General features: G+C 37.4%; 1 protein-coding gene and 1 non-coding gene across 2 annotated transcripts; one reads left to right on the top strand and one right to left on the bottom strand.

Annotated features, from left to right (window-relative positions):
* The first annotated feature begins 39120 nt into the window (after window positions 1-39120).
* Window positions 39121-39192, top strand: TRNAC-GCA (transfer RNA cysteine (anticodon GCA)). The gene has a single exon. It is a non-coding gene; the product is annotated as a tRNA-Cys (tRNA).
* Window positions 39193-47722: 8530 nt separating this feature from the next.
* Window positions 47723-100825, bottom strand: GNAT3 (G protein subunit alpha transducin 3). Its single transcript, XM_068972641.1, has 8 exons — window positions 100708-100825; window positions 78941-78983; window positions 75062-75203; window positions 67845-68002; window positions 61713-61841; window positions 50487-50616; window positions 50142-50295; window positions 47723-47913 (listed from the first exon to the last, which is right to left on the bottom strand). The coding sequence occupies exons 1-8, from the start codon at window positions 100823-100825 to the stop codon at window positions 47723-47725; spliced, it is 1065 nt and encodes a 354-aa protein (XP_068828742.1).
* Window positions 100826-144179: the final 43354 nt, after the last annotated feature.

Below are 144179 nucleotides of genomic sequence, written 5' to 3'. Positions count from 1 at the left end.
GTTTTAGCCATGTTTTGTTGCTGTTGTTCAGTCGCTAAGTTATGTCCAACTCTTTGCAACCACATGGACTGCAGCACGCCAGGCTTCCCTGTCCTTCAGTGTACTTCACTATCTCCCCGAGTTTGCTTAAACTTGGGTCCATTGAGTCAGTGATGCAATCTAACCATCTTGTCCTCTTCTCTTGCCTTCAATCTTTCCCAGTATCAGGATCTTTTCTAATGAGTCAGCTCTTTGCGGCAGGTGGCCAAGGTATTGGAGCTTCAGCATCAGTCCTTCCAATGAATATTCAGGGTTGATTTCCTTTAGGATTGACTGGTCTGATCTCCTTGCAGTCCAAGGGACTCTCAAGAGTCTTCTCCAGCACCACAATTCAAAAGCATAAATTCTTTCGCACTCAGGCTTTCTTTTGGTGATTGCTGTGTTTATACACACACACACACACACACACACACACACACACACCTCTCAGATCCATGCATGACTACTGGAAAAACATAGCTTTGACTAGATGGACCTTTGTCAACAAAGTGATGTCTCTGCTTTTATAATACATTGTGTAGGTTTGTCATAGCTTTCCTTCCAAGGAGCAAGAGTCTTCTGATTTCATGGCTGCAGTCACCATCAGCAGTGATTTGGGAGCCCAAGAAAATAAAATATGTCACTGCTCCCATTTTTCCCCTCCTATTTGCCATTAAGTGATGAGACCAGATGCCATGATCTTAGTTTTTTGGATGCTGTTTTTAAGCCAGCTTTTTCACTCTCCTCTTTTACTCTCATCAAGAAGTTCTTTAGTTTCTTTTTGCTTTCTGCCATTAGGGTGGTGTCACCTGCATATCTGAGGTTATTGATATTTCTTCTGGCAATCTTGATTCCATCCTGTGTTTCATCCAGCCCAGCATTTTGCATGTAAGTTAAATCAACCAGATAACAGTGTACAGCCTTGTCTTACTCCTTTCCCAATTTTGAACCAGTTAGTTGTTCCATGTAATGTTCCAACTGTTGCTTCTTGACGCACATACAGATTTCTCAGGAGACAGGCAAGGTGGTATGGTATTCCCATCTCTTGAAAAATTTTCCACAGTTTGTTGTGATCCAGACAGTTAAAGCCTTTAGTGTAGTCAATGAAGCAGGTGTTTTTCTGGAATTCCCTGGCTTTCTCTATGATCCAATGGATACTGGCAACTTGATCTCTGGTTCCTTTGCCTTTTCTGAACCCAGCTTATACATGCGGAAGTTCTTGGTTCACATACTGTTGAAACCTAGCTTGAAGGATTTTGAGCATAACCTTACTAGCATGCAAAATGAGCAGAATTGTACAGTAGTTTGTACATTTTTTGGCATTCCCTTCTTTAGGATTGAAATTAAAACTGAACTTTTCCATTCCCATCCATTTTTGTTCACTGATTCCTAAGATGTCAGTGTTCACTCTTGTCATCTCCTGCTTGACCACGTTCAATTTATCTTAATTTATGGACCTAACATTCCACGCTTCTATGCAATATCATTCTTTACAGCATTGGACTTTAACCAACAGACACTTCCACAACTAAGTGTCATTTCTGCTTCGGCCCAGCTGCTTCATTCTTTCTGGAGCTATTAGTAATTGTCCTTCTCTCTTTCCCAGTAGCATATTGGACATTTTCAGGCCTGAGGGGCTCATCTTCCAGCATCATATCTTTTTGCCTTTTTATACTGTTCATGAGGTTCTTGCAGCAAGAATACTGAAGTGCTTTTCCATTCCCTCCTCCAGTGGACCACGTTTTGCCAGAACTCTTCACTATGACCCATCCATCTTGGGTGACCCGACACAACATGGCTCATAGCTTCATTGAGTTACACAAGTCCCTTTGCCATGACAAGGCTGTGGTCCATAAAGGGGTTATGTTTAAAACCATAAAATTTAAAGAAAATAAATTATTTTTAGAACATATATTATGTAACAGTAATAATGATTGTTTATTTTTCTGGGCTACAAAATCACTGCAGATCGTGATTGCAGCCATGAAATTAAAAGATGCTTACTCCTTGGAAGGAAAGTTATGACCAACCTAGACAGCATATTGAAAAGCAGAGACATTACTTTGTCAACAAAGGTCTGTCTAGTCAAGGCTATGGTTTTTCCAGTGGTCATGTATGGATGTGAGAGTTGGACTATAAAGAAAGCTGAGCACTGAAGAATTGATGCTTTTGAACTGTGTTGTTGAAGACTCTTGAGAGTCCCTTAGACTGCAAGGAGATCCAACCAGTCCATTCTGAACAAGATCAGTCCTGGGTGTTCATTGGAAGGACTGACGTTGAAGCTGAAACTCCAATATGTTGGCCACCTGATGCGAAGAACTGATTCATTTGGAAAGACCCTGATGCTGAGAAAGATTGAGGGCAGGAGGAGAAGGGGATGACAGAGGATGAGATGGTTGGATGGCATCACTGACTCAATGGACATGGGTTTGGGTGAACTCTGGGAGCTGGTGATGGACAGGGAGGCCTGGCATACTGTGGTTCATGGGGTTGCGAAGATCGGACATGACTGAGTGACTAAACTGAACTGATAGTAATGTAAGTGTGCTATACTTGATATAACAGAACTTCTGTGACATCCAGAACTGTTCTGTACTATATATGAGTGCTTTTATTTTTCTTTGCACCATATTCTTTGGAAAAGTAGAGACATATGTACATTATATCACATTTCATGTTTCGAATTACATTGTATTTCAGAATATGTGAAAGTAGGTTTTAATTTTTTTTTTCTTTTTAGAGATGTTGGAATCTAGGAGTTGGTAAAGGAAGAACTGGGTAATCCTTTCAGTCACAATGCTTTGGGCCTGACTAGTAAATTAATTACAATATTTTCTGTCTATAACACACTTGGGTAATTTATTTAAATCTGCTCTCAGAGCTGACTTCCCAAGAGGATGCAAGTCAATTATGGTTCCAGCTCTTCCTGTCTCATTAGCTATTTGAATAATAATGTATTTGAATGATGGCCCAGGAGAATAGAAATAGGAACTGCTTGTCTTAGTCCCAAATGAGCTGCTTAGTCAGATAATCCTAAGTGTCCATTATTAGTTCAAGCTGTGCCTTATGACTGATTCTGGTATGTTCTACTCACTTCCAGAAAAACTTGTGGGATGTATAGTTTATTCACTTTTTAATATAGAAAGATTCAATTGTGCTAGACATTTGTAACTAGGCAAATTATTTTTTGCATCTCTAAAATTGCTTCTAAATCAAGAGATCCAAGTTTTGGTGTCAGATTTGCTTATTTTTCACTTATAAAAAATGTTTAGCATTGTGTTCTGAAACAGTCGAGTTGTTAAGATTTTTTAAATGACTGTTTCATTGTAACCAAAAATGACACCCAGTGCAAAGTTACTATTTCATCTTCATGGTCAGTCATCCTTTACATAGAATGGAGATAAGATGCAGACCAATCTATAAAATTCCGCAAATGATTATAACTTTGGTCATTATTTAAATAAGTTGTTTAAGAGCAATTCTTTTATGAACTATTTTCCAAGTGCTTAAAAAAATAAGGGCAAAAGTATTATACAGTATGATTGAATCAAGAATATGTAAAAGAAAAACATAAGTCATGCAATATAACAATAAGCAATGGTCCCAGAAAAAAAAAGATTGTTGTTTTATAAGCTTTATTTTTAAATGTCTGTTATATGTGACACTAATAAAATCAATTGGCCTTTAAGTTAATGTTTAATAACACCCTAGAGACACTCAGATAAAAGGTCAAAACCCAGCACTGTTTCTCAGACCTGAAGGAAAAGGTATTTGCTACGTGATTAGTGCTTCATTTCGATAATACATTACACTGATCTGAAGTGTCATTCCTTACTTGCAGTAACAGCACATTTCTCATCCAGCGAAATACTGATCCTCACTATTTGGAACATTAACCTTTTTCTTAGAAACAGAATTTATAGGTAACGTGATCAGGATAGCTCGCTAATTCTATCTAAATTTTGTATTATTATTAAATCCTTCCTAATGTATACTAATACAAAATCTTCCCTTACATAGACAATAATATTAGAAAGGCCTGGATTTCCCATAAGGATTTCTGCTTGCTTTTTGTCCACAGAGTTCATGCATGTTTTATATATGTTATGTACATTTTCTTACACAGTATCTCATATTGACTATGTATTAGATTTACAACTTGATAGATTACACCATGAATGTGAAATGACTGCATTACAGGTGAAGCAACTGTTTATATTGGTTTCTGTGTTGATAGGAGAGGAATACTGTATAAGTAGTTACCTGTGGTGATCAACATTGATCAGCAAAGGAATAAGGAATTTAACATGGGTTTTTTCACATTCAGTGACCAAATGAGAACTTAAATTCAATTAACATATCTCATCTTAGACATAAAGATCCCAGGTAAAATGGAGATAAGGTTACTTTATAAATGGATTAGCATCATCCTTCCATGACGAAATACATTTTACTCCCCTTCCTGGTTGCCTGTCCTTGGGAATAGTGTTGGGTTTGCCAAACAGTTCATTCAGGTTTTTCTGTGACATCTTATGGAAAAACCCAAATGAATGTTTTGGCCAACCTACTGTTTGTAAGCAGATTGTACTTACTACAATTATTAAAAATGAATAAATGTTCCTTATAAATCTTTTAAGTAGATCCCTAATAGTAAACATCTGAGCATAACAGATAGCCCTCCTCCTCCAATCTGTTCCTTTCATAGTTTGAAAACAAAGATCTTGGTCTATGAAATTGGATGTTTTCTTGTGTTAATTTAAGGATACTATTTTCATAAATAAAAAAGTTTCCATATGTATTATTCCTAGACTTCTGCTCACTTGAGCACTCTGAAAGTGTGATGTATATTTTTCAAAATATGATAAATCTTTTTAATTGGACTGGACAGTTGCTATGAACTGTACCTGAAAAATTCTTATGTTAAAGCCCTAACACTGAATATGACTATATTATAGACTCGGTCTTTAGGACATAATTAAGGTTAAATGAGCCCATAAGAGGGGCTTCCCCAGTGGCTCAGCAGTAAAGGAGCCACCTGCAATGCTGGAGACCGAGGTTTGATCCCTGGGTGGGGAAGATCCCCTGGAGGAGGGCGTGGTAACCCACTCCAGTATTCTGGTCTGGAGAATCCCATTGACAGAGGAGCCTGGCAGGCTACAGTCCATAAGGCTGCAAAGAGTCAGGCATGACTGAAGCAACTGAGCACCCAGGCTGAGGTCGTAAGAGTGGGGCCCTTATCCAATGGGACTGTGGCCTTAGAAGGTGGCTCTCTGCAAATCAGAAAGACCTCTCTCTTCAGAGGCTGAACACCTTGATCTTGGGCTTTCCAGCCTCTCTGTGAGAAAATAAGTGTCTGTTTTAGCTACACAATCTGTATTTTGTTTAGGCAGCCTAAGCTGACTAACACAACAGTTTATAATTAATGTGCTGATAGGAGGTCTGCTGGCACGTTGAACAAACTGCACCACACATTTTAAATGAAACTGATTACTTATGGATTATAGTTAATTGGACAATAATCTCAGACAAAAATAAAAACTTTTTCTTGGAATTATAGAACCAAAAATTCTTCTATAATGTCATGGCTATATTTAATAAAGGCTGTAGAATATTACACTTACTAAATGTTTGTCTACAGGAATCTTGTAACAGTGGTTACAAATCCTTAAGTTTGACTATATATAATAATACTAAGTAAAGTGAAGTGGCTCAGTCGTGCCCGACTCTTTGTGACCCCATGGATAGTAGCCAGCCCCAAGCTCCTCTGTCCATGGGATTTTCGAAGCAAGAGTACTAGAGTGGGTTGCCATTTCCTTCTCCAGGGAATCTCCCAACCCAGGGATCGAACCCAGGTCTCTCACATTGTGGACAGACGCTTTACCATCTGAGCCATCAGGGAAAGAGATCTTCTATTTATTCAGCATTTATTATGTTATAAGAGATGTAATTATATTACATCATTTAAAGTTCACAGTATAGGGTAGATACTGTTACTTTTCCCATTTCACAGATGATGAAATTGACCACAGGCCTGTAAATAATGAGAACACAGGGGTTTCATTGTTTGGTGTTAATGCTTCATTAAGCCATGGCACCCAATGCTGCACTTTCACCACACACACACACTTGCCATATGGAATATGTGTCTATGGGACAAGGCACCCCTGAAAAATGCTGGCTGTATCATGCCACTTTTCTTTCTCTTTTTGTAGATTTTTTTAGAAAATCTTTCTTTCATCAACACACTTCTTCAGAGAAAAAAGAGTTTACCAAGATAAGAGCTTTTCCATTTATAATCACTTTTTAGTCTTGTATCCTTGAGCTTACTCAGAATTAGTTTGATTGAGCTCTTATGTCATCTCTTGGAAAAGGCTAAACATTTTTTACATGTTGAATTTGTCTAATGTATTCCTGACAGTAACCATAATTTCAATTTTGAAAGTACCTTATTCTTATCCCTACATATAAAGAAAAAAACAAAACAAACAGCACCCACCCCATCCCAAAACAACAAAAAACAGAGAGAGATCCATCTTCCTCTCCCTACTTAACGAAATACACAGAATGAATCAAATACTTTTTAACATTAGCTTCTATCTTTCACCATTGATCCAGGCCCAAAGAAAGTTTCTGAAAACTGATGGAAGCCACCAAAAGGTACACAAATGTACACAAATGATATATACAAATGTTTATTAGGATAACTTCCTATCTATCCAGCTTTCCCTAGACCATCAAAATGAAGGGATGGCAATGACTCACGTGCTTAGGAAATTTCCCCATGACCTGAGAGAAAGGAAGGAGGGTCAACTTGTTAACAATATATTAGCAAGAAGCAAAGGTTGAAATGGTAACACTTTCCTGTGCTTCTTGCCATAAATGTCTAATGTCTACTGGGACAACCAATACCACCTAGACTTTCTGTAGCCAGATATCAGTTTCTTCAGCAAAACAGGCTGTTACCACATTTCTCAAAGTTTAATATTTATGTGTGTCACAGAACAGGCATTAAACAAATAAAAGCTTGTCATGTAACAAAATAGATGTATGACGTTTGATAATAAAACATCTATATCAAGGGAAAGATTTTTCCTGTGAGAAATAACCTGTGATTGTTAAGGGCTGGTTATTATAAGGACTTGTGGAAAGCATTCTTTGAGAAGATAGGAAATCCATTTAGAGATTTAGAACAGTAGCTGTGTGGACAGGTGAGTCAGAGGAGGCTCCCAATCTCCTTACTTGCAGTGTGCATTTTATCCACTTACATAACCTGTGGCCGTAATCACTGTCGCTATCATAAAACAATTTATTCAAAAAACTTGAAGAAAAATTAAATATGCAAAATCAAACTAAATTAACAAATGGAAAGCAGATAGTAAAAAGTGACTAAAACAGAAATAGGTACAAATAATAAAAGTGCTTAAAGAAACAATAAGGCTTCCCTGATGGTTCAGATAGAAAAGACTGCCTGCAGTGTGGGAGACCTGGGTTTGATCCCTGGGTTGGAAAGATCTCCTGAAAAGGGAATGGCAATCCACTCCAGTATTCTTGCCTGGAGAATTCCATGGACAGAGGAGTCTGGAAGGATACAGTCCATGGGGTTGCAAAGAGCCAGACATGACTGAGCAACTAACACACAAAGAAGTAATATGTGCTTTAAAAATAGAAGAAATGAAATCAGAAAAATTAATTTGTAAAGATAAAGATACATTAATGCAGTATAAATAATGTTGGGAGATAGAAAAACATTTATCATATAAGAACATACATGAAACATCTCATAAAATGTTATAAACATACAAATATTTCGGATTGTAGAATGAGAGTAAAAAGACCTAAAGATATTGAGTGTAGTTTACAATACAGAAATTAGGACAATGAACACAGTCAAGAAAAACATGGACTTTAAGTCCATGGAATTCTCTGGGCCAGAATACTGGAGTGGGTAGCCTTTCCCTTCTCCAGGGCATCTTTCCAACCCAGGGATTGAACCCAAATCTCCTGCATTGCAGGTAGATTCTTTACCAGCTGAGCCACAAGGGAAGCCTAAGAGTACCAGAATAGGTAGCCTATCCTTTCTCCAGGGGATTTTCGCGACCCAGGGATCAAACCAGGGTCTCCTGCATTGCAGGCAGATTCTTTATCAACTGAGCTACTAGAGAAGCCCTAATGATGATTAGACAATAAGATAATAAAATTTAAAAGTTGTACAAAAACATCATAAATCAAAACAATGACTAAAAGGATATCAAGCTATTAACCTAAATTCCAGCAAAGCTTGAAGTTTTGCCAGTGTTCTGATATGAATGGCATGAGTTTAATATGGCAGTCAAAAAGTTATTCATAGCAGAAATTAATAAGCCTATGTTAAAAGAAACTAGTCTACACCTATCACAATACACTTACAAGTCTATATTTTAGAAATGAGCGTTTTGGACTACGCAGAAGACACTTTATGAACTTTTCTACTAGGTGGAAGGAAAACATTTCCATTTTATTATAAAAACTGAAGTACATATGTATGATTATTCATGTCAAGATAGCTGTTAGGTTGGGCGTGTTTCTTTGTGAATCTGCTTTGGAATCCAAGGATAATATTTAAGAAACAAAATAATGAACTCTGAGTCAGACAGATGAGTGATTTTAAGAGACGGCCTTTTAAAGTCTGTTTGGTGTTGATACTGATGTGATACTCTTCTGCATGAAGAATAAATAGACTTGCTTGGTAATTTTTGAATCCCGTATTTAGCCTTCCTTTTGTTTGTAGTTCACTAGTGAAGGATGATGTGGCAAACCGCCCTGAGGCGGCCATATAATGAGGCTGTGAGTCCTAGTGATGCCTACATGAGATTGTCCAAACAAAATAGAGTAGAAACCAGAGGAGAGACAGGAAGGGGAATAGTGGGTTGAGGCACATGGGAAGCAGCTCTGGGCTCTTATGAAGGGCAACGGATGAGAAGATGCCTGAAAGATGAGATACGTAGATCTGGGTACTGTCATTGGGAAACTTTGATATTGTCCTATAGAAGTCAAAAGGTTGTAGATTAAGATACATATTTTACACCTTATGTGTCCCCTCAAAGACAAGCCCCTTAGACATCCGTGAGGACAGTGTTCAGCTTTGGGGTCCTCCCTGTCTGTTCTCCCTTGTCTCAGGCTAGCTGGGGGCATACTCTCTCCCTGCTCTTGGCTCAGCATCCGTGTACTATCCAACACCTCCTGATGCACCAGGAATCCATGTCTAATCACCTTCTTAGCTCCCTTTAAAGCACTCTGTACTGAACCTTTTAGCTCCATTCAGATTGGCAATCTTATATTGAATCTGATGGCAGCTGAATCCGAAAAGAAAGGAATTAGATTATACTAATTGTTACCCAAAGTATCAATAGCTGATAACCCCACACCCACTTCTAAATCCTTTGAGAAGAATTTACATTTTAAAATAAGATACTTTAACCTTAATAAAAATTCAGTTGATGATAATTCAGTCACTATGAGAAAGTGAAAAAGGAAGGAAATGGGACTGTGAGAAGCTTTGGGGCAGGAGGAGCATATTTGATGACTTCTATAAGCCTCACGATATAATTTGGAATTTGGGCATAAAGTGCATGACTGTTCTGAAACACTGGTATTTGCTAATTAGTGCCTGATCACGTTTTCTGTGATTGTTTTCACTTTTGCATATATTAATTCATGTAGTGTTTTAGGCACAAGATTTATCTTGGTTATTTCCTTGATGAAATTTCTGGTGTTTGTTGGCAGCACACATTTATAAGCATAATCCTTGTCATGCTCCAGTTTCTTTCCAGGCCATGATAATTGAATTTCTGTTCATTAAAATAGTGAACTTTTATTTTTGGTAGAACACGTACTGTTTTGTTGAAAAGATAGCTATAAACAGAGGCAAAGTGACCTCTGTAGATAAAGCAATGACAAAAAATTAACAGAGCTGTCAGCGTAGTCAGAAAGAGGTTTGCTTATATATCTTTCTTTAACTAAAGGTTATGGCATACAGGTATCTAATACGTGTATTTATCCATTGACTTTTCTGTAAACTTGAACATCTCCCATTAAGTTATGAAGAAATTGTGTGTAGGTAGCACAGCTGTGATAGGGAGCTTTGTATATTTTTCACTGATATTTCTTGTTCTCCAAGTTTCTCTTGTGTCTCTAAAGGCACCATCTAGAGTGTCAAGTGCAAGGAAAGGGACGAAACATTGGAAAGTAGCCATTTTCAGAGTGAAATGCATCTGGGAAAGAGAATCCTGTAGAGGAAAAGTGAGACTGGGCAAAGATGATAGAAGCAGCGTGAGGAGAGTCCCAGCAGCAGAAAGCTCTAGGCCCAGGGTAAATAGTACACATTTCCTACATGGCCCCTTCCTGTTTCTGTGAATGCATCCAAGGAATCACTGAAGATTAATCACTGACTCCTACAGACCTGGGCCTGGATTCTAATTCTGGTCCTTAGTCAAATGTGAATTTGGATGAGTAATTTCTAACTCTCTGTGCCTTGATTTCCAAGTGTATAAAAATAGAATTAAATATGTTTACTCTGTTGATTTTACTTGGTCTTTGAAAAAATCAAGTAGCACAGTAGATATAAAGTTTCTTTATGCTATTAACTTTTTTAATGCCAATGTTGTCATTTCTTAATAGGATTTCTTTCATGAGACAAATATTAATAGCAATAATACTTAAATTGATAAATGTTCATACTTGACAATATGGTTTTCTCTAGTAATAGCAACTGCCAACTCAAGCACAAATGATATATATAAGAATATTCATTTTAGTAATAAATTTAGTAATAATTCAATAAGTCATTGACTCAATGACTTACTGAATCTATTTCATAGATTAATATAGAGCTATTCTGTTAATGTAACAGTGTGCTTATACTAACAAGGAGTATTTTACAAATATAGTTTGTGAAAATAGTTTGCACAAAAGTATATGTTGTTGTTAAGGACTGAATGTTTGTGTCTCCCCAAAATTCACATGTTGAAGACCTAACCCCCAATGTGGTACTTCTTGAAGATGGGGCCTTTGGGAGGTAATCAAGGTTAGAATTTATGAAGGTGGAGTCCTTATGGTGGAATTAGTGCCCTAATAAGAGGAGGCATGAGAGAGCTTGCTCTCTCCCCCCATGGGTGTTGGAACAAGAGGTCATGAGGAGCTCATAGGGAGATCGTGGCTGCCTATAAACCAAGACAGGAGACCTCAGAACAAACCTGACTTGCAGGCATCTTAATCTTAGACTCTCCATCCACCAAACATACGAGAAATAAATTTCTATTGTTTAAGCCACCTAGTTGATGGTATTTTGTCATGGCACCCTGAGCTAAATTAGTTATATAAACCTACTTTGTTAAAAATCCTAATATGTGTATAAGGGAAGAAAATGGAAGAGGCAGAAAATACTTAACAGTAGCTAGCACTGAAATTTAAAGTTCGGGGCTTCCCACTTTTCACTATATAAATATGTATATTATATAACTGTTTTCTGATGTTTTGTGTTATCATCTGATGTGAAAAAAGTAAAAGATACTCTTATTTAAAAAGTAAATCAGAATTAAAATTTTAGGAGGAAAGCTGTCGTTTAGGATCAAAACGATACTTTTGATACTTTATTCCTGATTCTGTTAGTTTTTAAGCACACGCCTTGGGCAAGTGTTCTGCTTACTCAAACTTTCTAAACCTCAATCCCTTCATTTGTAAGTTATGTATAGCAATATTTGCCTATGGAAATTTTGTAGGGTGTAAACAGATAAAATATAGGAAAATTTTCAGAAACCATACTTTTCATATATACAGTATATCATAACTAACTTTGCATTAAAGATGTTAAGAAAACATATTTCTGGATAAGAAATAAAGAGAGTATCTAGGCATGGAGTTTTGAGAATTAGTAATATACAAAGATTTTTTTTTTTAAGTTATTCAGTCATTTAAAAAGGAGTGAAAATTGAAACCGTTCCTATCAACAACCATATTTGGGAACAAAGAGCACATTACTATTCTGAGATATCACATGTCTCCAGTGATATGGTTCTTATCTTTATTTATGGCAGTATTCAGTTATTCTCTGTCTGCTAAGCTTATCTTTCTCCTTTCAAATTTCTCTGCTTTTAAGTTTTTCAGTGTATATTTCAGAATATAGAGCCAACATTGGTAGATCTGATCAGATGAGATTAGTCAAGATCAGTGGCTCTTCATCAGGTTCAGTAGGACCTATTGACAGAAAACAATACTCTGGATTTTCCAATGAAAAATAATATGCGCATTAAAAAAGCCAAAAATCCCCAAGCCTGTTCTCTATATTTTGAATGATGCTGAATTAATTTTAGCAGTGGTTATAGTAAGATATACCCCACTCCAGTACTCTTGCCTGGAAAATCCCATGGATGGAGGAGCCTGGCAGGCTGTAGTCCATGGGGTCACTAAGTCAAGCACGACTGAGTGACTTCACTTTCACTTTTCACTTTCATGCATTGGAGAAGGAAATGTCAACCCACTCCAGTGTTCTTGCCTGGAGAATCCCAGGGACGGCGGAGTCTGGTGGGCTGCTGTCTATGGGGTCGCACAGAGTTGGACACAACTGAAGTGACTTAGCAGCAGCATAGTAAGATATTAAGAACAAGTTAATTTTGATGTTGAGCAGCTTCACTGTGTGTTTGACACTCACACTGACATTCACTCTGAAAAAAAGAGGTCCCATTTTCCTGTCACTTACCTTCATTTTATTGGAGGAGTTAGAATGTTGGTGAAACAAAGGTCATTATATGGCATAAAACTGAAAAAAACAAACACACACCCAAACCTGACATTGCTTCCTAGAGGACAAGTTTTCTGCAGAATAATTGGCATCCACAGCTAAAAATAAATCAACCCTTGATATCATCATTTCCTCAACTACTAGATACATCACCTTGCTGGAAGACATATGGATACTCTGTCACAAGTATATAGTCATAGACATCCAAAACTTCATATTTTCCATTTGCAAATTAGAAGGGTTAAAAATTAGCAATGAAGAAATCTCAAGGTTATCGGCTTTTAGTTGTCACTGCAAATTGGAAAAAAGTATGTGCAGTTTCCAGATTAAGTAGAATGAATCCAGTATTATATTAGTTTCCTTAGTTGTGTTTTTTTTAGAAAAAAAGTATATAAAGGATATGCTTCTATCTAGGTTCAAAGACTGCCTGATTAGATAAGAAATACTTATATAAAACATAGGAAGATGTGAAAATGGGGTTAATTCAGAAACATGTTCAACATGAAAATGTCTTATTTTAAGGATAAATAATTTTCTAATAGATCACTTGGATGCTTATTAGTGACTTATTTGTGTGTGTGTTTAAATTCAGTAGCATTATTGAGGCACAATTCACATGCAAAACAAGTCACCCATGTAAAGAGTACAGTCCAATATTTTAATGTATTCATATGATTATGCAATCATTATCACAGTCTAATTTTGGCATATTTTCTCCTCTCCTAAAAGAAACTATGGACTCATTAGCAGTTAATCAACTCTCTAATTCTCCAGCTCTGATCAATAGTTAATCTGCATTCTGTCTCCATAGATTTTCTAAGTCTAAATCTGTCATATGTAAGGAATTATATAACATGTGGTTTGTGGGAATGGCTTCTTGCACTTAGCATGTTTTCAATGTTTGTCTATGTTGCTGCATGTGTCAATAACATCAGTTCTTTCTATTGTGAAGTAATACTCCATTTTATGAATGTACCATATTTTATTTATCCATTCATCAGTTGTTGGATACTTGGGTTGCTTATACTTTTTGGCTATTATGAATAATGCTGCTGTGACCATTTATGTTCCAATATTTGTGTGGAAGCATGTTTTCTCTTGGGTATACAAATGGGGTGGAATCACAGAGTTACATGGTACGTGCGATGAAGGAGACAAAACGTGAATTCAAGGGCATGTCCACATTTAAGCAGTTGATGGGAAGGTGAAATTGAGGAAGGGAGTAAAAGAGAGCTGTGTTCTGGAACTGAAGAAGAAACTATGTCAATGCTATAAGTAGTTCATGCAGAGCAAGAATAGGAGCATGGATACTTGGATACTAACTGTGGAGAAAAGCAGATCAAACATTGGTGACCTTGCAGAAAAGAGTTTTAGTAGATTGAGAAAAGTGGTACTGTACAAAAAGGTTTAAGGAGTAAGAGACAGGGAGGTGGCCAATGTAAAATAATGTTTAGCAGTTTTGATTTTGAAAGGGAAGACTGTGGTAAGGCTCTAGGTCAAAGTAGGAAAGTGTGTTTATAATTGGAGAAGAAGAGTAAGTACCAAGGAAAGAAACCCTAAGTGCGAGGGAATCGTTAATGGAGAAAAGTAGCAAGTCAGGTGATAGAGCATAGGACACAGAATACAAGCATAGGTTGGAACCTCTGTGAGAAGGAAACACTATTCTAATGGAAGTTGAGGTAGGGAGGGAAGCTGCTTTGGAATAAATATTTATTTTAATTGCGAAAAAATGCATAGCTCATTAAATGATTATCATTTTTAACATTTATTAAGCATGTATTTTTTTCAGAAACTGTTAGGTGCTTTGCATGTGGAATTTAACTCTCACAGTGATTTTATGGGGTAACTATTAAGTCCTCACACTATTAAAGTCTTCACACTACAGTATATTTGATATATTATAATATTCTTAAAGGAATATTTTACTACAATGAATTTCTATAACAATTAGACATTAAGTATTTAAATTCATAATTATTATAATGATAATTAGACCTGTAGATCAGAAACTTATATTCAGATACAAGGGCAAAATTTCAAGGAATTGTTGGGGTAACATTATTAATCACAATTAACAGATGACAAAACTGAGGCTTAACATGTAGGATCAGGCAGAACAATGAAAGTATGATTTAGACCCAGGCTTGTATAACTTTGCTTTTAACAAGTATCAGTTTTTCTATTATGTTAACTAAAATCATTTCCATAAATTAGAAGAGGCTGTCAATTGTTGATGTTTGGAGTGTGATCTATGTTTGACTAGATGTGTGACCTGTTTTAATGACTAGGAATGTAAATCTAGAATGGACATAAAATATGAAAGCTTAAGCTAAGCATTTGATTCCTAAATGTCTATTTTTACTGAACTCAGGATTGACTATTTATTGCTCACAAGCCAATAATTAGAGAGAGAAGTGTCAGTAGGAGAAAAAAAAAAAAAAAGGTGCTTTGATCAGGAAAATCAGTAACCTGGGATTAGGTAGATGCCATGTCCAAGGACCAACTCCAAAGATTCTTCTCAACTATGACAATTTTTAAAGGGGAAAAAAAAAGTGTAGAAATGCAAGTGAATCATCAAGGCAGGAAGTTGGAGTCTGTCTGCATCATTCTCTACTGAGTGCAGACAAGCTGACTCTGTCTTTAGACATTAAATTGACTATGTGATCTGCCTACAGGATTGCTAAGGGGGCTCTTGGTAGTAGAGAGATATACATCTTTTAATTGATAATTGTTCATTATTCTTTTTACCCAGGAAAAGAAGTAACACAACAGGCAAAGTGTATGCTTTGAAGGGAACATAAGTCAAGAGTTAGTTTCAATTACTTAGTTACCTCATTCCTACAATTAGGTTCTTTTATGGTTAGAGGGGAATAAAAATGACCAAAAAGGAAAGGGGCAAAAAATCTGCTTTCACTATCTTTATCAGAGCTCAGGAAAAAAAATGATATGTAGGCTTCTTGAGGCAGTGCCCCACTCTTGAATATATTTATTGTTGTTCAGTTGCTAAGTTGTGTCCAACTCTTTGCGACCCCATGGACTGCAGCACGCCAGGCTTCCCTGTCCTTCACTGTCTCCCAGAGTTTGCTCAAATTGATGTCTGTTCAGTCGGTGAAGCTATCCAACCATCTCATCCTCTGTCACCCCTGCCTCCTCTAACCATCAATCATTCCCAGCATCAGGGTTATTTTCCAGTCAGTGGGCTCTTCACATCAGGTGGCCAAAGTATTGGAGTTTCACCTTCAGTATCAGTCCTTCCAATGAATATTCAGGGTTGATTTCCTTTAGGATTGACTGGTTTGATCTCCTTGCTGTCTAAGGGACTCTCAAGAGTCTTCTCCAGTACCACAGTTTGAAAGCATCCATTCTTCATTGCTCTGCCTTCTCTATGGCCCAGCTCTTGCATCGTTCAAGGGTAAAGCTTGAATACATAGCTTTATGCTTGTCCAGTAGGGAGCAGCACACACCAGTGCACCCTACCACCCACTGTCCCTGAAAACAGAACAAGGAAGACGAGAAAGAATTCTGGAGAGTCCATTGCATAAAGGTAGTGGAAAGCTGGACCTGTTCCAATAGGGTCCTACCTTCAGAAAGCAGTTTGGGAAGTACATAGATTACAGTTTTGCTTCTTATTATGTTATATATTCATTGGTTAAGAGCTGTATTGTCAATTCTGTTTGAGAGTCATGAGGAAGCTTCTTAGAAACTGAACAGATTATAAATTAATTTCTAGATCAAAAAGTTTAATTTAATATCAGACATAAATGAATCCTTAAAACTCAGAATCATAGGAATTTTTACAAAATCAATGCTTGGAAATTGATGAATTTTAGGTTTTCCAGCACCTAAAATTTTGGGGTATGAGTAAGAAAGTAATTCAGTTATTGCCTATATAAAAGAGAGCATGATGCTACTACAAGATGAAAATAATCTCTATATTTAAAAGGCCACTTAAATAGTTGGGTTTCTGTCTATGACATATCCTTTGTTTGCTATTAATTGGGTTCAAATCACTGCTATTATGAGATGCTTTGTTTTAAAAAGTTGTTTTATGAGTTTAGTATAATTATTAAATGTAAAGAAGAAAAATCATTGTTTGTTAAGGACACAGACAGGAATTTTACAAATAGAAGCTTAATTCAAACCACCTAGTAAATAAGCTTTATGGATAAAAAAAAAAGAAATATTATGTTTCAAGGTAATCTTTTATATTTACCTGAATAAACACAAACATAAATATCTAGAACGCATTAATTCTAGCTTTTGAGTGTTCAGAGCTACTAATAGGAAATAAGCTAAATTTCTCTAAACAATCTAGCAGGAACTTTGTGTGTGTTATATCATTTAATTAGTATCATTTTACAGTTGAAGGTAAAAGAGGCTTTAATAGATTATGCACTTTATCAAGTATCACATAACTGGTAAAGCTAGACTTCAAACACAAGCCTATCTAGGCTTAACCCTAGATCTCATGATCTTCCCCTAAACCACAACGCCCCATTCCCCTGATTCCACAAAAAGAAGTATTTGAATCTACCATAAAGAATGATATCTCATGAATTACTAATCATAAAAAGAATTGATACCAAGATGGCTCAGCACAAATGATAACAAAGTAGATTGCCCTCCCAGCTTCCTTTTCTACTCTTGTATGAGTCTAGTTCAGAAGTGTAAGTGGCGTGGATGCTAAATAATGTGTATTCTTTGTGACCCCATGGAGTAAATCTTTGTGACTCCAGCAAGAATACTGGAGCAGGTTGCTCTGCCCTCCTGCAGGGGATCTTCCCACCTCAGGGATCAAATCTGCATCTGCTGCACAGATTCTTTACCACTGAGCCACCTGGGAAGCCCTTACTTTAGAAGACATTCCCCAAATCTACACGCAAGGCTGGAGTAGGAGGAGCTCTACATACAGACAGTATCTATCATTCCGAAAGATGTTACAGCGGCCCTGTCCTGAAGGGACAGCCTCCTCTTTTAATTCCTGTGTCTCTCCTCTTCCTGCTGCTGCTGCTGCTCTGGGCAGTTTCCTTCCATTCTCTTTTTCTGGATCACACTCCCTTTGATGTGCTGGGCTCGGCTTCCTTCTCTTTCCCATAGTCCATTCCTGACAATTACTCCTTGGAAGAAAAGTTATGATCAACCTAGATAGCATATTCAAAAGCAGAGACATTACTTTGCCGACTAAGGTCTGTCTAGTCAAGGCTATGGTTTTTCCTGTGGTCATGTATGGATGTGAGAGTTGGACTGTGAAGAAGGCTGAGCGCAGAATAATTGATGCTTTTGAACTGTGGTGTTGGAGAAGACTCTTGAGAGTCCTTGGGCTGCAAGGAGATTCAACCAGTCCATTCTGAAGATAATCCCTGGGATTTCTTTGGAAGGAATGATGCTAAAGCTGAAACTCCAGTACTTTGGCCACCTCATGCGAAGAGTTGACTCACTGGAAAAGACTCTGATGCTGGGAGGGATTGGGGGCAAGAGGAGAAGGGGACGACCCAGGATGAGATGGCTGGATGGCATCATTGACTCGATGGCCATCAGTCTGAGTGAACTCCAGGAGTTGGTGATGGACAGGGAGGCCTGGCGTGCTGCGATTCATGGGGTCGCAAAGAGTCAGACATGACTGAGCAACTGAACTGAACTGAACCTTTTAGACCACCTTAGTTCAGTTCAGTTGCTCAGTCATGTCTGACTGTTTGTGACCCCATGAATTGCAGCACACCAGGCCTCCCTGTCCATCACCAACTTCCGGAGTTAACTCAGACTCACGTCCATCGAGTTGGTGATGCCATCCAGCCATTCTCATCCTCTGTTATCCCCTTCTCCTCCTGCCCCCAATCCCTCCCAGCATCAGTCTTTTCCAGTGAGTCAACTCTTCACATGAGGTGGCCAAAGTACTGGAGTTTCAGCTTTAGCATCATTCCTTCCAAAGAACACCCAAGACTAATCTCCTTTAGAATGGACTGGTTGGATCTCCTTGCAGTCCAAGGGACTGTCAAGAGTCTTCTCCAACACCACAGTTCAAAAGCATCAATTCTTTGGCTCTCATCTTTCTTCACAGTCCAACTCTCACATCCATACATGACTACTGGAAAAACCATAGCCTGACTAGACGGACCTTTGTTAGCAAAGTAATGTCTCTGCTTTTGAATATGCTATCTAGGTTGGTCATAACTTTCCTATATACCACCAAAATACAAGGTTCTGCAATGCAAGCTAAGAATCAATCTGTGAAGTATATTTAATAATGGCTATACTTTGTAATAGAGTTTTTGCATTTCTTTTTCTTAACAACTTAATTGAGGCTTAGTTGCATACAGTGAGCTGTACATATTTAACATATACAGTTTGGTTAGTTTTGACATTTATATATACCCCTAACACCATCACTTTAGTGGGTATAACAAATACTTCCATAAATCTGAATAGTTTCCTTATGCCACTTCGTGATTTATAGTAAGTAATAAATACTTAGCTTTTGTCCTATTTCTGTAACAGAATTCTTAAAATCCTTGTTGTTCAGTTGCTCAATTGTGTCCAACTATTTGCCACCCCCAAGGACTGCAGCATTCCAGGCTTCCCTGTCCTCCACTATCTCCTGCAGCTTGCTCAAGTTCCTGTCCAGTGATTCAGTGGTGTTATCTAAACATCTCATCCTCTGCTGCCCTCTTCTCCTTTTGCCTCAATCTTTCCAAGCATCAGGGTCTTTTCCAATGAGTTGGTCCTTCCCATCAGACAGCCAAAATATTGGAGCTTCAGCTTCAACATCAGTCCTTCTAATCAATATTCCAGGTTGACTTCCTTTAAGATTGATTAATTTGATCTCCTTGCAGCCCAAGGGACTCTCAAGAGTCTTCTCCAACACCACAGATCAAAAGCATCGATTCTTTGCTGCTCAGCCTTCCTTATGGTCCAACTCTCACTTCCACACTGGTAAAACCATAGCTTTGACTGTACTGACCTTTCTCAGCAAAGTGATGTCTCTGCCTTTTTAATATGCTGCCTAGGTTTGTCATAGCTTCCCTTCCAAGGAGCAACTGTCTTCTAATTTCATGGCTGCAGTCACCATCGGCAGTGATTTTGGACCCCAAGAAAATAAAATCTGTTACCGTTGCCACATTTTCCCTATCTATTTGCCATGAAATGAAGGGACTGGATGCCATGATCTTAGTTTTTTGAATGTTGAGTTTTAAGCCAACTTTTCCTCTCTCCTCTTTCATCAAGAGGCTCTTTAGTTCTTCTTTACTTTCTGCCATTAGAGTGGTATCATCCGCATATCTGAGGTTGTTAATATTTCTCCCAGAAATCTTGATTCCAGCTTGTGCTTCATCCAGCTCGGCATTTCACATGATGTACTCTGCATATAAGTTAAATAAGCAGGGTGACAATATACCGTCTTGTACTCCTTTCCCAATTTTGAATCAGTCATTCGTTTCAGTTTTGATTCAACCTGATGGTGCATAGGTTAAAGTGTCTGCCTGCAATGTGGGAGACCTGGGTTTGATCCCTGGGTTGGGAAGATCTCCTGGAGAAGGAAATGGCAACCCACTCCAGTATTCTTGCCTGGAGAATCCCATGGATGGAGGAGCTTGGTTGGCTACAGTCCACGGGTTGCAAAGAGTCAGACACAACTGAACGATTTCACTTTCATTTTGAACCAGTCAACAGTTTCTGTTACGTCTTGACCCGCATACAGGTTTCTCTGGAGGCAGGTTATGTGGTTTGGTATTCCTGTCTCTTTAAGAATTTTCCGGTTTGTTGTGAGCCACACAGTCAAAGGCTTTCTCGTAGTCAATGAAGCAGAAGTAGATGTTCCTCTGGAATTCCCTTGCTTTGGCTATGATCTGATGAATGTCGGCAATTTGATCTCTGGTTCTTCTGCCTTTTCTAAACCCAGTTTGTACATCTGGAAGTTCTTGGTTCACGTTCTGCTGAAGCCTAGCTTGAAGGATCTTAAATATAACCTTACTAGAAGGCAATGGCACCCCACTCCAGTACTCTTGCCTGGAAAATCCCATGGACGGAGGAGCCTGGTAGGCTGCAGCCCATGGGGTCGCTAAGAGTCGGATACGACTGAGCGACTTCACTTTCACTTTTTACTTTCATGCATTGGAGAAGGAAATGGCAACCCACTCCAGTGTTCTTGCTTGGAGAATCCCAGGGACGGGGGAGCCTGGTGGGCTGCCGTCTTATGGGGTCACACAGAGTCAGACATGACTGAAGCAACTTAGCAGCAGCAGCATTTGTCTGTAGTTTGAATATTCTTTGGCATTCCCTTCTTTGTGATTAGTATGAAAACTGACCTTTTCCAGTCGTGCAGCCATTGAGTTTTCCAAATTTGCTAACATACTGAGTGCACACTTTAATAGCATCATCTTTTAGGATTTGAAATAGCTCAGCTGAAATTCCATTACCTCCACTAGCTTTGTCCATAGTAATGCTTCCTAAGGCCCACTTGACTTCACACTCCAGGATGTCTGGCTATAGGTGAGTAACCACACCATTGGGATTATCCAGGTCATTAAGACCTTTATAGTATAGTTCTTCTGTGTGTTTTTGCCTCCTCTTCTTAATCTCTTCTGCCATTTCTGTCCTTTATCATGCCCATCCTTTCATGAAATGTTCCCTTGATATCTCCAATTTTCTTGAAGAGATCTCTAGCATTTCCCATTCTATTGTTTCCTCTATTTCTTTGCATTGTTCATTGAAGAAGGCCTTCTTATCTCTCCTTGTTATTTTCTGAAACTCTGCATTCATTTGGGTATATCTTTCCCTTTCTAAAATCCTTGGAATTTACGAAATAATAAGAGTGATAAAGATGTCTTTTGTTTTTTCATAAAAAGCCATTCCAGTCACTTGATTTTGTCACTGAGTGATTTTTCTCAAAAGCCTCTAGATGGGGCTTCCCTGATGGCTCAGTGGAAAAGAATCTGCCTGCCAATGCAGGAGACAAGGGTTCGATATGTGATCTGGGAAGATTCCACACGCCAAGGAACAATGAAGCCCATGCTCCACAACTATTAAACCTGTGCTCTAGAGCCTGGGAGCCACAGTGACTGAAGCCCACACATCCTAGAGCCCGTGCTCCACAAGAAGAGAAGCCACCAAAAAGAGATGCCTGTGCAACACCGTTGGAGAGTAGCCCCTGTTCTCCACTGCTAGAGAAAAGCCCACACGGCTGCAAAGACTCAGCACAGACAAAACTAAATAAATAAAATTATTTTTCAAAACGCCTCTAGATAACTACAGGATAGAAGCTGGTTATCAAGGGAACCGACCATGTAATTAGAGGGTTGAAACTTTCAGCCCTGTCCCTACCTTCAGACTGAGGAGAGGGACTAGAGGTTAAATGAATCACCAATGATCAATGATTCAGTCAATTATTCCTACATGAAGTGAAGTTGCTCAGTCGTGTCCAACTCTTTGCGACCCCATAGATTGTAGCCTACCAGGCTCCTCTGTCCATGGGATTTTCCAGGCAATAGTACTGGAGTGGGTTGCCACTTCCTTCTCCATATTCCTACATAATAAAGCCTTTATAAAAAGCCAAAAGGATGAGAGCGAGAGAGATTCTGGGGTTGTGAACATGTATGGGGAGAGCTATCGGGGCTGTAGTGTGTCTGGAGAGGGCACTGCACCCCTTCCCACACCTCTCACCCTAGGCATCTCTTCCATATGGCTATTCTTGAGTTGTATCCTTTTATAACAAGCTGATAATCTAATAAGTGTTTTCCTGAACTACGTGAGGGATTCTAACAATTGATGGAGCTGGAGAAAGAGGATCAGGAATCTCTGATTTATGCTGGGTTGGTCAGAAGCCCAGGTCACAGCCTGAGTTTCAGCTGACATCTGAAGCAAGGGAAGTCTTAAGGGACTGAGCCCCTAACCTGTGGCATCTCTCCGATGCTTTTCCTAAGAAAGTATTGTCAGAATTGAATTAAGTTGTACGACACTCAGTTGGTATCCAGTGAACCAGAGAATTGCTTGATGTGGCAAAAACATATCTGGTGTCAGAAGTGAAATATTGAGAATAGTAATAGTGGTGGACAGGAAACAGGAGTTGATTTTTATTCCCTTGCAATCCATCTGCTACTCCATTCCTGTCCCCCAGCAACCATTCATCTACTTTTGGTTAATAGATATTTGTTTACAAAATCTTAAATTTATATGAATGGAATCATGCTGTTGTAGATATTATGTGGATGATCAGTAAAAGTATGATAAAAGTAAATAAAAACTTCACTGAGCTATTGATAACATATTTATTTAGCTCATGAAGAAGGCTTACCTATTCGAGTAAGAAACTACAACCATTTGGCCCAGGCATGTAAGATGGTACAACCACATTGGAAAAGCAGCTTGGCTTCTTACAATTTGAACTATATGATCCAGCCATTCTACCTCTATATATTTACCCAGGAGAACTGATACCAGGATTTGTACTCAGATGCTCAGATCCGTTTTATTTGTAGCAACCTCAAACTTGAAAAACCACTCCAATAGCCCTCACTATGTGAGTAGATAAACAAAATATGGAATATCACTCAGCCGAAAAGAATGAACTATTGATCCATGCAGCAACATGGCATTTACATGGGATCACATGTTTAGAGCCACTGTGGGATTCTCAGTAAAAAAGAGAAAAAGAGAGAAGGGAGATCGGGCTTTAATTTAATCATTTGAAGACTTTCCCCACTCCCAAAGTATCTACCTGAGATAGCTCCCCTAATTTAGATTGTTTGCAACCCCTTTCCCTGTGTCCCTTCTTTCAGGGAATTTCAAACGTGATATCATTGAACTTGCTTGTGGTGCAATTGGTAAAGAACTCTCCTGCCAATGCAGGAGACATAAGAAAGGTGGCTTTGATCCCTAGGTTGGGAAGAGCCACTGGAGGAGGGCATAGCAACCCACCCCAGTATCCTTGCCTGGAGAATCCCATGGACAGAGGAGCCTGGCAGGCTACAGTCCATAGGGTCCCAAAGAGTCAGATATGACTGAAGACTTAACATGCATGCAACATGGCATAGTTTTAGTCAGACGACATAGCCTCAGATTTTCTCAGGCAGAGTTAGCTCCAGATATTAACAGTGTGAACATATTTTAAAGTCCTCCCCCCAACAACCTATAAAAAGACATGGGTTTATGAGAAATGAGAGACATATAAGGAAAGTCTCTGTAGCATTTAGATCTACTTGAATTTTCAAGGCTCAGGTAAAGACCCAGCAAAGTCCTGAGAGCAAGGGTGCATTTTATTTAAGTAGTGTTACTTCGGATTTGTTCCACTTTGAAGAAGCACATCATGGGTTAAAACGAAATATGAGCTATGTAAGAGATTAGCTAAACCGCTGTATCCCTTTTAAGATTTTACTTCCTCATCAAAGGGCTTCCCAAGTGGAGCTAGTGGTAAAGAATCTGCTGACCAGTGCAGGAGACACGAGAGACCCAGTTCAATCCCTGGGTTGGATGACTCCCAGAGGATGAAATGCCAACCCACTCCAGTATTCTTGCCTGGAAAGTTCCATGGGCAGAAGAGCCTGGTGGGCTACAGTCCATGGGGCCATAAAAGATTAGCAAAACCACTTTATTCCTTTTAAAACTCTTACTTACCCATAGCCTGATTTACTTTATAGTTTGTTGTCCCTTCATAAAGCTCTTCTTGTTCGATAACCTCATACATTATGTTCAGCCATAAATTCTCTTTATATTATTCATACTGGATCAAGTGGCTGCTTTCCATGTTATTATAAAAAAAAAATTCTTATTCTGCATGTGGATTTTGGTATGGTCTGTTTGTCTAGAGGCTTCCAATTGGCTCATGTGCAATGGACATTTATTTGTTCTTCTTAAGATCAATTCTCTGCTCCTCTTTCAGGTTTTTAGTTAGAGCCATTAAAAAAAGCTTAGTGTTTTCTTTACCCTTTCACTTCTTTTTCTGTTAAATTTCTTCTTGCTTTGTTCCAATTGACAAAGCATATGCTTCTTTCGCAAGCTGATAGAGTGGTGCATATTCAATGAATCCCATATCGCTAGACACGGCCCTGGCCAGGATCACTTTCCTTCATACTGATTGGTCACGTTTGCATGCATCCTACATGCCAGTATCTACATTTTTCTTTTCTCCAGTTTTGTAATCGTTCTCATTCTCTTCTCTTGCAAAAGAAGACCCCATCATATTAATTGAAAGGCATCTTCTAGTAGGATCAGCTATACCAACATGTGGTAGGGGAAAGACTCCTAGATAAGAGGATCAGGATCTTCATCTAGACTTAGAGAAGACAAATGATTTATAGAGACTCGATCAGCCTTTACCTGTCACAAACTGAAATATGTTGATACCTGTGAAATTTTTACCAAAAGTAGAAGGAAAATAGCACCACAAACTTTCCAATTGATAGGAATTTAATTATATCCTGCATTCTTTTTAACATTATACACATGTTTCCTCTGATTTATACTTAATTACTTTTGTTCAAACATATCCTGTCACAAAATTGTGACTTAGAATTCAAAACATAATTAAGTTTTAAAATATCTGTGATCAAATCAGATGTACTGCAAACTAAACACGTTAAATCTGTTTCATCTATCCAGAGAGGACAAAAGCAGAAAGTGTTATCGATAAGCTTCTGATCTCCTTTGATACTTAGCCCTATGGGTGTGTTAACTACCCCTTCTTACTGGTTGTACTCTGAATGCCCAGTGGGTTTCTGAGGGCATCCCTACACCATAGGATTGGAGGAGCCTCCGGTCAGGGAAAGGATGCTGCATGAACCAGACAAGGCATTGCAGAAATTTACTTGTGTGGTGATGTTGAAACACTGGCTTAAGTAAGAGAGGAGGCCAGGACATGTGAGGAGAGGTGACACACAGCCACGGATATAAATGTCAGTATTAGCAGTGTTAGCAGATAGTGGGATTTAACAGCTATTCATCTAAAATGTAAATGCTAGAAGGTAGAATTGCTGGTAAGTGATTGTAATATAAGCTAGTTTGTAGGAACTTTATACATTTAATTAGTCAAATCTCAACCAACACAAAGCCACCAGATTCAGTATGCCATTTTCCTGCTTTTTCTCAAAATGTGAATCAAATGTCAGATGGTTCCAAAAATACTGATTCCTTAACATTTTATTTATTAAGTAACTAATATTGTAATGACCTTAGTGAGATTTTACCTGGTGCAGAAATTGAAGCAGCTTACCAGATCTAAATGGGTGAATACAGCCTTCCAGCCTTTATACTAGCACATTTTACTATGCTCATATCAGCATGAGAAGTTATTTTTAATTGTTGTTGAATTAACAGCTGATGAGAATTCTTAACTTATTTTTGCTTTTTTAATTAATTTTTATTGGAGTATAGTTGATTTACTATGTTGTGTAGTTTCTGCCATACAGCAAAGTGAATCAGTTATATATACACATATAGTCACTCGTTTTTAGGTTCTTTCCCCATATAGGTCATTGTGGAGCACTGAGCAGTGTTCCCTGTGTTAAACTTATTATCTACTCTACGTATAGTAGTGTGTGTATGCCAATCCTGATCTCCCAATTTATCCCTTGCCTCTCCTGTCCCCCTTGGTAACAAAAAGTTTGTTTTTTAACCCTATGACTACTTATGTCTTGTAAATAAGTTCATTTATACCATTTTTTTTAGAATCCACATATAAGTGATATTATATGATATTTGTCTGTCTCTGACTTCACTCAGTACGACAATATCTGTCCATTCATGTCACTGAAAGTGGCATTATTTTATTCTTCTTTATGGCTAAGATCCCATTGCATAAATTGTACCACTTCTTTTTCTATCCATTCATCCATCTTGACATATTATACCTTGTGTATTTACATTTCACATCTTTGAATATTACAGAATTTTTTATATTACTTTTCTCACTGTATAAGTTCTTTATTCCTATGTATAATGACAAACTTAGTGACTTGAAACAATACAAATTTATTATCTTGTAATTTCTCTGGCTCAGGAGTCCAATTTCCTGTAAGGCTAATGGTTGTGTGACTGAGACCCCTGATTTCTTGCTGGCTGGCAGCTCCTAGAGGCCATAGGTCCCTGATCCATGCATAGGTCCTCTTACAACGCCGGAGAGCATCTCTCTGACAATCATCTTTTGAAGGGCTCACCTGACTAGGACTGGCCCACACATGAACTGCCTCTTTTGATTAACTCTGTCTAATCACAGGAGTGTTATCCCATCATATTCATAGCCCTGCCCACAGTGAAATGCCCACATTTTATAAGATGTGTACACCAGAGAGAGGAATCTTGGGGTCATCTTATATTTCCACCTACTACACTGAGCTAACTTTGAGACATAAAATAATGTATTCTATAGGTATAATACTTGGGTCAGTGGATCAGTGTTTAAAATGAAGTAGAGGACAAACAATTTAAAAACAAGCACATAAGCATTTCTACCTGTTACATGAATGTTAAGGATAATTGCCTTATTTCTCACATGAATTTGAAATGTCTTAAGATGTTGAATAAAAATTGCCAAAGAACTACCTATTTTTATTCACTGAAAATCATATTGATTATAGACATGCTAATCCAGATAATTACTTTAAAATACAACTTAAACTATAAGAGCAATAGCAACATTGTAAAATCTTTAGCAAAATGAGGAAAAAGAATTCCTCATAACGTCAACCCCAGGCCTCTCCACCTTGCCTCCCTGACTTCCTGACTCTTGCCCAGATGACTTGCTCATGATATTCATCTTCTCACCTACTATCCCCACGACTCCCCCACCGCTGTTCTTCGTTACACCCCAACTGGCACATTCTTTTGCTTTTTCTCTAGTAGCATCCCATTGACTCCAGCTTATTACCCATATCAATTCCTGTCATTTCTCATTATGCCGCAGTATACTGAGTCCCTTCTGGCTTCCTTGTGCTATTTCAGAGACTGATCAATGCAGTTTTATGTATAAATCCTCTAGGCCACGTCCATTGTGCTTGTGTATTGATATGCGATGACTTTATATTTTATTTGTGAATTAGCTGAAGTAGATACAGGTCCTCATGGCCTTTGATAAAACTTAGATATTGTGTTTTAACAAAGTGAGATTTATATCTCGTCACTTCTGTATTTCTTAGAAAGCTACAATCACAATAATAACAGCTAGCCATTATCCGTTTGATATTCCCCATGCACTATGCTGTGTGCTTTGTATACATTACTTACTTCTTACTCATTGAATTAGGAAACCATTATCATCACCACTGTTACAGACTGAATGCTGTGTCCCCGTAAATCCGCCTGTTGAAATCTTAACCCTCAGTGTGATGGTATTAGGTGGTGAAGTGTTTGGTGGGTGATTATATCATGAGGGTGGAGCGCTCAAGAATCAGATTAGTGCCCTTTTTTCCTTCTACTGTGTGAGAACTTGTGAGGAGACAAACTTCTGTGAACTAGGAATTTGTTCTCATGAGACATCAGATTTGCTGGCACCTTGATCCTGGATGTCCTAGCCTCCACAACCATGAGAAATAAAATTCTGTTTCTTGTAAGCGACTTGATCTGTGGTATTCTCTTATAGCAACCTGAATAGACATTAAGGACAGAGAATCTGAAGATCATAGTTGAACTCACATAGCAAAGCTGGGGTTTGAACTCAGAGTCTGAATCTTACACTTGAACTTGAGCTCTTATAGTCCTAAGCATTAGACTACAGTCACATGGCATCATTCCCTTCAAAGGCTGCAGCCTGAGAGAGTGAGGAGGAACGATATGAGTGTTCTTGCTCATGACTTGAACTAACCTACCTTCACTTTGTATTTTTTTTAAATACTTGGATCCAAGTAGCATAGCACATAAAGTAACTATTTTAAAGTAATATGATAATAATTATAAAGTTTAGAGGAGTGTGTCTTCATGATTCAACCTAATCTGAATTGCTATTTAAATGTTAATTTTCTCAACAACATTTTATATGATTCTTGTTCATTTTTACATGTAGTTACTGGAAACTCATGTGAAAACTCATGGGAAACATGAGTGAAAATCATGTTACAAACAAAATTCAACTGAGTAAATTTTAAAGATCATATTGGCTTTATTCAATGATTCATGAATCAGGCAGTATTCATTCTAGGAGAGAGAGGGGGTCTCTGAGGAGCTTTGCAAAATGAAGGACCTTTACAGGAAGAAAGGAGCAGGAACAAGTAAGTTATACTAGGCAACAAAGCAGGTTGCCCAAAGCAAGGTTTCTTTCCTTTAGCGGATGCTGCGTGTCTATCAGGCAAATGACCTCATGCTTACCAGGTGATTACTATTTGACTGGTTTCAGTTTCCATTTCTGAGAAAGCCAAACTGTAACTAAGTTGTCTCAGTTTGGTGAAATGGGACTTTAACAGAAGTGACTCCATTTTGAGATTGTTCTCTTCTTTTTAATACTAAATAAAAGACCTGATGCACAGATGAATCAAACTCAAATTCAACTGGTAATCACTGAGATCTACAGGGACCAGAAAATGTAATAAGCCATTTGGACTCACTGTCTCACTCTACTTTCATGGACACCATGACATACAGATGATTCTTCCCTTTTAGTCAAGCAAACTAAGTTCTAAAAATGTTATATCATTTACTGAAGCTTAGGTTGGCTAAATAATAGAACTAGGGTGGATCTGCTCATGAAATTAAGCCACATGTTCATTCAAGCAGAGGGGAAAGAGTTCAGGGTACTAGAGATCTTTTAAATTTACAGAAGAATGAGATGGGACCACTGAAGGCTTGTCAGATGGTGTGTGTTAAAACAGACTTATATGCTTTGGTGATTGAGAGGCACATGGAATATTTCATAGAAGAGAAATGTGAAAGGATATTAAAAGAGTGAGTAATAAAATAAAGATGATGTTCTTATTAGAAAAAACTGAAATCAGTGCTACCTTACCTGTCCTCTTTATAGTCAGACTTCTAAAGAAAAAACAATTCATTATTTACTGTCACCATTTTCCTTTCATTCCTTGAGTCATGACTATCTGACTTTGTCAAGCGTCACTTTGCCAAAATGTTGTCAGTGACACCAGTGTTCCTAAATCCAATGGATATATACATAAAACTAATTTTTAAAATAATTTAGATTTATCCATGTTTGTCATTTATTTAATCATTCTCCTTTTCATGTTTCAGACATTCCTTCCCAGATTACTTATTTTTGTATATGTAAAACTGAGACTTCCCTAGTGACTCAGTGGTAAAGAACCCACCTGCCAATGAAGGAAATACAGGTTTGATCCCTGGGGTGGTAAGATCCCCCAGAGGAAGGCATGGCAACCTGGTCCAGTATTCTTGCCTGGAAAATCCATGGACAGAGGAGCCTAGGCTACTCCATGAGGTCACAAAAGAGTTGGCTGTGACTTAGTGACTAAACAACAATATGTAAAAGTATTGATACTTTTTCTCCATTTTTGAAAACGTCTCCCATGTTGTCTTGTTCTTACACACTCCCTTGTCTGAATCCTACTTCTTTTATTTTCCTTTCCTTTTCAGTGTACTTTGCAATCTTGTCTTCTTGGTCAAAAAAAAAAAAAAAAAAAAAAAAACAGAAAGAAAAGAAACTTCCACTGTTCTTATAGGCTGTATCCCAAGCTCTTTTTCCTTTCTACTGTATGTTTAACCTTGCTTGAACCCATATTTTCTATTTTTCCTGATGCTTCACAAATGTCTGTCTGCAGATGATACTTCTGTAACCTCTGGGTAAGAATTTCTAATTACCTACTCAGTTCTGAGGGGATATATCCAAAACATCTCAAATTCATTTTGTTTTAAAATCATTTTCATCTATTCCCTCCTCCTTCCTCAGATCTGTTCTTTTTCTACCATCTCCTACCTCAGTATGTCTCCATCACCCCTGAAATTTCCTCCCCCTGACTGCCCACTAGGCCCCCTACCGTATCTGACAGCAGTGAATTCATCACCAAGTTCTTTGGTTTGGCCTCCAGAATACGTTAGAAGTCTGTCTGCCCTTTTATTCTCCATCTCTGTTGTCCTAGTTTAGGTTGTTATCTCCTTCTGGAACATTTTGAGTAGCTGCCCACCTATTGTACTAATCTAGCCTTCCTTCCTCTATAGTCATGTTTCCATACCACACCCAAGGTGATCTTTTCAAATTGCAAATCTTATCATACCATTCTATTTTTGAACACTTGTTTTTAAAATATAGACAGAAATCATTGATGTATCTTAAAAGACCCTATGTGATCTGATCTTTTTAGCCTTTCCCCCTCTTCCTCTTAGAGCTCTCACCACCAGAGCCTTTTACATACACAGAATTTCTTTTACCTCAGGGCCTTTGTTCATGCACTTACTGTGGCCTGGAAGCTTTCCTTTCCTCCCTTCTTCTTGTTACTGCTTCCTCATCCTCAGTTCAAGTTTATTTACTAAGAAAAAACTTCTTAGCCCCTCTGACTAGATCACTATTTGCATGCTGTTAGCTAATTGTGTCTTATTCACTGTTTTCATAACACCTGCTGCATTTTATATTTACAAGGTTATTAATTTCTGTAGCGAATTTCTCCCTTCTAAACTAGAAGTTCCAGAAAGGCAGGATTTGTGCTTGTTTTTGCTCATCATTGGAGCTCTCTAATTTGATAGTATGCCATTCATTAATAGGTGGATAATATATATACATTTACTAAGTAAATTAATAAGTGAATGGTTTAATAAATTTAAGATTGGCAATCCTATCTTTGTTATATAATTCTTCTGATAAGCTATATATACATAGCTTATCTACCTTACTAGAATAGTCTGTTTTGAAAGTGGACACTAATCTTACCCACTCACAATTCCCTCAACTAAGTTGGAATATAATAACTAATGTATAGTAAGTAAGCTTCATTAACACTGAAGCTAAAAAAAATACAAGTGAAAATAAAATTTAATTCAAATCAGTGTTTTATTTTTGGTGTTTTAAGCCAAGTTTCTCCTACTGCCTACTCATAGGTATCAGAAATTCTTGGGTGTTCTTCAAACCAACAGAATTGAAATAGGAATCCTTTAATCTATATTTTTAAACAATTGCCATTGGTGTTAGCAAGAAAAGCTTATGAAACATCAATCTAATGCAGTTCAGTTCAGTTGCTCAGTCATGTCTGACTCTTTGTGACCCCATGAATCACAGCACGCCAGGCCTCCCTGTCCATCATCAGCACCCAGAGTCCACCCAAACTCATGTGCATCGAGTTGGTGAAGCTATCCAGCCATCTCATCCTCTGTCATCCCCTTCTCCTCCTGCCCCCAATCCCTTCCAGCATCAGGGTCTTTTCCAATGAGTCAACTCTTCACATGAGGTGGCCAAAGTATTGGAGTTTCAGCCTCAGCATCAGTCCTTCCAATGAACAACCAGGACTGGTCTCCTTTAAGATGGACTGGTTGATCTCCTTGCAGTCCAAGGGACTCTCAAGAGTCTTCTCCAACACCACAGTTCAAAAGCATCAATTCTTCAGCGCTCAACTTTCTTCACAGTCCAACTCTCACATCCATACATGACCACTGAAAAAACCATAGGCTTGACTAGACGGACCTTAGTTGGTAAAGTAATGTCTCTGCTTTTGAATATGCTATCTAGGTTGGTCATAACTTTCCTTCCAAGGAGTAAGTGTCTTTTAATTTCATGGCTTCAATCACCATCTGCAGTGATATGTCTATATTTACAATAGATACAGTGATAAGGAAAAACCAATGACATCATGCACACGTGTCTAAGGAAAAAATATATCTTTCTTACAGTCTTCCTACTTTCCTTCTTTCTTCATCCATATGTCAATATTGATATAGCCCAAAATCAGAGTCAAGTATATTTATAATAGACTTACAAATCTTGCCTTTCTTGTCCCCTAATTCATAAGTACACTTTGGATTTCATCTGACCAATTTTTGCTAAGGGCAGAAACACCTTTGTCCTGTGTGATAAAGAAATTGTTACTTGTGACTCGAGGTCAGTGATTCACTAGTTAAAATTAGATGCTGAATATGTGTTTGTACCTAATGATGTGTATTATATCCTAATGATGTCTCATACATTTTATTGCCTATTTTTTGGGAAGTCTCAACCTAAGCAATAACATTTTTCTAGGTTCAACTCTGGAGGTTAAATCATCTGGAAAATAGTTAGGCTGAGAAAGCCACATTGAGATTATTTCAACAATATTTCCATGAGAAATTAGTGTCAAGGAAGACTTGTATGCAGATGAGTGACCTCATATTGATTTTATGCAAAGGAACAAATTATTTCCTAGAGAAACAGAGAATCTTGTCTTTGGTTCAGCATTTTACAATGATGGTAAATCAGATAAATGACATTCTGATGGTTCCAGTTTTGGAACAATTAAGATTTCTCTCAGGGTAGGATTTGTGTTTCAGCATTACAATTTCATAACTTAAAAATGGTGTTCAATTCACTCCACATACTCAGGATGAAAGCCAGATATCTGGAGAACTCCCAGGACTTCTCTTTATTCAGGCCTTTTTTTTTTTTTTTTTTTTTTAAAACAAAAAGAAAACTGCTGTACCAAGTAGTATCATTCAGAAAAAAGCAGCAGCGCTGGCTCCTGGCATGAAACCATCATCCACAATATGGCCTCACCAGGCTCGGTTCATTGCTCTCTCTCCTGTAATCTTCGCACTGTCAGTCATTAAACCTGCCCTTTATGATGCTGGAGTCTGTTCCCTGTGTCCATGATCTAAAGGAATACAAACAGCACCCTTATTTCATTGAAACTGTGTGAACACATCAGGATATGCTGAACAGAATTGAAAACTAGAAAGTAAGTAGAAAAGCCTTTTGTCCCAAGGACCTATCACAAAGTCTTCGCAATAATGCTGTTGCTATATTTATTACCTAATATTTCCCAAAGGGCTTCTCTAGTAGCTCAGACGGTAAATCATCCACCTGCAATGCAGGAGACCCAGGTTTGATCCCTGGGTCCGGAAGATTCCCTGGAAAAGGAGATGGCAACACACGCTACTATTCTTGCATGGAGAATTCCATGAACAGAGGAGGCTGATGGACTGCAGTCCATGGGGTCATAAAGAACTGGACATGACCAAATGATTAATACACACACAGTATTTCCCAAAACATTAGCTGCAAAAATAATGGATCCAAAAAAGAGTTCTTACACTCTGTCTCCTTCTCAAAGGTACACAGTGTTAAAGAAACTTTTAACTTAATTTAACTTGTCAACTGAAAGGAAAATACACAATGTCAGAGTCGTGTTTTGAGTTTCTGTTTTTTTCAGGGATCTTACTAAGGACCATAGCTGGAGAAACAGCCTCTCAGACAGCTCTGAGGAACTGCTCTGAAGAGATAAGAGAGGAACCAATACCTAGTTAAATTTTTAGCTAGGAAATACATGTAGTCAAGCATACATCTTGGTTAAATATATTACTGCCAAGCACAAAGACCAGAGATCTCAACTTAATGATTTTAGTGTTTTTCTGAGATGTATGGGAAGATGTATGAATCTGGGTTCATTGAAATACTTCTGGAGACATCCATTTAGCTATCTGGAGGGCCCTTTTATCCTGGTTTTCTTTTTAAAAATTGGAGTTTAGTTGCTTTGCAATGTCATTAATTTAGGCTGTGCTTAGTCACTCAGTTGTATTGGATGCTTTGCAACCGCATGGACTGTAGCCTACCAGGCTCCTCTGTCCAAGGGGATTCTCCAGCCAAGAATACTAGAGTGGGTTGCCATACCCTCTTCCAGGGGATCTTCCCAACCCAGGGATCGAACCCAGGTCTCCCACATTGCAGGTGGATTCTTTATCATCTGAGCCACCAGGGAAGCCCAAGAATACTGGAGTGGGTAGCCTATCCCTTCTCCAGGGGAGCTTCCCAACCCAGGAATCGAACTGGTGTCTACTGCATTGCAGGTGGATTCTCTATCAGCTGAGCTAGTTTCTGCTATAGATCAAAGTGAATCAGTTATACATGTATATAAAACCCCTCATTTTTACCACAGACCATTGAGTGGAGTTTCCTGTGCTAAACAGTAGGTTATGAATTGGGAGATTGGGATTAATGTATATACACTGCTGCTGCTAAGTCTCTTTAGTCGTGTCCGACTCTGTGCGACCCCACAGACGGCAGCCCACCAGGCTCTGCCGTCCTGGGGATTCTCCGAGCAAGTATACTGGAGTGGGTTGCCATTTCCTTCTCCAGGGGATCTTCCTGACCCAGCGTTGAAACCCGGGTCTCCTGCATTGCAGGCAGATGCTTTACCTCTGAGCCACCAGGGAAGTTACTATATTTTGTAAAAGATAAAGAAAAATTCTTTAACATCATCTTTTTAATCCTGTCGACTAACAAATAGTCACAACCTGAAAATAGTAATTTTATTTGGTGATGTCAACTAGAAAAAGATATACAACTTGACACTTGTGAGTTAAGTTTTATTTGGGGCAAAATGAGGACTGCAGCCCAGGAGGGAGCGCCCCAGATAGCTCTGAGAGACTGCGCCAAGGAGGAAGTAGGGGAAGGTCAATATATAAGATTTTGCTGAAAGGAGGAAGTTCAATACCATTAAGCACTCATTTTACAAAAGATTTTCTGCTAGTTCTGAGGATCTGATGTCACCACGAAGGGATTTAGGGCTTTTCTAGATATGAGGAGATACAGGGGGTTGAGATCATAAAATCAGTTCCTAAAAACATCTATCTAAAGAACTGCCTCACCAGATTGCCTGGAGCACAGAGTGCCTCACTCCACCCTGAACTCCCTCAAGGGGTGTTGACTGTCAGCAGCTGCAGCAGCACAGGGTTCAGTCTCCTCAGAGGCAGATGGCAAATGTCCTTTTCGTTCAGTCTTTGGCAGTGCTCTTGGCAAGTGCCAGTTTGTAGTTGACAGAATATTTAGGACTCAGAGCCCAGGGGACAGCATCTCTGTAGCTCTGAGAAAACTGCTCCAAGGAAGCAGGAGGGGTAGTCAGGCCATATACAAGTTTGCAGCAAAGGGAGCAGCAAGTCTGAACAGCAAAGATCAGGATCAAATTAAGGCGTTTAGCATTGCACATACAGGAAGATATATACAGTGCTAGCAGCAGCAGCATATAGGAAGACGCAAGCCTCTGGCCTCACTGAATTCATTCCTTTCATATGCATCTCAGCTCTCTGAGCTATCTCCCTCATAGCTCAGTTGGTAAAGAATGCATCTGCAATGCAGGAGACGCTGGTGTGATCCTGGGTCAGGAAGATCCCCTGGAGAAGAAATAGGCTACCCACTCCATTATTCTTGGGCTTCCCTTGTGGCTCAGGTGGTAAAGAATCAGCCTGCAATGTCAGAGACTTGAGTTCAATTCCCGGGTTAGGATCCCCTGGAGAAGGGAAAGGTTACCCATTCCAGTATTCTGGCCTGGAGAATTCCACAGACTGTATAATCCATGGGGTTGCAAAGAGTCAGACAGGACTGAGTGACTTTCCCTTCACTCAGCTATCTGGGCCAAATCCTGTTTCCTTGTTGACCTTAAGGAGTGGCAGATGGTGGCTTCTTACTCCCCTAGCTGTTCAGCAGTCACCTTGTGGGAGTGGCAGCATCTGCTGTACTACAACTTTGGGAGCCCTTGTTCACATTTGGGGGGCAGAAACTGCTGATGACTATGACATTTCTTGCTTATTGATATGGCAGGAGATATTTTCATTTCACAGGATATACTTCTAAATATTTCCTAAACTTCCACCTCCCTCTCAGCCGAGGGCTCTGTTATACCATGAATCCTCTTAATATATCTCTATGCAGCTTCACAACTCCATGTTAAGCTTTTTACCCCCTCTACTAATAAACAATCATCTCTTCTAAGCATGTCACACGTATTATCTCATTTATTCCTGCGCTCTTACCTATAACTGTTATTATTTCCCTCATTGTGTGAATGTGGATACTGAGTCGTTAAGAACCTTATTCCAGACTATGCAACTCATCAGGGACAGAACTAAGTTATCAGCCCAGATGACAAAGAACCTTCAGGCACCATTGTTCTCTATTTATGTTCTGTCCATATTAGAGAGCAGGTTTCACTTGGGTGTTTGCCCTTAAAAGCAAGCGCCTTTTCTCTTGGTGACTCATAGCATCTTCTCACACATATGAGTCCCTGTGACAATGAATAAAAAGAAACCCACATGCCGAAATTGTAAATGAGTATTATCACAGTATAATAAAGTAATTATGTATCATGTTAACTATGGGACTTTAAGGAAAGGGTAAAATATGTTGAATATATTCAATCTCAGAAGACAGAATAATTTATAATATAGTTAAATTATTCATTATGGTTTAAGATACCAGAATTTGAAAGGAGCAAATCCTCTACTGATCTGAAAATATCGTGTTTAGTAAGAAGTTTCTTGTACAGACAGGTGATCAAAAATAAATGCTGTTTGAGCTCTAAATTGGCAGTTTTTCATACCCTGCTTACACAGCTTACATATCTAAACGTAAGATTCTCTTTCAAAATTTGTGCTCGGCTGTACTGTTCCTGCTTGTTGCCACTCCTTGTTGGTATGGAAATAAGATATGGCACCACATGGGTTACTTGGTGAAGTGATTAAAACTGCAGCATGTTTTTATTATAGCTCTGATATCCTTAGTCAGCTGATGGCTAGAGATTAATGTCACAATTAGTATGTGGATGTTTGATATGCCTGCCTCCTGGGTTTAGAACACTTGTAAAATGCTGTGGGCTCAGCTGGGCTTTTTGTGGCCAGAGCTCACAAATGTAATATAAATAATCTGATGGGCCTCTGCTGAGATGGGGTTTGAAGATAGGCCTCTCATGGAGTAATACTTGATTTAACTTAGGGGGAAAAAAAAGACTTTCAAAGTGAAAATATTACTTTCAGAAGGTAAATATCACAACACTTTTTTTACCTGATCATCAGAAAGTCAAATTGCCTGCCTCACAGTCAAATTGCCTGTGAGTTTAATAGATGGCAAGCTGCTTGTCATTTTGTCTGATCATGCATGAAGGAGAATTTGCTTCTTCAAATCTCTTTAAAATTCGAAGCTTACATTTTTAGAATTGAAATACAACTGAGAGACAGCACAGACAGTCCATAGACAGTAGAAATTTATCGAATCTTTAAGCTTTTTTTCTATGCAATCATTTAAAGTCTCATGAATTATATCAGAAAAATTTTAAATTCCCAACTGGTTGGCTTAAATTTGTGAGTTCAAGAAAGGTAGGTTTCAATAGTTTAAAAAACATTTTAAAAACAATATTTAGCAAAGGTATGTTAGGTCTTCATGAAGCATGAGGTGATGAAGGCAATTGTATTTAGGAACTTGGCTCAATTAATTTACAGCAAAAAAAATTAAGATTTACTAGATTTGATAGATTTAAAAATTTAAGGAAGGACATTAGAAGAAATCTAAAAATGTTATGATCTTTCTTCCTGTTAAATATACATACACACTCATATGATTAATGGAAATTACCAGATACCTAAATCTGTATCAAAGATCACAGTTACTAACCTCATCAAGATTAGTCTTTATTGACTTCCCACTGAAATCTATCACCAATATTCTTATGCATCTCTGTGAAGGAAGTATCTTTTATGTAATATTTTTAAATGTGAGAAATTTTAAGGAAAATAATAGATTCAAGTTATGGAAAACATAAGAGTTCCACTATTATCTACTTATGGGTTTCCCTGGTGGCTCAGTTGGTAAAGAATCAAAGCAGGAGACCTAGGTTCAATCCCTGGGTCAGGAAGATCCCCGGAAGAAGGGAATGGCAATCCACTCCAGTATTCTTGCCTGGAGAATCCCATGGATGGAGGAGCCTGGTAGGCTACATTCCAAGGTGTTGCAAAGAGTCAGACATGACTGAATGACTAATAGAGATTATTTACTTGTATTTGTAGATATTAAAGGGTCATTGATCTGTTTATAAATTCTCCAAGTTACATTGCAAGTTTTGAAGTGTAAGCATTTTCTGAAAAGCTGTACTAGAACTTTGATCAAGTATGTTTGATAATCTTCTGGAATGTTCCAGGTAAGGGTTATTTATAGTATAGAGAGAACTAACTTTAAAAGGGACTGATACTTTGATGAAAATATGATTTGTTTGTAAGGTGGTTGTGTACAGAGAAAATTCAGAGTCTGTCCTGCTACGAGATAAATGTTGCTTTTGAAAGACTTGAGGAGATTTAACAACAAAAACAAAAAGAATAGAAAAATATTAGCAGTAAATTTAAATCTTCTAATTATTTTTAAAAATATCATTGAAAGTTATGAAAGAAATGTTCAAAGATTGTAAACATTAATTCTTTTTTTTTGGGTTTTGCTGTTTTTATGGACTTCCCTGGTGACTCAGTTGGTAAAGAATCTGCCTGCAATGCAGGAGACCCAGGTTCGATCCCTGGGTTGGGAAGATCCCCTGGAGAAGGGAAAGGCAACCCACTCCAGTATTCTTGCCTGGAGAATTCCATGGACAGAGGAACCTGGTGGGCTACAGTCCAAGGGGTTGCAAAGAGTTGGACATGACTGAACAACTAACACAGATTTTGCTGTTCTAAGATAGTGCTTTATGTGGTATAATTCTCCCTTTGTGAACAATTAAGGCAATGCTCACACTTTAAAGCTTATTTTTTATACAAATAGACTAATTATTATAGGATTTTGTAATGTTCAGTTATTCATTATCCCGAACTTCAAAAAGAAAAAAAACTACATGTCTTATATGGCTTCTCTGGATCAAAAATCTCATTTCAAATCTCTAGGACGTTTAGATGTGTCTCTGTTTATAGAGGTGTCAGGCTGGCAGGAAAGGCAACACTGGTGTTTTCTTTCAGATGTCTTTAGGATAGGGTTAGCTATAGCTTCTCTCAATAGTAATCTGTTTGACTTCTCTAGAAACATGTCTGTTCCTACTGATACCAATAGGATGTGGTAAATGGCTTTGGGAAACAGATTGCTGACATATTTATGTAGATTTGTTTAGAATATTAAATTGGTATGTTGATTTACCAATCGGAAATTTTGCCAAATGCATTCAAGACTTTTTGCAAGTCTGAATTGAGGAGAAACAAATGATGTTCTTTTACTATGATATATCATTTTCTTTAGATATTTTTATTTATTCCTACCCCACCAGGAGAAGGCAATGGCGCCCCACTCCAGTACTCTTGCCTGGAAAACCCCATGGATGGAGGAGCCTGGTAGGCTGCAGTCCATGGGGTCGCTAAGAGTCGGACACGACTGAGCGAATTCACTTTCACTTTTCACTTTCATGCATTGGAGAAGGAAATGGCAAGCCACTCTGGTATGCTTGCCTGGAGAATCCCAGGGATGGGGAAGCCTAGTGGGCTGCTGTCTATGGGGTCGCACAGAGTCGGACACGACTGAAGCGACTTAGTAGCAGCAGCAGCAGCAGCAGCAGCAGCAGCAGCAGCAGCACCCCACCAGGAACATTAAGATAGAGTTAAAAATGGTAAAATGCACGCACAGAGTAATAGAGCATGAATTTACTTGCCTTCCTTATCATGATAAGGCTTACAGAGAAGGAGATATAGGGTGAACAAGCACATAGAGCAGTAGTTAGCCAAGACCTGGCAGGTGAGGAGAGAACTGAAAAAAGTCAAAACCTAAAGGTTGAGTTAATTAATCAATGGATGAGAAGGACAGTGTTTTAGGAGGGAACACATTTGCAAGTGGATTTAGACTAAAGAATGGCAAAGATGGGCTAGAGAGGAAAAAAGGTACCAGGTCAGGGAGACCATGTCGATGTTATGGCAGTTGGACTTTATGACACTGGAGAGCCACGGAAGCATTTGAAGCCCTGTAATGTAATTGTTCTGCATTTCAGAAAGTCCATCCTGTCAGTTGGGTGGAGAATAGACAGGGAGGGGCAGGAATGGATGTTGGGCAGAGAGTTTAAGGAGCCAGGAATCTCTGCAAGAGAGAGACTTGAACTAGACAGGGGTGGTGATGATAGAAAAAAAGCAAATAAAGAAATATTTAAGATGTAGAGCAATAATAGAACTTGTTGAATAATTTAAGATAGGTAACACATGAGAGAAAGAAGGTAGAGCCTGAGGTCTGGAATAAACAACCAAGAAATCACAAGAGGAGGGATAGTTTTTTGAGATTAATTAAACTTACTAAATCCTGAGTTTAATTGTTAAAATGTTGAGTTTTACTTGTCTGATTATGTCCCCAAAGGCAGTTAAAGTATACATCCAGGGATTAGGAAACTGATCTTAGGTAAAGAAAAATAAAGGTGGAAAAATACTTCTGATTTCTAGATAAGAATTTCATGACAGAGGAGACTGGCAGGCTACAATCCAGGGGGTCGCAAAGAATTGGACACAACTGAACAACTACCATTTGCATCAAACACAACTGTGGAAAACCCACATATTGGCTCCACCCTCAAGAAACTGACAGTAAAGTGGAGAAACAAATACACATCAATATCGGTGCACCAGTACTGTGTACAAATATCAAACCTACACATAAATATTTCACTGTCAATGTCAGCAAAGTATAAAGAGTGGATTTACTATGAAAAGCTATACAAGTATGAAGCAGGTGAACTTGTATCTCTGAGATCTGGGAACCCCTGTCTCAAGATGTCAACACTGATTTAAAATCTGAAGAATAAGCAGGAGCCCATAAGGCCTGGGGTGCGAGCGGGCGGTCCAGACGACAAAATAGCAAGAGCTAAGGACCCACTGTGTGAAGGACCAGGGCCTGTCCCCTGACTACTAGATTTAACCTGAAACTGTATTTTAGAATGAGAGTGATCTAAGCTTTCAGGAATTTTAAAAAAGTAGAACTGATTTATTACTCTTGAGCAACCCACTATGTGGGGAGGGCAGACCTATATCCTAGGGTAGACAGAGATATTGGAGATTAGTATTCATCTGTTTCAGTCAGAGAGGTCATTAAGGGGATATGACCTTATTGTTTATTAATTTGTTAAAAACTTATTAATGCCATTACATATGTGAGATACTATGGGGGAGAATGGGTGCCATATTATTCTTTTTAAAAGTTATTATTGTTTTGAGGGATAATTTACATGTTCATTCATTTTAAGCATGTAATTGAGTGTTTGGTAAATTTATAAGCTGTTACATTGGTATTTAACTTTTTTTTTTTAAACATGAATCAATGCAGTTTTGCTTCTTTGGATGGTAATGGATGCTCTATTATACCTGGCTGAACTATGAGTTGTCTTCCTGGTGAAGTCTTAACTAGGGACAATGCCAGGTGCTAGACTATTCTTTCCAGGACTAAATAACACGTCTAGTGCTCAGTTGAGCAGTGAAAACAGAAGAAAGTCACATATTTTATTAAGTCACATTTTAAGTGCTAATTAAAGACTCTTTACATATCATTCCTCTTTCTGTTATTGTTTTCTTTCAATACACAGTTAAGACAAACTTACTCTGGTACCAGTGTTCAAAGATGTTGCTGATTCAGAAGCTCAGAGTGTATTGGTTTGTGGTGATTGTTTAATGTACTCTGTTCATCTGTAGATAAGAAAAGCAGCCACATGGAAAAAAATTGTGTTCAATGTCTCACAGGGGGATGATTGGTGACAAAACTGAGATTTAAATGCCAATTCTCAAGCACAGCCAAGGGTTTCCTACAGTGACCATATCACCTATCCTTGAAGGAAAAATGTAGTTCAAGAGGACTTTTTGCCTCAGATTCAGGATAAAATGCCTGATGAGTAATTTGCTCTTGAAATCTGAGTTTAATGAAGTCTTCATGTGTAGTGGTCTAGAATATAACTGCCCAGATACTTCCTCTCCTGCTTTAGAGCAAAACAGTGTGGCTGCTGCTTTAGATTAGGAAGCAATGCTTCTTTTTATATTTACCAAAAAACAGAATTATCAAAATGAGTATGTACTTTTTTCTGTTTTAGATGTAATCCATGTAGTTTGTGCGTTTTTTTTAAATAAAATTTTCTACCTTTTGGTTCAAAAGGTACAGATAATTATGAAGGTATTATAGGGGAGCACATCGTATGTGTGAGTAACAACACAAAGTTACTCTTTGTGTTGTTCTGTCTCAGATATGCTAGAAAATAAACACTAATGGACTCACTGATGAATAACTTGACTAACTCCAAGGGAAATAAAATCACTTCATTTGTTGGTGAATTGTCTTCCTTAGTTTATGCAATATATAAATGTACATTTGAAAGAAAGTGAAAGTCGCTCAGTTGTGTCAGACTCTCTGCGACCTCATGGACTATATAGTTCATGGAATTCTCCAGGCCAGAATACAGAGGTGGGTACCTTTCTCTTCTCCAGGGGAATGTTTCCAACCCAGAGATCGAACCCCGGTCTCCCACATTGGAGGCAGATTCTTTACCAGCTGAGCAACCAGGAAAGCCCCAAATGTACACTTGTCCATCAGTATTTCAAAAATGTCATTAAATATTCAGATTTTAACTGAGTAAGATCATCACACATAGATCATCTTTTTCTTTGGTGTTTTACATGGGGTGCTTTTTGTGTTGAAATTTCATATGCTAACTGTATGTACAGTCATCTAGTATTTTCTCCAATGTAAGACTTTTAATATGTTAAAAGACAGTTTTCATTGGTTTTGATATTACACTGGCATTTCATATTTGACCTTTTTTATTTTTTCCAGAAAACTCACAGCAATATACATTGAAAAAAAGATTTGCCATTCCATATATGTGCTGTTTGTTTTAATCTGACCAATTGAGAAAATGTGAATGTCTTTCAAACAATCACTATATTTGTGTGTCACATGTATTATTCTTTATCTGAAAGGTATAATAATTACAGGATTCTTACTGTCCTTGTGAAGTAAATTAGAGTCTTTTTATTTCTTTTTTCTTTCTTGTGACTCTTTATTTCTTAACTAGTGTGACAAATGTGGCTTAAAATAACAGTTGTACTATTACTAGTGGAAAATGTGCTGGGAGTGGCAGTGCTGTTAATAGAAAAATGTCACAGAGCGCTCATTTCCCTCTTGATTTACTGCAGTGGTGGGTACAGAAAAAGTTGTAATAAAAAGAATAATGGAATGGCTAATATTATAGAAGAGTGGAATTTTACTTTGATTTATTGAAAAGATAACACACTAATAAGCATCTAATTAATAACTATTCACAAAACATAATTGTTGGGCTTCAAATTATTCTTTCACTATAAGCTAATCAAGATTTTAGAAACAATTCAAATTAATGGAAAAATACACTTTGCAAAATTAATGGTTATTCAGATTTAATAATAGTTTGAAAATGGCAGAAAATAAAAGCATGCAAAGAAACTAAATATCTGTATAATATCAAACAAATTTCAAGCTGTTTTAATAGCCATTACTCAAAAATTTGATTAAGATCGTGCATATTATGATTATCAGAAAATTATCATGTACTACTGAGCTGGAAACACAAAATGATCCGTGATTACTAATAGGATTTTATTATCTGTGTCATTAACGTTACCAATAATCCAAATTCATTATGTTTGCAACATTTGGGAAGAAAAACACATGATATAAGTGTGCCCCCAAGTGGCTATAGGCCATTGTAAAAATGTAGAAAAATTCCTAAATGTTTTGAATGAGGGCCTTAGCTGGTTATATTCTCCAGTAAATCCTGGCTCTACCTTAGGCAAAGGAGTGATGGTTATAACCCTCCCCTTAGGCAGATTGTTATTTCTCCTATTTTTAAAGTTATTCCAAGTTAGAGAATGCATAATTCTCCTATAGTTTTTACAAATATTTTGTTTTTAGTAGATACACATTTATCAACCTTTCTACATGTGGCATAGCACTGTGAAAACACATTAAGTCAACAGAAAAGATTATTTTTTTCGCTTGTATACATAGTGTTTGATTATGTTAAGCCTGAGTAATTCTCTGTTGAGTATTTAAAAATACCTTTTGTGTTTAAAATAGGCTATTGGATTGAGTAAGAAAATGTGTATTAGGACAGGCTCACGGCCTATAAAAGTAGTGAGCCTATTTTTGTGACATACACAAAAACTGTTGTTTATAAATGTTGTTAATCAGTAGGATATTGGATATCTATAAGTTATGTTGTAGATTTCACAGAATTTGAAACCCCCTTTTCATAGACCTTCTTCATAGAGTTGCCAACTTTTATATTTTGACACAAAGATATTACCCAATTAATACTCTTCTTCATTTAACTCTCCAGGTAGTTCTAAGAGGCAAAAGTTTATTTGTTAAATCAGTTCATGCTTCTGGAAGAACTCTGCAAGAACTAGTTATTAGTGACCCTATTAGATGTAAGCCCACACCAGATTTCTGAGGCAGTGCAGTGTGTCTACAATTGGACATATGTTAGAGAGTTATGAGTTGGGGGTATTAAAAATCTAAGACAAGCAGGGTTATAAAACATTGTCAATCAGGAAGAAAAGACACAAATAACAGAAAAGGAAAATATCATTATAATCACATTTGAATTTTTGAATGACAAATACTACTTCCTTGAGATAGTATGAAAGCAAAAACACTAACTATACAGTTAAAATATTGGATTTTCAGTTGCAATAGAAGTTTTGAGTCTAATCAATTGTAACATTTCTAGTCTCAAGGTGAGTTTCTTCTAGCTGAAGTATAACTTCCTGTTTCTCATTCTGTTACTTCGTTTAACCTCAAATTCTTTGTATCCACTTTTGTGAAGAAAATTTTTTTTTAATTTAATTATAGAATTGGAAGAAACATAACAGTTTTTAAAAAGATAAACCCAGCTGACCTCCAATGGCACCCCACTCCAGTACTCTTGCCTGGAAAATCCCATGGACGGAGGAGCCTGGTGGGCACAGTCCATGGGGTCGCTACGAGTTGGAGACGACTGAGCGACTTCACTTTCACTTTCACTTTCCTGCATTGGAGAAGGAAATGGCAGCCCACTCCAGTGTTCTTGCCTGGAGAATCCCAGGAACAGGGGAGCCTGGTGGGCTGCCGTCTATGGGGTCGCACAGAGTCAGACACGACTGAAGCGACTTAGTAGTAGCAGTAGTTTAACATATATTTTTAAAGTTCTCAGAACAAGATTTCATAAATAAATGATGTCTATTAATTTTTTGCTAAGATCAAAATGAGTTATATATTTTTAAAAGGCCATTTTTGACCTTACCCTTTCTACCTATGTTATCTAAAATAGGAACTCTAAGTATAAGTCAGAGTCAAAATATAAATTATAATAGTAATACTATTTCAAAAAATTACTTTCTGGAACATTATCTTCACACTGATAGAGAAAAATAGATTAAAGTAGAACAGGAGAACAAAAAGACAAAGTAGTGGATAAAATGATAGTATTTGTAATCTTAATTTAAAATCTCAAAGCATTATATAGCTCCTAGTAAAATGTGGACTTGTTTAATAGATAATGGTTTTCAGCCAGAAAAATTTATTGAGTGCCTGAACTGAATGATTTCTTGTGCATTGTTTGTCCTTGTTATCTTAGGCTCCTTAATAACTTGTATTTTGCAAAGAAATTTCAAATTAATTGTTCTTAATATAACATTTCTATTTGATCATATTTGTTGATAACTCCTTGTGTTTTTGAAAATAAAGCCAGAAATGCTCTTGTCAAGGTTACTCACTGAATGGGGATCATTCTTACGTGCTTAGGTTGGAAATGTATTATAGAACAGTGAAGCAGTGACCCTGAGACAGGACTACCTAAATCCACCAGAGCTACCTATTGGCAAATTGCTTAATTTATATTCCTTTCATCTCATCCAATTATCTAATCTAATTAGCTCTCTTTTCGGAGTAATTATAGATCTTATGCACTGTTCCCCTATCCTGACCTGTATATCACCTTCAAAAGTGGATAAGTTAAATATCAGACATGTTTTAAAAATATATGTTGTAACTGATGCACACTTTAAAAAAGGGAAACAAAAGTCATCTTTTCTGTTCATAAATAATGATTGTGTTGGTAATGCACCAAATAATCTTTTAAAGAGTAGGCTTTGACCACTAGCATACCATATAACATTAGAAAGGAGCATATGCTACAAACAAGAAGCTCAGTTTCTCTTCTAAAATAATCTCCTAATTATTTACTCTTACTTCCTACTTCTTATTCACAAAGTTAAAACACACTAGTGCTAAGATATTTAATTATTTTTTTTTCTCTTGCGGTCACGATGTATTGTCCTCAAACCATTAATTGTAATAACGTTCCACGCTGCTCCGAAGTAAAATGGGGGAGAGGAGTACTCCCCTTAGGATGACTCTTCAGCCTGAGCAGTCTTACACTGTCTTGATCACACATGGTGTGTGGATTGGTACAGTTGGATTGGTACAAAAATACGTTATTGAAATCCTCAATTCTAAAGGTAAATTCAGCATTAATATTTTTTCCTTCCTATGGAAAAGTAGCAGATAAAATTATATGCATTTCTTTGGCATGTATAATCTCCAACAAGAGGTACATGTATAGTGAACATTTCATTTGCACTGGTTGAAAAGGAGTAATTGACCAATAAAATGCCACATATATCATCTTTGAATGTTTCTATGGTTATAGGCACAGATATATTATCAGCAAAAATGAATGCCTCTCAAATTCTGGCCAATGGAAATAATATAGAAGACATTGTTTTTTCCCCCCATTGTTCTAAAATAGGCCACAATGCAGAATTTACTTCCAAGAAAATTCAGTGTCACTGATATGTACAGTAAGAGTGCTACCACAATGTATCAGTTTTCAGAACTGAAGGCATCAGACACCCCCAATTCTTGCTACCTCAAATAAACCTTACCAAAGAAAGGTGACAATACATTAAAATGTTTGTGTGAAAATTTTTGCCTTACAACACTAGTTATTCAAGTTAGTATCTATTAAAACTAAATATATCACACAGCACCTTTTATATCTTGAAAAGTGTACAGGAGCAGGAGTGGAAGAAAAAAAGCATTAATTAGAAAAGCCCGCAGTCTTTCAGATTCTCTTTGATTATTATATCTGTAACTGCATCAAACACGAACTTGACATTTTGAGTGTCTGTGGCACAGGTCATGTGGGAATAAATTTCCTTATCTTCTTTTTTTAAATTCAGGTCTAGAAACTGGTTCTTGATGTAATTCCCTGCATCTTCAAATGTATTTGGACCTTGTTAAAAAAAAAAGTTAAAGAAGTAAACCATAATTGCATTTAAAAAGCATACAATTATAAATAATCTTTAGAACTTTACTGTGTGTGCTGTTTGATGTGCTCAGGGTTAAAACATCAAAATGGCAATGGCTAATTATCAGGGATTTATAGAAAATCTACTTTGTGTTGGAAACTATGCTTACCCTACTGAGGGTTTCAAGTGGTTAAAATGTAACCTCTGCATGAAAACATCAAAATATAGTGGAACTACTAACATATTTGAGGCCTCCCCTGGTGGCTCAGTGAAAAAGAACCCACCCACCAATACAGAAGACGTGGGTTCGATCCCTGAGTCGAGAAGATCCCCTAGAGAAGGAAATGGCAACCCACTCCAGAATTCTTGCCTGGCAATTCCCAAGGACAGAGGAGATCGGCAGGCTACAGTTCCTGTGGTCGCAAAAGTGTCAGGCATAACATAGTGACTAAACAACAGCAACAACTAACGTATTTATACAACAAAGTGAGTAAGAAAGCCTAGACGTAAGTCAAAGACGATGCTTGTAAATATGTGCATGCGTGTGTGCATGTGTGTTAATATGAACTAAAAGAAAAGAACGGAAATTGAAGATGAGTGGAATACATAATGAGGTAGTTTTTGAGCTGGACTTTGAAGGTAGGTAGGAGAGAGAAAAAAAAATTGTGTGAATGAAACTGAAAAAGTGATAGGCATGTACTGTAAGATTCCAGCTATATAACATTCTGGGGAGGGCAAAAGTATAGTAATAGTGAAAAGAACAGTGGTTGTAAGGGTTGGAGGTAAGGAAAAGGACATGAATAGGTAGATCCCAGGGAGTTTTAGTGTAGTGACACTATTCTGGGTAACACAAGAATGCTGGGTATCTGACATGTGTTTGGTATTACCCATCAGACTGTGTAACACAGAGTTTATTCTGATGTAAAATATCATCATGGACTTTGGTTAATAACGTATCAATATCTGCTCATCAGTTGTAACAAAATAAATGTATGACTCCAAGTCAAGGTGTTTTAATAGGGCAAACGATGGGAGCTGACCAGAGAGGAAATATATGAAAACTCTCTATTTTCTGTTCACTTTTTCTATTAACTAAAAATTGCTCTAAGAAATTAAGATTATAACTTACTGGAACACATAAAGTGCTTAATTATGATTCTATATTTAATTTGTAACAATCAATACAACATTCATGTAATTATACTTAATTACATGACAAATATATAAGCATATAATTAATATTTATAAATAAAAAAGCTATAAGCAGTCCTTATAGATTAGCCTAAGTAGCTATTTTGACAAAGTACCACAACCCTAGCACATTTGGGCTACCCACATATCTAAGTGGTAAACTAGATTTATAACTTTTGCTTGAACTAAGGCGCTCAGTCGTGTCCACTTCTTTGCGACCCCATGGACTGTGTCCCATCAGGTTCCTCTGTCCTTGGGGATGCTCCAGGCAAGAATACTGAATGGGTTGCCATGTCCTCCTCCACGGGATCTTCCCAACCCAGGGATTGAACTCAGGTCTCCTGCATTGCAGGCGGATTCTTTACCAACTGAGCCACCAGGGAAGCCCATATTTGTGTTTAAACCATAAATATCTCCATCTAACACAGTTTTATTAACAACAGAGCATATAACTATTTACCAAAAAAAAAAAAAAACAGTCTCCAAAAAAAATACAACCCTTCTAGAGAACCTGACATTTATAGTCAATAGCAAACAGGGTCAGTACTAAAACTCTAGGAGGTAGGAAAACTGGAAAAAAAAGCTGTCACTATTCTCAAATTGATTCAAGATCTTCCTCCGGAAACTTAATTCTGAATTTGAAGAGTCACTGAGATCTAGTACAGCATTATAAAGTTTCATTGGGAAATATCTAAAAGATGCCAATTTGAAATAAAATTTATACTTATCATAATTTTAAGATAATATAGTTTGCAATGCCATTTGATACATTATATGGAGTCTCAGCCCTGTTTGGTCTAACCACTTCCCCTTTATTCATTACAGCTTTGCTTTAATGCAGGCAGTGTAGAGAGGGTTTCCTCTTTTATTTGTAAAATTCATTCCAATGTGGATCATACACATGACTCAAAAAGTATCATAAGCCTCAAAACTCCTAAATATTATACATCAAGGTCCAGATAGAAAAGTGTATCTCTATACAAGAATTTACTACTTTGGAATTAAAGGAAAAGAATCTTACCAGTATACTCTGGAAAGCAGATACTAAGATGCACTTTGGTAACTTTTTCTTGAAAGAGATCTTTTTTATTGAGAAACAGGACAATGGAGGTGGTTGCAAAGTACTTGTGATTACAGATACTGTTGAACAGGTGAAGGCTTTCATGCATTCTGTTCTGTTAGATATAAAAGATGAAAATGTGTGGGATTGTTGTTTGCAAGATATTAATGGTGGGGATTATGAACAAGGATCTAGAAATAGCATCTGTCTTTGGAAGTTCTTAACTGAGTTGGGGAATGGGGTAGTCCTATTGGAAATCACAAATGCTTAGTTTTTATCTCGATCTTGTCTTCCTTTTAGACTTACCACTTCTTCATCTTCCACCAGAACCATGTCGTAGGCACTGAGTGCAGCACAAAATATAATGCATGTAACTCCTTCAAAGCAGTGAATCCACTTCTTTCTTTCAGATCTCTGTCCACCTACATCAAACATTCTTTAAAAAAGTAAGGATAACAGAAAAATGAATCTTGCAAATATCCTCCAAAATTTACATTAAGATGAACATTTGAAATTATAAATGAATGCTCTCATATGTTTAAAGGTAGTCTTTTAATTTTTATTGATTATGAAGTAAGACTTATTCGGGTAACTTGCAGCTCAAGGACTACAGAAGAAGAGAACTTTTATTTATTTTTTGGTTTTCATGCAGGCATCCCAGGTGACGCTAGTGGTAAAGAACCCGCCTGACAATGCTGGAGATGTAAGAGGCGTGGGTTTGACCCCTGAGTTAGAAAGATCCCCTGGAGGAGGGAATGACAACCCATTCCAGCATTCTTGCCTGGAGAATCCCCTCGGACAGAGGAGCCTGAAGGGCTAGAGTCCATAGGGTCGCAGAGAGTCAGACTGAGGCGACTTAGCATGTATTTACACAGGGTGGAGTAAAATAATTCACATACTGACTTTGAGCAACTGGGAAATTTACAGCAGTTTGAAGTTTTAGTAAGATATCTGTTGGCCTTAGAGATTTTGATCAAAGACTATCTGTATTCTTAAATTACTAGAGCCCAGAGAAGGTTGAAAGTTGTCATAGTTCTGATGCTACAAGTCTTGCTTGTTCGCTGAGCTCCTCCTACATTCATTCATTCATTCATTTGAACAATTATCATCTGCCTACTATGAACTCGACCCTGTGCTAAGCCTACTGACACAAAGATAAAAAGATACAGTCACTGTCTTCAATGAGCTTGCTGTCTTGTAAAGAGAAAAATAAATTATTATAATATTTTTTAATAAATATTCTAATTTGTTGTTGTTGTTCAGTCACTAAGTCATGTCTGACTCTTTGTGACTCCATAGATTGCAGCATGCCAGGCTCCCTAGTCCTTCACTGTCTCTTGGAGTTTGCTCAGATTCATGTCCATATATATATGTATACTAACATAGAAGGTTAAATACGAGCCCAAAGGATGATTTAAGTCATCTTGAGTGATCATGAAACTTAAAGGAAATGTTAGAAAATTTGGTCCTCCCTCTGGTTTTGTGTTTTGATAAAAAGCACCAATGTGGATAGAGAAACTCGATAAAGAAGCTAGGAATCCTTTGTAATCCCCCTCTTTCCCTTCCATATAGTGCACATGTGAAATGCAGTTTCTAATTCATCCACTCCTTTGAAACTCCTCTCTTGTACAAGCCACCACAGTTTCTCACAGGGATACTATAGAAATGTTCTAATTGGTCTCCCTGTTTCTAAAAGCTCTAAAAACAAATTCTCACAGCACTCAGAATTTTATCCTAATGTAAATCTTATTATACCACTTTCCCGCTTACAATTTTTCAAAGGCTTCTTTTCCCCTTAGTGTATGCTCAGTGACTTCAGTTGTGTCTGACTCTTTGTGACCCTGTGGACTGTAACCCACCAGACACTTCTGTCTATAGGACTTTCATGATGAGAATACTAAAGTGGGTTGCCATGTCCTCCTCCAGGGAATCTTCTGACCCAGGGATTGAATCCACGTCTCCTGGATTTCCTGCATTGCAGGTGAATTCTTTACTACTGAACCACCAGGGAAGCCCTTAGCATCAAACACAAACTATTTTTTGATGACCTCTAAGGTTCTACCTGTTTTTGTTCATTCCTATCTTTGCAAGCTTAGTTCCTACCATTCTTCTTTTCAATGCAATCCAATCACAATGCTTTTCATTCAGTTCCTTTAATATAAATCTAACTTTTTGCTATCTTAGGACTTTTGCATAGTCCAACTCCCTTCCAGGCAACATGGTTCAGTTCTTCCTTCCATAAGACTGTTTTTCTCCTCAATGTTCGGGTCTTAATATCAATATCGAGATTTTGCAGATAGCCACCTAGAGCATCCTTTGTAAATTGTTAACTCTTTCCGCTGCCCATTTACTTTCTGTTGTATCACTCCATTTCTTTTATAGTAATTGTCACAATCAACGACTGTGATTTATTTTTTCATATGTTTCGTAGTTATCATCTCCCTGATAGAATAGTGGTCTCATGAGGGCAGGGACCTTATCTACACTGCTGCTGCTAAGTCGCTTCAGTCGTGTCCGACTCTGTGCAACCCCATAGATGGCCTCCTACCAGGCTCTCTGTCCCTGGGATTCTCCAGGCAAGAACACTGGAGTGGGTTGCCATTTCCCTCTCCAATGCATGCAAGTGAAAAGTGAAAGTGAAGTCGCTCAGTCGTGTCCGACTCTTAGCCACCTCATGGACTACAGCCTTCCAGACTCCTCCATCCACGGGATTTTCTAGGCAAGTGTACTGGAGTAGGGTGCCATTGCCTTCTCCAAACATGCAATAAATACTTGCAAATAAATGAATAGTTTCCATGTTAAGGAAACGGAGGGAGGATTTTTACCCAAAGTGCATGTCTAAGTCATCAAGGAATGAGAGAACATGGCATGCTTGAGACAAACAATTATATTTTGGAGAATGTGAAGGTTATGGTAAAATATTGAAATTTATGGCCTGAGTCAGCAAATATATATTGAGCATTTATTACATTCTAAGTGTTAGATTTTCAGTCTTGAGAATCTTCTGATCTGGTTGTAGTGGTGGTAGTTGTGTGTGTGGTCTGTGTGTGTATGCACATATGTGAAATGGAGTGATCAGAAACTGCAGAGAAGATAGTGTGCAAAAAGAGTGTTCCAGATAGAGGCAATAAGAGCAAAAGCAAGAGTAAAGGATTTGAGCACCCGAGAGTAAGCCTGAGGTGTTAGACCAGAAATAGATTTTCTGTCTTTTCTATTACATGAGAAGATCAGTTTTTATATTGCGGTCAATGGCAATCCATAGGTGATTTTGAACTAGGGAATTAACATTTGCTTGTGTGCTTACTGTTAGGTCACTTTGATTTGAGTTCAAATCTGAAGACAGATTTGATGAGGAAGAGACTAGAGGCAAAGGAAAAATTACAGGGCTTTCATAATAGCTTGATCCCAAGATATTAAATATTCAACACCAAGGAACACCCAACCTGTACAGAAGGTAATAACTATATTGGGGTATTAAACATTAGTCAGCTGACTTATTGAAGATAATCAGAAGTACCACACATTGTACTTCTCTAGTGCTTAATATTTGACATATTAATCCAGTAAAGAACAGTCGTATAGAACTAAAATTCCTCAAATACGTGTGTACCAATGCAAAATCACTCCATTTAGTAGTATATTGAAAGAGAAGTTGCTCATATTATTGAAGACGATGTTTAGGAGTTCGATAGTTACATGGTTTAGAAATTTAAATTTGATCTCAATAAAGACTATTATGGGGTTCCCTGGTAGCTCAGCTGGTAAAGAATCCACCTGCAATGCAGGAGACCCAGATTCGGTTCCTGGGTTAGGAAGATTCACTGGAGAAGGGTTAGGCTACCCCCTCCTATATTCTTGGGCTTCCCTTGTGGCTCAGCTGATAAAAAATCCACCTGCAATGTGGGAGATCTGGTTCGATCTCTGGGTTGGGAAGATGTCCTGGAGAATGGAACGGCTACCCACTCTAGTATCATGGCCTGGAGAATTCCACGGACTATACAGTCCATGGGGTCGCAAAGAGTTGGACACGACTGAGGGACTTTCAGTTTCACTTTCAAAGACTATTGCTGCTGCTGCTGCTGCTAAGTCACTTCAGTTGTGTCCAACTCTGTGCGACCCCATAGACGGCAGCCCACCAGGCTCCCCCGTCCCTGGGATTCTCCAGGCAAGAACACTGGAGTGGATAAAGACTATTGTAAGTGCTGCTAATTACCAAACCCTCTACAGTTTCAGACTTGCAATATAAATGGAGAAAGAGGACAGTTTTGACTTAAAGGTTATAATATGTAAAAATTAGCCAACAAATTTAATTTTTAAAATTTAGTAAACATTCTTATGGAAGCAAGGATGATAAGTATGCATTCAGACTTTAAAACTTTTAGTCGACAATTATTTAAACTTCACCATAAAGTTATAAGATAGGTACAATTATCTCTTTAAACAGCTTGCCCAAGGCTCATTAATCCAGTTGATATTTGAGGCTGCAGGTGCCATGTTAGGTTCTTTATATATGACAGCTATGTTGTGAATGTTAAGCTTTGTTGTGAAGTTCATTAGGTCTACTTCCTTAGACTACAGGTCCTAACAAGTACATCTATCTACTGTTAGCTGTCAAATCCTCACCAAGTAGAGTAGAAGCATATTTGTTGTGGAGCCACCTTTCCCCAGGTCAGAAAATACCTTTTTGTGTTGCCAAACAGATAACAGTGCAAAACTTTAAAACTTACCCCTTCCCAAGGGTTGTGTTGCATTCTTTTAATGGACCATCTGTTTATCTCCTGACTTTGATCAGTTATCTTCTCTGAATTTTGCTATTGATATTAACACATATGTGTGAAAAGTAGCTATTCTCCTTTTTAGTCAAATATTTAGTTGATAAGAGGTATAAGTTATGTAAGTGATCCTTAGCCCACGGTTCTCTCTCTCAGCGTATCTTACAGCCTCCCAAGGAAGGAAGGACAAAGATTACTTAGTCTTAAGGTTTTATTCATGTTGATAAAATGGCTTCTGAAAAATCTTAGATTGCATGCTAATAATCTTCTCATTTTATGACTCACTTGATAAAACTTTTTTTTTTCCCCTTATGCAGAGTGATGTTAGAGACACAGGTCCAGGGAGCATTGACCTTTTTTCTAATGCCATCTGCTGTTACTGAACTGAAATGCTCATTGGCAAAGCAGATCAGTGGCTGGAGTTTTGCTTTAATATTGATTCTCTTGGATATTACATTTTATTTTGCTGTTGTTGTGGTAATTTATTTTTTACATCTTTTCATGTTTATATCCTCTAAATTTTAATTGGTGCTTACTTTCGAGAAGGGAATGGCTACTCATTCCAGTGTTCTTGCCTGGAGAATTTCATGGATAGAGGAGCCTGGTGGGCTATACTACACGGGGTTGCAAAGAGTCAGATATGATGAGCAGATAACACTAAAGCATTATAATCATTGAAAAAAATGTGGAGATTCCCAAAGTGGAGCATGTAAGAAATATAAATACACACTTCATCATCACTTTTCTGAGAAAAACAATAATAGAAATCAGAGGACAACATGTATATTTGCTGACTGAATATCTGGATTGGTTAAATATACTGGGACAATTAATGAGGTGAATGGATATGTGATGTGGCTTGAATATCCTTAATTGCCTGAATAGTCAAGATAACTAGAGCTTTGATTACATTAGATGGAACTTTCAGTTCTCATTTTGAAAAGTTTTTTTTCTTTTTTCTTTTTTTTGTTGCTTAATTGACTTAATACATGTTTCCTTAAGTCTGATATTTAAGAAAGGATTCTTAAATATTAAAATGTGTTTAAATGCCTGACATGTATGATGTAACTAAAAATTCACAGATCAGGGTTTTAAGCAACAATTGAGCATCAATTATTTGTTAAACTGCCCATGGTATTAGTATAGGGCAAGCCATCAGACTTTTATGGCTTTATGTTAAACAGTTGACTAAGCAGTTGAGTTTTATAGTCCATTTTAGACAGTTGGAAAACTATTGAACTTTACTAATTTATGTTAAACAATTGGCTAAATATGGAGGAGGGCATGGCAACCCACTCCAGTGTTCTTGCTTGGAGAATCCCATAGATGGAGGTGGGCTACAGTCCATAGAATTGCAAAGAGTTGGACATGACTGAAGGGACTTGAACACAGAAATATTTAACTACATAAGATTATTCATACTTCATATTAGAATACATTATTATGAAATAATAGGCCCTTTATATACTTTCAAAGTCATTGCATAGTCTAGGATAGCTATAATGCTATTGCAGCTAATTTTTTGTAAGATGTCTTTGCTCATCCTATAAGCATGTGACTCTCTTGGAAAAATAACAATTCCTGACATCCTTTATGTATTTGACCACAGAAAAATAAGATCTAATCTGAGTAGAAATTTATTTTAAGCTCTTGTGTTGAATGGGATGTATTCAACATATTTGACTATATCAGAATTGGTATAACTTTTTAAATTTTATCTTTCTATTGATGTATAGTTGACATAAAAAATTATACTATTTCATGTTACAACCTAGTGATTTGACATTTATATACGTTGTAAATTGATTCCCACAAAAAATATAGGTATAAGGTCCTGAGGTGGCTACCTGAGTCGGGGCCACCAGGCGTATCTGTGTTCCCACTGCACGTCTTAGCAAAGGAGCTTCACTAAGTCTTTCCCTGGTGCCCAGTTCTGAAAATAAATTAGGGCAGATGCTGCAGACAGAAAGAATATGCACCGAGGTCATTCTAAATCCCTTAACTGCTGGTTATTAAAAAACAGAATCAAAAGGATTAACCACCATAAGGTAGCCTGGGGTCGCTAAACTCCCGTAATTGTTAATATCATTATATATTTCCTACTAAATTTGTGTGTAACTTAAAATGCCTACAGAAGAATTCTCTGATTATTGAATAATATAATGCTTAAAGTCATTAAAGTAAATTCTATCATGAGAATAAATTAGACATCATGTTATATAACATAATTTTGATAACATTAGCCATGAACATACCTGTAACAAAAGTATAGTTATACATGATTTATTGCTCTGTGAGATCTAATAGAGAATAACAAACCTAAGCTAGGCTACAATTGCTTGATAGACAATCAGAGACACTCCTAAGCTGTCCCATGTTCCAACAGAAATGAACGTACTGGGCATGATTTAACTTCAAATTCAAAACAATTATAATTTATTTTGTATCATAGATTGGGTAAATCTATGATATTATTGAAAATAGTTACAATTACAAAATCTAAATCTCTGCATTGTAATAGTTGCTGACCTCTTTTCCCTAGCTTCCATATAGTTTTATCTCCTTTCAATTATTTTAATCATAGAGCAATAGGAAGAAAGGACTTCTCTATAACTGATAACTCAAATGTAAAAGGGTTCACACTTGCATTGCGTTTTCTATTTACATAGTAACTTCTGTAAAGAGAAATAATTTTACCAGTTTGACAGTTGAAGATTCTGGTATGATAAAAAACACTCCAAGGTGATTTGCATTAAATTAGGTGATACATGAAGATGATACAGTGCATTGACAGAGAGAATTTTTTCATTTTGATGTTCCTGTTTAAAATTCTACAGTCTTGAATTTAATATGTAAATTAACTTTATCTTTAAAAGTTTTAGGATGATTTATGCTATGTGAATACAAATCAGTGCTAATGTAAGTACCTAGGCACTTTACCGAAATGAAGTTGGAAGGTACTTTATTTTTATACTTTCTATTTTAAAATACTATGAAATTTTACACTGTGAATACCTGTGTACTTTTGGATAATCCTATTTAGTACTTCAAAAAAAAAGTGATTTAGCTGTGAGAATTTATTAAGGGATTAACTATCTCAATTGCTGTGACTATTTAAATGATTTGAAATATTTTTAATGATTTAAAATAGTTCCTTAAAAGTATCTATAACTGTGTTTTTTACGCTTTATAGTAAAATTTGAATTTTTTCAAAATTTCATTGCTTAAATATTATTTCTAGAGAAATTCCCTACATTCTTTTCCTCATAAACGATGTCCTTAATTACACATCCTCTTGAGCCAGAGAGAAAGCAAAAGCTAGTAAGAAAACAAAAGAGCTCAAAACCTGTTTTCGTGGGTGGGAAAGAGGTAGTGGTTGCATACTATAGAAAATGTTAAGACTCAAAATGAGTCTTAATTGAGCTTCAGTCCAATTCACAAATATCTTACATTTTAGCATTGCTACTGTATGAAGAATTAGCAAGACCTTTCTCATTCCTTCCTATGAGCCAACAATATAAGAAAGTATTATACAACTTAAAATGCTTTACAGAATTAACCACAGAATTAGAAAAGGAAAGGAAAATGAGGTACCAGTGGAAGTCTAGTGTCCTAATGCAAATGCTGTATTCTACTTGGTTTTTTAAAATGTATGGATAATGATATTACTTGGTACTGAGTGAACTTGATGTTTCAGGAAATGATGATTTCCTGAGCTTTTGTGTGTTCATTGGCAGTTTCACACATACGCTCCTTTTAGGAGCACAGACTTGTGAGGTGCCAAAGAGCCCTGACAACAGGACTTGATCTCCCCAGTGGGCTGTCTTTTTATCCCTCTTCCCTCTTCTCCCTGAAGGGAATTATGGATGACCAGCAACACTGGAAGAAGCACTTACGCTACAGGACAAGAGTGGTTTCCAGCCCAATTTACCTCATAACCCGTCAGGGTTGAGCAGTGTAAGAAGTATGGTTTTTGAAGTTAGAAAGATAGCCATTTTAATCACATTTCTCGCATTTCTGTGTGTGATCTTGGAGAAACCTTCTACCTGTTTTCAGCCTCCATTTTTGACTCTTTGTCTTATGTAAGGATAGCAATACCCATTCATCATATTACAGTAAGGGTGTAAAGACCGTGTTCATCGTTGCCTGGCACAGTATATTTATTCCTCCAGGCAGGATTAAGGCTGACTGAGTGCCTACTCTGAGTTAGTCACTGTGGTAATCACAGGAGATACAGCTGTAAGCAAACATGGCCCCTGGCCTTCTGGACCTCAGATTACATGAAACAAAAAGAGTAAACTGATAAACAAGGCAGTTTCATGTAGTGGTAAGTTCGAACAGAGAAAATGGTGTAATACCAATTGTGTAATGATACTGGCTCACGTTGGTGTGGCTGGAAAGAACTGTTTGTGTATCTTCCCAGTTCTACATTTAGTGTCATCCTGTTTGTAAGCTGAACATGGCTGTTGTTAGGGTGTTTACACCCAAGAAATCCTCAAGGGCCAAAAATCAGTCTGAACCCCCTCCACCCCTGGGGGCTTGTGGTTACATATTTACCCACACTCTGCAGGATATAGTTATAACAGGGACATTTAGGGACGGTTAATAGATAAGGTGGTCAAGACTCCATGAGGGGACAGTGTTTGATTGGGAAACTTAACAAGAAGGGGCCAGTTCTTGCAGAGATCTAGTGTCAGAGCATTTTAGTTAAGAACAGTAAGTGCAAAGACTCTAAGACTTAGGATATTCAAGGAACAGAGATATAAAAAAGAGAATTTATGCTAGTGAGCGTTTCTGACAAGATACTAGATTGTTTGATGTGGTAAAGAAAAACTAGGGGTGGGAGTTTCTAGATGTTCAAGATGTGACGTTAATTCTTAAAACTGAGCCAGTTTTAATAATAAGACAATTTAGGATCCAGAAAATTCCATTAGCTTTACATAAGATAAGCTAGCACCAAGTTATAATTCTCTCCTGGGACTTCAACTAATTTTTTACAACAGCCACATTAGACAAGCAAAGAAGAGATAATTTTATTTCTCAACAATTGCTGCTAATTAATGGGGACTCTGTGATTGGAACCTTGGTAGGATTAGCCCCAAGGCCTGCAGTCAGCTTCTAGCCTGTTTCAGGGAGAAATTTGGAGAGGAGAACGAGTCAAAGAAATGTGAGTGTGCCAAAATTGCTTTGAGAGGCTTAGGAGGGGTAGAACAGAGGAGCGATTGGATTTGGGCTCTCAAAGTACAACCCTGAAAACTGGATCAATGATCAGGAGGCTGGAGAAAGTAGTTGCCAAAGAGGAACTGTGCCAGAGTGATGACAGGCCTGAAGACAAGCTGCTTAGGTTTGCCAAGAGATGTTGATCCCAATTTTTGCAGTTCCTTTATCCTGTTTGGTCTTTCATTCATCTTTCAGAAAATTAATTATTTGTGTGCTTGACATTAATGGGTAGTTTTCAGGGCTTTCTTCCATATTAACTTGAAAGTATCCTGGCCATCTGTGTAATAATATTCTAATTAAATACTATATGTCAGTAATTACAATAGTTTTAAAGCAGTTAAACTTTGATCCCACTGAAACAATCTTTCCTCAATGGATACAAATAATTCATGTCACCTTTTCCCATTTTTTTTTCCACTTTTAAAATATATTCCCATTATTGAATGCATGAATGACTTAATTATGTTTTTATTCATTAAATAATTATGTTTGTGTTGCTGCTGCTGCTGCTAAGTCACATTAGTCGTGTCCAACCCTCAAGAGACCCCATGGACTTATGTACCCTTAATTATGTTTTAAGGGTACATCTAGAACATGGTTTTAATGTCTAATATTCTATCTCAGGGAGAAGGCAATGGCGGCCCATTCCAGTACTCTTGCCTGGAAAAACCCAAGGGTGGAGGAGCCTGGTAGGTTGCAGTCCATGGGGTCGTGAAGAGTCGGACATGACTGAGCGACTTCACTTTCACTTTTTAGTTTCATGCATTGGAGAAGGAAATGGCAACCCACTCCAGTCTTGTTGCCTGGAGAATCCCAGGCATGGGGGAGCCTGGTGGGCTGCCGTCTATGGGGTCGCACAGAGTTGGACATGATTGGCATGACTTAGCAGCAGCAGCAGCAGCAGCAGCATTCTATCTCATCCACAATCATAGGGAGAGGTACTTAAGTGTCAAGGGACATTTTCTATTTCTTGGTATAGTAAATGGATAATCTTACAACAGAATTGCTAGGAGGGTCTTGATAATATGACAGCAATGAAAATAATGGACTCATACCCAAATCATGCATATGAAATAGGTCTTGTTATTCCAGTAGATATCATCACATTCAAATAATTCTCTTCTAAATTATTTGCATTTTTAAGTGAAGTAAACAAAATAACATTTCAAGCAAATGGGAGAGTAGGAAGGTCCAGAAACAAGATCCTTGGCACCTGTTGCATCAGTGTTATTTAAATGTATTTCCTTTTGTTTTTTCAAATTAGGATATCAGTTTCAAGTATGAGGAAACTAAAATCTAGCTCCCACCTGCTCAATAAGAGGTATTTTTTTCTTGAAGAGGAAGATGAGGCTCAGGATCAGGATTGGCATGGAGAGCTACAGGAGGGCAGTGAAAGACCATGGAACTGAAGTACATGAGGCCTTGTGAACATGCCCAAGGCCTCACTGCACTTGATCATGGGTTAGATCTCTTCTCCGTAAAGAATATGTGCCTGATGCATATTTCTGTTGAGAGTTTAAAAAAAGACATTTGCTCATACCTGAAATGCAAGTCTTTAAAGGAGAACTGAGTTTCAATGATTCCAGTTGTTTTCACTCGAGAATGTAAAACATCTTGTTCATTTGGGACATAGCCAGGAGCTGCTATTCTGTCCAAATCATTAAGGTAGCTAATAAAAAAAAAAAAAAAGCATATATAGTTTTAACTTTGTGTTAGAAGATACCAGGATTCAGTACAAATGAATTTTTCATTTAGAGTCCATTAAACTGATTAACCTCCAGACTGATGCTTAACAAACTCTGCTTCTCAAAATTATAAGAGCTTAGGGGCTGGGATGTTGCAAGCACTGGGTGTGACACACAGCTGGCCTGTGGGTCCTTTTGTAAAGGCAGCTGGGTGAGTGCTGCCTTAGCTTTATTTTACAAGGCTGATATGATGGATTCACTGGTGTCTGAATAGGCATTTGAGAGGAAGGCTCTCCTTACAGGACTTAGATCATCCCTCTACCAAAAATGCTTTCTTGTAATGATGGTCACTAGACTAGTCTCAAAATGCTGTAGTTTGTATTTAGGCAGTTGGAATTTTAAGAGAGTGGCTTGTTTTAGTGTTGTGGTCTGTTGGTTTTGTGTTGTTTCTCCCGGATCATCTAGTTTAGGAATTGAAATTGTTTTTATTAAGTGCCATGATTTTATCCAGTTAGGTCAGTAGTAGAAGAACCTTTTCGCTTTCTTTCTGGTTCATGCTGGAACTACTTAGTTACGTTGCTGACCCACTCCTGAGTCAGTGCTCCTGAGGACAGAAAGCTGAATTTATACACTGTACACTTTCCTACCTCCTCTTCTCTTCCAAGAGTGCCTCAGCATGTCCTCTGCTCTTCTCCAGAGGCCACATTTAAACACCTTACTATCACCAGCCAAAATACTGCCCTCTTTCTGCCCACAGGATCTAGGGGTGGTGAGAGCCTGGAATGAGCATGATTCAGCTGTGTGCTCTAGAGGAGTCTATTAGATTAGAGGAAATAAACCACTTTTAGCTTCATCCTTCAAGCCAAATCATGCCACTGGAGTAAAGCTTTATTACTTTAAAAACAGTTGAAATTCACCTGTTCTATACTTTTGATACTAAGGTTTTAGGAGCTTAGCAATATGGCTATTTCTATAAAAATATTAAATAGGGATACTGATAGCCTAGTAAAGTTTTTATGATCAAATTGGCTTTTATGTTGAACCAAGTTTATACTTATAACCTAAATAAAAAGATCATAATGGACATGCATTCATCTAGACAGAATTTGAGAGGTAGAATATAACTGAGTATTAGTTATTGTTCAACAGTTCAATTTTTCGGTTATACCTTAAAGCCTAGCACAATGCCTTGAAAGTTAATGCTGTTTGTTTTTGAAAATAAATTCAGTAACCAAGTAGATAATTATTCTTGAAGGATATTTCTGATTTTAAGCTGAAATAAACTAAGAATTGTCAAGTGTCCCAAAGGGATTTTGGTCAGGGACAAATAGACAGTCAGACTTCAGAAACACATATATGTATAATGTGAAAATTGATCACCATGTTTTTTCTAATAGTTTAATTTTATTATAAAAAGACAAATCAAGGTATAAATACATCAGAGGAAAATGTTAGAAGATATTTTGTTTTATCTATTTTCTCTGTTTCTGAAGCAAGTTCTTTGGTGAATTTCTTGTTAACTCAGGCTGCATATGTGGTAGTATACTGTTGGTCAGTTGGTTCATGCAGGAGCAAAAACAAAAGCAATCCAAACAGAAACATACCTGCTGTGATAGAGATTAAATCCGTTTTAGTTATGGGTAAATGAATGCTTTGGTAAAGACACACTTTAATGTACTTTTATTTGCGTACATAAATGAGGTCAAACAAAGCAGAAGCATTGGCAGAGTGACACATTTGCATCTAAAATACTCATTTTAATAAACATATAGAATTTGGGTGCTCAAGCCTGTGGTCTAAAACTTAAAATAAGCCAGAGGCCTGAAATACCTATAGTTCAAACCACTTAAAAAATATCATTCTTTTCCTAATCATGTACAAATAGCATCTTTTTCAGTGAAGTCCATGTTGAATCTTAAAGCATGTAGAGTTTGTTGTGCACTAGACAGCCCCAATCAGCAAACTGCAAAGTATTACTAAAAATCTTTCCTGCTCTCATGATGCTTTTCTGTAAGTTTGCTAGTACTGATTGTGGAGGGCGAGGTGTTATGTCACCAACATTCCCTGATCAGGACTCATCCCTTTATTGACCTCAACTAAAAGAGTCTTTAGGTTTGACAGAAAATCAAATATCTCATTTCCAGAAAAATTGGATGAATAGATTAATAGACAGGTACATGAATGGATAGATGGCGTGGAGGAAGGAAAGGAAAAGGGAGGGGGAAGAAAGAGAAAGAGAGAGGAAGGAAAAGAAATACAATGCACTACAGAATGTATATGAACTAAACTGGATGTGGTATCAATCTGACATTAATTTCAGCTTAAAATATTAATGTAATTAACTATTTTTAAAAAAACCTGTTAATTTTTGGAAGAAAGCAATGGAGGTTCAGCTAATTTAGTAAGCTTTCACTTAATTTTCACTATAAGAATCCATAAAGGCAAAAAAGTTAACATTTACATTGTTTTTAAAAAATGTTGTAAGAAAACTTTCTTAGACACAGAGGGAGGAAGTCAACTTTCTTCTTATTTTCTACTGTTCTTTGCAAATTGATCTGGGTAGTTAAAAATCACTGCATTAGTGGCAACATTCACAAAATTGGTACAGAGATTTATAGATTTGTTTAACTTGAAGAACGGACAAATGTTTGTAATATGAATTTGAAATGTGATAGTCTCACTGTAAAATATATTTTGTCAAAACAAAGGAAAAAGCTAACATTAAGGGAAGTCTGAGAAAACCAGTAAAAGGTCAGTTTTTTGCCCATTTGGGGTATGCAGCATGGAATTATTTTTGATATCAAAGAGCAAAGAATTTGGTAAACATAATGTAATATAATTGCAAACTTATTTGTGACGTTATTTTAAGGGAAAATGTCTAACCAATAATGTGTATCTAAAAGGAACTATATTAAAATGACAAGTATCGACCTATCTTTCTCTTCATCCTTCTCCAGAACTTTGCTAAGCAACATTTTATAGGAATATTCCACAATTCAGTTTCTGATTAATTGTGACTGCCTTTTTCAATGAGTCATATCAAAAGCAATGTTTTCTGTACCATAGAGTAATATTAAACCATTGTTTATGTAATCAAAGGGCAATACCCATTCTCTATGTCATCAGAGAGATAAGAATAGGACTTTCCTCCAAGGGTAATATGTCCACTGGATTTTGGAATTTTAAATGAACATGAGTGAGCAATCACAGAGGACTTTTGTTTCTGTTATGTTTTCCTAGAATTTATATGGTTTGTTTTCTCTCCATAATCTTTCTTATTATGCTTAAAATCTAAAGTATCATGAAAGTTTTTTTTTGTTCTGTCCTCAAAAATTTTTCATTTGTTTAACCTTAACTGTTTTATTTTTTAAGTACATCTAGTATGTTCTGTTGGGAGTCCATCAGAAGAACTGCATATATACTCATTCACACATTCATTTGCAGGGACAGAAATATAGAATACGTAGTTACATCATATTTGTATGCATGTGCACACATGCTTACAGGCATGTAACTGTGGGACAGGTCAGGAACCATTTACTAAAATGGATATTTAAAATCATTTTAAGAGTGAAGTTATAAATACTGTTACAACCTCCTATTGCTTATGGCTAAAAATTTCTAACTGGTTGATATTATTGTGAAAATTAGATAATCTTGCTTGAGATTCCAAAAGAATCCCACTATATACAAACATCCCTCAAATCAATACATTACTTTCTTCTGAAATTCTATATCATGCCTATCAAACCAGGGGAGACAAAGCACATGTCATTAATAAGGTTATTTTAGAAGATGATTTTGGTAACTTGGTTAGAAATGAAGTGAATAGTCCACACCTCAACATGCATGTTACCAGTTTGTGTTCATCTAGAGTTTGGTGGCAAGAATACTCAGAAGAACTATACAAAAAAGATCTTCATGACCCAGATAATCACGATGGTGTGATCACTCACCTAGAGCCAGACATCCTGGAATGTGAAGTCAAGTGGGCCTTAGGAAGCATCACTATGAACAAAGCTAGAGGAGGTGATGGAATTCCAGTTGAGCTATTTCAAATCCTGAAAGATGATGCTGTGAAAGGGCTGCACTCAATATGCGAGCAAATTTGGAAAACTCAGCAGTGGCCACAGGACTGGAAAAAGTCAGTTTTCATGCCAAACCCAAAGAAAAGCAATGCCAAAGAATGCTCAAACTACCACACAATTGCACTCATCTCACACGCTAGTAAAGTAATGCTCCAAATTCTCCAAGACAGACTTCAACAATATGTCAACCATGAACTTCCAGATGTTCAAGCTGGTTTTAGAAAAGGCAGAGGAACCAGAGATCAAATTGCCAACATTTATTGGATCATCAAAAAACAAGAGAGTTCCAAAAAAACCCCCATCTATTTCTACTTTATTGACTATGCCAAAGCCTTTTGGGAATACCCAACCACCTGATCTGCCTCTTGAGAAATCTGTATGCAGGTCAGGAAGCAACAGTTAGAACTGGACATGGAACAACAGACTGCTTCCAAATAGGAAAAGGAGTACATCAAGGCTCTATATTGTCGCCCTGCTTATTTAACTTATATGCAGAGTACATTATGAGAAACGCTGGACTGGAAGAATCACAAGCTGGAATCAAGATTGCCAGGAGAAATATCAATAACCTCAGATATGCAGATGACACCACCCTTATGGCAGAAAGTGAAGAGGAACTCAAAAGCCTCTTGAGGAAAGTGAAAGAGGAGAGTGAAAAAGTTGGCTTAAAGCTCAACAGTCGAAAACAAAGATCATGGCATCTGGTCCCATCACTTCATGGGAAATAGATGGGGAAAAAGTGGTTGACTTTATTTTGAGGGGCTCCAAAATCACTGCAGATGGTGACTGCAGCCATGAAATTTAAAGACGGTTGCTGCTTGGAAGAAAAATTATGGCCAACCTAGATAGCATGTTCAAAAGCAGAGACATTACTTTGTCAACAAAGGTCCGTCTAGTCAAGGCTATGGTTTTTCCAGTAGTCATGTATGGATTTGAGAGTTGGAATATAAAGAAAGCTGAGAGCCAAAGAATTGATGCTTTTGAACTGTGGTGTTGGAGAAGACTCTTGAGGGTCCCTTAGAGTGCAAGGTGATCTAACCAGTCCATCCTAAAGGAAATCAGTCCTGAATATTCATTGGAAGGACTGATGCTGAAGCTGAAACTCCAATACTTTGGCCACCTCATGTGAAGAGTTGATTCATTTGGAAAACTCTGATGCTGGGAAAGATTGAAAGTGAGAGAAGGGGATGACAGAGGATGAGGTGGTTGGATGGCATCACCCAATCAATGGACATGAGTTTGAGTAAACTCTGGGAGTTTTTGATGGACAGGGAAGTCCAGTGTGCTGCTGTTCATGGGGTCGCAAAGAGTCAGACACAACTGAGTGACTGGACTGAATTGAACTGAATTGAGCTTGGTGCATAATGAGTATGTGTGTGTTTGTGCATGGGTGCACATTTGCGCTCAGTTACTAAGTCATGTCTGACCCTTTGCAGCCTCATGGACTTTAGCCAGGCTCCTGTCCATGGGATTTTCCAGGTAAGAATCCTGGAGGGGGTTGACATTTTCTCCTCCAGGGGACATTCCTGACCCAGATATCAAACCCACATTTCTTGCTTGGCAGGCAGATTCTTTACCACTGAGCCACCTGAGAAGCCCACATAATGATTAAATTTTTCTAATTGGGAGAAAATATTTACAACATATATATCTTTTCAGACATATATTAATAGTTTCAAAATTAGTTATTTAAAATGCTTCCATGGTTATGTTTTTTACATCTTATTTATATAATCTTGCTCTTTTTTCTTTCCTTTCATTTACTTGTTATTTTAGCATGGTAAAAATGTAAAACTATCTCCTTTTGTTATTTGTGGTTACAAATGCAGAGTATACAGAGTTACAATTTTTAAATGTAAATGTTTCAACTACAGTTCCTTTTAAAATGCATTTACTTACTATGCTGCTGAGTCATTGAGCTGATATTCAGATGCCCTTTCAAAGCAGGCCTGTATTCCTGGATCTCTCCACAGTCGTTTTATTACCTCCGCCAATTCAGGTGTCATGCTGCCATCTTCCAGGGTATTTGCCATCACACAAAGCTGTCGTTGGTCTTCCTGCAGCATTGTTTTTGTCAGAAGGATAAAAATGTGTTGTTACTTAAACTCACAAATTCTTTTGTTTTCCAAAAGGTCATTTCAATTTGGTGACTTTTACTTTAGCAGCAATTTCACTGAAAATCTATTCACTGTGAAGTGAAGTGAAGTGAAAGTAGCTCAGTCATGTTGGATTCTTTGCCACCCCATTGACTGGTACAGTCCATGGAATTCTCCAGGACCGAATACTGTGTTGGATAGCCTTTTCCTTCTCCAGGGGATCTTCCCAACCCAGGGATCAAACCCAGGTCTCTCGCATTGCAAGCAGATTCTTTACCAGCTGAGCCACAAGGGAAGCCCATTGTATCTTTAGGTTAATAGAACACAAGTATCTTATAATGAAACTTCTGGCTTATGTCCACAAAGCGAAAACTGTGAAATATTACATGATGAAATTAAGATATTTGGATATTTATCACTGACTTCTAAATATGATGGAAAAAGGGATAGCAGTATTTTGGTGTAAGTCCACTGAGCTTCTAGAGAACCAGAATGCTAGTATCAAAGAGCAACAAGTCTAATCTAATCGAACACATTGTATTCCTTTGATCATGGCCATATATTTTCCAGGAAATAAAAATACCAAGTAAGAATTAGAGTACAAATGGAAATCAAAACTCAGTACTCTAAAATTATAGTTTAGAAATATATTGTCGCTATTTACCATCACGTACCTCTTTGTAATCATAAAAATTCCAATGGTAAACATTTTGATCCACATAAAGTTTTTGAACTTCACTGTAGGTGTTGTCATGAGCATGATTTTAGGTCAAATTAATAGGGTAGAGGTGAGATTTCATTAGGAAGAGAAAAGAAGGGAAGAAAGTAAAGGAAAGAACAAAAGAGGAAAAGGAGAAAAGAAAACCAAGTATTGTGTCCTTCCTGATGGGATATTTGGAGGTGACAAGGGCAAAAGCAAGTTTGAGTAAATAACATAGTCCACAGTTTACTTAAACTAATGATCTAAACTGGCTTATGACTAAAAAAATTTCGTTAAGAATGTGGGTTTCAGAATAATTCAATTATTGGCCATGATGCTAGACCAGACAAATGGAGAAATCTAGGCTCAAATCTTGGTTGTCAGATTCCAAAGCCCATATTCTTTTTGCTGACTCTCTTTGGTGCATATTTTCATAACAACTCACATGTCACTTAGCACATGTGATATCTCACATAGTCCTTACAACAACAGTAGCATAGGCACTATATTTTCTCTATCTTAAAAATGAGGAAACCAAAACTTGGAGGTAAATTTGCCAAATCAATAAAGATGTAAGCATCAGAAAAAGAGTCAAACCTAAACATATTTTCTGCAAAAATTAGGTGGCTACTAGTGAAGTATGTCCCACAAGACCCTGATGCCTTTCTGACACAACTCAATTTATTACTTGAAGTTGATGATAGACTTGTGTCACCATTTTACTAAAAATCTTCTCTTTGTATAAAAAACGAAGCATATCTGTAACACTGTTAAAGAAAGGCTCGTTAAGACTAAAAACTTCATTTTATCTCTCTTCACAATCCAATTTTACTGCTAAGCCAAACTGATTAGGTGACTGTTAGGCCACAAAGTTTAACTGGCCCAAATCAAAGGCTTTGACCTGTCGTTTTATTGTGTCAACACAAGATGAACTTTAAAATCCTTCCTCCAGATTAGTTGGATATGACAGAAACCTGCAGTTAGTGAAATATGACCAGTCACTTTTGCTGGCGTCATTCTATTTGCCTTTTTCCACATTAAAGTGCCATTTAGGACAAATGATGCAATGAAATAGTTGCTTAAACAATATTGTCCTTAGAGGGAAAAAAAAAAAAATCACATCCCTTACAAGCTTTATAAACCAAGCTGTTATGTACTCTTTCATTCTTTTAAATATATACCATTTGTTAATTTAAATATTCTTTATTTGTAGAGGTGTCATGAATATAGTCTCAACTTGAACATTTAAATGTCAGAAAGTCCTCTTGGTCATCATTTACTGTGAGGTACGGGCAAAACACCCAATCAATTTGGTTTTCGTCTTTGGAGATCTTTTATATTTTAGTGTGGGTCTTTCCAGGTGGAGCAACTGGTAAAGAACCTGCCCGTCAGTGAGGCAGACGCAAGAGAGGAGGGTTCGATTCCTGAGTCATGAAGATCCTCTGGAGGAGGGTATGGCAACCCACTCCAGATATTCTTTCCTGAAGAATCCCATGGATAGAGAAGCCTGGCAGGCTACAGTCGACGGGGTTGCAAAGAGTCAGACATGACTAAAGCTGCATGTAGAGGTAAAGTTGATGGTGGTGATTTTCATACCAGACTACACATTGCTTCCACGTGGGACACTTAAAAAAAAAAAATTGATACCAGGACCCCCAACTCAAATAAAATGAATCTGAATTTCTGGGTATCAGAGTCTGCAAAGGTAGGTTTAAAAATCTCCCAGGTCATTCAAATGTGCAGCCTGAGTTGAGAATTCCTTGCAACATATTTTTTTAAGCCATAAATAATGTCTTATTAGACATACTGCAATTCAATTCTTGAAGTTTTTCTGCAGCTATGATAATTAAGGAGCTTTCTAGGTGGCGCTAGTGGTAAAGAACCCACCTGCCGGTGCAGCAGACACTCAGTCCCTGAGTTGTGAAGATCCCCTGGAGGAGGGTATGACAATCCACTCCAGTATTCTTGCCTGGAGAATCCCATGGACAGAGGAGCCTGGGGGACTATAGTCCACAGGGTTGCAAAGGGTTGGACATGACTGAAGTGACTTAACATACATATAAATTTGGTCTCTTTAATTATCATGTTTAGGGGATTGGGCCCACCAATGAAATTTGAATTTTTGAAATACATCACACCAAAATTAACAGCTATATGAGAAATTATCTTTATATCAGAGTCAAATGGATTGAACACTTAACTCCTACCGATTATCTTAATCCCAACAAACTCAATACAAAATTCCAAATTCCTTACTGTGGTTCTATGTTTTTAGCCATGTCCTCCTTTCTAATTTTATTTCCTCTCCCCCCCTCACCCCACTACAACCCTGTGCTTTTGTCCCTCTTCCCTCAAGACCCAGTGGACTCCTTACTATTCCTTGAACTCACCAAGCCCCCATTTCAAAGCTTTTGAGAATGGCTGATCTCTTCATGCCTTTCCTGTGACTCACTACCTACTTCATTCAGATCTCTTCGAATATACCACCACCTCAAGGATGGCTTCCTTAACACCCCTTTCATTCTTATACTTTCTCCCCCTTAACTGTCTTGATTTTTCTTCATAGTATACTTATTACTACATGTATAGTGCACAATTCTTTACATATTTTATGTTAGATTATAAGTATATATAGGCAGAAATTTTATTTTTTTGTTTTTACATCTTTAAAACCAAGAACAGAACCTAACACATAGTATATATCCTTGAAATATGGTTGAATGAATGAATCAATAAAATGAATATGCTAATTAGCTCAGATTTGATCTAGATAAATTTAAGGGATGTTTAATCATTTTCCAAATATTAATAATTCACTGCAGGTTTGAGTGGCATCCTAAATAAATTTTATTTCCCTATCATGTATTTGGAAAAGTTTGGGAATTATAGTGGTTCTAGAATAACTCATTTTCTTTACGTTGGGTAGCTCTAGAACTATGTTGCATAGAAAATGAAATATGTTTCCTCAATAAGTTTTCCAGACTTTCTTCATCAATATTAGGAACCTCAGATGAACCTAGAACCTTGTGTAACTCATTCTGAACCCTAGAATCATATTTTGAAAGATTATAGAAAAAATACATCAGGGAAGGAAAAGATATCATAGCCTAATAATTTGCAGAAATGTTAGGTTTAAAATGCCAAGTTTTAATTACAGGATTTTCAGAAGCTTTGCTTACAAATATTGTTTGTGAATTTCCTAAAACTTGTTACAGTGCATATGTATCCTAAACTTATTTGATTGTAGAGCTTTTATCATAGACCATCTTGAGTAATCAGTGTTCTTTACTTCAGATTATAGGATTCACTTCATAGGGTGCTTTGTCAAAGATGGTCACCACACCCACAATGTGTGTTGCAATTTTCAGCATTCTTTCAGTCAGTCTAGTGACTGTTTTAGATTTCTAAAATAGAATATAGTAATATTGAGAGAGAATAAGTAAATGCCTTTATTATTTCCGTTTTGTTTCTTCAACTTTACCGTCTTTAAAAGCTTTTGAAAGAGCTGATGCTTTATAACTACTTGGTCAACACCACTTTTTCTTCTCTAGCGGGCAAATACTATTTCCATCTAATTTATGGCTGATTCTTCAGTATATTCCTAGTGTCCAGTTAGTTGTCTGGCCAAATAAATAATAGTTTAGTGAAAAACAACTTTTCAAATGATATTGGTTGTATACTTCAATACATAAATGTTAACGAGCCTATATTCACTGTGATTATTAGAAAGTAATAATATCTAATACTGGGAGCTTATATTCTTTCATAATTAGAGTTTGTGTGGATTTATTATTCTTGCTTCCTCTTGTGATAGTCATTGTCATTTGATGACGAAAGCTAACACTTCGTGGATAAAAAACCTGAAACAAGTATCATGTCCAAAGTTACAGAACCAGTGACCAGTAAAGCTTATGTATATTCTCTGTTAGAAATCTTTCTCTTTTTGAATGGCAATCTGTGCGGTGAGGTAAAAATGGTTATGTAAAAATTTATATACTGTATATATAAGTTGGAAGCTAAATTGAGAGTCACAGGACACCAGAACTGTGAAAGCCACACTTAAGTGCTTACTTAGCAATTAATCTGCCAAACAAATAGTCTGAGTCAGGTAGAGAGTATATTAATCTCAAAATCAAATACTGAAGAAGAATGTGATTGAAATTGCTATAATCTACATTAATTGAAATAAAAGTATGAGCTATGTAGTACCTGACAACTGTGATGCTTGATACTTGAGGACATAGGTACTTCTGAGAAGTTACGTCAGTTGTTTAGTGCTGCTTAAGTTACTCTATTTACAGCATTTAATGTACAGTTTGAATAAATGACATTTCTTTTTATTTTGTAGTTTAGCATAATGACAGCAATGTACAGAGTCTGTTTTCATCCCACCTTCATGCCATATCATTAAGAGTTTTAACCAACACATTCCAGGTCTCTAGTGATGACTGCTATCTAATTTGCAAACATTGGGCTTCATGAAGCAAAAAATATAATTAACTAAGTAACAGTAGGCAAGGTTGTGACACAAATATATGGAATATTACACATGCGAACTTGCTAAATCGTTCTCAGAGGAATGTAGAAGGAACACCTATTCTAAGAACTGTTATTGTTTAAAAGAAATAAAAGAAAAGAAGTAGTCCTAATTTTTAAAAATATTTTTACAAAACTCCTTGCATAGGGAAAAGTACTATATAACAGAAGCCAGCAGAACTGAGTTTTGTCCTAAACTCTAGTTATTTAATGCAGGCCAAATTGCTAATCCTCTTTGGCCCTTATTATTATTTTTTTTTTTTAATAAGGGATTATTTCAAGTTGTCTCTTAATGGTCAGTTTAAAATCCTAGGTTCTTAGAAAAGCCAGGGTCTGAGTAGTAACTGAGCTATAAATGAACACTACATCACAGAATAATAAAGACCAAAAGGATATTATCATTCAGCTCCTTCAAGTTCGCCCTACACATGTGAGGAAAACTGTAACCTAGAGAAATATTATCTTTATCTTAGTGGAGCCAAGTTGTGGGGAAGCTAAAAATGGAAGGAACACCCAGCAGAAATCCTGACTCTGCTTTACAGTCTGCCCCAAGGACATGCGGAGCATTTCTCTGCTCTCTGCTGGACCAAAGGGGATTTAGGGACATGAAAGAGGTATTTTTCTTTTCATCCTAGTGACTGCCAAGAGTCATTTACATGGTTTAACCTTAAACTTCTCCAGAGGAGGGGAGAGCACAAGTGTCACTGTCTTCTCTAACCCTATTATATCATTCCTCTCTGTGTCCATTGTTAGTATGTGAAAGTGAAATTTGTTCAGTTGTATCTGACTCTTTGCTACCCCATGGACTATACAATCCATGGAATTCTCCAGGCCAGAATACTGGGCTGAGTAGCCTTTCCCTTCTCCTGGGGATTTTCCCAACCCAGGGATCGAACCCAGGTCTCCCACATTACAGGCGGATTCTTTACTAGCTGAGCCACTTGTTAGCATAACAAGATACCTAAAAATTACACTGGGAACAGTTTAGTTGACATCATCCAGAGGCAATCAGCTGCTCCCAGAGAGAATAAAGGGAATGGGTGAGTTCTTCCTAGAGATTGTATACAGTGTTTCAGGATGTGATTAACTACCGTTCTTTGCATAATACTATAGGTTTCATTTGCTAACTAAAATAGTTTTATATGTTGGCACATAAATTGGTTTCAAGTAGGCAAAATTTTTATGCATTTTAACATAAAATCTTCTATATTATAAAATATAAAAAAGACAAATGAAACTATCAGCTACCTTGTAAACAAATAATGACTGAGTATATTTATTATGCAAACATTTTCTCATACAATTTTCAATTTTTTTTAAAAAATTAACTTTATAAAATAATCATTTCTTTGTGCCACATAGTTGTAATTATCATTGAACATTATTGATAGTTGTAGTATTGTTATTAAAAATAAAATCTCCATGAAATGGCTCATAATTAAAATTAATATAGAGATATTACAGTTTGGTTTTATGGACTAGACTCTTGTATTTAGCAAATATAAGTATTTATATTTGATATACTGTATTATTTGAAACTGGGCTTTCCTGGTGGCTGATTGAGTTCTAGGAAAACAGTTATTGTTGAGTAAGATGAGAGCACACAGTCAAAAGGAAAGTTCCATTTAAAGGAAAATAGGAAATCTTACACTAAACAGAATTAATACTTTCAAATTCATGTTTTATATTCTTAATTTTCAGTGTAGATTAAAACTACAGATCTATAAGGTCCCACTGTTTTACGGTTCAAACTCCACTACAGCTGTCGTTATTTGCATACTTACTGCACTTCTAGGATTTACATAATCAATCTCCAGGGTTGCCATGGCTTTCACAATAGCTAGGATGGATTGCAGTGTGTTACTGTAAATTACTGCTTTGAACTCCATGCATTCTTGCTCACTGTAACCGTTCTTATGGATGATCCTATAATTTAAACATGAAAAGCTTTCGTTAGTTGAATAGTTGATTTTTTCTAATATTAAACACATCAATAATAATTTGCTTGCATAAAATTATAGTATACATTTTTGTTAAAAACAGAAGAATGTTACCCATGCATATGATAAATGGGAACAATTTTGTGGCTTTGAGTTTTTATTTTCATTGGGATTTAATGTAGCATTTTCTTCCTGAGCTCCTAAGCTAAATACAAAGAGGACTTAATGATTTCCTCTAGGTAAACTACAATTTAAAATGGGTAAATCATGAGCTTTTTACTGAGCAAGATTATTTCTTTCTGAGAGAAAGATTGTCCAGATTCCCAGGACAAAGATATACACAGAGTTCTGAAATGTTTTTCAGTGTTTATAACATGATGTCTAGAGGAAATGAAGTAATTTACTATAGCATCCACATCTTTTCCTATCACTTAAGACACACAGGAAAAATAGGAGTGCCTGCTTTCTATTTATAACAGTAACAAAAGCATCCTTTTAAATGGTGGTAATTACCTTCTGTTCAATCCCTTGTCACTGTTCCATGTGTGTACGTGCTACTGAGTTCTCAAAGTTGAAATGCCTAGACATTTAACTTGGCTGAACTCTTCTTTCCCTTCCACTCATTCAATCAGAAGTCAATTTTATTACTAGTGTTGGAATACACACCTATTAAAAGGGTCTCTGTGTATGTTAATCACTTTATTACATTTCTATTGCATAATATATTCTTGTTGTTGTTTTTTGTTTTTAAATTGCTTTTAAAATGAACTGCATGTTCATTAGGCATCATTTAGATGAGAGATTACTAGGGATTTGTGTTGCATCCATACACACAGAGGCTTTAGTATAGGGAGTAAAAAGAATACAAATGCCTCCAAAGACATTAAAACCTTCAAATGCAAATACTCTTAATGGAAAGAGTAAAGGCAGTACCTATAACTATTATTTATTGTTTTTAATATTTGATTGGCAATATTGGCTGTATTTATATTCAATACTTCAGGCATGGCCATATTTGTCCTACTGTATTAAACAATTAACTTAGGTGATTAAGATAGTCAATTAAAGACTACAGAGAAAAAACAGTAAAATGTTTTTATGGATACATTAAGAATAAGTTCAGGAAAGAAATCCCAGTTCTCTGTCAAAAATTAAAATTAGAATATTACTTTAATTATTAAATTTAAATGGCAATTATAAATAAACCTGGGGGCATTTAGTGGTTTTCTTCCTGGAACAAGTTCTTATCTTTGTCCTTTTTTCATGGAATAAGAAATACCTGTCACCAAGCAAATTAACAGGAAAGTTAACAAAATCCAGCTGTAGTGGGACTTGAGCAACACTGCTTTTCTAGGGGCTGCAATTACTGTGAGACAGAACTCTCCATCTGCTAGTTCATTCCTAGATCTGCTCAAATTAATAAGCATTTACTAGGCATTTTCGGCAACGTATTTCAAACACTGAAGAGAATGAATGAAGTATAAAAGTCCTTCCTCCCTAAAACCATAGACCAGTGCTCTATTGTCCCATACAGTAGCCACACAACAGGTTAATTAAAATTAAATAAAATTTAAAAGTTAGCTCCTCAGTCACATTAGCCACATATGGAGGACACAGATGTAATAATATTCCTGTCATCACCGAATGTGCTATTGGAGAGTACTAGATTACAGGAAGGTAGGGCATGAAATCCTATTTTTGTACAGTATGATAATGTATAGCAAAAATACTGGCAGGTGGAATGAGCTAGAAAAAGTAATCAACCCAACTGGAAGAGGTGGTAAGAGATCAGGGAGGATCATCAGCAGGGATGATCAGTTAATTTTTCAGGGATAAACGGTTATTTCCAGAGAGTCAAAAGGAAAAAGAACACTTTGAGCAGAAGAATCAGTGTGACCAAATAGATGCTTACAATCATCAAGCTTTCAGTATGTGCCAAACATTGTTTTAAGTGCTTATGCGTCATTTTGTTTCTTGCAATGAGTCCTGACTTAAAGTAGGTATCAATAAAAGTTATCACCTACATTTCAAGGTAGAAACAAAGGCATAAATACATAAAGATGCTGTCCCTGACTTATTCCATTAATGGGTGGTACAGCTGGTCAACACACACAGCCTGATTTCAGAGCCTGCGATCTTAGCCACTAAGCTATATTGCCACCCATGGTATGCTAGTCCATAGCACTGTGTTAAATTCAGCATTTCTGAGGCAGAAAGGAGGGGAGGGATTATGGGATATTAGGATGAAGAGATAGGCAAGAGCTGGATTCTGAAATGTTTAAGTGTTCTGGGAGTTTGATCTTGTTAGGTGAAGAGTTCAATTCATGAAAGAGAGAATAGTTTCTGCAGAGATAGCTGGTGGCAGTGTGGCTAACACAGTGGAAAGAAGAGAAGCAGAAACGATATAGCATGATGCCACTGTAATCCAGGTAAGCAATGCTGAGGTTCTGAACTGAAGCAGTGACAGTAGGGTTAAGCGACATGTTTGGAGACATAACTTGTGTAGATGTTGCATAACTTGGTTGAAAGAGTCAGGGGTCACTGTAACTACACATAGATTTATTTCTGTAGAGGCTGCTGTTGCTATAATCATTGCAGGGGACTAAAAGACACATGGGAAAATAAGTTGTTTATTCTGATTTAGACCTATCCGTAGAATATAGAGGCAGATATTATATGCTTCCCTAGCTTAAAGTGTGGGCTTCCCTGGTGGCTCAGAGGTAAAGAATCCACCTGCCAATGTGGGGAACCCAGGTTTGATCCCTGGGTTGGGAATATCCCCTGGAGTAGGGCATGGCAACACACTCCAGTATTCTTGCCTGGAAAATCCCATGGACAGAGGAGCCTGGTGGGCTACAGTCCATGGGGTCACGAGAGTTGGATATAGTGACCAAACAACATCAGACTTCAAACAGACAATTTCATCATTAGTTGGGATCATTACGTCACCAGGATACATTCCAAAGAAAAAGATCCTCAAGCATAGTAAAAAAATAAGTTCAAAAAAATGATTATCTTCTTCTCCTTTAGCAATGATGGTCCTTTGAAATTCTCCAGCAGTGACATAGTCATGAGATTTCACGTATTCAACTCCCCTTAGTATTTCATTTACTCATTTAGATATTGCATTCTTAAATTAGAGCATTTTTGTGCTCATAATATCCTTACTCAGAATTCAGGTCTATTTATTTTATTGTAAAGAGAAAAAAAAAATAGAGAAAAATACAAAAACAAATTGAAATCTATGATGATAATAACTTTAAATATGCATTTCATTTCCATGCATGCGAAATGCCAATTAAGTTAAAAATATTGTTTCTTCCTAATTTCAAATGAATCACTGACATATTTTGAAATGTTTATGGCTTATGCTCATATTAAGACCCTGAATCATACCTGTATTAATATATTTAAAACATAATTGCTTTTAGTAGTCATCTTGTTGAGAGGCAAAATTTGAAAGAAAAATGGAAATTGTAATATTGCTCATCTGTTATGCTTACAGATAAAGGATTGGAGAAATATTTGCACAGGAAATGTGACAGCTCTGCCACTATCTGTGGTTTAGAGACTATCGATTAGTTTTTCCAAAAGTACTTATTTAAGTCATAGTCAAATACATGATCTCCCGTGTTGCAGGCGGATTCTTTACCAGCTGAGCCACAAGGGAAGCCCATGTGGACAGACGTCAAACAGTAAATATTTAAAATAGTGGGCACCTACTTCATTTGTTTCACAATGGTACTTTTTCCAGATTCTCCTGCTCCTGCAATAGAAATATGGGAGTGTTATCAACTGATAAACCAATTTCTTATAGACATTAAAACCTGTGACTCTCTTTCTTGTGGGTTAATCTTTTACATACCACCCTCTTATGTAAAGAAGGAGAGTAATCAATCAGGACTTGAAAGGTATTATTGGCTGTCTACTTTCTAAGATAGTAGCAACCCCTCTATCTTGATACTAGAGTCAGATATAATTCTGGCTCCAAGGTAGAATGTGTTTTGTAAATCAAGAAGTTTATACCATCAGGAAAACATCAGTTCAGTTCAGTCACTCAGTCATGTCCAACTCTTTGCAACCCCATGGACTGCAGCACACTAGGCCTCCCTGTCCATCACCAGCTCCCAGAGTTTAGTCAAACTCATGTCCATTGAGTTGGCGATGACATATCTATATATTATTGCATTTGAATATAACTTTACAAAAGCTTTTCTCTCCTGAGTTTTCAACTTTGCCCTCGAATGGTTCCAACTTTATAGTCTCTGTGAGTGTGTTAGTCACTCAGTTGTGTCCATCTCTTTGTGACCACATGGACTGCACAGCCCGCCAGGCTCTTCTGTCCATGGGATTTTCCAGGCAAGGACACTGGAGTGGGTTGCCATTTTCCTTCTCCAGGGGATCTTCCGACCCAGGGATCAAACTTGGGTCTCCGGCATTGCAGGCAGATGCTTTACTGTCTGAGCTACTAGTCTCTAGATCACTCCAGAATGTGTCTTCCTATATCCTATGTGATTAAATAGCAAGGAAAAAAAAAGACAATAATTTATTTCCAGAACTATTCAAAGCCTATTCTGATTGAGGATGAGCTTTTGTTTTCATCATCATGTTTATCTTGTTACATAGGAATTTTATGTTTAAACATAGAAAGCTGCCTATAACACTAAGCAAACCTAAAGAGCTGCTGGGATAACAATAACAAAGGAATGAATGTCTCACAATGGGTTACACATTCCTGAGAGAAGGGAAGGGAGTGGCAGTAATACCATAGAGAACCAACTGCATGTATCTGGGGGCATCTATTTAGTTGATGATATACAATATACAACTATATTTTAGTTGTTGGCAAACGTAAAAAGATACAAAAATCACATGATTTAAAAATTTTTAAGTATAAACTTTTAATGAAAAAATATAATTTCCTGTGCTATACAGAAGAACTTTGTTGTTTACCCTTCTATATATACCAGTTTATATCTGCTTATCCAAAACTCCCAATTCACCCTTCTCCTACCCCTCCTACCCTGGCAACCACCAATCTATTTTCTATGTCCCTGATCTCTTTCTGTTTCATAGATAGGTTCATTTGTGTCATATTTTAGATTCCACATCTAAGTGATATCATATGGTGTTTGTCTTTCTCTTTCTGACTAACTTCACTTATGATAATCTCCAGTTGCTTCTCTGTTGCTGCCAATGGCATTATTTCATTTTTGAATGGCTGAGTAGTATTCCATTGTGTATATGCCCCACATCTTCTTTATCCTCTCACCTGCTGATGGACACTTAGGTTGTTTCTATGTCTTGGCTATTGTGAGTAGTGCTGCTATGAACATTAGGGTGCATGTATCTTTTCAAATTATAGTTTTGTCTGGATATATGCCCAAGAATAGGATTGCTAGATCATATGGCAATTCTGTTTTTAGCTTTCTGAGGAACTTCTGTACTATTTTCCATAGTGCTTGCACCAACTTATGTCACCACCAACAGTGTAGGAGGGTTCCCTTTTCTCCACATATCCTCTCCAGCATTTGTAACTTGCAGACATTTTAGTGATATCAGGCAACTTCTTGAAATTTGGGAATTCTGGGTTTATAAATGAGAGAAAAGCAGGGGGTCATCAAGAGTTGATAAAACCTGAATAATACAAATCTGTTCATAAAGTTTTTATATAGAATCACTAAACTTCAACATTCAGAAAACGAAGATCATGGCATCCAGTCCCATCTCTTCATGGGAAATAGATGGGGTAACAGTGAAAACAGTGTCAGACTTTATTTTGGGGGGGCTCCAAAATCACGGCAGATGGTGACTGCAGCCATGAAATTAAAAGACACTTACTCCTTGGAAGAAAAGTTATGACCAACCTAGATAGTATATTCAAAAGCAGAGACATTACTTTGCTGACTAAGGTCCATCCAGTCAAGGCTATGGTTTTTCCTGTGGTCATGTATGGATGTGAGATTTGGGCTGTGAAGAAGGCTGCGCACCGAAGAATTGATGCATTTGAACTGTGGTGTTGGAGAAGACTCTTGAGAGTCCCTTGGACTGCAAGGAGATCCAACCAGTCCATTCTGAAGGAGATCAGCCCTGGGATTTCTTTGGAAGGAATGATGGTAAAGCTAAAACTCCAGTACTTTGGCCACCTCATGCGAACAGTTAACTCATTGGAAAAGACTCTGATGCTGGGAGGGATTGGGGGCAGGAGGAGAAGGGGGCGACCGAGGATGAGATGGCTGGATGGCATCATGGACTCGATGAACGTGAGTCTGAGTGAACTCCGGGAGTTGGTGATGGACAGGGAGGCCTGGTGTGCTGCGATTCATGGGGTCGCAAAGAGTTGGACACGACTGAGCAACTGAACTGAACTGAACTGAAACTTTAATAAATTGAGGAACACTCAATGTTCCTCAGGTTATAATTAACATTTATCAATAAAAATGTGATATTGAAATATAATATTGATAAAAGGCATATAAAAAAGATCAATAAGTGAATATTTAACCTTACACTAATTTCTGTATCCTTAAGAGAAGCAAAGGCTTTGATATGTTATTGTAAATTGAGTCATAGGACATGTTTAAAGTCTCTGTGCCTGTTAACTCTGGACAAATTTCAAAGCAGCACTACTAAGACAATTTAAATTTCCAGGAAAAATCCAAAGTTAGGAAACCTGATTAATAGATGTAAACATATCCCTTACCAGCATGGTAATCAACTGCCTTGTTTTACTAAAACTAGTATAATTTTATGGAACAAAAGTCATGACTTCTAGCAACCCTGAATCTAAGAATTTTATTCAAATTATATGAAAATCTGTATTGAATCAGAGGATCCTGACTACACTATCTAAATTTCTAAACCCCCTGTCACCCACTATGGTCCTTTCCTTGCCTCACTTTTTTCCCTAGCAGTTACCTTACTCTACAAAGTAACACATTATTCACATATAGTTTTTAAATTTTCCTGTCTGCAAGCACTGCAAAGTAAATTCCACAAGGGCAAGGGAATTAGTCTGTTTTGTTCACTCACATATCAAAAGCACGTAGAACAGTGCTTAATAGTAGAATCTCAGTGAAACAAATGCATTATTTAAACTCAGACAGTACTTCAAAAGTAACATTTTGTCCTTGTGTTTTATGTCAGTTTCTTCACATTGAATGATTTCTCCCTGACTCAATGTTTTCTTAAACTCTGATGAGGAAATACAACTACACCTCAGTTTAATTCTACTTCACAGAAAATTGGTTTTTTCTTACTCAGAGAAAAATTTTCTTATGTTTTTCCAAGAAAAGTATGTATCTGTAGCTATCTGAAAGAACTGCCCACCTTATAGGATGCTGAGGAATCAAAGTAGTGAAGCTATGGTAAATAAAATAATTTTATTGCTGGTGATGATTTATAGATTCTTCCTCTTGGATAAACCTCCAGCATAGTTTGCTTTGTGGTTTAATGCTAGCCTTTTCCACACCACTCAGTGTGAAATGATACAACAAAGTTGATAAATACAAAATCAGCCTCAGCAGATTTGCTAATCTTTCTTCGTAGATTTTAAATCTAATCAAACAAAACTCACAGATGGGGCACAACCATTTAATAGAGGCTGCCATGTCTAAGACTGAGAAATTTGAGATTAAAGTGAAAATCACATTAAAATATCACCTCACTTGTTTTCAGAAGACAACTGGCTATATTATTTTCCATGGCTAACGGTTATGTTTGTGAGGATGGCAAGAGTAAATCAGTGAGCTTTGCACAATATCTTGGTTTACTGGCTTTGTGTAATTTGCTATTTTGCTCCAGACTGCATTGCTTTGAAAGAAAACTTATTCAATAAGATTACAAAACTGTTCTTGGTAGTTTTTTAAAAAACTCCAACAGTAGAAGTAGACATTAGAAATCGCAGCATCATCCTACACAACTAAAAGATTTCTAGTATATCTTACTTCTCTAAGTATGTTTTCAGTTTTGCTAGATGGAAAATTGCAGAGTTCTGGGGATATGGGAGGAAAACCAATTGGCCCAATAGAAACCCCAGGACTTATCCATTCAGAAATATTTAATGTTGCATTTTCTTCAACTAGAGTGGAAGCACTGAATGAAAAAATTTTCGAGAAAATCTGAGAGGTTGAGAATGTCTCATTTTTAACTATCAGTTACATAATGGTATAGTATCTATAATTTCTACAATTAAGTGAAAATAATTTAGATAATTTTAATTTAATTTCAGTTATTTATCTTGAGAATAACAATATGTGTAAAGAATTTTCCAGAATTGTACCAGCATATGTATCATGGACAGATATACATTTGAACCACTGTGGAACACACAAAAAAATTTTAAATAATCACAACTATATTTCATTAAGATCTGGCAAGTTTCCAGAACTATTTCTGATGCTAATGGGTATGTTATTATACAGAGATTGTTGATAACTGATCATTCAAATGTGTGTCAGATAGGCAGAATAATCACTTTTAAAAAAACAGCATTACTCTTTAATGAAATTCTGTATGAAAACAGTATTTTCCTTTGAAAGATTTTAAAATAGCTACCGGCTATTTCCTGCTCTATGTGGTGACTTCAGGCTTCTATATGAAGACTCAGTATAGGCAACTATAGGAATAAGATGAAAATTCCTGAAGAAAAGCCCATCTGTCTAAAATCTAACTTATTATTTGCCCTGCTGCAAAGTTTTTTTAGGAATAAATTATTGAGTCCCATTCTCACAATGTTTCTAGGTCTTAGTTCACAATCATCATTCCATTCTTTTAAGATTAGATCATGCTACACAGCCAAATATAGACATCAAAATAGCATGTTTACGCAAGCCAAGGGCATCCTGAAATAATCTATTCCTTCCTAATTGTGATGGTGACTAATATTATTATCTGGGTCAAAGTGTAATGAGGGAATTTTAATAAGCTATTTATTTCTTCGAAGTAGAAAATGTGTCAAATAATTAAATATTTAAGTTTATACTTAATTCATACTTTAATACTCATAAATTGTTTTATTCTTAATAAGTATAAATTAGAGGTTTTATTCCACATTTTTCTTTGCAAATATATTCAAAAATTTTTAAGGGTACATGATGTCTATGAAGTGAAGTGTGAAGTGAAAGTGTTAGTGACACAGACACGTCCTACTCTTTGAGACCCCATGAGTCACCAGGACCCCATAACTCACCAGGCTCCTGTCCATGGAATTCTCCAGAAAGAATGCTGGAGTAGGTTGCCATTCCCTTCTCTGGGGGATCTTCCCCACCCAGGAATTGAACCCAGGTCTCCTGCTTTGCAGGTGATTCTTTACTGTCTGAGCCAGCAGAGAAGCCATTATAGATCTATACCAGTAACTAAATTTCACCTAAACACACTCAAATCCTGCTCACTCATTCCATAACTTGTTAAAATAGGCAAAATGAAAATAAACCCTCATTTATAATCCTGCAGAAGCTTTTTTGTAGGTACTCTTAAATACACATAACTGTGCAGAAGGCTGAAACCTTAGAAGCCCACCAGCTGTGCATGCATCTTCTTTCTATACATGAGAATACCGAATCTAGTAGAAATTATGATACTCATCTACAGTCCTAGACCTAACTTAAAACAACGAAATTAAGTTCCTGCTGCTACTGCTGCTGCTAAGTCGCTTCAGTCCTGTCCGACTCTGTGCGACCCCATAGACGGCAGCCCACCAGGCTCCCCCGTCGCTGGGATTCTCCAGGCAAGAACACTGGAGTTGGGGTGCCATTTCACTCCCATACTAATACTATCAGTTCACTTTAGTTTAGTCGCTCAGTTGTGTCTAACTCTTTGCGACCCTGTGGACTGCAGCACGCCAGGCTGCCCTGTCCGTCAACAACTCCCAGAACTTGCTCAAACTAATGTCCATTGAGTTGGTAATGCCATCCAACCATCTCATCCTCTGTTGTCCCCTTCTCCTCCTGCCTTCAATCTTTCTCAGCATAAGGGTCTTTTCCAATAAGTCAGTTTTTTGCATCAGGTGGCCAGAGTACTGGAATTTCAGCTTCAGCATCAGTCCTTACAATGAACACCCAGGGCTGGTCTCCTTTAGAATGGACTGGTTGGATCTCCTTGCAGTCCCAGGGACTCTCAAGAGTCTTCTCCAACACCACAGTTCAAAAGCATCAATTCCTCAGCACTCAGCTTTCTTTATAGTCTAACTCTCACATCCACACATGACTATTGGAAAAACCATAGCTTTGCCTAGATGCACCTTGCTTGGCAAAATAATATCTCTGCTTTTTAATATGTTGTCTAGGTTGGTCATAACTTTCCTTCCAAGGAGCAAGTGTCTTTTAATTTCATGGCTGCAGTCACCATCTGCAGTGATTTTGGAGCCCCCAAAATATAAAGTCTGTCATTGCATTGTTTCCCCATCTATTTCCCATGAAGTGATGGGATCAGATGCCATGATCTTAGTTTTCTGAATGTTGAGTTTTAAGCCAGCTTTTTCACTCTCCTCTTTCACTTTCATCAAGAGGCTCTTTAGTTCTTCTTCACTTTCTGCCATAAGGGTGGTGTCATCTGCATATCTGAGGTTATTGATATTTCTCCTGGCAATCTTGATTCCAGCTTGTGCTTCATCCAGCCCAGCATTTCACAAGATGTACCCTGCATATAAGTTAAATAAGCAGGGTGACACTATACAGCCTAATACTAATCTTATAATGATGCCTTCTTTTCAATTATTAACTGGTAATGTCAATATGATGTCAAGACATAAATTTATTTTTTTTTTTATTTTTTTTTTTTTTAATATTTTTTTTTTTTATTTTTATTTTTTATTTATTTTTTTTTTATTAAATTTTAAAATCTTTAATTCTTACATGTGTTCCCAAACAAGACATAAATTTAAAATCACTTTTAAAAAATTAATATGGAAGATATGAACTTTCATAGACATATGGGTATACAGTTTATGGTTGTAATCTTTTGGTAGACTATTAACATAAAAGATTTTTAGCTTTGTTTCTTGTTTAGAAGCAATTGTATTTCACTCACTATTCCTCTTTCTCATCGAGCAACAACAAACTTCTCTGTCTCTTCCATGTTACAACCCATCATATAGCCTAGATAGTGGGTAGTGAAATGTAATAAGCAAACTCATGTTTTGGAATAAATGTGAGGTTGTACTCATTGCTGAATCTGGGTGTCTTGATGGAAGTTAATCTCAGAGTTTCCTCCTTTATAAAATTGACTTACTGATATCTATCTCCTAGGGTTTGGGTAGATTGAAATAGTTGGTACAAAGTCTAACTTACAATGAGTTCTCAACATTCTGTATTATTTGAAGGATTCTCCACTTTTCCAAGAGATGTTTCAATTATAAGATGTTCGACTCCTTTCATCCTTTCTTCTGGAACATGATTTTTAGATTCCTTACCCTCTGAATCACACTCCATGTGAGAGCCAATGTCCTTCTGAAACACTGTCTGACTTAAAATTTTGCCATAGATATAGGTGATTTTATTAAGGGTACTGATATTCTGGTTTAGTAAGATGGGGGTACAAAATAGGTCTGCCTCAATCCTAGTACTTATTTCTAAACAGAAAACTTTTTTTAATAGATACTATTATTAGTTTACCTCTTTTGTTCTTTTTCTATTTTTTTTTTGGTAGCTGTATTTTTTTTAACCTATTTTGAACTTTTAGCAGTTAATTTGTTTCTACTTTTTTGCATCATCACTTAGCAAACTGATTTTCCCACATACTGTATGGGTATACTACATGTGTATAGCTGATTTTGAACTTCAATTAAAGATATCTGCTAAATTCTGTTCATTTGGGCCAAGCATTTCTGCTAGTTTAGATCACTTGGAATACTGACTTTACCTTAAACTGTATCCTTCCAAATTCTGAATTTTACTCAAGTGGGAAATTTTGCCTTATCCACTTTCACTCAAATCCCTAATGAGAACATTGAAGAGGAGAAGGTCAAAGAGAGGAAACTGTCAGTCCATTCATCACCATAAGTCCTTGTTCAATACCTGTAGTTAATGAAGCTAAATATTCCCCATTAAGTATGACCATTACTACAGGATTTTGTACATACTCTTTATTTTGTTACGGGAATTGCCTTCTATTTGTAGTGTGATAAAAGTTTTTATCAAGAATGTATAAAAGAAGTTTGTTTAGCGTGTATGTGTGTTCATGCACATGTGTGCACATCTCCTGCCATAATCATGATGTTCTTTCTCCTCTGATAATGTGAATAATATTAATGTTCCAATAGTATTTCAACAGGTCATTCTTGCATTCTCTCTTACCTCTGGCTTTTTTCTTTTAATATACATTTTTACATTGTTGGAATCTGTTTGGTGATATTTTGGTTTGGTGTTTGGATCTGCATTCATGAAGGAGCTGGTCTGTTTTTGTCAAATTCTATTGTTAAGTTTATCAAATAATCTTTTGAGAAGGATTTCCTTTAAAAGTTTTTATGATTTTAACGTGATCTGCTCATGAAGTATTTGAAAGAATCCATTTGCAAAATAATATGGATGAATTTGCAGATATATTTGTCTATTTTCTTTTATCAGAAAAATAATATCCCAAGATACACTTATTTTCCCCAAACATTTAATTTTAATAATCTTATAAACTATGGAATTTTGAGAAAATAGTACATTAGATACCTATATTTTATTCCTTCACCTTACCAATTATTAGCACTTTGTCCTTTGTATTTTTTCATATATATAAATTCATACACACACATATATACATGTATATATGTATATCTGTCATTATATTTATGCTTTGTTTTGCTGAACCTCTTGAAAGCAATCACACACTTCACCTGTAAATATTTCAGAATGCATCTTCTAAGAATAGCTCATTGTTCCAGAAAATCACAACACTATTTTCATGCTTAAGAATATCTATACAAATCCAAAATGTTATATAAAATATACTCCATATTCATATTTATTTGATTGTTCCAAATTGTTTTTCAGACCTTTTATATTTCTTGGATCCAGGATCCAATCAAGTCTTACACATTTCCTTTGTATATTATGCCATTTAAATTCTTAATTTATACTGTTTCCCATGTTATACTGCTGTTGTTATTTTGTTTTCATAACTGTCATTTTTTAAAGTCTAGGACAGTTTATTATATAATGTCCAATATTCTGTATTTGTGTGGTGATTAGATCCAGTGTGATGTAAATATCTTAGCATAAATATAAGTAATTTTGTGGGGGTTTTTGTAGTGAATTACATTAGTAGTCATATGGTGTCAGATTTATTTCAATTACTAGTGTTACATCAAGTACCTATTTCTATGATGTAGTAATGATGAGCATTCTGAAACTGTAAAAAGTCACCAGCCAAACACGCATATTTCATTTGTGAGAATGTTGTGGCTATGTACTCTTTCCTTCCTAATGAAAATTTATTTAAATACTTCCAGTTTTATACTTGTTTTAAAATAGTTGATAATATTTAAAACATCATATATATATGCCTTCTAGGATTTTGAAGTATTTTAACTTCAAAATCCTTTTGGTGGCTCAGATGGTGTCCTTCTGGTGGCTCAGACAATAAAGCATCTGCCTACAATGCGGGAAACTGGGGTTCAGTCCCTGGGTCGGGAGGATCTCCTGGAGAAGGAAATGGCAACCCACTCCAGTATTCTTGCCTGGAAAATCCCATGGACAGAGGAACCTGGTAGGCTGCAGTCCATGGGGTTGCAAAGAGTCGGATACGACTGAGCGACTTCACTTTCTTTCTTTCTTTTCTCATCTTTTTAATGTACTTCTTAGGCTAAAAAGGGGGGGGGCAATGAAATATATAATTATGTGATATTTCCCACACATTTGCTTTAGATAGAAATGTAGATGATAGAAGGATGGATTGATAGAATTTATCTAAGTGTTCCTTAGTTGGGGAACAGTTACACATTTTCTATGAATTCTTCAAACTAAGACCTTGGTTAATTATACAGTTGGCCTTTGTATACTGTATATCTGGGAAAAAGAGAACAGGAATTGAATACATCAAAGTAACAGCTCTCACTTGAGTTACCCGTCCTGATTTCTGGACCCATATGTTCATCTGTTTAATAGATATCTCCACTTGGTTGTTCTCCAAATGATACAAATTTGAATGTCTCAAATGACTACTCTTTTTGTTTTGTCCCCAACCTAAACTTTGTTCTGTATTTCACATACTGATGAATAAAATAATCACTATTCCTTATTCTGCCTTTAATCATTCCTCTGACTTAACAGCCACAGGCAGTCAAGTCACCAGGCTTTATTATTTTGTCTCATAAGATCCCTCAAATCTCACTTTCAAACTTGTAATTTTTGCCTTAATTTACAATCTCATCAAGTGTTTGCAGAGTAGTGACAATTTCCTAATTGGCCTACCTACCTCAAGCACCTGCATAAAGTATCTTATAGCATAGCTTGGATAGTCTTAGACAAAAAAATCCAAGTATTATTATTCTCATTTACATTTCTGAAAATCTATCAAAAGCTTCATTGACTTAAAAAAATGCCTTATTATATGACATACATATTTTTTCCCAGTTCTTTGCAAATGCCAAATGCATATCTATGCTTTGGTCACCATAAGCAACCTACAGAAATGGTTTATGTTCCCAACTCTGTTATTCTTCCATGCATTATGCATGCATGCTTTTCTGTGCCAGGATATCAGTGAAGGACAAAAGCAGACATATCCACTGTTATTATAGAACTTAGAATGTGATACTAATTTAAAAATGACAGAGAAAAAAGTTAAAGCCTTTGTTCTCCTGTGAACTAATGTGTGATCTTAAAAATTGAATTACCTCAGTAAATTCTCATTTTCTTCTCTATTTAATGAAAATACTATTTCATAGCATTTCCTTGTAGATTGAAAACCATAACAGAGTGGTGGAATAAGAGAAACATGAGACCCATTCTATCAGAGATAAGGCTAGAACCAAGCTTTGTAACAAAGATCAATCTTTCAACAATGAATAGAGAATGATTACAAAGAAAGGAATTAAAGAAGATTGAAATACTAGAGTGAATATAATGGAAAAGAATATAATGAAGGGCCTCATTAAAAAGATGAAGTTTGAGGATGAATGGACAGCAAGATAAACTTGGAGAATGATTGCTAGGTGCCCCAAAGTTATTGATAAATAACAATTGTTGACTTAAAAAAAAACGTAAAATGTGAGAGTTTGAGTTAAGTTTTATTTGGGGGCAAAATGAAGTCTATAGCCCAGAAGATAACATTTCTAATAGCGTTGAGAAACTGCGCCAAAGAGGTAGGGGGAGAGTCATTATATATGTAATTTTGGAGAAGGGGGAGTACGTGCAATCGAGCACACATGTTTTGTAAAAAGTTTCTTCTAGCGTCACGAAGGTTACACCTAGTCATAAGGAGTAGATGTTAGTGCTTTGAGTGCTTTTCTAGATATAAGGAAATACAAGAATTGAGCTTATAAAATTGGCTCCCAAAACCATCTATCTGAAGACCTGTTCTGCCAGTTTTTCCTAAAGGACAGAGTGCCTCGTTTCTGTTTTCTACCCTGAACTTCTTTAAGGGGGTGTTGAAGATCAGCAGCTGTAGCAGTACATGATTTATTCCTTGCAGAGGTAGATGGCAAGTAACCATGGCAACTGCTAATTTTTAGTTGACACAATTACAGATCCAGAAATTGGGCAAAAGAAAGGATGTTAGAGTCATTCTTCTGGAAGTGATAGCTATGTCCTGATATGAGATCCCTGATACAGTACAGACTGAAAAACACAAAGGCTCAAGGACAAATTTTGGTGAGTGAAACTACTTATAAAAGGAGGAAAAAGAAGCAAGCTTGAATGAAGTGAGGAGTAGAGGGATATAAAAAATTAGAAAGTATTGCAGTGTAACAGGAGTTAAGGAAAATTCAGTTATTGAGGTCTCAGCTTTGTGAATTGCAGATTATCAGGGATCTGTGAGAGATCATTTTTGGTAAAGAGGAGAATGAATATACAAGTTAGATCTCAGTTAACTGAAGAGAATGGAAGCAGTGTAGCAATAGAAGAAGTGACCATAGACTAGTTTGAGAAGTATTTTAGTATAAACACATTTTAAAAGATGACTATATAAGGTGAATCAAATGAGCTTTATTTATGGAATCAAAGAAAAATCTCTAGGTGACTGGGAAGAAATATCATTATCTGCCAAGAGGAAGGAGCTAGCAGAGAAGAAGTTTGAAAGTGACAAACGGGATAATTCATAAAGCAAAACTCTTAAAGTATAGAAGGGGATACAGTTTATAGCACAAAGGCTGAAGTTAGCCTTAAATGAGAATGGAATACCACAAATTCCTTAAAACTAGTTAAAATGGAAGAGAATGAAGGAAAGCTTAGTGAAGAGATGCTTTGGAGAAAGCTTTGGAGATGATGTTTGATGACTGTCTTACGAGCAGTGGTCATCTAGGGTGAGGTGGAAGGAGAGGCGATTGTAGTTGAAAGTGATGTTGGAAATGTACAAATAGCTGCCTTTTGGAATATTTTAGTAATAAACTACAAATAAGTAAAATAATTATTAGCCTGGCTAAGGTTAAAAACTCCCATTTGAATGCAGAGTTCCAAAGAATTGCAAGGAGAGATAAGACAGCCTTCCTCAGTGGTCCGTGCAAAGAAATACAGGAAAACAATAGAATGAGAAACACTAGAGATTTCTTCAAGAAAATTAGACACAACAAGGGAACATTTCATGTGAATATGGGCACGATAAAGGACAGAAGTGATATGGACCAAACAGAAGCAGAAGGTATTAAGAAGAGGTGGCAAGAACACAGTGTGGTGTGATCACTCACCTAGAGCCAGACATCCGAAGTCAAGTGGGCTTTAGGAAGCATCACTATGAATGAAGCTAGTGGAGGTGATGGAATTCCAGTTGAGCTCTTTCAAGTCATAAAAGATGATGCTGTTACTCAATATGCCAGCTAATTTGGAAAACTCAGCAGTGCCCATAGGACTGGAAGAGGTCAGTTTTCATTCCAATCCCAAAGAAAGGTAATGCCAAAAAATGCTTAAGGTACTGAACAATTGCACTCATCTCACAGGCTAGCAAAGAAGGCTCAAAATTCTCTAAGCCAGGTTTCAACAGTTTGTGAACCATGAAATTCCAGATGTTTAAGCTGGTTTTAGAAAAGGCAGAGGAACCAGAGATCAAATTGCCAACATCTGTTGGATCATTGAAAAAGCAAATGAGTTCTAGAAAATCATCTACTTCTGCTCTATTGACTATGCCAAAGCCTTTGACTGTGTGTATCACACCTGTGGAAAATACTTCAAGAGGTGAAAATACCAGAGCTCCTGACCTGCCTCCTGAGACTCTGTAGGCAGGTCAAGAAGCAACAGTCAGAACTGGACCTGGAACAACAGACTGGTTCAAAATTGGGAAAGGAGTACATCAAGGCTGTATATTGTCACCCTGCTTATTTAACTTATATGCAGAGTACATCATGCAAACTGCCAGGCAGGATGAAGCACAAGCTGGAATCAAGATTTCCAGGAAAAATATCAATAACATCAGATATGCAGATGACAATACCCTTATGCCAGAAAATGAAGAACTAAAGAGCCTCTTGAAAGTGAAAGAGGAGAGTGAAAAAGTTGGCTTAAAGTTCAACATGCAAAAAAATAAGATCATGGCATCTGGTCCTATCACTTCATGGCAAATAGATGGGGAAACAGTGGAAACAGTGACAGACTTTATTTTGGGGGTCTCCAAAGTCACTGCAGATGGTGAGTTCAGCCATGAAGTTAAAAGACACTTGCTCCTTGGAAGAAAAGTTATGACCAATCTAGACAGCATATTAAAAAGCAGAGACATTACTTTGCCAACAACGGTCCATCTAGTCAAAGCTATGGTTTTTCCAGTAATCATGTATGGGTGAAAAATTTGGACTATAAAGAAAACTGAGCCCTGAAGAATTTATGCTTTTGAACTGTGGTGTTGGAGAGTCACTTGGACTGCAAAGAGATCCATCCAGTCCATCCTAAAGGAAATCAGTCCTGAATATTCATTGGAAGGACTGATGCTGAAGCTGAAACTCCAATACCTTGGCCACCTAATGAGAAACCTGACTCATCTGAAAAGACCCTGATGCTGGCAAAGATTGAAAGCAGGAGGAGAAGGGGACAACAGAGGATGAGGTGGTTGGATGGCATCACCGACTCAATAGACATAAGTTTGAGTAAACTCCAGGAGTTGTTGATGGACAGGGAGGCCTGGTGTGCTGCAGTCCATGGGGACGCAAAGAGTCAGACACGACTAAGTGACTGAAGTGAACTGAAAGTTAAAAACAGGAAATTGTCAACCAGGAAACTGAGAATGATGCATCATTTTATTCTACAGCACCTGGGAATGGAGGAAATTAGGTGTTTACCTGGGACCAGGATCAGCACTAAAGGCTGAAAAGATACTAAATAATGTTACTTTGGAAGAAATCAGTTGGGAGTAGTGTTATTAGAACAATAATAAGTGGGAACTTTGAGGAGTTATCCAGGTTTGAGGTTGTGAATGTCAATTAAGACAGAGGATTAGGGTAAAGAACATTTTAGACTTTTAGGAGGGACACAGATGAAATGGTCAACTTTGAAAGAAAGCAATATGAAATCAAACATAGAATTCAGTAGGTGTGAACAAGTATGAAATGGTAAAGAATCATATGCTGGTCAGGAAGTGAAATTTCGAGATATCTTAAAAGAAAAACTATTTTAAGTAGCAAATTATATTTGAATATAAAATATTGAGGCAGGAATTAAACCTTTGTGTTCTAGTTTATTGACCATCTGGTGATGTCCATGTGTAGAGTCTTCTCTTTTGTTGTTGGAAGAGTGTGTTTGCTATGACCAGCGTGTTCTTTTGGCAAAACTCTGTTAACCTTTGCCTGCTTCATTTTGAATTCCAAGGCCAAATTAGCCTGTTACTCCAGTTATCTCTTGACTTTCTACTTTTGCATTCCAGTCCCCTATAATGATGAGAACATCTCTTTGGGGTGTTAGTTCTAGAAAGTCTTGTGGGGCTTCATAAAACCGTACAACTTCAGCTTCTTCAGCATTACTGGTTGGGGCAAAGACTTGGATTACTGTGATATTGAATGGTTTGCCTTGGAAACTAACAGAGATCATTCTGTTGTTTTTGAGATTGCATCCAAGTACTGAACTTTGGACTTTTTGTTGACTATGAGGGCTACTCCATTTCTCCTAAGGGATTCTTGCCCACAGTAGTAGATATAATGGTCATCTGTGTTAAATTCACCCATTCCAGTCCATTTTAGTTCACTGATACCTAAAATGCCGATGTTCACTCTTGCCGTCTCCTGTTTGACCGCTTCCAATTTACCTTGATTCATGAACCTAACAGTCCAGGTTCCTATGCAACATGGCTCTTTACACCATCAGACTTTATTTCTATCACCAGTCACATCCACAACTGGGTGTTGTTTTTGCTTTGGCTCCATCCCTTCATTCCTTCTGGAGTTATCTCTCCACTGTTCTCTAGTAGCATATTGGGCACCTACTAACCTGGGGAGTTCATCTTTCAGTGGCATATAATTTTGTCTTTTTATACTGTTCATGGGGTTTTGTTGTTGTTATTGTTCATGGGGTTTTTAAGGCAAGAATCCTGAAGTGGTTTGCAATTTCCTTCTTCAGTGTAATAAGTTTTGTTAGAACTCTCCACCATGACCCATCCGTCTTGGGTGGTACTACATGGAATGGCTCATAGATTATAAGAAGCCAAAGATGGAGAAGCTCTATACAGTCAGCAAACACAAGACCAGGAGCTGACTGTGGCTCAGATCATGAACTCCTTATTGCCAAATTCAGACTTAACTTGAAGAAAGAAAGGGAAAACCACTAGACCATTCAGGTGTGACCTAAATCAAATCCCTTATGATTATACTGAGGAAATGACAAATATATTCAAAAGATTAGATCTGATAGGCACAGTGCATAAAGAACTGCTGACAAAGGTTAGTGACATTGTACAGGAGGCAGGGATCAAGACCATTCCCAAGAAAAAGAAATGCAAAAAGGCAAAATGGTTGTCTGAGGAGCCCTTTCAAATAGCTGTGAAAAGAAGAGACGCTAAAGGCAAAGGAGAAAAGGAAAGCTATACCCATTTGAATGCAGAGTTCCAAAGAATAGCAAGGAGAGATAAGAAAGCCTTCCTCAGTGATCAGTGCAAAGAAATAGAGGAAAACAATAGAATGGGAAAGATAAGAGATCTCCTCAAGAAAATCTCTATACCAAGGGAACATTTTATGCAAAGATGGGCACAATAAAGAACAGAAATCGTGTGGACCTAACAGAAGCAGAAGATATTAAGAAGCGTTGGCAAGAACACACAGAAGAACTATACAAAAGAGATCTTCATGACCCAGATGACCATGACGGTGTGATCACTCACCTAGAGCCTGACATCCCAGAATGCAAAATCAAGTGAGCCTTAAGAAGCATCACTATGAGGAAAGCTAGTTGAGGTGATGGAATTCCAGTTGAAATATTTCAAATCCTAAAAGATGATGCTGTGAAAGTGCCGCGCTTAATATGTCAGCAAATTGGGAAAACTCAGCAGTGGCCACAGGACTGGAAAAGGTCAGTTTTCATTCCAATCCCAAAGAAAGACAATGTCAAAGAATGTTCAAACTACTGCACAATTGCACTCTCCTCACACACTTAGCAAAGCAAGGCTCAAAATTCCCCATACCAGGCTTCTATAGTATGTGAACTGTGAAATATTCCAGGTGTTCAAGCTGGATGTAGAAAAGGTAGAGGAACCAGAGATCAAGTTGCCAACATCATCAAAAAAGCAAGAGAGTTCCAGAAAAACATCTACTTCTGCTCTATTGTCTATGTCAAAGTCTTTGACTGAGTGGATCACATCAAACTGTGGAGAGTTCTTAAAGAAATGGAAATACCAGAGCATCTGACCTGCCTCCTCAGAAATCTATATGCAGGTCAGAAAGCAACAGTAAGAACTGGACATGGAACAACAGACTGGATCCAAATAGGAAAATGAGTACATCAAGGCTGTATATTGTCACCCTGCTTAATTAACTTATGTGCAGAGTATGTCATGCAAAATGCCAGGCTGGATGAAGCACAAGCTGGAATAAGATTTCCGGGAAAAATATCAATAACATCAGATATGCAAGATGATACCACCTTTATGGCAGAAAGCAAAGAACTAAAGAACCTCTTAATGAAAGTGAAAGAAGAGAGTGAAAAATCTGGCTTAGAACTCAACATTCAGAAAAATAAGATCATGGCATCTGGTCCCATCACTTCATGGCAAATAGAGGGGGAAACAATGGACATAGTGATAGACTTTCTTTTCTTGAGCTCCAAAATCACCGCAGATGGTGAATGCAGCCATGGAATTAAAAGACTCTTGCTCCTTGGAAGAAAAGCTATGACCAACCTAGATAGCATACTAAAAAGCAGAGACATTACTTTGCAAACAAAGGTCTGTCTAGTCAAGGCTGTGGTTTTTCCAGTAGTCATGTATGGATGTGAGAGTTGACTGTAAAAAAATCTGAGTGCTGAAGAATTTATTTTTTGAACTGTGGTGTTGGAGAAGACTCTTGAGAGTCCCTTGGATTGCCAGGAGATCCAACCAGTCCATCCTAAAGGAAATCAGTCCTGAATATTCATTGGAAGGACTGATGCTGAAGCTGAAACTCCAATACTTTGGCCACCTGATGTGAAGAAATGACTTATTGGAAAAGACCCTGATGCTGGGAAAGATTGAATGCAGGAGGAGAAGGGGACAACAGAGGATGAGGTGGTTGGATGGCATCTCTGACTCGATAGACATGAGTTTGAATAAGCTCCACAATTCAGTAATGGTCAGGGAAGCCTGGTGTGCTGTAGTCCATGGGGTCGCAAACAGTCAGATATGACTAAGTGACTGAACTGACTCTAGTTTATTAGGATCAGAGTCTAATACACAAAATCAATATTTTTATATCTTGATGAGTTTTACCTTCAGTTTCAGCTTGAATCCCACTTCCTTAGAGGTGAATTCTACACTGATACATTTGTAGGAAAGTTAAATAAGGAGATGGATTCTGAATTTAAGTATAAATCTTAACTGGAAGTATATTTTATGTAAAATTTATCACAGAGACTTTCTACCATCAAATGTTTCACTACCTTCTTTCCTTTTTAATTAATGGAAGGATAAACAAATTGTGTTAACTCATGTTGCTTATCTGAATATTTTTAAAAGTACAGTATTGCTCCTAAATCAATAATTAAGGTTTGAATATAGCAAATGAATATAAAAACGCTCTGTGATATAACATGAGATGTTCTGTTACATTATAGTTAATGAGAGTTATTCTCAGCAAGTCAGGGTATTTAATCTCATTAACAAGTACCATAAGTTGGCTAAATATGGAATGCCTTAATGAATGGTTTACATCTTTCATGGAGGGACTTGTGAGTCTGTTAATGTGTCCTGATTATTAGATATATATTAATCTAAAACAAATAAATGCAAAATGTTTGTCTAAGTGCTTTTTGCCCATTAGAGAAAAGGGACACTGTAGAGAGCTATTTGATGCTGCCGGATGCCATTAGTTATAAAAAATATAACTGTAAATATTTGACTTTTCCTCTGAAGGTTTCAGATTGCTATGGTGCAAATAGTTGCTTTGGAGACAATTTGACTCTCCAAGTAGACTGTTTCTTTCCACTTTACTGAAAAACAATTTTAAACATTTGTATAATATTTGTACAAATAGTAAAAATATTTGTACACCCCAAAGATTGATATCTTTATAAAAATAAAATATTGTAAAATATTTTTAAACAAAATATATTAATATAACAAAGAATGATTTTAATTAAAAAAATTTGGAAACATTACTCAGGAATCGCTTCTGCATGTTGTTCACAAGATTCGTATCACTGATTATCTGAAATAAGTTTTTTTTTTTCTAATTATGCTTTGCAAGTTTTAATTGTAACATAATTATTCCAGGGGACCTGTAAAAGTGATCACATCCACAGACAAGCATTGACTCTTCTGGTGTAATAGAAACATAAAATAGAGCTTCTATACTTGATGAATTTATACTCCAGCCAGTGACTGAGGAACACCTCCAGGTTTCTGCATCCTTTCCCACGCATATATAGAAATGCTTTTAAAAATAAAAAGACTTATTTAAACAGAATACAAGTAAGAACTTTGATATAGCATGAGTCATGTCCTCTTTCCTCTTGATATACATAAAAGGATATACGTATGTATATGTACATTGTATTACTTGATAATTATGTAAAATTAATGTATATATACATATACATTAAAAATGATACTGTGATGTTTATGAGATAGCACATAGAAAAATCAAGAATAAATGGTTTTAGAATTAAGGAGTAGAGCGCCAGTATTTCCATTGTTTCAATGATGGGAGAAATTAGATTTCATTAGTGAGGGGATTTGAGGGTGGGAAGGTTTACTTTGGTTCTACTGAATGCTTTTATATATTAATGAGGCCAAATTGAATATAAAGATAATAGGTTAGATAATTTGCTTTCAGTTCAAAACATGAGAATTGAAGCAGGGTTATTACAAGATTTTATTGTTTTGAACTTTGACAACTTAATCATTAGATATAGAACCCATATGACTTTCTTGGTGGCTCAGCTGGTAAAGAATCTGCCTGCAGTACAGGAGACCAGGGTTCAATCCCTGTTTCAGCAAGATTCCACTCCAGTATTATTGCCTAGAAAATCCTATGGACAGGGGAACTTGGTGGGCTACAGTCCATGGGGTCACAAGAGTCGGACATGACTTAGTGACTTGATTACCACATAGAACTTATATAGAGTCCAGAAGGGAAAACTTAGTCAAGGGTTTGAAATATCACTGAATAGGGAAAGCTACAGAGAATTTGATTCATCTGTGTAAATAAGATGTGATAGAGAAGTTCAGTGACATATTGTTGGAACCAAGTGAATCCAGATGTATGGGTAACACTGGAGATGAATTTATGCAATTGTGATTGTCTTAGGATATAAAAAGATGTAATAATACCACTAAAGTACTTTATATATCTTCTATAACGTTACCCTTTCCTCTTTATGTAGCCCATCACTTTAATCTAAAAATAATTCGTATATTGAAAATATCTCTTCTTTTGAAATTTTATTCAAACATAGGGATTCTCTGTGTATTGTGTTACTAGTCCTGTGCCATGGTTCTCAGTACAACAGGGACATAGAACATACTTGCCGGAATGTTTGGTGTTCCCTCTCATCTTTTATTTGTTTTCTCTATGTCCACTTATTACTTTCACTCTTGACAAAATCTCAGATACTCCGGAGCGTTAGGGAAGTTGCATTTGGTGGTTTCATAAGAGCTGACCCCTACATCTTTCTAACTTACCAGCCTCTCTTGGTAGTTACTTGTAAGTGCTGTGGGTGTGAGGCCTCAGGAATTGGGCATAAAGAGAGAAAACATTTCCTTTCCTTGGAAGAGCAAATAGTGGGAATCTTATAGTTGGTTTCTGAGATACTCTTGCCACTGGGAGCAAATCAGACATGGTAAAAGAACACATAGACACAAATAAGAATATTTTGTTGTGTGAAAGATTCACAATTCTGAAATGAAATGGAGTGCTTTTGTGTATAATGAAGAGCAGGAGGAACATATAACTATGATTAAATTGAAGTTCTTGTTTTATATTCTTTCATAGGTCTTTATTTTATTTCAAAATCATTTATTTTCTAGGGACTGTGACATGTTTAGAAAATGCATGATATATAAATTATATTCATTTTTTCAGTTCATTGAACATTTATTAAATTCATAGCTGTGGTTAAATAGTGTACTGAATTTTGAGGGAATAAAAAATAGAAGAGACATAATTCCTGACCTAAAATAAATATTTAAATATCCTAAAAGGATTTAAATGGAGTATTTTTCAATTATACAGACAGTATTCAGAAACCTGAATAATATTAGTATCTTTAAAGTACTTTATCATTACTCTCTAAATAACTTGACTAATTGGTTTTAACAATATAAGTAATTAAATAACATATTACTGCTGATACCAAACAAAATATTTCCAAACAAAATGACATAAATCTTTGTAAGATGTAATTAAATGATTTCTTCCATATTAAAAAGTTGATATTCAGAAAATAACTAGAATATAATAAAATAATAAATGTCCATGAGTTTTTTTAATAATAAAATATTACTGACATAGAGAAATTGAGTCATCTAATAAATATTTGTCTCTCTGCTTAATAAAAGACATGCAATAAAATCCTAAGCAAAAAAGTAAATATTTACAGAGTACACATAAAATCAATTTCGAAACACATTTTCGTAATAAATCTCCCATATGGTAATACCCTTGAAATTAAAGTTTGAAAAAAGTAAATACATCACAGTTGGAAAAATAGCAGGGTTTTAAAGGCAAAAGGAAAAAAGGATATTACCTAACAACAGCAACTTTACAGTTCTTGCATCTCGCTCAGCATCTTCCTGAAGCTTTTTCTCCAGTTCTTTTGATCTTTTGGCTGACTCCTTGCTCTCTGAACTAATTCCAATTCCCATCTTGTAGTGGTAGATGCTTGTCAGTTTATTTGCTCAAACTTTTTGGAATGGAGAGCGCAGCTAGTGCTCTGGTTTTGACATAGGACGTAAGAGCAATGCTCTGCTGAAGTACCCAACAGCCCATTCCCTCATTTTCTAAGACTCTGCTTTGACTAAGGAGATGCTGTCACCTGACAAAGGGTAAAACCACACAGTTCTATGGCAGCGAAAGAGAAAATTCATTATACTTTCAAATTAAATGGTTACTTCTGGCCCTCCTTCAAACCTGCTCATCTTTCTTAAAGAATGGTATACAATAATGTAGAAAGTTATGAAAATCTGTACACTAAAGATCTGAAATGGACAATTCAAATAGTGTTTATCACTAATAGGCAATCTTTATTGCAAGATTTAAAGTTATAATTACTAACGAACAAACGTGTGTCTTATCTTTAGGTATACGAGTCTTCAGATTCTTCATAATCATTATGATATCACTATCAGAATATTCATATGAATCACCCAGATTTATAGTTTTGCTATGCTTGGATTATAACTCAAAATGATTGAGACACTCAGTATCTGTCAGCTAACTAGAAAACCTTTTCATTAAAAAAAAACACATAGTTCTTAGATCTATACACATTGCTGTGTTGCCAAACATAGAATTTAACACACAGTGCTCTTAAATTATTTATTTTTGTCTCATAGGACCAATTTCTATAAATTGAGCTTCTACTGCTTGTGAGAAAGTCAATCCATCACCATTAATTGAGGGTCTGCTTGGTATAGACACTGGAATGTGTTTGATTCAGGCAGTGCATTAACTGGGGCCATTAAGGAACAGCTGTTGTGCTGGAAGGACTTTTATTGATTTGGTACTGAGGGAATAAAAAGCAATATTCTTTGTAACAGTAGGTCATTTGGTTTTTCCTGAAAGGTAAGAACAGTAAATATACCTAAATATGTTCCATGCCTTTCAACTACCCCAACAGACATCATGTCCTTCTTGACAATCTGCAAGTCTGGAGACAGATTCTGTTATACAATTTTTTTGCTTGTTTGTTTATATGAAGCATAAAGCACTTAGATAGTCAAGTGATGTTTTCCTTTTAAGCAGAGTTGGCTACCTGTGGCAGCAGGCAAATCTCTCAGTGCACATTTTGGGATTTGTGGACGTGTCTAACAGGGAAATATTAGAATACAGTCAGTCGATCAGCATGTTAGTGCTGTTCTTGTGGTATCGTGGACAAACTCTGAACAGGTGTATTTTTGCATATTCATAGAACAAGGAAATAGGCTGCCAAATTCAATACATAGTCCTGCTTTGTTTACTTTTTCACATAAAATATTAGACTGTCAATACATAAGCATAGTCAAAACTTTCTGGATTTCATCTGCCCAAGCCATGTTATGATAGTATAAAGATGTGGAAAGGTAGGTATGCAAAGCATGTGATGTTGCTTTTAAAATGCAAAAGCCTTGCCCCAAAGGAACAAGATTTGCACCGGCTGGTTTATTTATACTTGCTCATGGACACCAAGTCCATCCACACTAACAGCAATGCAAAAGAACACAAACATTAAAATCTTTTCCTTTTTGTTTTTACATCAAAATTGAATATAAAGTACCTTGAATATAGAAGACTCTTATGTATTCCATAGCAATTATGAATAGATAAGGTACTTTCTATAACTGCATTCAAGTAGATATACTCCCTATTTTTTTACTGGGGACATACTGTGGCTTTGAAAGGGTATGCAATTTACTAAGACTTCTACGTGGGCTTCTGATGAAAACCGACCAACTCTTCCAGGAGTATAATTGTATATTTTCTGTACTGTATACAATTATAAAATTCTACTTTGCTGTGTGACTCAGAATGTTTTATCTTCAACTTTATGAGATTGTTATGTGATTTTTTTTTCATTAGCTGCTAAAATAATCTTGACATTAAATTCAAGGTGTATCTATATTTAGGGGAGGGAAGCTGGGGAGAGCCAGAGAGAAGAGAAAGGCTTCTCATTCCTCTCCCTTGGGTGCCTGCAACTCAGCTTCACTAATGAGCTGTGGTTGTTAATATAGCTATTAATCCATGTTGCTTCACTTATCACTCACTATGCTTTTCTGGACCTAAGAAAATTATGGAAATAGTAAATTCTCTTAGACTGAATACAGTATTTTATTAGCTTAGGTATCCTCCATTGTATTTGACATAGTGCTAACTATTGGAAATATTCAAAAATTATTTTTTGTTAGTACATTGATACAGACCTGGGACCTTTTGTGTGTGTGCTCTGTTGAGGTGATAACACAGTTGAATATTTCCAAGGTTCAGTGTCATGATGGGTCTGCCTCAACACCCTTGAAATTTTAAAGTGACTCAAAAAATCAACAAAAAGACCAATTTTAGTCTGTGTATGTGTACTGTGTCACGTCAGCCATATCCGATTCTGTGCAACCCTATAGACCGCAGCCTATCAGGCTCCTCTGTCTGTGGGATTCTCCAGGCAAGAATACTGGGGTGGGTCGCCATGCCCTCCTCCAGGGGATCATCCCAACCCCAGGATCGAACCCACGTCTCTTACGTCTACCTGCATTGGCAGGGGGGTTCTTTACTGCTAGTGCCACCTGTGAAGCCCAATTTTAGTCTGAAATAGTGTTCATATCTATGATTACAACTGTTAGCCCAATAAGTACATCTTTTTTTTTTTTAAGTCAGCCTTAAAAATAACACCAGCATACTCCCTTTCTATTATTAAACCTTGCTCTGTAGTGAGGGAAAATTGATAAAAATGACAACAGGAAAAGGTAACTAAATTAGATGTTTTTGTTTAAGGAACTATGTGGCCATACATTTTGTTCCTTCTTTAAAATAAAAAACATAAAGCTGTCCAGTTCAGTTCAGTTCAGTCGCTCAGTCGTGTCTGACTCTTTGCAACCCCATGAACCACAGCATGCCAGCATCAGGGTCTTTTCAAATGAGTCAGCTCTTCGCATCAGGGGGCCAAAGTATCCTATCATAATAGAGTTTTATATAGTGACCAACTAAAAAAGGTAGATTGCTGTACATATACATACACGCACACACAGATATACATACATTGTGTGCACAACCCACACACACAGAGAAAGAAAGAGACATTGTATTGGAGAATCATGGTCTTTTCAAATAATCATTGCAAAATAACTTCTAAGAACATTGTTGCCTTTTTTAAAAAGTCACAGTATCAACCTGATCAGGGATATCTTCTATGGGAACAGGCTGTGCAATAAAGAAAACTGAGGAGGTAAAATACAGAGAATGAGTCCTCAGCTTTAAAAGTCACTGACAAACCACAAGCTTGAGTGATGTGGTGATTTTTCTTCTTGCTGTTTTTGGTCAGGTTCTCTGTTGAATCTTCAGACTGGCATATTAGTCTTTAAACCATTTGAATAATTTCTGTTTTACATTTATGTTTTAACATCTAGCTTGAGATATCCTGATATTGTTTCCCATTTGCTTTTAATGAGAGTCCAACCTACATTTCTGGAGAGGTCTCTTTTGCCAGTATTACTGAGTCTTATATAGTCGGGTCTTGACAGGTGGTGCTAGAGGTAAAGAACTTTCCTGCCAATGCAGGGGACATAAAAGATGGGTGTTCAGTCCCTGGGTTGGGACGATCCCCTGGAAGGGGAAATGGCAATCCACTCCAGCATTTTTGCCTGGAGAATCCCATGGACAGAGGAGCCTGGTGGACTACAGTGCATGGGGTCATAAAGAGTCGGATACGACTGAAGCAGCTTAGCTTGCAGCACACTGGATACCGCTGACACTGTAACCTGTGGCTGACTTCCATAAGTGGCTTCAGTGGCTCAGCCCCTTCTGGAAATTGTCAAAACAGGCTGCCATCTGTATTATTCTTTAATTTGTTTCCATATCTTATAGGAGGTGTTGACTTTAGGCTTTGGATCCCTAAGTGTTTTGAGTCTTAGCTCCCTTAGCAATGACCTTTATCTTTGTATATTCCCATGAAATTTGAGACAAACTATCCCTTCTTTACTAATGGTACTCAAATATGTACTTCTGGGAGCCCTGTGCATGGTATTGCCTTTTGAGAGTTCATGTCTTTGGGGACTCCGTGAGAGCAGTCTTTCAATCTTGAGGGAGTAGGGCAAAAGTTGCTGTTTCAAGTTAACACATTCAGATGGTGCAATGAGTTTACAGTACCAGCATTAAGCAGCTCTTATGTCTTTAGAGGTAATGCAAATATGTATTTTTATTCATTGAAGTTAATTTCTATCTTTATTTTTCTAATTTCTATCTTATTTTCCTATGGATTAGGATATAATTATGTGATGATTATTAGAAACAAAAATATTACAAGCCTAAATGACAAAGGAGATAATTATTTCCTAAGGGGCCTCTTCCTGTCCCAAAGTCTGTCTTTAAAAAAACAAATGTATCTCAGGATTATTAAAGTACAGATTTCGTTCAAATTTCACAAAATTTTTTGCTAGTATCGCAACTTAGCTTTCACTCAGGCTTTTTCCCCTCACTAGGAATATCTTGCTCTTCCATACCTAACTTTTCCTCAGAATTCTCATCCTTTAAGAGTGAACCTCTTCTGTACACTCTCTGTTATGATTCACATCTGCTACCTCCTGTTAGATGCTTCATTACTTTTGAAATTCCTAAGAGGAGTCTGCAGCCAATCAGTTTGTACATCCTCTTTAACTAGGTGAGGATATTTTGCAGTGACCATGCCCTGATATTTTGCAGTGACCATGCCCTGATAGTTTGCAGTGACAATGCCCTGATATTTTGCAGTGACCATGCCCTCCGGTTCTTCTCTTCTGTTTGCAGGCTTTCAACAGAGTACATAGAAAAAAAAACCTTGTTTATTGAAAACACTAGAGAATAGTGAGTGACCAGTAGATACACAGTGTTTGAAGGGTCCTGTTCCATCTTGGACTTGCATGATTCTCCTTTTCCCAAATGACTGCAAATGTGAAATATTACCTCTAGGATTGCAGCAATTCATTTATTCAGCAATTGATATATTTAACAATTGTTATGTGTGTACCAGGCATGAGCGATTCAGCAGTAAATCAAATTAGATGCCTTTCTCACAGAGCTTAAATTCTAGTGTCTGAGGCTGCAGAGGGATTCACACAGACAATAAACACACTAAATATTTTGAGTATACAGAATTATAGATGGTGACAAGTGTTAAAAAAAAAAAAAAGGACTTTGCTGGTGGTATAGTGGGTAGGGATCCACCTAGCGATACAGAGGACATGCATTCTAGCCCGGTTGCACATGCTGCAAAGCATCTGAGACTGTATGCCACAACTTGTGAGCCTGTGCTTGACAACCCACAAGGAGCCACAACTGCTGAGCCTGTGCTCCCAGAGCCCATGCTCGACAATAAGAAAAGCTCCCTCAATGAGACTCCTGCACACCACAACTAAAAAGTAGCCCCTGTTCTCCACAACTAGAGAACAGCCCAAGCAACTAGAATCTGTTTAGTGACTCTTCATTCTACATGCTTGTCATGATGCTGCAGACTTCTCCATGAGGACCTCTCAGTAATTGGAATCAGGCTCTGAGAAACAGCTCAGCTCTAGAAATAGGATAAGGAATCATGACATTATCCTTCTAATGATTATCCTTGGTTCTTTGGGTTGTTTAAATTCAGCAATACTCAGAAGGCCTGTTCATTTACTTTGGTTTTAAGGATGCGCTGATCTACTAACTATTTCCATAGGTCTACACATGTCTGGCTCCCCCAGCTGCTACTCTGACCTTTACTCTCTTTATAATATTACAGCTGTGTTGACTTTCGTAATTAAATGCTCGCACCTGGTCTCTTTTATTTTGGGGTCTTATAATATCCATTGATTTGAGGAAGCCCAGGTCTATAATTGTATTTTCTGTCATCAGCCCCTGCCTGTAAAGAACTGTCTCAATAATGCTGAAATCGTTCCCTCCACTAGTGCATTCCTTACTATTTCAATACATGGAAATCTATTTGATCATTTCCTAAAGCCTGATTAGTTTTCCTTTATAGGTTGCCAAATTCTCTGAGCCTTTTGTTGCCTTCCTCTACCATTTGCCGTGGGACAGAACTTTATCCAGGCTTCCAAGAGCCATCCTATGAAACATATTGATACTGTCTCCTAGGGTATTGGCATCCTATATCATAGGAGAGGGCTTCTGTATGATACCTCTCCTTTATCCACTTTTATGTTCCACTTTCCTTTGATCTAGCACCCTTAAAATCTAAATATATGTGTGTGTGTACACGCACACACTTATAGCTCCTGCAAGTACATGTTGGTTAGCTTCTGGAGCTCTTTTGTTATGTGGGCTCTTTCTTCTGCTCACAGGTCCAGAACATCCTTGGTCAGGTTATGTCATAAGTAGCTTATAGTTACTGTTTCCTGAAGCAGTAGGTATAGATTCACATTAGACTGAAACCTATCTTACAAGACAAAGGATTCTGCATTGTCTTCTTGCAAGAGAGGGTGCTACTTTTTAAAAAGAAAGAATGTAACACTTTTGCCAGCCCAGAGGATCCAAGTAGAGTCTAAGCATTCAAGATTTTTTGATGCATCAACCTTGGCATTACTATTTTAATTCTCTAGGTCCCATTTCTTTCCATGAAGACCTTGACTTTGGTGTAACAGTCTTGCCATGGTTGAATATTCAATCTTCTGTTGAACTCTTCTACCTTATAATTAAGTCCTCTTCCTGATCATCACTTTTCCCACCTTCATCTATATAGGCTATCCTCTGACTTTTGTGCTTTGCATTAAATTTGTGATTAATCACCCTTGGCCTTCCATTGTCTTTTCTTCAGTGAATTGATAGCTCCCAGCAACAGCCATATTGCTGTAGTCCTTATAATTTTTTCTTGCTTTAACTCTTCTGAACACTAAGATTTTTCTTACATGTATATTATTTTTCACTGATATCCAATTTCAGATTACTACCAGTGAAAAATTTAAAAACTTACCTGCTTTTGCAAGCCGAATGCAATGGGTCATAAAACTAACAGCAATAATCGGGCCCTAATTGCTTAGCTGGCTGAAGGTTGAAGGTTGGGGATCGGTAATCTAGTTCCAATACCCCATTTAGAGTCTGCTTCTTGGGACCACTCTTGATATCAATTCTCTCAGATTAAGTTTCCCTGGAAACAGAATCTGAGGCAGACCTGCTTAAAAAGGAGTGAGGAACACCTTTGGCAGATAAATCTAGATGGAAGGAGGGAGGCAGAACTTGGCCATAGGAAAGGGTGAACCACAATGCTGTTGTAATAGGGGTCACAGATGATCCTTTGGAGGTCTATAACTGGACTGATTCTTCAAAGTTGTTCTTGAGAAGGGAGATTAGCCTTTATATTCCCAAGTTGCCCAGTCATTGCATGAGGGCTGCCTTCAGGTAGGATTTACAAACTTGCACAAGGCAGGTCCTTTTGGTCAAGGACCCTGCCCTGCAGAGGCACTCATCTGCCAACACTGCCAGGAGCTGAAAGAATGAGTGAATCAGGCATGAAAGGAGCTCTTAACGGTACAGCAGAATGTTCACTTCAGTAACATTTGAGCAAAGACATCAAAGAAATGAGGAAAGAAAAACACAGACATCTAGAGAAGGATAAATCTGAGCAAAGGGAATAGTAATTGTGAAGGCTTTGAGGCAGGCACTTGCCTAGTGTGACTGAAGAATCACAGGGAACCAGGGTGGCTGGAGTAGAGTAAGTACAGGGAAAGGAGTGGAGGGGCTCAGATGGGTGAGCATGGGGGTGCTCCTTCAGATGAATGAGGGACTCCTAAATCAGCTCGGGACTCAGCCCTGGGAGAGACGGGACAACAATACAGGGATTTCAGCAGTGGAATAAATAGGTGGAACCAACATGTTAACATGAGAATTCTGGATAACATTTTCAAGAAATTAGGAAAATTTTGCAATAATCCAGGTGAAAGGCAACATGATTTAGGCTGGATTGTTGCCATGGTAACACGTGGACAGATTTTTGGCTACATCTTACAGTTAGAACTGGCAGGGATTGAGATGCAGTACTTAAGAGAAAGAAATTTAGTAGTTGTAGAAATGGAGTTTCTACATGTTGAGATGAGAAATACTGTGGAATAAGGAGACTTAGGGGAGAAAGATCAGGAGCTCAATTGAATATCATATACTTGAAAAATTATTAGTCAAATCAAGTGTTCAAGCAGGCTACCAATATGAGTTTCAATGTCAGAATTCTGGCTAGAATGTTGTTTCTTTCTTTTATTTAAACTGAGGTATAGTTAATATATAATGTATTAGTTTCAAGTATATAGCATGTGATTCAGTTATACATACACAGATACGCTTGTTCAGATTCTTTCCTATTATAGGTGATTACAAGATGCTGAGTTTAGTTTCCTGTGCTATACAATAGGTCCCTGCTGTTTTCTTATTTTATATATAGCAGTGTGCTTATGTTAGTCCCAAACTCCTAATTTATCTCCCTCCCTGCTCCTCTACTGCTATCCCCTTTGTTAACCAGAAGTTTTGTTTTCTATCTGTGAATGTTTTTCTGTTTTGTAAATGAGTTCATTTGTATCTTTTTTTTTTTTTCCCAGATTCCACATATCACACGAGGGCTAGAATATAATTTGAGAGTCATCAGCAGATAATGACATTTAAAGTTATAAAAGTAGATGAAATAATGAGGGGAATATGGAAAGAGAGAAAAGAGGTTCAGGGACTGTCTAAGCTCATTTAAAGAAATCTGAGAAGTTGCTGCTAACATGGAAGGAGGAGAATCTGGAGAATACACTGTCTTCCTAGAAGCCAAGAAAAGAAAGGGTCTTAAGAGAATGGAATGATTCACTCTGTCACATGCTACTGACTGGTGAAGTTAAAAACATGTACTGAGAATTAATCACTGAATCCAGTCAGACCTACATCTAACATTTCCATGGCCAGAGTATCATTCCAAGCATACATGCTACACATCTAAATATTTATGTTATAAATCAAGCTTACAAACTTAAAAGAAAAATTCTTCCCTCTTATGTAAAAAAAAAAGTAACTTCATAGTGATACAAAAAGACATGTCCAAATTTAGCATAATTTGCTTTCTTTTCAATATAGAAATAAGGAAGTGTAAGAATCCTAGCCCCCTTCTCTTCCCACTATCCACTCAGTGCTTTGCTGTGTGAGAACTCTTGCACAGGCAAGCTCTGTTAACACCTGACAAACAGCTGACTTTTGGCAATCTCTCTGACCTAGGGATAAGTAAATTCAGTGGTGTGATCTACTCTTGAGTCATCAGACTAACAGAAGAGGCCCGTGCAGATCTTGAAGTGGGTTTAAGTGATACTAAAAGGAAGTTGCACAATTCTGGTTCCCTGGAGTATGGGCTGGATGAAGAGCATAGACGCCAAGTGGATATTTCCCCTGGGCCTCTCAACTCCTTGCTCCACTGGGGAGAAGCTCAGTGTATGAAGGGGCAGGGCAAGAATTTCTAAGTCATGGGGTCCAGGGAAGAGTCCCCTGTTTGCTGAATCTGAAGGTGGTACAGGTTTAGAAATATTGATCTTGATAATATTGATTTCAAGGCAGTGTTAAGAGTGGCGGAGATGGGGGGAATGTGGGGTTGGGAAGAGAAATTAGAAACTGTACTAGACATTACTTTCCTTTTTCCCGCCCCCCTAAAAACAACTTTTATTTGGTATGAAGGTGAAAGTGAAGTCACTTAGTCATGTCTGACTCTTTATGACCCCATGGACTGTAACCCATCAGGCTCCTCCAACCATGGGATTTTCCAGGCAAGAATACTGGAGTGGGTTGCCATTTCCTTCTCCATTTATTTGGTATAATATACAATTAATAGCTTGTATTGGTTTAGTTCAACTATAAATACAAGACTTTTTGAAATAATATGCTACTGACTTTTTGAAAATCTTTTCACCAGAAGCTCAGTTTCTGCTCTGATGTCCTCCTGCTGCTCAAAAATATATACTAAACTATATTGTTTAATATAAGAGTGAAAGCATTGCCTTCAACATTTTGTTTAGTATATATAAGCAGTGTTTTTAGGAAATCCTTTAATGCCGCCATATAATCTGTCTGTTGCTTTTTTATAAAGGAGAGGAGAGGACTAGCATCATAATTGGCAGGGGAAGTTGATCAAGAGGATGCTTTTGTAGGTACTGATGAGAAAGATACAGTGGAGAACAGTGGTAAAATTTGATAGTGCATAATAGAGAAGGGACAGTACTGTTGAAATGATATCCTTGAGTAGGTAGAGAGAAATGGGATGTAGTGCATAAGTGGATGATTGCTTTCTGTTAAACAGACAGTTCATTTACAGGAACAAGAGAGAAGGAAAAGCAAGTAAATACAGAAGCAGATCGAGGTTAGGTGTGATGGTGATAGAGTTTAAATGTGTCTTCTGGTTGCTTCTATTTCTCAGAGAAATAGCAATCAAGAGTGGAACATGTGTTGGAGATACAAGAAAAAAAGAAAAAGAATAAAATAGTGACCTACTTAACAGCTCTTATCTAAATAACCCCTTATATCAGTCATGCAATGCCACCCTCCACCTCTATTAAAGATGTCTCAATAGCCATTCATGTACTCCAGATCACCAGAAAGCTTTTAGGAGTTGTCCTTAAATTCTTTGCAAATTTGGAGATCGCTAACCACTCATTCCTCTGAAGCCTCTCTCACTGTGGCTTTCACACTGACTATTATCCTTTTCTGACTTCACACCTTGTCTTCACTAAATTCTTTCTCTGTTACTCTTTTTTTAAGCCAGATTGTTTCATGTTTCTGTCTTTTAAATTCCCTGCTCCTGCTCTAGGCAATCTTGTTTTCTTTCTAGGGTTCAGTGATAAGGAGATGAACCCTGCAAACCCAAACATTTACATCCACCTGAACCACCCCATCCTCTTCAATTTGTGGCGAGTCTTGTTGTTCAGTCACTAAGTTGCGTCAAACTCTTTGCAACCCCATGGACTGTAGCCCCACCAGGCTCCTCTGTAGTGGGGTTTCCCAGGCAAGAATACTGGAGTGGGTTGCCATTTCCTTCTCCAGGGGATTACCCAGGGATCGAACCCGCATCTCCTACACTGGCAGGTGGATTCTTTACCACTGAGCCTGTGGCAAGCCCCACAGCACTTCAAAGTGAAAGTGTTTGAAACTGAACTCAAGATAGCTCCTCATGAACCCTCGACTATATTTGAGCAACAGCATAATTGTATTTATCCCTCACTTGAAATCTGAGCCTTTTCTGACTCTTCCTTTCTCCCTGTATTTATACATTTGATAGCATGCAAAAGTGTTTTCAAACCATTTCCTCCCTTTCAGCTTCCTTTGCCAGCTCCCTTATCTAAGCACATAGTTCCCTCTCTCTTCCTGATTATTAGGGCAATCTCTTAAGGAATCTTACTTCCTTTTTTCTTTAATTGCATTTTTATTCAATATGGCATCATGGAGCTGAAGATTTATCTTCCCAAGGAGCAAATGGCAACATCTCTTGTAAGATCCATTGTTTAAGACAAACTTTTAAGCCTATATTAGTTGATCTCAATTTCTAAATTTTACATTTCTCCTAAATTTTACATTTCTTTCCTATATTTATTCTAAATCCTAATCAAAATGATTTACTATTTCCCACATATTTTGTGAGACTTCATGTCTTTCATTTCTAACCTTGGGCTCTTCTTGCCACAGTGTCCTTTTCAACTTAGAAAACTTGTTAATGCCCAATTCAAATGTCACTATATTGAGTACTTTCAACTCCATCCTAACTTGAAAGTAATATTCTCTGAAAAATAGAAAATTTTACTCTGGCCACATTTAAAATACTAATTGAACTTATTATAATTAATTTAAATTATATATCCAGCTTACTATAGCTATTAACTGACACTCTATAGACTTTGGAAACAAAGCTGGAAGAATACTATATGTTTTTGGTATTTTAGTCAGAACTCTTCTGTAGTGAATGGAAATGCTCCGGATCTGCACAGCCCTATTCAGCATCTCCTAGCTGCATATGGCCAGTGAGCACTTGAAATGTGGCTAGTATTAATACAACTGAAGAACTACACTTTAAATTTTAATCCCTTTTATCTAAATTACCACAAGTGGCTTTTTGATATTACACATTTGGTCTACTTATGAACACTAAGATTTCCTGGGTCACCTCCTTCCAAATCCATTCATCTCAGCCCACACAAACCTTTGCATAAATGCTGCTTCAAGATTCAGTCCTCACTGAACCATTGTAGAACTTCACTGTGTGTATCAACTTTGGCCCCCTTTCTATGACTCATGCAACATGAATCTTAATCTGGCTATTTCCTCCTTCCCCTGTACCACCCAAAGCACGTGAAAGCTGAAAACAGTCACAGAGTCATTACTTTCCCAACATTAACCCCTGTTCCTTTATTGTCACTCTTGTTTGTTGTAGTTTCTGGTTTCTACATACATATGGGTTAGAGGGACATGACTGACTGCTTGAGGGGAACAGGAAGAGAAATGAATCCGTTTCGATAACTGTGCATTCTTCTCACCTTTCATTGTGCTAGCTAAAGAATCATTTCACATCTTCCCTGAATTATCCTTTCCCTGCCAAGTTGTTAAATGATTTCTCTGCCTATTTAACCCTACTTAAATTTCTAGCAAAGTTCTGAACTGGAAAATGATACTCTTGAAGAATGTAAAATATAGTTAGAGAAATACTACAAGTATACAAAAAAAGCACTATGGTACACAAGGTTTATGGTTAATGTCAAAAGAATTGCACGCGCGTGCACACACACACAGCCACACACAGGATTTAAGGAGCTCAGCGGAGAGAGCTATGGCTTTTACCTGCTTTTATATATAAGAAATGTGATATGAAAAAGTTATGATTTTAGTTGTCCATTCAATTATAGATAGGATTTTAAATAAAATGCATTCAGAACACACTATAGAGAAATGAAAGAACATGTAATTTGTAGGCAGTCATGCCATTCTCTTCGTAGTTGTGTCATCTTGTACAAACTTCTTAATATTTGACTGAGAGATTTACAACTTTCTTTTTTCAGTTTTAATATTTTTTAATTGAAGTATAGTTGATTTACAATGTTGTATTTCTTCTGTAAAAAATTCAGTTATACATATATATACATTCTTTAATATTCTTCCTATTATGGTCTATCATAGGATATTGAATAGAGTTCCCTGTGCTATACAGTAGGGCCTTGTTAATTCATTTCCTATGTAAAAGCTTAGATCTGCTAACCCCAACCGCCCACTCATATCCCTCTTCCAACTCCCTCCCCCTTGGAAACCACCAGTCTGTTCCCTGTGTTCGTGAGACTGTTTCATAGGCAGGTTCATTTGTGTCATATTTTAGATTCCACATGCTATTTGTCTTTCTTTCTGACAAAACTTAGTATGATAACATCTAGTTCCATTCACATTGCTGTAAATGGCATTATTTCATTCTTTTTTTTATGATGGCGTAGTGTTTGATTGGTACCCCTGGTAGCTCAGCTGGTAAAGAATCCACCTGCAATGTAGGATACCCTGGTTCAATTCCTGGGTCAGGAAGATCCCCTGGAGAAGGGATATGCTATCCACTCCAGTATTCTTGGGCTTCCGTAGTGGCTCAGACAGTAAAGAATCTGCCTGCGATGTGGGAGACCTGGGTTCCATCCCCGGGCTGAGAAGATCTCCTGGAGGAGGGCATGGCAACCCACTCCAGTATTATTGCCTGGTGAATTCCATGGACAGAGGAGCCTGGCAGGTCACAGTCCATGGGATCACAAAGAGTCGGACATGACTGAGCGACTTTCGCTAGTATTCCGTTGTGCATATGTACTGCTTCTTTATCCATTCATCTGTTGATGGACATTTAAGTCATTTTCATGTTTTGGCTATTGTGACTAGTGCAGCTGTGAACATAGGATTGCAGGTGCATTCATCTTTTCGAATTGTAGCTTTGTCTGGACATATGCCCTGGAGTGGGATTGCTGGATCGTATAGCAATTGGTCTTTTAGTTTTATGAGGAACCTCCCACAGTTTTATGAGCAACACTGTCTCCCACAATGGCTGCATCAACTTACCTTCCCACCAACAGTTGTAGAAGGTTCCCCTTTCTCCACACCCTCTCTAGCATTTGCTATTTGTAGATTCTTTGATGATGGCCATTCTGTACCTCATGGAGATTTTTATTTGCCTTTCTCTAGTTATTAGCAATGTTGAGCATTTTTCATATGCCTATTGGCCGTCTATATTTCTTCTTTGGAGATATGTCTGTTTAGATCTTTGGCCTATTTTTCATTTGGGTTGTTTCTCTCTCTCTCTCTCTCTCTCTTTTTTTTTTGTTTATTTTCAATTTTTTTTTTTTTTTTTAAGTTTAGAAATACTACCTGTAAAACTCCTAGCATCATTCCTGGAAGATCACAGAAATTCAATACAAACTAGGTTTATGGCTTTTCCAGATGAAAGAAACTGCATATCCTGAGAGCCAAGAGCAGGAATCTCTGTAGACATAGGAAAGTTTAAGATACAGTGTGGTGAGTTAACACCAACAGATCAGTTTGGCTCAAGGATTGTGTGTATTTAGGAACAATGGGAGATATATTTGGAAAAATAGATTGAAACAAGATTGTGAAGGGCATTGTATTTCAAGGTAGAGAGCTTACTATATAAATAGGAAGGGGCCAATAAATATTTTTGAGTAAGGGAGTAGCCAAGTAGAGGTGACATCTTAAGAACAGAAACCCACTAGGATGATGTCAGCTGGCTTGGAAGAAAAGGAATAGAAATTAAATATCAAATCATTCTATTATAGTACTTAAAATATTAGAAAATAAGGATGAGAATTAGGGTATTAAATGTAGAAAAGTCATTTTAAAATAATGTACAAACACAAGAACTAGGATCTAGAAAAAAGTAATAGGTGCTTGATGAAACGAGGAACAAAAAATGAAAATTTGATGCAGTGAAAGGAACAGCATTTTGGAGTCAGAGTCAGGCTCAAAATCCTGCCTTCGCTCTTTTGGTCAATTTAATCATATACCCAATATTCCTGAGCCTCAGTTAGTCCATCTGTAAAATAAGAATAATGATACCAGTGATTTTGCTGTGCAGTTTTAGTGTGATGGGAGACTAAAGCATTTTAAATTATGAATTGAGATTATGATAGAATGTATAAACAGGATTTGACATAGAAAATAAGAACAACATATTTACAAAAAAGGACAACATACTTTCAGTAGAAAATAAGAAGACTAACATTTTATTTGTCTGATTTGCTCCAAAATCAGGTTTCCTTTAGAGAACATATAATAGGCATTTGAAAGTTCATGATTAGTACTCAAGAGAGAGTCTTACTTTATTTTGAAAATGGAGGGTATTTTAGAAATATGGAAAAGAAACCAAGGCTGGGTATGACACCATCTTGTGAAGTTTTTGAACATACAGTTCTCCATTCCTGAGTTCAGATCCTGATGAAATCTTATTTAGACTGTGGTAACAGGCTTTAGCAATATGTGAACCTTGAACGTCCTGATGTTCAAACTGGTTTTAGAAAAGGCAGAGGAACCAGAGATCAAATTGCCAACATCTGCTGGATCATGAAAAAAGCAAGAGAGTTCCAGAAAAAAACATATATTTCTGCTTTATTGACTATGCCAAAGCCTTTGACTGTGTGGATCATAATAAACTGTGGAAAATTCTGAAAGAGAAGGGAATACCAGACCACCTGGCCTGCCTCTTGAGAAATCTGTATGCAGGTCAGGGAGCAACAGTTAGAACTGGACATGGAACAACAGACTGATTCCAAATAGGAAAAGGAGTACGTCAAGGCTGTATATTGTCAACCTGCTTATTTAACTTCTATGCAGAGCACATCATGAGAAATGCTGGACTGGAAGAAACACAATCTGGAATCAAGATTGCTGGGAGAAATATCAATCACCGCAGATATGCAGATAACACCACCCTTATGGCAGAAAGTGAAGAGGAACTCAAAAGCCTCTTGATGAAAGTGAAAGTGGAGATTGAAAAAATTGGCCAAAAGCTCAACATTCAGAAAATGAAGATCATGGCATCCGGTCCCATCACTTCGTGGAAAATAGATGAGGAAACACTGGAAACAGTGTCAGACTTTATTTTTTTAGGCTCCAAAATCACTGCAGATGTTGACTGCAGCCATGAAATTAAAAGATGCTTACTCTTTGAAGAAAAGTTATGGCCAACCTAGATAGCATATTCAAAAGTAGAGACATTACTTTGCCAACAAAGGTCTGTGTAGTCAAGGCTATGGTTTTTCCTGTGGTCATGTATGGATGTGAGAGTTGGACTGTGAAGAAGGCTGAGCGCAGAAGAATTGATGCTTTTGAACTGTGGTGTTGGAGAAGACTCTTGAGAGTCCCTTGGACTGCAAGGAGATCCAACAATTCCATTCTGAAGATCAGCCCTGGGATTTCTTTGGAGGGAATGATGCTAAAGCTGAAACTCCAGTACTTTGGCCACCTCATGTGAAGAGTTGACTCATTGGAAAAGACTCTGATGCTGGGAGGGATTGAGGGAAGGAGGAGAAGGGGACGGCAGAGGATGAGATGGCTGGATGGCATCACTGACTCAATGGACGCGAGTCTGAGTGAACTCCAGGAGTTGGTGATGGACAAGGAGGCCTGGTGTGCTGCGATTCAAGGGGTCACAAAGAGTCGGACACGACGGAGTGCCTGAACTGAGCTGAACAGGCTTCTCCAGTGGCTCACTGGTAAAGAATCTGCCTGCCAATGCAGGAGACATGGATTCAGTCCCTGGGTCAGGAAGATCCTCTGAGGAGGGAAATGGCTACCCACTCTTATATTTTTGCTTGGGAAATCCCATGGACAGAGGAGCCTGGTGGGCTAAAAGTCCATGGGGTCATAAAGACTTGGACATGACTTAGTGATTGAGCATGAGCATGAATAGTTTTACTAGTTTGCGTTCTTGCCTCTCCTAAATATATTAAATATATTTAGTTAAATATATTCTCTTAAACCCACTTTGAAAATCTCCCCTGATTTGGGGGACTTGACGTTTTTACTCTCTGCTGTGTGAGTCCATTGTAACCAGTTAGTCTCAGCTCTTACCACATTGCCAGAAGGGCTTTGTTCTTCAAGGTAAAATCTCCCAGGACTTTTCAGCCTTCCTCTCAACAAACTCTTTGCTCTATCTCTCTGTGCACTAAAGATTTCTCTATGCGAAATGTTATCGTGAATCCCATACATGTCCAGGAAATCAAAGTTGTACTCATTTAAAAATGGAAAATACGGTCTACGTAAATTAGAAACCGTCTTGAAGGTACATGTAGATCTAGTTGTTAGGGTATTGGACTTATATTGCTATGTGCTGACTCAAACAGTTTGGGTCAGATGAAAACCAAGTGAGAATCAGGCTGTCCTTCCTCTTTCTTAGCTTTAAAAATAGTGCAAATCCAAACATTTCCCATTAAGGGCAGAAACGGATAATCGACAGAGTATAGAAAAGGCTTTTTAAACTCACTATAGTATTAGTCTAGAACGGGCAGCTGAATAATGGACATTACTGAATAGTCATTAACTGATTTTTATTTGATCTGAGGCCAGTCCTTTTAAAGAGAGTTGCCTTAGTTTGAAGTGAGTGAAAACATTATTTGCACCCTCCTACCTCCCAGCTCAGTTGGTAAAGAATCTGCCTGCAGTGCAGGAGACCTGGGTTCGATTCCTGGGTTGGGAAGATCCCCTGAAGAAGGAAATGGCAACCCACTCCAGTATCCTTGTCTGGAAAATCTCATGCACAGAGGGCTGCAGTCCATGGGGTCGCAAAGAGTCGGGTACGACTGAGCGACTAACACTAACTACCTCCCCTCAGAGTTCTCTCTTCGGTCTTTTGGTACATTCTTCCTTTAAAGCTCAGAGGCTGCCTAGCACTTCCCATTTTTTGAATGTCACATTTCCTTCAAAGCCACCCACTAAACAAAATGTCATAATTCAGGCCTATTCTACCCTCTGAAGAGCAAGTTGTGAAAGCTATCTTAGTAAGCAGTTCAGGGAAACAGAGTTGAGCAACTCAATGAGCTTAAATCTTCTTATCTAAAAATGAAGACATTAAAATCTGTTGTCACAAGTGAATGAACTAACACATGAGAGAATATTACAACAGTGCCTTGCATATGACAGTTAAAGTATTATATTTTTCTTGGCCCTGAGCCAAAAAGAGGTGTTCTGATAAGCCCACAGCATTCACCTAAGTAACCAGTAATGATAATATCTCTAGCATAATTTTTGATCCTGTTAGGACTGTAAACAGATACTCCTGTGGATTCTCTGTGGGTGCCACCTACACCCTCCTTCAGGACTGATCCCCACTTACTAGAACATTGATGCCTGATAACTGAGTCCTCTCAGCTCTCCAAAAATTTCCCTTAGCTGAATATACCTACCTCAGGTAAGAAAGGCAATGCCAAACAATGTTCAAGATACCACACAATTGCATTCATTTCACACACTAACAAAGTAATGCTTGAAATTCTCCAAGCTAGGCTTCAACAGTATATGAACCGAGAACTTCCAGATGTTCAAACTGGATTTAGAAAAGGCAGAGGAATCAGAGATCAAATTGCCAACATCCATTGGATCATAGGAAAAGCAAGAGGATTCCAGAAAAATATCTACTTCTGCTATATTGACTACATGAAAGCCTTTGACTGTGTGGCTCACAACAAACTGTGGAAGAGTCTTCAAGAGATGGGAGCAACACACCACATTACCTGCCTCCTGCGAAACCTATATTCAGGTCAAGAAGCAACAGTTAGAACAGGACATGGAACAGCGGACTGGTTCCAAATTGGAAAAGGAATACATCAAGGCTATATATTGTCACCCTTCTTATTTAACTTACATGCAGAGTACATCATGAGAAATGCTTGGCTAGATGAAGCACAAGCTGGAATAAGGATTGCAGAGAGAAATATCGATAGCCTCAGATATGCAGGTGACACGACCTTGATGGCAGAAAGTGAAGAGGAACTAAAGAGTCTCTTGATAAAAGTGAAAGAGGTGAGTGAAAAGCTGGCTTAAAACTTACCATTCACAAAACTAAGATCATGGCATCTGGTCTCATCACTTCATGACAAATAGATGGGGAAACAATGCAAACAGTGACAGACTTTATTTTCTTGGGCTCTAAAAATCACTGCAGATGGTGACTGCAGCCATGAAATTAAAAAACACTTGCTCCTAGGGTGTAAAGTTATGACAAACCTAGACAGTGTATTAAAAAGCAGAGGCATCATTTTGCTGACAAAGGTTCATATAGTCAAAGCTATGGCTTTTGCAGTAGTCGTATATGGATATGAGAGTAGGACCATAAAGAAGGCTGAGTGCTGAAGAATTGACGCTTTTGAACTGCGGTATTGGAGAAGACTCTTGAGACTGCTAGGAGATCAAACCAGTCAATCCTAAAGGAAATCAGTCCTGAATATTCATTGGAAGGATTGATACTGAAAAAGCTGAAGCTCCAATATTTTGGCCACCTGATGCAAAGAGCTGACTCATTAGAAAAGATCCTGATGGGCAAGAGGAGAAGAGGACGACAGAGCACGAAATGGTGGGATGGCATCGCTGACTCAATGGACATGAGTGTGACCAAGCTCCTGGAGATGGTGATGGACAGGGAAGCCCGCGGTGCTTCAGACCATGAGGCCACAAGGAGCTGGACACAACTGAGCGACTGAATAACAACAGGTAAGTTCACATGCCTCCGAGAGAACTGATCTGAATTCAGTGACTGGTGCCTCAAATCAGCACAAATCCAAAGGACCTTGTTCTTTCCAGGGATCCCTATAGGGTTATCTGAGACCTTATTGTTACTTCACTGCAGTCTAACTTCTCTCTCTGCCTATTCTGCTATTTTCACTTCCCTCACCAATGTGGATCTTGGGAGCCCTCCCTAATGAGCTTCCTTTACCGCAGTCTGTTTCAGAGTTAGCTCCCAGGGAAGCGCACCAGGTAATATTTTCCAAGACAAAACAGGCTACCACCACCACCCCACCTTCCAGCAGGTGTGTCGTTCACACTGTAGTTTGCGTGCAGAATAGCACCATTTTAGTTTCATCAAGGCAGGCATTGCTATCACTCATTTCACTTTATTCCTACATCCAAGGAAACACAGACACTTCCATTTTTTAAAATATACTTTATTTTTAGAGAAGTTTCAGGCTTACTGCAAAATTGAACAGAAGGTACAGATGTTTTCCCTATCCCCTCCTCCCCAAACTCATTATCATCAGCATTCCCCACCAGAGTAGAGCATTTGTTATAATTTGGTGAACCTAGATTGACACACCAGTGTTACCCAAAGTCCATTGTTCACATTAGGGTTCATTGTTGGTGTTGGACAATTGTATAAGGACATGTATCCCATCATACTTTGTATGATATTTGAGTAGTTTCACTGCCCTGAAAATCCTGTGTTCCACCTATACATCCCTTCCTCCCCACTAACCCTTGGCAACCACTGAGTTTCTACTATCTCCACGGTTTTGCTTTTTCCAGAATATCATATAGTTGAAATCATACAGTATGTACCCTTTGCAGACTGGCTTGTTTTACTTAGCAATATATATTTAACCTTCTTCCATGTCTTTTATGGCCTGATGTGTGTGAGTGTGAAGTCGCTCAGTCGTGTCCGACTCTTTGCGACCCCATGGACTGTAGCCTACCAGGCTCCTCCTTCCATGGGATTCTCCAGGCAAGAGTACTGGAGTGGGTTGCCATTGCTTTTTAGCACTGAGAAATATTTCATTGTCTGGATATACCACAGTTTCCTTTCCTGACACTCACTGAAGGACATCTTGGTTGCTTTCAAATTGTGGCAATTATAAATAAAGCTGCAATAAACATTTATGCCTGGTTTTTATGTGGATATATATTGGGAACTCCTTTGAATAAATACCTAGGAGCATGATTGCTGGTTTATATGGTATGAGTATATTTAGTTTTGTAGAAATCGGCAAAATATCTTCCAAAATGGCTGTACCATTTTTCATTCCCACCACCAATGGATGAGAGTTCCTGTTGCTCCATATTCTTGCTAGCATCTGGTTTTGTCAGTTCCAGATTTTGTGACTGTTCTCATAAGTGTGTAATGGAATCTCATTGTTTTAATTTGCTTTTGCCAGATGACACATTATGTGGAGCATCTTTTCATAGACTTGTTTGCCATCTGTAGAGAAAGAAAGTTAAAGTTGCTCAGTTGCATCCAACTCTTTGTGATCCCATGGACTATACATGGGACTATACATGAAATTCTCCAGGTCAGAATACTGGAGTAGGTAGCCTTACCCTTCTCCAGGGGATCTCCCCAACCCAGGGATCGAACCCAAGTCTCCTCCATTGAGGGCAGATTCTTTACCATTTGAGCCACAAGGGAAGCCATCTGTATATCCTTTTGTAAACTGGAATATAGTTGATTTACAATGTTGTGTTACTTTCTTCTGTATAGCATGGTAAATCAGTTACATGTATATAAGTATATCCACTCTTCTTTAGATTTTTTTCCCATATAGGTCATTACATAGTATTGAGTAGAGATCCCTGTGTTATATAGTAGGTTCTTATCAGTTGTCTGTTTTATATATGGTAGTGTACATACGTCAATATCAGTCTCCTAGTTTACGCCTTCCCCCTGCCCCAGTAATCACAGGATTGAAGTCTGTATTTATAACTCTATTTCTGTTTTGTAAATAAGTTCATTTGTACCACTTAAAAAAATTCTACTTATAAGCAATGTCTTACAGCATTTGTCCTTCTCTATCTGACTTACCTCAATCATTGTTACAATCTCTAGGTCCATCCATTTTGCTGTAAATGGCACTATTTTGTTCTTTTTTATGTCTTAGTAATATCCCATTGTATATGTATGCATCTTCTTTATCCATTCCTCTGTTAATGGGCGTTTAGGTTGCTTCCATGTCTTGGTATTATAAATAGCACTCCAAGGAACATTAGGATGCATGTATCATTTTGAATTAGGTCTAGATTCTCAGTTTTATCTAAGTTATCACATTTGTGGTCACAGAGCTGTTCCTTCTAATATCAATGGGGGAACTGTAATGATGTTCTTTTTTTATTTCTGATGTTAGTAATTTGTGTATACTTTTTTCTTAGTTAGCCTATCTAGAGGCCTATTGATTTTACTGATCTTTTAAAAGAAAGAACCAGCTTACAGTTCTTTTTATTTTTCTCTATTTGATTTCTTATTTTCAATAGTATTGATTTCTGCTATGATTTTTATAATTTATTTCCTACTGCTTATTTGTATTTATTTTTCCCTTCTTTTTCTTTCCCAGGGTGGAAGTTTAGATGACTGATTTTAGATCTTTTTTTCTAACACATGCGTTCAATGTTACAAATTATCCTCTGAGCACTACTTTCACTGCACTTCACATATTTTGATAAGCTTCATATTTATTTAGTTAAAATATTTTTTAAATTTCTCTTGAGATTTCTTCTTTTACAAGTTGTTTACAAGTATGTTATTTACAAGTATGCTGTTTAATATACAAATATTTGGCCTAATTTCCACTATCATTTTGTTATTGATGTCTATTTTAATTCCACTGGGGTCTGAGAGAAGATACTGTGTGATTTCTACTCTTTTATATTCATGAAGGTATGTTTTATGGCCTATTTTGGCAAACATTCCAATATTTAGGAAGCAACCTAAATGCCCATCAACAGAGGAATGGATAAAGAAGATGCATACATATACAATGGGATATTACTAAGATGCAAAAAAGAACAAAATAGTGCCATTACAGCAAAATGGATGGACCTAGAGATTGTAATAATGAGTGAGGTAAGTCAGATAGAGAAGGACAAATACTGTAAGACATTGCTTATAAGTGGAATTTTTTTAAATGGTACAAATGAACTTATTTACAAAACAGAAATAGAGTTATAGAATGTGGCCTATTTTGGCAAATATTCCATGTCAACATGAGAAGATTGTGCATTCTGCTATTGTTGGATAAAGTAGCCTATAGATACTATTAGAGCCAGTTGATGGGTGGTATCATTGGTTCAGCTATGTCCTTATTGATTTTCTGCCTGCTCAATCTATTTTTTATAGAGAGGTGTTGAAATCTGCAACTATGATAGTGGATTCATCTATTTGTTCTTACAGTTTATCAGTGCCCTATCCCCGCCATTTCACTGTTGGGTAAATACCACTTAGGGATTATTGTCTTTTGGGAGAGCTGATGTCTTTATTATCATGTAATGTCTCTTTATTATTATTTCCCCTTCAATTTTGCATGATAATTCCTCTGAGAACAGAATTCTAGGTTGGTGGATTTATTTTTTTTTTTCCTCTCTTAATAGGTAAAGAGTGTTATTCGCTTCTGGCTTTTTTTCAGGATCTACCCTTTATCTCTGATTTTCTGGCCTTTGAATACAGTATTTTTAGGTTTTGTTTTGGTTTGATTTGTTTTGTTCTATTTGTATTTATCCTGCCTGGTACTCTCCAAGCTTTCTGGATCTGTGGCTTGGCATCAGACATTGATTGGGGGAAATTCTGTCATTATTTTCTTAAATATTGCTTCTGTTCTTTTCTTCTCCTTCTGGCACTCCACCACACATATATTATGCCTTTTGCACTTGTCCCACAGTTCTGGAATATTCTATTCTGCTTTTATTCATTGTTTTTCTCCTTTTTCAGTTTTTTAAAATTTCTGTTTCGATATCTTCAAGCTCAGAAATGTTTTCCTCAACTCTGTATAGTCTACTAAGTCATCAAAGACACTCCTCATTTCTGTTACAGTATTTTTGTCCTCTGGCACTTCTTTTTGATTCTTTCTTAGAATTTATATATCTCTATATGTGTTACCCATCTGTTTTTGCATGCTTTCTACTTCATTACCTCAGGATCTTAATCACGGCTGCTTTCAGTTCCCAGTATGATAACATTCTTGCTATACTTGAGTCTGGTTTCTGGTGCTTGCTCTCTCTTCGAACTGGCCTTTTTGCCTCTAAGTATGCCTTGTAATTTTACCAAATAAAAGGAACTGCTGTAACAGGCTTTTACTAATGTGATGATAAGGTGTTGTGGGGGAAGAGAAGCATTCTGCATTCCTGCAGGTAGGTCCCAGTTTAGTGAGTCTGTGCTTCTGGACTGGACTTCACAAGTGCTTCTCAGTCCTCTCTCCTCCACCAGGTTGGAGCAGGATGTCTCTAGCGGGCTGGAGTTGGGTATTTTCTCTTCTCCCACTTTAGTTAGGCTCTGATATATTCCCAGCAGATTAGGCTGTGGCTAAATGGTTTCTGGTAAGGACTTTCCTGGTGGTCCTCTGGTTAAGATTCTGGGCTTTCACTGCAAGGCCAAGGGCTCCATCACTGGTCAGGGGACCCCCATAAGTTGTGCAGCCTAGCAAAAAAAAAAAAAAGGTTTCTGTTGAGGGCAGACCCTGTTATGAAGGATAGAGAACTCTGGCATGTTTCAAAATAATTCCTCTGAGCAAATTTTTTGCTGATCTTCACTGTGATAACCTGCTTGAACTCCAGGAGATAAAAGTTGTTGAAGTATGGGAGCCCACCTCTGATCAAGTCCCCTTGAAATTTTAAACCCTCAGACTTGTCCACATTGAGCCTCTGGCAATTTGTCAATTACAGTTCAGGATTTCTACCCTGGCTCTGGTTCCCACAGAGGTTTTTGCTCTGGTAAGTTGTGATTCTTTGTATTTATCTTTATGTCTCTACAATTTGGTGATGAGATAGCAAACATTTCTGTGACCTACCTTCTCTTAGGGTTCGAAAAAGAGTTGTTGATTTTACAGTTTGTTCAGCTTTTTACTTGTAAGGATTCAGTGGTGACTTCCAAGCTCCCTACATTCGAACAAGAAATTGAAAGTTGAATTTGCATTTTTAACTGAAATCTCTCACAAACTTGTGACTCCTTTTCATTCATATTTCCTCTGCTTTTGTTTCTTATCTATTCTCTGACTTATTGTAATAGCACAGTAATTGGTGCCATATTTTTCTCATGATTCTTCTTCAGTGCCTTTTAAATGTATTAGCATAGATCCATGTACACAGTTTTAATATTCCATGAATTTAATATTCCATAAATTTTTCTAGGTCCCACAAGGACACACTTGTGACTTATGATAATTTTGAAGACAGAAGATTCTTAGATTGTTTGTTCAAAGGGTCTTTCATAAAATAAAATTATCCAGAAATATAAAATTTTTAAATGACTTTAGCTAGCTTTTTTGAAGGATGATTATATTACCATAAAACCAAAGTTATTTAAGTTGGTATTACTCTTTCTGCTTTGCAGGGAATGAGCTGAAGATTGTTTCTTAAACCAGATCTTGCTACGAATTAGGGTAGAAGGTCATGAGGACTTGGATGTATAGGATGGGTCTGGAAATGATGACAGCAAAAGGGAGAAATTGGACAGAATAAATAAACTCGAAGCCCAAATGACAACAGTCAATTTCCAGTTTAGTGAGGAGTGGACTTCCTACGTTCATCTGTTTTTGAACATAATTGACCTTATTATCACTCTTTTTATCATCTTCCTTCACCTGTAACATTCTGAGTATTTTTTGAGAACAATAAATACATGATTTTGCCTGGAATAACAATTATTCTAAGAAAATCATAGGTGGAAAATAAATTAACTGTAACAGGTACAACATATATTACTGTAGGGAAGATGAACACACACTCACTCATTCACTCACTCATTCACTTGCTCTTTCACTTAGGCTGCCAGATAAACAGCCTGCTTGACTTGGCTACTCAGCTCCACATGCAGCAGCCAGTCTTCCGCAGTGTACAGGACTCTCCTTGACCTCCCAGGCACTTTTCTTGTTATCACACCACACCCCTAGTCATACTAAGCATCTTCACCTCCACAGATGTGACCTTCTTTCTCTGGACTTCAGAGATTTTGCACAAATTTCTTCCTCTGTCTTGAATTTTCTTACTACTTTAAACTTCTCCAATTTGGATAGCTCCTCTAATCCTTCAAGTGTTAAATTTAATATCTTATCCTCTTAAAAGTGAAAACCAAATACTTTCTATTCCAGTAAACGAGGCCAGGTATTCTTCCTGCCACTCTTGGCTTATCTAGCTCATAGTATTCAACAACACATGAAACTTAATCATTCCATTTTTAATTCCTCAAATGCAGTTCCAAAATCACTAGGGGAGATGATAAGTATTACTTAACTGTTCTAGTCTCAGATCTTGACATACTACCTGATTGGTAGTAGGCATTCAAATTTTGTTGACAGAATGAGTGATTTCTGTCTTAGAATGACCATTCTTTTGGCTAACTTGATAGAATCGAATTGTTCTGAATGTGGTTAGGCATAGTTCTAAGCTATGGATATTTGGTGGGAAATTTTTTTCTCTTAAAGATATTGATATAATATTGTCTCAGCATTAATCAAACTGAAACAAGATATGTTGCATGAACAAACAATGCCAAGATCTCAGAAACTTGGAATGACAATAATTTCATATAGTGTTTATACTACAGTGAGAAAAATTACATGGGGATGCTATTCATGGAATGAGGAAACCAGAATTCTAAGGACAGAGTACTGTGGAATTCAGTTCTGTTCAGTTCAGTTCAATCACTCAGTTGTGTCTGACTGTTTGTGACCCCATGAACCGCAGCGTGCTAGGCTTCCCTGCCATCACCAACTCCCGGAGTCCAGCCAAACCCATGTCCATTGAGTTGGTGATGCCATCCAACCATCTCATCCTCTGTCGTCCCCTTCTCCTCCTGCCCTCAATCTTTCCCAGCATCAGAGTCTTTTCAAATAAGTCAGCTCTTTGCATCAGGTAGCCAAATTATTGGAGTTTCAGCTTCAACATCAGTCCTACCAATGAACACCCAGGACTGATCTCATTTAGAATGGACTGGTTGGATCACCTGACAATCCAAGGGATTCTCAAGAGTCTTCTCCAATACCACAGTTCAAAAGCATCAATTCTTTGGCACTCAGCTTTCTTTATAGTCCAACTCTCACATCTATACATGACTACTGGAAAACCATAGCCTTGACTAGACGGACCTATGTTGACAAAGTAATGTCTCTGCTTTTTAATATGCTCTCTAGGTTGGTCATAACTTTCCTTCCAAGGAGTAAGCATCTTTTAATTTCCTGGCTGCATTCACCACCTGCAGTGATTTTGGAGCACATAAAAATAAAGTAAGTCACTGTCTCCACTGTTTCTCCATCTATTTGCCATGAAGTGATGGGACTGGATGCCATGATCTTAGTTTTCTGAATGAGGAGCTTTAAGCCAACTTTTCCACTCTCCTCTTTCACTTTCATCAAGAGGCTCTTTAGTTCTTCTTCACTTTCTGCCATAAGGGTGGTGTCATCTGCATATCTGAGGTGATTGATATTTTTCCTGGCAATCTTGATTCCAGCTTGTGATTCCTCCAGCCCAGTGTTTCTCTTGATGTACTCTGCATATAAGTTAAATAAGCAGGGTGACAATATCCAGTCTTGATGTACTCCTTTTCCTATTTAGAACCAGTCTGTTGTTCCATGTCCAGTTCTAACTGTTGCTTTCTGACCTGCATTCAGGTTTTTCAAGAGGCAGGTCAGGTGGTCTGGTATGCCCATCTCTTTCAGAATTTTCCACAGTTTATTGTGATCCACACAGTCAAAGGCTTTGGCATAGTCAATAAAGCAGAAATAGATGTTTTTCTGGAACCCTCTTGCTTTTTCCATGATCCAGCAGATGTTGGCAATTTGATCTCTGGTTCCTCTGCCTTTTCTAAAAGGCAAGTTCATGGTTAATGTATTGCTGAAGCCTGGCCTGGAGAATTTTAAGCATTACTTTACTAGTGTGTGAGATGAGTGCAATTGTGTGGTAGTTTGAGAATTCTTTGGCATTGCCTTTCTTTGGGATTGGAATGAAAGTTGACTTTCCAGTCCTGTTGAGTTATCCAAATTTGCTGGCATATTGAGTGCAGCACTTTCACAGCATCATCTTTTGGGATTTGAAATAGCTCAATGGAATTCCATCACCTCCACTAGCTTTGTTCATAGTGATGCTTCCTAAGGCCCACTTGACTTCACATTCCAGGATGTCTGGCTCTAGGTGAATGATTGCACCATCATGATTATCTGGGTTGTGAAGATCTTTTGTACAATTCTGTGTCTTCTTGCCACCTCTTCTTAATATGTTCTGCTTCTGTTAGGTCCCTACCATTTCTGTCCTTTATTGAGCCCATTTTTGCATGAAATGTTCCCTTGGTATCTCTAATTTTCTTGAGATCTCTAGTCATTCCCATTCTATTGTCTTCCTCTATTTCTTTGCATTGATCACTGAGGAAGGCTTTCTTATCTCTCCTTGCTATTCTTTGGAACTTGCATTCAGATGCTTATATCGTTCCTTTTCTCCTTTGCTTTTCACTTCTTTTCTTTTCACAGCGTTTTGTAAGGCCTCCTCAGACAGCCATGTTGCTTTTTTGCATTTCTTTTTCTTGGGGATGGTCTTGATCCCTGTCTCCTGTACAATGTCATGAACCCCAGTCCATAATTCATCAGGCACTCTGTCTATCAGATCTAGTCCCTTAAATCTATTTCTCACTTCCACTGTATAGTCATAAGGGATTTGATTTAGGTCATACCTGAATGGTCTAGTGGTTTTCTCCACTTTCTTCAATTTCAGTCTGCATTTGCCAATAAGGAGTTCATGATCTGAGCCACAGTCCGCTCCCGGTCTTGTTTTTGCTGACTGTATAGAGCTTCTCCATCTTTGGCTGCAAAGAATATCATCAATCTGATTTTGGTGTTGACCATCTGAGGATGTCCACGTTTAGAGTCTTCTTTTGTATTGTTAGAAGAGGGTGTTTGCTATGGCCAGTGCGTTCTCTTGGCAGAACTCTATTAGCCTTTGCTCTGCTTCATTCTGTACTCCAAGGCCAAATTTGCCTCTTACTCCAGGTGTTTCTTGACTTCCTACTTTCGCATTCCAGTCCCCTATAATGGAAAGGACATCTTTTTTGGGCGTTAGTCCTAGAAGGTCTTGTAGGTCTTCATAGAACTGTTCAGCTTCTTTAGAGTTACTGGTCAGGACATAGACCAGTGGAATTATTCTACAGTAAAATAAAGAAGAAAATTTTTTGCATTTAAGCTTTGTTACACGAAAATAATTATTTCTATTGTATCAGTTTCTACTGCATTTATGCATACCTATGAGAGGAAAAATAAAGTTTATAGTTGAGTCATAACATTTAAATATCCAAGCTAGCCAATTCACTAAATTTTCTTACAAAAGTGAGGCATTTTTAATTTGAATATCACTATTTTTCTCTAAAAAAGTAATTAGTTTCTTTAAATTTTCCAATAATATTCCAGAATAAATACACATGAAAGGGTATTTCCATTAGATACATGAATTAGCAAGGATGAATAACTTTCTCACAAAAGACCTTAATGACAATTTGTGACTTGCTTGCATGTTACTATATTTTTCCAGATTTTATAATTTGGATTAGTTCTAATCAACTTCCAAAACCTTATTATGTTTATGATTTCTTTGAAATACTTAGTTTTTAGCAATCTTAAATGATGAGTTATTTTAGAAATGTAAATAATAAGGAAGGTAAGAAGGAGACTTCATTCACAGGCCAGATGTGATCAGCACAGCTCAAAGCAATGATTTCCTTTGTTGTTCCATAAGAATTATTAAGAGGAGATCAGAAAGGGTTAAGGAAAACTATTTGTCTCCAAGAGTTAGGAATACACTTTTTCTTCTGTGAAGGAGAATATGTAAATATATTATATATAAATATATCTATTTCTTAATTTTTATTTCACTTATTTCAAAATCTTCCAATACTTTCTCTAAGTTGAAAGTATTTCACCTTATTTGGAAGCCACCAAAATTCTGTTTTATTCCAGTCTTGCTTTGGTAATTATATGTCCTCTGAAGTGGCTTGAGGACCTCCTGGGGAGAGTGACTCCATTTTTCCTTTTAATTTCAATAGTACCTGAGGTACCTAGACCTTCAATTAATCTCATTAGAATAATAAGTGAATAAATGAACTGATGGATGTACAAATCATTATTCAATTATTGAAGAGATTTGTGGAATAAAAGTCTAGAAAGTCTATTCTTTAGAGTAGTTTTAAAGTAGATTTAAAATTGATTTTCCAGTAAGCAGATTGCTCAAAATACTCAGGTGAATTCTCAAGATGGATGTGAGTAATAAATAGTGTGGGTCAAGTATCCTGCCATGAAAGACACAATGTGCTTAACAAATGAGTTCACTTTTTTAAAAAAAATTCTTTTATTTGTTTATTTGTTTTTGTGCATCAAACTTTACTCGATACTGTTTGTAGGTAGACAAATACTACAGGCAGGCATGATCCAAATGTTTGGAAGGAAATTAAATGTATTCTAAATGACTTCACCTTTTAAAAAAACATGTTTCTGAAGGAGCTTTTATTAAGTAAGCCACAATGTACCAACCATTAAGGACATGTAATCTGCTGTCCAGTTTCATCAAGCAAACTGTATATCATTCCTTCAGTTCAATTCAGTGGCTCAGCCATGTCCAGCGTTTTGTGACCCCATGGACTGCAGCACACCAGGCCTCCCTGTCCATCACCAGCTCCTGGAGTTTACTCAAACTCATATGTCTATTGAGTCAGTAATGCCATCCAACCATCTCATCCTCTGTCGTCCACTTCTCCTCCTGCCTTCAATCTTTCCCAGTATCAGGGTCTTTCAAATAAGTCAGTTCTTCACATAAGGTGGCCAAAGTATTGGAGTTTTAGCTTCAACATCAGTCGTTCCAATGAATATTCAGGACTGATTTCCTTTAGGATGGACTGGTTGGATCTCCTTGCAGTCCAATGGATTCTCAAGAGTCTTCTCTAACACCACAGTTCAAAAGCATCAATTCTTTGGTGCTCAGCTTTCTTTATGTTCCAATTCTCACATCCATACATGACTACTGGAAAAACTATAGCTTTGACTAGATGGACCGTTGTTGGCAAAGTAATGTCTCTGCTTTCTAATATGTTGTCTAGGTTGGTCATAACTTTTCTTCCAAGGAGTAAGCATCTTTTAATTTCATGGCTGCAGTCACCATCTGCAGTGATTTTGGAGCCCCCCAAAATAAAGTCTGTCTCTGTTTCCACTGTTTCCGCATCTATTTGCCATGAAGAGATGGGACCAGATGCCATGATCTTAGTTTTCTGAATGAGGAGCTTTAAGCCAACTTTTTCACTCTTGTCTTTCACTTTCATCAAGAGGCTCTTTATTTCTTCTTCTCTTTCTGCCATAAATGTGGCATCATCTGCATAGGTAATGATTGGAGTAGACAATATCTCATTGAGATTAACTGCACTGTGTATAGAATACTGTTTATTATTATAAGGTTAATTTGGTGCTTCATTTTGAAGAGAATCATAGTAGCCTGAGAATCTCATGACATTTTCACTGAATGCACCTGGAATTTTTTGTTATTTAATTTGTGTCTGCCTCTATTTTGTTTAAGTATGACTTTATGTAGTATTAATTATACTCGGCTAATCAACCTTGGGGCTCTTAAACAAGGATGAGATTGTCTTTGTAAACACAGAATATTTATATACATACTTTTTAGTCTTTCTTCAAAAGGAATAAAAAACATTTTTATGAAAACTGGTATGAAAACTAAAAATTCCTTCCTATGCAGAGTAGTATCAGGCCTATCTGAGAGAAACCAAAGGAATCCCAGGAAAGAATATTAAATGTTCAGAATTCAGATCTAGGACATCAAAAGAATCCAAAGCTAACACAAATTTACCTTCAGTCAGTTATTCTCTCGTTACTACATGACTTGTCATGGACAAATAACAGTGACAACATTTCCATTTTTGCTGTCATTTGTATGTTATGCTAAGTGTGCATGTCAAATCATTTCAGTTGCATCCGACTCTTTGTAACCCCATGGACTGTAGCTCAACAGGCTTCTCAATTCATGGGATTCTCCAGGCAAGAATATTAGAGTTAGTTGCCATGCCCTCTTCCAGGGGATCTTCCCAACCCAGGGATCAAACCTGAGTCTCCTGCATTGGTAGGCAAGTTCTTTACACTAGCCCCACCTGAGAAGCTCCTTTGCTAGTAACATAAGGAGTTTAGAAAGTTTGGCAAAGAAATTCTAGATGTTTATTTATATTCTTTAAAATATTCCTAGAAAGAAATTTTCTTGCACTTTACTCTCTTGGAGGTAATTTAAGTGCAGAGGAGAAGTCTAGGTGTCACAAGACTAATAAGAACCTCTAAAAGAATTTATCTCCTTGATTACATCTGCAGCTTGCCTATAGCCTGGTTTCAAGGCTTTCTACCTATTGACTCATCTTGACAACCAGCCAAAAGGAATTTCTAGGCACAAACATACAGAGTGAAAAGCCTCATTCAGCTTTTTCTGCACTCCTGAGAAAGCATTTCCACGCACAAATGTATTCTTGTTTCTTTTTAGTTAAAAGTCTCATCTATAAAAATATGGAGGATTTGGCGGATTTTTTTTAAAAATTAGGGGATTTTAAATATTTGGAAACATTATGTTGTCCTGAGGCTCTAATCCTCATCAGTAACTCCGCTGCTGCGCCTCCTCCTCTCTCCCCACAGACACCAGAAGTTCACAGCTTCCTTCTCAATTTCCTGGAGAACAAGTTGGAAGATCTTTCTGAGCAGGGAACATATTTTATTTATCCTTTTTATTTATGTCTCTCCTATTGTCCCTGAGTCTTAAAAGATCCTTAAAACTTATTTACTGATTTTCTGACTTCTTTTCTGACTAAATGTCTCCATACATGAAAGAAGTAGCAGCAAATAATCATAGTTATTAATACAGATATTTTTTACCCTTGTCCCCCCACCCCCTTTCTTCCAAGTTATTTTAAGAGGACAGTCACTGTAATTAGCTTATACTTCATTATAGTTTACATTTTAAAATAATTCTTAACAGTGTTTTGATTTATAGCCTACTTACTTGTTAAAGGCCTCAAATTTAAAAAGAAAAAAAAACATAAAACTAATATGCCTTTATAAATATTTGAAACTAACATTGTTTTCTTTTTCTTGTTTTCTCTCCTTTTCTTTGTATTTTGGAATCGTTAAGCCCAAAGAAAGCACAGTTCAAGTAAAGGAGATATATCTCAGGGACCCATAGTCTGCTTTCCTATGGTTCTTTATCCTTAGGAAAGAATAAAGCCTATAAGGCTTTCAAGAAGTAACATCAAGAATATGTTGTCCTTAATGACAATTGGGCAAGCACTTTATTTTGCCTGTTGTCTCATATCAGTTCTATGACTCTGATAAGAAATTAAAGAAGTGAAAATATACCTGTCAGAAGTACAGTAATAAAAAAGTGAAAAAAAGTAATTAAAAAATGGAACTCTTGCTATATAGATAGCAAAATCAAAGAGTACTATGAAGTAGTATATTAAATTGTTGACATAAATAGCTGAGAAAAGCTTGGGAGTTTATGAAATCTGGGTGAAAATAGAAACTTGAAATTTAATGGCAAGTGATGTGTAGAGATTATATATTAAAAAGTTTTTGTGTCATGAATTAGAGACCTGTATATTTTTCTCAAAGAAATTCAGCCAGTTCAGGGCCAGGACAAAATTAAACTCCGGTTTTGCCGAAGTCTTAAAAAATTTATTCATAATGTTACAGGAAGGGGGACCACTTCCAGGGCCTGAAACTGGGCTCTTGTCTGACACTTGGAAATCAATTGTCCGAGGAGACACATGTGCTGACAAAGCAAGAGATTTTATTGGGAAAGGGCACCGGGTGGAGAGCAGTAGGGTAAGGGAACCCAGGAGAACTGCTCTGCCCCGTGGCTCGCAGTCTCGGGTTTTATGGTGATGGGATTAGTTTCCAGGTGGTCTTTGGCCAATCATTCTAATTCAGAGTCTTTCCTGGTGGCTCATGCATCATTCAGCAAAGATGGATGTTAGCGAAAGGGATTCTGGGAAGTGGATGGACACGCAGTATCTCCTTTCGACCTTTCCCGAACTCTTCTGGTCGGTGGTGGTTTATTAGTTCTGTATTCCTTATCAGGATCTCCTGTCATAAAACAATTCATGCGAATAGTTACTATGGTGCCTGGCCAGGGTGGGGGTTTCAATCAGTGTGCTTCCCCGAACAACTTCCCCCTGAGAGACTTCATACTCAAGATACTTCTTGGGAATTGCTGTGGAGGTCTCTTTCTTCTGTAACTTCTTCCTGCTGTGCATGGGTGTAGGCCTGCCTAGCAGAGCAGAAGTCTCTCTCTACCTGATCTAAGTTGGAGTGTTTCACATCTGAAACCAGCTTCCACCCTTGTAGTAACAGCAATTTAGTTTGAAACTGTTGGCCCCTCTCAGAGATGAAATAGACAAGAGCCAAACAGGAGACCTAACAGGATGGTCATCTCTGGTCCCTGGAAACAGAAGGCAACATTTGGGGTGAGGGTTGCAGGGTCTGTGACCCTTTTTGATTGGTTGGTGGTGAGGCAACAGAGCTGTGCTCCAGGAATCTTGTGTTCAGTCTGAAGTTACCATCCTCCACCTGGGTCGGGGCTCAAAGACATTGTTGTGCATATTTCTTTGAGTAGGAACCAGGACTCTGTCCTGAGGCTGTACCAACCTTTGATTGTTTCTCCAGTTTCTGTATCCCCTCCCTTCCCTGATTAGCAATTGTTTGAATCCACCCTTTGGAACTCATGGAAGGTCAAGGAGGTTGAATGAAGCCTATATCCTACAGACAAGAAATGGAGAACACAGAACTGATCTCTACTTCAGAACCCCACAGAGTTCTACTCAGTTTTAATTTAGGGAACTAGGCAACTATGACTGTGATAACTCCCTGTCAAAATGGAGCATAGAACTGCCTCAGCTTGGAGTATAGACACTGAACTGGAAGTATTCCTGAGTTCCAAGTTCTAGATCTGAGTCTTGTTTGATTAAAATCTCAATCCCTTGGTCTGCCATTTTGGTGTAACAGACCCAATTAGAAGTAGTTGGAGGAGTGATAGCTGGAATTGAGTAGACAAAATAAATCTCATTTCTTTTCAGAAGAATAGGCCTGAAACCCAGTCTGGACCTGGCACTTCAAGGAGACTTGTAGCCAGGTAGCCAGTTGCATAGTTTTATAAAAAGTAAGGTTGCAGTTACTAGCTTCCAGCACACATTGTTTTGAGAATGGTGGTATCCAAGCCTGACATGACTCAGAAAACTCATGTGTTTAGCAATACAAGGTATAATCTTAAAGTACACCCATAGCATCACCTAGTTACTTCCCAGGATATCTGAACCATAGCTACTCTATTTTGACTCTTAATTGTAAACTTTTCCTTAAATAGCCAAAGCAGATTTCACCATTAATGACGTCAGTGTTTCTCTAGGTATGAGAAGATGCAAGAATTGGGACTCACAAAATCTTCTCCTGAAAAGATTTAACTATCTGAAGGCCTGTTCTGCCAGTTTTTTCCAGAGCACAGAGTGCCTCATTCTTGATTTTCACCCTGAACTCCTTTCAGGGGCGTTGAAAGTCAGCAGTTGCAGTGGCCATGATTTAATCTTTGTAGATGTAGATGGCAAGTGTCAGTCTTCAGTTGGCAGAGCCCCTTTTTGCTCATAAACTTGACCATGATTTTGAGGGGGGCATTTCATGTCCATTTTATCCCATGGTGCTGAGAATGTCCATTCTCAGGTTTGGCAAAGATTTTGTTGACAGGCCACTTAATGTGCTGTTACTGGACTAGGCCATAAAACAGTATTCAACATTCTCGGGACCACCTGTCTTACTAGCCTCTTGGTCCAGGAAAATATTCCCTCTTGTTGCTTCTTTCCATATCTAGAGTCACACTGTTACCAACATGGATCACACTGATTGAAACCACCCACCCTGGCCAGGCACCATAGTAACCATTTGCATGAGTTGTTTTATGACAGGAGATCCTGATAAGGAATACAGAACTAATAAGCCACCACCGACCAGAAGAGTTCAGGAAAGGTCGAAAAGAGATACCGCGTGTCCGTCCACTTCCCAGGATCCCTCTCGCTAGCATCCATCTTGGCTGAGTGATGTGTGTGCCACCAGGAAAGACTCTGAATTAGAATGATGGGCCAAAGACCACCCAGAAACTAATCCCATCACCATAAAACCTGAGACTGCGAGCCACACGGCAGAGCAGTTCTCCTGGGTTCCCTTACCCTACTGCTCTCCATTCGGGTGCCCTTTCCCAGTAAAATCTCTTGCTTTGTCAGCACATGTGTCTCCTCGGACAACTGATTTCTAAGTGTTAGACAAGAGCCCAGTTTCAGGCCCTGGAATGGGTCCCCCTTCCTGCAACAATAATATAAACTTAATATATATATATAAATAATATAAATATATACATTCTTTCTTTAAATAATATTTATCTATATTATTTATATATATTAAGTTTATATTTATTAAAATAAGTAATATCAGTTCAATTCAGTTCAGTCGCTCAGTCGTGTCTGACTCTTTGCGACCCCATGAATTGCAGCACGCCAGGCCTCCCTGTCCATCACCAACTCCCAGAGTTCACTCAGACTTATATATATAAATATAAACTTTAAAAATTATTCATAATATAAACTCTGAGGACAAAGAATTTTGCCTTCTTCATTGTGGTGTCCCTAGGGTCAAAAACAATGCCAGTCCATATTGAGCATTCAACTAATATTTGTGGGATACATGAATGTGTACTGGATACATTGATTTATTAAGACAATTTTTGAAGCTTCTTTGTTTCTAAGCTTCTGTGTGGATAATAAGGTCCAAATATAGAAGCCCTAAAATATTTGATGTTATTTTCTTAAGTACTAATGAACTTTTGGTAAATGAATTGGATTATATGTAACTACTGACACTGGAACATCTTTCACCTATAAAAACATCAACTCCATGTTTCCACTGAAAAATCACTGATATAAATTTAAAAATGTATCATTCTAAGATGATGAAAAAATAATAATGGTATGTAATGCTGGATAAATAATATATCAACTATGTTGATGATCTCTGATAATAGCAAAAAGGTTACTTTAATCTGATTAAACTGGATGATTTAGTATGAATCATCCTGGAAGCTTGTTAAAATGTATATTTTTGAATCCCCTACCAGTTGAAATACAAGACAAGAAAAATCAAGTCTAAACTCCTCAGCCTGGCATTTGAGGCTTTTTGTATCAGGTCGTGGCTTTGGTGTGGTGTTCATTCCACCCCCTTCACTCTCAGTCACACGTGTATTTGTGTCTGCTCTACCTAAAATGCTGAATCTGTCAAATTATGTTTATCAGCCATTTCTTGATAGATTTACTTCGTTGTTTGTTATCTGTCTCCCTCAGTAGCCAGTAAAATCCCCAGTGGCAGGATCATTCACCAGCATTTCCTAAGACTCCGGTAAGTTTTTCTGGTAAATTGAATATGATCAATACATATTTGTAATATTAATAGTTGAATGGCATGTGTACACTTTCCTATAGTATAAGCATAATGACGTAAATATGAAATACAGCTGTATCTTCTATGCAGTGGGACTGTTGTGGGTGGGTTTATTATTTCTCCTGGCTCTGGGGAGTAGTTTCAGGAATGGGTTCATTAAATTGATGGCAAGTCAGGGTTGCGTTTGATTGAAGGGGTTTTCTCCATAGGCAAGGACTGACTGGGAATCTTGGTTCTCTCTCTCTCTTTCTCTAGATCACGCTCCCTCAAAATGGCACATGTCATAAGTATTTTTTCATTACTTTTGCACCTGTTGTTTATTACTATCTACTCCTTATCATAGTTTGAGAACTCATGTTTATCTTTAATTAGTAGTCGTGCCTTTTGCTTAACTAGTTTATTTTTATATTATGAATGTTTTTCATAGTGAATTCCTATTAGTTTTCTGTAATTCTTTTGGTATTTGTCCTCAGTGCAAAAGGGAGTTGGCTTTTTGGAAGCATTCCAGAAACTTTGACCTATGATTTACAACATTTACTTAATGACACAAAAGAAAACAAACAAAAGAACATTTTTGAACGTCCCCAGAGACTTTCCCCATTAACATCTAATTTTAGATTGTTTCAGTTCCTGCTATTGGTGGTCTTAGGAGCTGCCAGGTCATACAATGCCTTCAAATTTACATGAGAAGGCAATGAGAATATATGGGAACAAAGTTCTGTTTTTCATATTCTCCATTTTAACCTTTCCCTTTAAAATTAAGCCAGCATGAGAGGAAATAAACACTTTTTGTCTCCATTGTATGATGGGAATGATATCCTCCTCCATTTCCCCAATGATGATCAGCTTCCAGATGGTTGCCTTAACTTGCAAATTTTAATCAAGTTGACTCCAAAGAGCAATTCGGCATGTATTTTTACCAAGTGGAGGTCAACTCTTTTTAACATGGAGCCAAAGGGCCAGATAGTAATCCAAAGCTGTTCAAATTTGGAGTAAAATCGCTTGAGTTAAGGGCTTCCCTGGTGGCTCAGTTATTTTAAAAATCTGCCTGTCAGTGTAGGAGACATGGATTCAATCCCTTGGTCGGGAAGATGCCCTGGAGAAGGAAACGGCAACTCACTCCAGTATTCTTGCCTGGGAAATCTCATAGGGGAGCCTGGTGGGCTACAGTCCATGGCGTTGCAAAGAGTCAGACACGACTGAGTGCCTAAACAACAAAGGAATGGTCGCAAAAGGTCAACACTTAAATGCTGAGAAAATTGAAATTTGGGGGTTTATGTAACTAACTGGCCCAACTTTATGAAGGAAGTAGAGAAGTCAAAGTCTGGAACTCCGAAGTCCAAGTTTGTAAGCTGCCTCTCCTGAAGCGATCCAGCGCTCCTCACCCCACACGGAGTCTTCCACTGTATAGGAATATGAACGAGGGAAGACTGGGCCTGAGCACACGTGTGCAGTTATAGGAGGACTATCATGCTGACAGAAGAAGCGCTTGCCTGAATTATGCTCTGCATGGAATCTTTCATTCCATTTTGCGTTTACTGGCTACTACTCCTTGTTGCAAGTCCTATTATTGTCTTAGGTTTGTTGCTTTCTAGCTCTTCTACCCATTCTCCCTACGGTTCCTCTTTCATCTCCATGCTAAGAGGGGGGAGTTTACTCTGGGTTAAAGTAAAGCCACCCAATCTTTCCTAGTGCAAATGAGAAAGTTTTTCCCCTGCAGCTTCTCAGTAATCAGTAGGCGTGGCACAACACCTGTCAACTTAATTAAGTCCCAAGCGACTTTCGTAATTTTAGTTTGCAGTTTTTAAGGCTGTCTAGAAGTACTTCACGGAGAAGGCAATGGCACCCCACTCCAGGGCTCCTGCCTGGAAAATCCCATGGATGCAGAAGCCTGGTAGGCTGCGGTCCATGGGGTCGCTAAGAGTCGGACACGGCTGAGCAACTTCCCTTTCACTTTTCACTTTCATGCATTGAAAGTGAAATGGCAACCCACTCCAGTGTTCTTGCCTGGAGAATCCCAGGGACAGGGGAGCCTGGTGGGCTGCCGTCTATGGGGTCGGCAGAGTCCCAGAGTCGGACACCACTGAAGCAACTTAGCAGCAGCAGCAGCAGCAGCAGCAGTACTTCAAATGGCTCTTAAATGGTTAAGATAGGCTCTCTTAAGCGACTGTGTGAATTTGTATTGAAAAAGTGAAACACCAATGCATTTTTTTGGTGAACATGGTGCTAGAATCAAACAACGTGTTTGCTGTTGAGGAAGGAAATCTTTTCTCTCTGTAAAAAAAAAAAAAGGGGGGGGGGTGGCAGAAAAGAATTTCATTTCACTTTTTTTTTCAACTTATTGTTTAATTGGAGGAAAACTGCTTTATAATGTTGTTGGCTTCTGCTGTAAAACAATGCAAATCAGCCATAATTATACATATATCCCTTCTCTCCTGAGCCTTCCTCTCCCCTCCATCCCACCCCTCTAGGTCTTCACAGAGTGACAGGCTTGGCTCCCTGTATTATATAGTGACTTCTCACCAGCCATCTGTTTTACACATGATAGTGTATATATGTTGATGCTTTTTTCTCCATTCATACCACTCTCTCCTTCCCCCACTGTGTCTGACGTAAAAGAATTTCATTTTACTTCTTAATGTATCATATGAGCTTTGTAAAAGTAAAACCAGATGGATAGAAATAGATGTTTTAGGCAAAAATGAATAAATCAGGAAGAAATTGGGAGAAAAACTACTTTGAGATTTCATTTTCACCTTTGCTATTATACCTGCTTATCTAGGTCAGAAGACTGTTGTGCCTCTTTAATTAGTGTCTTATAAACATGTTATTACTGGGATAAAAAAAATCAAGAGGAAAAGTCACCCTTTGGCTTCCTGCCTTTCAGTCAGGAATATAGGCAGAGCTTCCGCTACTGTTCCTGTCTCTGTGATAACCTTCATCCTAATGACCCAGAGGTAACTCTTCCTGATAATAAGTTTTCCAGCAAAAAGAAATCAATTTTAATGTCTCCTGCAGAGTTTCTGTGGAAATTGAGGCTACTTATAACGATGTTTCTTGAGGTAGTACTCTTAAAATGGTTACTTATGGGTCTATGCTTTAATGATGCTAAGTAATTTATTAAGACATAGAACTTATATTTATAACACTTCCAGAAATTCACACTGCTCCATGATAAAGTAAGGATTCTGTTTTTCTTGCTTTTACTATCTCTGGGCCATAAATCTTAAATGAAAGTTGCTTATGCAGCGTATCTAACTTGGGAATAACTGACAGAGTCAAATTATCTATTGACAATGACCAAACATTTAGTGTGAATTAAGATATTTGAGAACTAACTTTGGAATGCTTTACAGGCATACTGAGAAACTGGAATTTTCTAACAACTTTCAAGTGCTCATCTCTCAATGATAACATTTATTTATGAGACTAAATATATTCTTACATACTTAGTAATTCACTCATTTTTGGATGAATCAGTGTCTCTTCTATTTAGCCAGTTTCCACATCTATAATAAACATTTCCTGTTTTGCTCAGTTTATCATATGTTATGACCTTTAATTCTTTTCTTATGACTCAGCATCTTATGACATGCACAAGTTTAAATGTGTGATATGTGTGGATATGGAGTGTGATGATAGATAAGCATTGGTTTTACTCGGGTGAAACTCAGGTTCAAGTCTTAATAGATACCTCTTGGACATAAAAAATGAGCTGGTAGGGAATTTCTTTTCCAAATTTTTCACTAATCATGTTGAAAATACAATGCTTTCTGTTTGCTTTTGTTGTTGTCTATTTATTTTATTTTTCTTCACTAATTTTAGGAAGCTAATTCTACTCACCCAATACATGTACTAGATGGGTATCTCTCTTAAGTCAGTTAAAGTATGCCAGACATTAGGTGCTATGAACGGAATGTGTCCTCCCCAAATTCAATATGTTGAAGCATTAATTCCCACTGTAATGTTATTTAGCAATGGGGTAATTAGGTTTAGAAGAAGTCATCTGGGCAGAGCCCCAAGATGGGATTAATACACTTAAAAGAAGACAGAGGAACCAGAGCTTTTTTCTCTGCAAGAGGGGAGCTTCTATAAACAGGAAGGGAGTCCTCACCAAGAGCCCAACCTTGCTGATCTTGACTTCCAGCCTCCAGAACCATGAGAAATAACTTGTTTTAACCACTCAGTTTATGGTATTTTTTAATAGAATTATCAACTAAGATGTTAGAGTTTATCATCTGAATGTTCTTCTTTGAGTTGTTTATATTGTATGCACAGATGAGTAAGGTGTGCACTAGGCCCACATGGAGCTTACAATCTGGAGCAGAAATCACAATACATATACCAGCTGCTGTGATATAAGCTGAAAATTAAGAGACAGTATGAAAGTCACAGCCCATCTGCCATATAAAGAAGAAAAGAAAAAGAAATAATATTTCCATCTTGAGGAATTGTTTTTACCATTGAGGAACAAGCTAGATTTCTTTAACAAATTTTCAATATTTATTATTAAAATTTCAAAAATATGGAATTGAGAAAGAATAGCATAATAAAACCTAAATACCCAATCCCATAGATTCAACTATTATCAACATTTTGCCATATTTGCTTTTAAAAATTAGATTTTGATATTGGAAAGGCAAGATAGACATTTCATTTAAAAGAAACAATAAAGGAGGGCGCTGGAGTGAAGGCATTCAGAGATGGCTTAGGACAAGGCATAAGAGGATAGAGGACAAAAGAGAAACCAAGATTGTCATATAACATGCCTGGGTCATATGAACATCAAGCTCAGGGACACGTCTATGTAAAGGGATGATGGGGCTAGAAGGGCACTATTTTTGTGTGTAATGCATTATGTTGTGTGTTCTCGTCTGTATTATTTCATATAAGATGTTCTGAAGTTTTTCTATACATAACAGGTTTTTTGTTTTTCTTCTTCAGAGATGCTATTTAGAAAGAATTCCTAGCATGCTGGGTTGAATGTATTTCAGGGAAGATAGAATGAAATCGTGGAGGTCAGTTTAGCGGACTAGGTATGAGAGCTACATGAGTGCTAATGGAATAAAGCTGAGCAAATGACAAGGAGCACATCTGCCAATACAGTTTTAGTTAACTTTCAAAGGTATGGCAACTGATTTTGTGTGGATCATGAAGGGAAGGAGGAGGGAAATTGAAAAAGGGGATAATAATAATAAGCTAGTATTCAATGAAAACTTACTCTGTGTCAAGCATAATGCTAAATAGTTTACTTAAGTTATTTTTCATGTGACTTTCAAAGTCAAATGCCATTGGTTTTCCTATTCTTAAAAAGAAGAAGTTGAGGCAGAAAGAAATTAGGACACTTTTGTGGATAAAAAGAATTTGTAAGTAGAAGACTATCTTGGAAGTCCAGACCTGTAGTTTGATTCTACAGGCTCTCATTTTTCTACACTGCCTCCCTAAAATGCACTTACAAGGAGAATTTGAGTTTTAGTGAAGGAGAAAGGGACTATGCTATTAAAAATAACAAGAGGAAAAACTAACCATGGCAAATGATAATGAGTTTGGTTTGGATGCTGAAGCAGAAACTCTGGCTGTCATGCCTGTTCTCTTTTACAGTTTTCTTCCAGTTTTATCTGGTTACCTGGTTGTCCAGAATAAACAATAGTTTCCAGCTTCTCTTGCAAATGGGTACTGAAATGTGACAAAATTCTGACCAGTAAGAAGTAGGTGAAATGCTAAGTTCCGTTTCCAAGAAATGTCATTAAGTAATAAACTTATGCTCCTCTTCCACCCCCTCACCCTGATAGATGGAAGGAGGGGCCATGGCTGAAGCTTCAGCTGGAATTCTGAAGGATTTATGGTTCGCATCATGAGACCGGAA

Source organism: Capricornis sumatraensis, chromosome 5 (assembly GCF_032405125.1).
Source record: "Capricornis sumatraensis isolate serow.1 chromosome 5, serow.2, whole genome shotgun sequence".
Taxonomy (NCBI): domain Eukaryota; kingdom Metazoa; phylum Chordata; class Mammalia; order Artiodactyla; family Bovidae; genus Capricornis; species Capricornis sumatraensis.
The sequence above is the reverse complement of the archived record's forward strand: the minus strand, read 5'-3'. Positions and strand labels throughout refer to the sequence as shown.

Excerpts from the sequence above, each read along its gene's own strand:
- GNAT3 (XM_068972641.1), bottom strand. The coding sequence starts at position 100,825 with ATGGGAATTGGAATTAGTTCAGAGAGCAAGGAGTCAGCCAAAAGATCA. Across the intron at positions 68,003-75,061 it reads ATGTAAATCCTAGAAGTGCA|GAAGACCAACGACAGCTTTG; the intron begins GTAAGTATGCAA and ends ACAATGCTGCAG. Across the intron at positions 47,914-50,141 it reads CTGCTTTCCAGAGTATACTG|GTCCAAATACATTTGAAGAT; the intron begins GTAAGATTCTTT and ends TTTTTTAACAAG.